The sequence below is a fragment of the Lithobates pipiens genome, unplaced genomic scaffold, assembly GCF_037356315.1.
Source record: "Lithobates pipiens isolate NorthernLeopardFrog02 unplaced genomic scaffold, aLitPip1_a1.2 Scaffold_19, whole genome shotgun sequence".
Classification (NCBI taxonomy): domain Eukaryota; kingdom Metazoa; phylum Chordata; class Amphibia; order Anura; family Ranidae; genus Lithobates; species Lithobates pipiens.
Window position 1 is genome coordinate 490,827,301 of NW_027507764.1, and position 144,179 is coordinate 490,971,479.

The 144,179-nt window shown below is 45.9% G+C and overlaps 1 protein-coding gene across 1 annotated transcript; it reads right to left on the reverse strand.

Annotated features, from left to right (window-relative positions):
* Window positions 1-15,070: 15,070 nt before the first annotated feature.
* LOC143997397 (cytochrome P450 2D20-like) lies at window positions 15,071-60,134 on the reverse strand. The gene is made up of 9 exons (XM_077492993.1): window positions 59,752-60,134; window positions 56,555-56,717; window positions 48,038-48,190; window positions 47,313-47,473; window positions 44,286-44,459; window positions 37,335-37,476; window positions 35,251-35,438; window positions 31,764-31,905; window positions 15,071-16,865 (listed from the first exon to the last, which is right to left on the reverse strand). The coding sequence occupies exons 1-9, from the start codon at window positions 59,941-59,943 to the stop codon at window positions 16,687-16,689; spliced, it is 1,494 nt and encodes a 497-aa protein (XP_077349119.1). The 5' UTR covers window positions 59,944-60,134; the 3' UTR covers window positions 15,071-16,686.
* Between the last annotated feature and the right edge of the window lie 84,045 nt (window positions 60,135-144,179).

Here is a 144,179-nt window from a genome sequence, read left to right on the forward strand (position 1 = left end):
CGCAGACAGAACGCACAAGCTCCTAACACTGACTGCAAGCTCTATTATAAAAGATAGATATATCGCTAGCTATATAGGTGAATATAGTGGTGTATACTGCGGTCAGGGCATGCAGACAACAACCACTACAGAAGAGCAAGAACGAAAAATCGTCCGATAACGATCGGTGTATACTGTGTTGAAGGTACACAGAACACCCACTAACTGCTTCAGACGCCAACACACTACACAAGGCCGCCGCGCTGGCGGCCTTATATAGTGTGGGGCGTGTACTACACAGCCTGAGCTTTGATTGGCCACAGGCATCCTGCCTGTGGCCAATCATGGCTCTCCTCGCTGCCGGCGCTGTGATTGGCCAAGCATGCGGGGTCACAGTGCATGCTTGGCCAATCATGAGCCAGCAATGCACTGTGCCATCGCAGTGCATTGTGGGCACACGAATTTGGCGCGAACGGCCCATAACGTTCGGAATTCGCCGAACGGGCGAACAGCCGATGTTCGAGTCGAACATATGTTCGACTCGAACACGAAGCTCATCCCTAGTTAACAACACATAGGCAGAGGGCTGTCATGACTTTGTGAACATGACAGTCATTGGCAGATAGGGGTTGTTATTGTAAAGGGAACAAGGATTGGCTAGGGGATGTATGCTAGGAGGGGTTAGCAGAAAGAAGTGTAAACCCCTCCTATCACATGCGCAGAGCACCAAGAAAGTTCCCCTGAGAGGTAGGCTGTCCCTGGGCTCCTGTATTTTACAATGGCGGCGGTGGATGGGATAATCGCTCACCTGCGGAGGAAAGCAGCCACAAGGGGGGAGGCATGGCTGGAGCAGTCTATACAGGCTTTGCTGGTACAGCCTGAGAGTGCACCCGTGGACGGCGGGAGGGGGGCGCATACGGCGGTCGCGGCCGCCATCGTGGTTTTCACCGGAGCCCACAGGCAGGGGGAGGAAATTTACAGGCAGTCCAGGGAGGGCTCCGTCGGGCCCCCCGGCAAAGAGGAGTGCCAGGGCCAGCGGGGGGAGGATGAGGAGTCCATCACCAGCGCGGCAGAGACAGAGATGCGGCCCGGAGGGGGGCTCCAGCAGGGATCAGAGAAGCAAGGGGACAGCAGGATCACATGCGGACCCCTCCCTTGGTGGTCTGCCCACTGGGAAGGGGCCTCAGCGGGGGAGAGTGCGGGCAGCGGTGGCAGGCCCGTCCACGCCAGTGGCCTGGGCATCCATGTCGGTAGTGGAGGATCAAGACGGAAGGTCATCAGGTGCAACGGTTGTAGGCAGGGCTGGGGGGGACCACACCAGCCCTGCAAAAGTGGCTTCCAAGTCGGCGTGCTGCACGGACGGTTGTTTTACCCTCGGCAGCCAGGGCCGTGTCCCCTGGTGGGCTGTCGGGAGCGGAGGATCCGAGGGACGGTCGGAGATCGGAAGGGGAGCTGTCGGGCTCTGACGAGGAAGTTCCCGTGAGGCGCGTTCCCGTGCGGGAACCAGCAAGGTCGGCTGGTGGGATCGATCCCGTGCAGCCCGGTGAGTACATTTTATTTACTAAAGATGTGGGGGTACGTCCGCAGGGGCAGGCGCAGGCCCGGCAGTGGGCCGGTTGGGACTACTGGGAGTGATTGTGTACAGAGTGGGATTGCGGGGGGGCCCGCTGAGTCGAACCCGGGCACGAGGGGGACAGCCTGGGGGGAGAGTGGGTTTTTGGGGTTTCTGGCGGGCATCAAGGAGCTGGTGGGTAGGTTTGAGAAGCAAGAGAGGCTCGCAGCTGGTCCGGCAGCAGCTTGGGTCCCTGCGGCGGAAGGGTCAGGCACAGCACTGGGCTCCGCGGGTGATAAAAGCAGTTCGACCGGGTCAGCCGGGATGGCGGCGCCTACAGTGGTGGGGCAGGAAGTGCAGTCCGCTCCCCAAGCCGGCAGGTGCTGCGGAGACGGTGGCCCAGCAAGACGTGGTTCGCTTAGCGGATGCGTCAAAATGTGAGGTGTACGTGTGTTTTGAAGGGCCACTGGGGGCGCACCTGAAGCCGGAGGTCCAGGAGAAGATCTGGAAGGGTGAGTATGTGGAGATATTCTCGCTGCTGCTCCTGGAGAAGTTTAATCTTGATAGGGTCAAGCCAGATGATACAAAAAAATAGGATGAGGAGAAAAAGAGGTACCGGTTGATTCCCAGGATGTTTGCAAATTAGTTGCAAGCGTTCGCCATCATGGCGAGTGTGATAGGGGAGAAGAATGCGGAACATTGTTTGGCCCTCTTTTGCTACATGGACGCTATTGGGGAAGCGTATCGAGTCTACGGGGGCACCGCTTGGCTGAGGTACGACGAACAGTTTCGCCAGCGAAGAGCTGTTCGTCCGTCATTGAGGTGGGACCATAAGGATATCAGCCTGTGGATGCGGCTCATGACGATGGGCGAGGGCACCGGGCCAGTTTTTTCGAGAAGGGGCCGGTGGATCTTCTGCCCCCGGACAATCGGCCACTGTCAGAAGGGCCGATGTCAGACTGAAAGGGCGTCAGTTGGGTTTCAGAAGACGGGAGGCTTTTGTCCGGTGGTTGGGGTTCCCTGGTATGTTGTGGAGAAGAGTGGTGTCAGAGGTATATCGTTTTGCCGGGAGGGACAGGCCACCTGATGTGCTGATTTTACATGCAGGTGACAATGATTTGGGGGCTAGGTCCATGTTAGACATCACATGGGACATTAAGGCTGACTTGCTGAGGTTGCGATTGGCTTTTCCGGAAATGATCGTAGTGTGGTCGGACATGGTGGCTTGCACATTGTGGAGGATGGCCAGGTCAGTGGAAGGGATGAACAGGGCCAGAAGAAAGATTAACAGGGTCATTAGTAAATTTGTGGTGACTAATGGGGGAATTGGAGTGCGGCACATGGAATTAGAAGTGGATACATGGCGATACTTGAAAGGTGACGGAGTCCACCTTAATGATGTAGGAACTGACCTGTGGACCTTGGGGATACAGGACGGTGCACAGAGAGCAGTTAAGGTGTGGAGGGGCACCCAAGGGTAAAGGGTTACTCTGGCTGGTGTTTTGGTCTTTGTAGGTGAAGGAAAAGAGTGTGGAATGCAGAGTCAGGACTTGTCGGTGGTATGGGTCCTGAGGATGGTAATACAGTTGACTAAGGTTAGCTGGAAATGGGATGGGGACACTGTGGTAAGTGGGCGTCTTTGAGTCAGCATGTCAGCTTGAGGCCTAATAACCCACGGCAGAGGAACCGCAGTGTCTATATATATATATATATTTTGTTACAGATGTTTTCTGATTGGTGGACCTGCAAAGACCAACACTAGGTGGAGCTAATAGTAGTCAGAAATGTGGTGTGTTATGTGTTCTTTCTATGTTATCTGTTTACGTTATTTAAAAGAGATATATATATATATATATATATATATATATATATATATATATATATATTATACCGTATTTTTCGGACTATAAGGCGCACTTAAAAGCCCTAAATTTTCTCACAAAATCGACCGTGCGCCTTATAATGCAGTGCGCCTTATATATGACCTGTTGACATCGCTGGAGTTCTTTGGTTAATGCACCCGGAATGATGGCAAGCACCGAATAAGTTTTCTTCACTTGGGCTTTGACAGTATCTGTCAGATGGGCGCGCATGGAGTCACAGATCAATAGGGATGGAGATTTGTGGAAAAAGCCACCCGGTCTCTTACCGTAAACCGACGTACCGTAAACCTCTCTCAGGTTGTTCTACTGCGTGACTGATAGCGATGAGTTTGAAATCCGCTTCGTAAGCATGTCTCTTAACAGGAGCCATTTTTGGGGCAGCGGGTAGACCGTAGAAAATGAACGAATGAATGCGCACACCTCCTGACTAAGATGGCCGTAATGCCCAATCCAAGCAGTGCAGCTTCGTGGGATTACCAAAGTTTTGAGTTCAGAGTTTTGTTTCATTAAATGCGCCTTATAATCCAGTGCGCCTTATAGTCCGGTGCGCCTTATATATGGAAATATCCCATTAGCAGGCAGCCATTTGCTAGTGCGCCTTATAATCCGGTGCGCCTTATAGTCCGGAAAATACGGTATATATATTGAGAGTTTTATATATGGTTATTATTAATAATAAAGTTAAAGGCTGCTACGGCCTATTTTTACTCCAAAAGAAGTGGTATGGTCTTTATTTTAGAGGATAAGAAAGGGGAGTGTTTATAGGTTGTAGCATGACGCATATGTTGTACATGAGTCATGCATTTCCTTACCATCTTGTTTATAGTATTCATTTAAAATGGCTGCATCTTCACTATTATATGTGGTTTGTTCTCTTCCAAAATGATGTGTATATAAATACACTGTCAGGATCAGAGGGGAAGAAAGCATTCGTCAGACAGTTTTATAAACGTACTTTATTTGTCATTGAACACAAACAGGCTTGGTCTTCAAATTCAATTCAAACAAAATAGATAGTGTTTTAACAGCATGAACCACTCCTATAAATGATCTAACGTGTAGCCCCTTATAAGGAGTGGTTTTCAGTAGTAGTTTTCTGCTCTGGCCTCCAGAATTGTTTAATAGTATCTTGTAAAGAGAAGCCCGTAGCAAAAGACGCAGGAATAGGCGCAGGGCTGGCATGACAGGGTAGCAGGGCCAGCTTGCTAATTAAGAGTTAACTGGGTGTTTGAGTTGGTCAGAGTAGAGGGGGTGGCCAGAATAGTATGCAGCATAGTTAGGGAGGGGCCAGTGGTCAGTTGGAGGGCACTGGACAAAGAAACAGCCCCCGCCCTGTTGTCTGTATTATATTTGTAACGTTTGGCATTAATTGTTGTAAGTTATAGCGATTGAGATCTTTGGAGGCCTTCTAAAATTAAGACCAGTATGTCTTATGCCGCATACACACGTAGCCGTCTATCCGACTGACTTAGAGCTGTCTATCCGACGGACTTAGTCTGGCAGACTTCCCGCCAGACTGTCCTTCGGACTTTCCGAACAGGTTACTTGCCCACACACGGCACTTTTCCAGCGGACTAATATGGCGTACTAAGTCCGCCGTACTATCCGCCCTACTGAACGGACTCGCCCACGCACGCGGAGGAAAGTCCGCTCATTTCGATCGCGTCTCCAGGTAGGCAAGGCCCGCGAAGGAGACGTCGCTGGCCCCCGCCAACTGGTATGGACTTAAAGGGGAACCCCAACGCCGAAAAATCGGCGTGGGGGTCCCCCCCAAGTTCACCACAGACCCTTGTCCGAGCACGCTACCCGGCCGGCCAGGAAAGGAGGGGCGAGCAAGCCCCCCCTCCTGAGCCGTACCAGGCCGCATGCCCTCAACATGGGGGGGGCTTGGGGAAGGGGGCCCGCGCGGCCCCCCCACCCCAAAGCACCTTGTCCCCATGTTGATGAGGGCAAGGGCCTCTTCCCGACAACCCTGACCGTTGGTTGTCGGGGTCTGCAGGCGAGGGGCTTATCGGAATCCGGGAGCCCCCTTTAATAAGGGGGCCCCTGGATGCCGGCCCCCCACCCTATGTGAATGAGTATGGGGTACAATGTACCCCTCCCATTCACCTGTAAAATAAAGTACAAAAAAAACATAACACACAAGATAAAATAATTTATTGCACAGCTCCGGGGGTCCCGGTCTTCTGTCGCCGCCGCCGCCTTCCGTTTTTCTTCTTCTCCTTCTTCTCCTGGAGATGTTGACTCGACGTTCTCTCCAGCCGCAATGCCAGGGACGCGCTGCCCAGTTGATGTCACATGGGTTGATGTCACATGGTGACCCCGCCCCCTTACGATGTCACAGTCCCGGAGGATGCTGGGACTGTCGCCATGTGACATCAACCCATGTGACATCAACCGATGACACCGCCCCTTGTCCCTATATAAGTCGCAGTGCAGCGCGTCCCTGGCATTGCGGCCGGAGAGAACGTCGAGTCAACATCTCCAGGAGAAGAAGGAGAAGAAGAAGAAGAACGGAAGGCGGCGGCGACAGAAGACATAAAAGAGCTATAAGAAGGCGCGGTGGCCCGGCAAAAGAACCGAAGAGGGGGACAAGACCCCCGAAGTCGGAAGAAGAGGCCGCGGCGACGAAGAAGAATGCCGGGCTCCTCCGCTAGCAAAAGAGCTACAAGAAGATAGCGGAGGAGTCTGGGGAGAAGACCCCCGAAGACGGAAGACCCCCGGAGCTGTCCAATAAATTATTTTATCTTGTGTGTTGTGTTTTTTTTTGTACTTTATTTTACAGGTGAATAGGTAGGGGTACATTGTACCCCATACTCATTCACATAGGGTGGGGGGCCGGTATCCGGGGGCCCCCTTATTAAAGGGGGCTCCCGGATTGCGATAAGCCCCTCGCCCGCAGACCCCGACAACCAACGGCCAGGGTTGTCGGGAAGAGGCCCTTGTCCTCATCAACATGGGGACAAGGTGCTTTGGGGTGGGGGGGCCGCGCAGCCCCCCTTCCCCAAGGCACCCCCCATGTTGAGGGCACACAGCCTTGTACGGCTCAGGAGGGGGGGGGGGGCGCTCGCTCGCCCCTCCTTTCCTGGCCGGCCAGGTAGCGTGCTCGGACAAGGGTCTGTTGTGGACTTGGGGGGACCCCCACGCCGATTTTTTTCGGCGTTGGGGTTCCCCTTTAAGTCCATACCAGGTGGCGGGGCCAGCGGCGTCTCCTTCGCGGGCCCCGCCTACCTGCAGACCCGCTCAAAATGAGCAGACTTTTCTCCGGGCGGGAAAAGTCCGCTCATTTCAAAAGTACGGCGGACTGGCACACACACTGCCGGATTGTCCGCCGAAATGCGAGTCCGGCGGGAAGATTGGAGTGCAAAACTACTTTCTAAGTCCGCCGTACTTTCGGGTCAAAAAAGTATGCCGGAGGCTACACACGGGGGGATTGTCTGGCAGGCTTCAGTTTGCCGGACTTTTCCACCCGCTTGTTTGATCGTGTGTACGCGGCATTAGTGGGGAACCATCTTGGTATGGGATCCTCGGGAAGATGCCAGTTAACCAAGGTTTAACTGGGCATTTGGATATGGGCATTGGCCCTGGAAGTTGGTATTGTCTCCGATTCGGCATGCTACGACTGGGGACCCGGTTTGTCACGCTGATACGATATAAATTTTGGGGTCTTTTCAGTGTCTTCAAAGATCTACAACATGGTTACGATTGATATGAAAAAGTATTGTTTGTAAATAATATGTTTATGGTTAATAAAATGGCTGTTATGGCCAAGTTTACTACAAAAGGGTGTTGTCTGGTTACTTAAGATAATAAACATATTAGTAGGGCATGTGCAAAGGTATTAGGCCAGCTTGCACCTATCTTACTATAGAAGTGCGGGCTTTGAGCTCTGTTCACAATTTTGGTTTCTTTTTTTTTATCAGCACAGTACACAATCTTAACATGGAAGAACATGACCAGTGTAGCCTAAATGTTCCCTTATACCCCATAACCTAATTACTCCCCCACCTTTTTACCTTCCCCTTACCTTTAACCCCTTAACAGATGAGACCACACCTTTCTTTGGAGTAAAATGGCCACAACAGCCTTTATTAACAACTTAGCAACACTCCAACAAAATAGATTTTATATATATATATATATATAATCAATAAATATATATAATATATATATATATATATATATAATCAATAAATATATATATACAACATTAACACAACAACCATAACCTGCCCATCCTGGTGATCTCTGACGGTGACCCATAACTCCACCAAACACCAAAAGTCACTGCGGTACCCATTTGAACTTTTCCAGGCCTCCACCTGTAGTCGGAGACAACCTCCCGCAGTGACACATACCAGTAATCCATCCACCGTTCTGGAATACAACGGAGGGGCCAATACTATTGATGAGCCCCCCAGCCCATCAGATCACCTCTGATTTACCGTCAACTGTCAAAGACCACCAGGAACACCGCCACAGCCCAAAAGGGAGACCACCTCACCCTTGAGGGCAACCCCACACCTGCAAGGCCCTCCTAATCCCTTCCTGCTAACCGAGGCACCAAAGGTCAATGCCCACATCCGAAAGGTGAACACCGTCTTTCCGTAAATAAAGCCCAACATTAACCTCCAACTCCTGGTGTCGGACCACGATCCCCCCATTTTTTGCCACAAACCTCCCAATCACCTTATTAATCCTAATCCTGGTTTTCTCAATGCTCGCCTCCGACCGGGCCCACCGCCAAACTGTTCTGGCCACAATATCAGACCATACCAGAATGGTACCCGGAAACTTCACCCGCAGATGCATAAAGTCCACCTTTATGTCCGCCATTATGTCCCTTACTTTGCGAATCCCCAAATCATTGCCCCCAGCGTGGATCACCAACACATCGGGGGTCTGTCCCTCCCCGCAAACCCTTCCACTTCCCTCACCACGCGTTCCCACTTCATCCCTGGGAAACCAAGCCATTTCACACATGCCTCCCTCCTGGAAATAACCAATTGCCGTCCATCCGGTCGTGCGTCACCTCTCCTGGCCCCCCAACAAACATAGGAATGCCCCAAAATCCAAACGAGGCGTTCAGGACCTCCATCTGGAATAAAACCATAACAAAACAACGACCATGACACACATAACCAAAACACTACACAGCCATCAACCACTATCCCCCACATCCCAAATTAACCTAGGACGTAAGAAAAGTTCAATCCACTGCCAACTGCAGCTGTACATATGTCCGGAACCTCCGCAACTCCCACCGCCCAATCCTCCGAACAGCAGCTTCGTCCAACCCATACTTGGCAGCCTCAGTGGCCGCCCCGATACGGAAGGAGTGTGACGCATAAGCTTTGCCCTCCAACCCCACTTCCGATAAACACTTCCGGAAGACCGAAACGAATTGGAACTTGGACAGAAAGGAATCGTCCGCATGACGCAAAAAGGGGCCATCCTTACCCATCCTAACTTTGCGAAACTGCCGCAACAGGGCAGACACCAGAACCCGGCAGCGCATACAGCGAAACCACCATCCCCTTCCCCAGCTGGTCGGTCTTTGACCTGCGCAACCGAAGCGCAACCTGATCCTCTTCCGCCCACACATCCTTTTCCAACAAACCCCCCGCAGCCCCCTTGGAAGGGCTGACCAGTTCCCCAATCCTGAACGCCCCGTAAAACGCCAATGAGAACGCTGCTGTAAATAGCAACACCTCATATCATGATCTACAAACAAACCGCAACCGCTCACATATAGCCACCAAATTAGCAAATGTGACCGGCCGCCTTGCGTCCTTCGTCCTATGCTGTTTCCGATAACCCTTCATTGCCTGCCGTACCCAAAAATCTTTTGTGCAATCCACCCCCTCCCCAAGCAATTTGAAGAATAAGGCCAAACCCGCCAGCTTTCGGTCAATAACCGTGACCGACGCCCCCTTCTCCATGTTCCTGACCACCAGGTACAGCACCAACAGTCGCCGATCGGCTCCCCGGTCACTGGCCCCAACCTCCGGCACCAACTCTACCCACTCAGACCAAACCTTCGAGTAAGCCGCCCAAGTAGATACACTCACGGACCGCCGGATCCATCCTGCGGCGGTTCCAAAGGTAGCTCCCAAATCCAAGCCGGGCAAGGAACCCCCGTCTCCTCCGCACCCGGCGCCAAACTCCGGAACTTGTCCCACTGAAAACGAGACAAGGAATCCGCCAATGAGTTCTCCACCCCTGGGATGTGCACAGCATAAACAAAAATGTTCAACTGCAAACACCTCAAAACCAATTGTCTCAACAGTCTAATAACCGGAGGCGAGGAAGCCGACATCCGATTAATGACCTGCACCACCCCCATATTGTCACAGTTTATGCGCAATTTCAAATCTTTAAAGTCCTCCCCCCACAGCTCCAACGCCAGTACCACTGGGAAGAGTTCCAGCAACACCAGGTTTCCAAGAAACCCTGCCTCGCTCCAAGAGCGCGGCCAGGGCTCCGCACTCCACTGTCCCCGAAAGTACACCCCGTAGCTCGATGAGCCGGCCGCATTCGGCACCAGGTCCACATCAAAATTACTCAAGGGGCCGGCCATCCACATGGCCCTGCCATTGTACGCTGCCAAAAAGGCATGCCATACCCGCAAGTCCTCCCTGTGTGCCTGTCGCAAGCCAACAAAATGAGTTGGGACCGTCACCCCCACCGTAGCTGCCGACAGCCGTCGGCAAAAAACCCTCCCCATGGGGATGATCCTGCAAGTGAAGTTCAATTTACCCAACAATGACTGCAACGTCCTCAACTGGACCTTGCGCCATCCTTGAATTTTGCTGATCTCCTTCTGCAAATCCTCCAGCTTAGCCTGCGGCAACCTACACTCCATAGCCACCGAGTCTATCCCTATCCCCAAAAAACTCAATTCCGAGGTCGGGCCTTCCGTTTTGTCCTCCGCCAGGGGCACTCCGAACCTGCCCGCGATGTGCTGCAACGGGGAAAGCAGAATCACACACACAGCGGAGGCAGGCGGCCCAATGCACAAAAAGTCATCCAGATAGTGGATAACCGAATCCAGCCCTGACACATCCCACACCACCCATTCCAAAAAGGTGCTAAACGAATCAAAAAACACACACGAAATGGAGCAACCCATTGGCAAGCACTTATCCACATAGAATTGGTCCCGCCAACGGCACCCCAACAACCGAAAGCTGTCCGGATGCACCGGAAGCAGACGAAAAGCTGACTCAACGTCAGCCTTTGCCATAAGCACTCCCCGCCCATACCGGCGCACCCAGCGGACTGCCGCGTCAAAAGACGTGTAGCAAACCGTGCACGCATCCGGGTCAATAAAGTCATTGACCGAACCCCCTTTTGGAAAGGACAAGTGGTGGATCAACCCGAAACTTAGAAGCTTTCTTCTTGGGAACGACTCCCAATGGGGAAACCACCAAGTCCTCCCAAGGCTTAGACGCAAAGGGGCCCCCCCATACGGCCCAACGTCCCAATTTGTCGTCCACCACCCCCGGGTGTTCCATTGCCGACTTCCAATTCCCTGCCACCGGCGGAACCACCGCCAAAGAAAAAGGAATCCTGAACCCGTCCCGAAAACCCGAAGCCAATAGACTCGCCGCTGCCCTATCCGGATACTTACTTAGAAAATGGAGCATCCTTTCCACCCTCACCGGCGTCATCCCTCTTTTGCGCTGCGTCTCCAGCCCGCTTCCCTCTCTTGAAACACTTGGACAGCATGTGAGCTCCCCCACACCCTGAGCACTCGTGTTTAAACTTGCACCCACCCCCGAACTTGCAGGCACCCTCATTGAACTGCCAGCAGACCCTCCATTTCTTTCCAGCCGGCAGCCCTGAGGACGATGCACTCCCGCCCCCCCCCCCCCCCCCCCCCCGAAGAAACTGAGGCGGGGCCCATGCAGAAGACATAAGCATCATCCAGAGGCTGATGTCCTTATGGTCCTAACGCAATTCCGCCTGGACCGCCTTCCGCTGACGGAATTGCTCGTCATACCGCAGCCATGCGACTCCCCCACAAACCCTATGCGCTTCCCCAATGGCATCCATATAGCAGAAGAGGGCCGAGCACTGCTCGGGGTGAGTCTCGCCAATAACGCTAGCCAAGATGGTGAATGCCTGGAGCCAGTTCGGAAAAGTCAGCGGAATCAACAGATACCACCGCTTCTCCTCATCCTCCTTCTTAGAACGGCTTAACCCTGTCCAGGTTAAACTTCTCCAAGGGGAGCAGCGAGTAGATTTCTACATACTCACCCTTCGCTATCATTGTGTGAACCTCAGGTTTCAAGTGCGCTCCCAGCGGCCCCTCAAAGCACACATAAACCTCGCACCGGGCAGCAGCCGCGATCCTGACCACGTCGTTACGCACTGTCGCCTCCTTGGCGCCTGTCTCCCCCACCTGCTGCACGGTCGGGTCCACCCCCACCTGTGCCACGACAGGGGCCAGCGAGGGCGCCCCCCCAGCCTGCTGAGTATCCTGCACGGCGGTCCCCACCCCCGGCGCCGACCATGGCGCAGCTGGCCCCGCAGGACCCCGGCCCCTATCAAATTTAGCCACTAACACCCGTAGACCCTCCAAGAGATCGTTAACCTGTGCCGCGGCCCCGTCCCCGGCAGGGGCATTCCCCGCCGTCGACCCGACCGCAGCCACAGTCCCCTCCCCCGCGGCAGGAACCACCGACACCCCTGTGCCTACCCGTACCACCCCCAGCAAATCCTGCAAAGCACTAGAAAAAGTCAAAGGGTTAATGGACTCACCAGGCTGACCAGGGCCTCGCCCCACTGCCGGTCTGCTGCTCTCCCGCGCTGGTGCTGGCTGCTCATCCTCCTCTGAAGGTTCTCCCTCAGACCGATCGGAACGATCCTCAGCCAATGGTGCAGGAAGCCCCCCGAGCGACGGGACTCCCGAGGCCGTCCCCTCTGCCCCCGATGGGGCCTGTCCCCGCGAGACCGAACTCCGTGACTCAGACCGGCGTGACATACCAGACCTGAGGGCCTCCCTCGAGCAGTCCCGTGACCTTCCAGCCCCCGATGCTGTAGCTGGCCTTCCGTCTGGTAAGCTCTGCGGAACTCGCGGCCTTGCTGCTGGACCCCCGGGATCCATTGCTCTTCCCTGCCAGTCTGCCAGACGACCCCCTTGCGTTGCTGGGGCCCGCCATGTCCTCCCTCCTGCCCCCAGTGTTGGATCCCCCCCTGCGGAGAAGCGGCGCCATGTTGGCCCATGGCCCGCCCCCCCGCGATAGGCGTCCTGACCGCCCGGGGCCTACCACATCGCACAGCACCCGTTTAGCAGGGGGAATTGCGCCATCCTCCCCAGGGCTCCACCGCCATCAAGGCCACTTGATCCCGCAGCCAGTCTGGACCCATCACCGCCGCTGCCCGCCTCAGTCCTGCCAGGATTTCCGCAACATCCGCTATTGTGAGAGGAGCAGTGGTAAAAACTGCCTCCTCTACCAGATTCTCTCCACAGACTGATTCCCCACTCCGCCCACTCCCTTTTATAAGGCTCCTCCCCTTCCTCCACAAACTTAACCTGAGAGCCAGCCCCCTGACTTCCTCTCTTCCTTTCATGAATTATTAACCCTTGGTGTCCCTTAGTCACCACTGTCATGCCCGGCCCTCCATTAACACTTGCAGTGTCATTCCGTGCCTTTCTAGTCTGCTTTAGCACATATTTAAAGCCCAGAAGAAAGGCAGGCTCACCAACCAGGTAAGTTTCATCCAAGCAAGATTTCCAGTGAAATTTAGGCTGATTACAGGTCTCCTCTCTGTAAACACTAACAACCCATATGCTGTCTGTTCAGCTGATTAATAAGCAGGGCTGTAGGGGAAGTACCCATCCTCTACAATTAACCCCATCTTGAGCCTTCCTCAGGCTGACTTTCCACAATATATAGAGTGCCTTGGAAAAAAGTCACCTACTGTAATTATTAAATAGAGTCCATCTGTGTGAAATCTGATCTCAGTAGAAATACAGCTGTTCTGTGAAGCCCTCAGAGGTTTGTTAGAGAACCTCTGTGAACAAACAGCATCATGAAGGCCAAAGAACATGCCAGACAGGTCAGGGATAAAGTTGTGGAGAAGTTTAAAGCAGGATTAGCCCAAGCTTTGAGCATCTCATGGAACACTGTTCAATCCATCATCCAAAAATGGAAAGAGTATGGCACAACTGTAGACCTACCAAGACATGGCAGTACCCCTAAACTGACAGGCCAAGCAAAGGAGAGCATTATTCGGAGAAGCAACCAGAAAGAGGCCCATGGTAACTCTGGAGGAGCTGCAGAGATCCACAGCTCAGGTGGGAGAATCTGTCCACAGGACAACTATTAGCCGTGCACTCCACGAATCTGGCCTTTATGGAAGAGTGGCAAGAAGAAAGCCATTGTTGAAAGAAAGCCATAAGAAGTCCTGTTCGCAGTTTGTGGGAAGCCATGTGGGGTACACAGCAAACATGTGGAAGAAGGTGCTCTGGTCAGATGAGACCAAAATGTAACTTTTTTGTCTATAAGCAAAACGCTATGTGGGGCAGAAAACGAACACTGCACATCACCCTGAACACACCATCCCCACTGTGAAACATGATAGTGGCAGCGTCATGTTTTAGGGATGCTTTTATTCAGCAGGAACAGTTAAGCTGGTCAGAGTTGATGGGAAGATGGTTGGGGCAAATATAAGGCAATCTTAGAAGAAAACCTGTTATACCGCATACACACGACCGGACTTTCCAGCAAACTAGGTCTGATGGAATCATTCAGTCGGATAGTCCAATCGTGTGTGGGATAGTCCGATCGTTTTTCTTTAAAAAAAATCTGAATGACCTAAAAATAGAACATGTTTCAAAAGTGTCCGACGGACTCAATTCTTATCAGGAAAACCATTCGTCTGTATGCTGGTCCGATGGACCAAATACGACGCAAAGGCAGCTATTGGCTACTGGCTATTGAACTTCCTTTTCTAGTCCCGTCATACGTCATCACGTTCAAAATGAACTGACTTTCAAATGGACTTCAGTTCGTTTGTGTGTGGGCAAGTCCGTTCGTCCGAAGTCCATCGTAACCCCATCGAAAGTCTGTCAGGAAGACCGTCTGACCTTTTCTGTCGGAAAGTCCGGTCGTGTGTACGCGGCATTAGAGTCTGCAAAAGAGTTGAGACTGGGGCAGAGGTCCACCTTCCAGCAGTACAACAACCCTAAACATACAGCCAGAGCTACAATAGAATGGTTTAGATCAAAGCATATTCATGTGTTAGAATGGCCAAGTCCAGACCTAAAACCAATTGAGAATTTGTGGAAAGAATTGAAAATTGCTGTTCACAGACGCTCTCCATCCATCTGACAGCGCTTGATCTATTTTGCAAAGAATGGGCAAAAATGTCACTCTCTAGATGCGCAAAGTTGGTAGAGAAATATTCAAAAAGACTTGCAGCTGTAATTGCAGCGAAAGGGGGTTCTACAAACTATTGACTCAGGAGGGCTGAATACAAACGCACGCCACACTTTTTAGATATTTGTAAAAAAATGTAAAAACCATTTATAATTTTCTTTCAACTTCACAATTATGTGCCACTTTGTGTTGGTCTATCACATAAGATCCCAATAAAATACATTTACGTTTTTGGTTGTAACATGACAAAATGTGGGAAATTAAGGGGTATGCATACTTTTTCAAGGCACTGTAATTATAAACTGTACACAGAAACAAGATTTTTTGTTAAACATTAACCATAAACATTTAAGCTTATTTACATCATAGAAAATCTTTTCTGAGAGAAAGGTTGAGACCACCGCCACTGATCTACAAAACTAGGCTTTCCTTCAAAACCCAGCTCTGGGCCAAATAAAAAAACCCTAGTAGCGGGGCTCTGCGTGATCTTTAAATCCTGATGCACACTATACGTTTTTTCAGCAGGCTGAATGAAAAAAACAAAAACAAAGATCTAGTAGGAAATCTAGGATCTAAGAGGAAATCATGTACTAACAATCCGATGTTAGTACAGCAAAATCCCCAATGAGCTATTGTGTCCTGACAGGGGAGCGACCCCAGCCAGAGCAAACCAGTTCAGACGTAATTAAAAATTACCCTCCACATAGGCATTCATAACATGTAAAGATTCCGATTACAATTCACATGTGGACTCAACAAAGTTTCAGGCTGGATTAGTGTGAACTGAGTTTGTTTCTAAGATACTTTTTTTTCAAAAGATTTTTATTGAGTTTTAACAGGAAGTTTTGTAACAAACAAGTCAATATAAAAATGAAAGAAATAAAGAAGCAGGTGCATAGCATTGTCATAGGTATACATATCTTTAAGAGAAATACATGTGTCAATGACAAAAGTGAAGAGAAGGATAAAATGAGGTGGTAAAGACACTAATGAAGGTAAGTGTTGAGAAGCACCGTGGGGTTTCAAGTCTAAAGAGGTCATAGTACAATGTATTCGGAGATCTTAGTAATCTAGAAGGCTAGTGCTGCTCGGCGCAAGGATGTGCAATAATTGTGAAGATCGGGGGAATATATGGAGGTTATATATACCGTCTGTGGCCTTCCCAAGAACTATTCACCCCTATAGGGACCTTGCTGTGAATGGGAGGGGGTCTAAGAAGAATAGACCAGTATATCAAACTTAGACGGTATAGCATGGCCCATTAACGAGTCCCGTTAAGAAGTTTCATTATCTGGGGGAGGTTTCCAGTGACCGTTTAGTAGTGTATCTGTACCTGGATATAAGTATACGGATGAGTATGTGGCGGGTAAGGCCCACAGGGAGCCTCTTAAAGCAATGGCAGTGATAGGTGGGCATGTTTAAGGCGAAGGGGAGATGCAGGAAAGGCGAGAGAGGTAGAGGGGGATGGTGGAGGGTGTATGGAGTGTGAAGTCTAGGAACAAAGAACTGTTCAATGAGTTCATGGTGGAGGAGGGTGTAGAACAGTTGAAGTAGTCAGTGACATTAAATTTGGTTGGGTTGCCGTTTGCTTGGCAGATGAGTTTTTCCATGTCTGACGTTTTGTCCACCCGACGGATTCAGTCGTCCACCGTGGGAGGAGCAGTATTTCTCCATAGAACTGGGATGCAACATTGGCTGCATTGATGAGGTGTAACGATAGAGACTTTTTGTACGAACCAAGGGGTTCAGGGGTATGATGCAGTAGGTAGCATGCAGGTAAAAAAGCAGAGCAGAAGAGGTTGAATTGGACATTTGACCATAGGGTACAGCAACCTGTCTGAGACCATTCTTCTCCCCAGCACTAGAAATCATCCTTCCTGTATTAGCGTACTTGGAGGCAGATTTGGAAAGGGTGCGGGCTAAAGTTGAACATAAATAAGGGATCGTGCCGAGGAAGTGGCTGTTTATCCGGGACGTAAAATTCAAAACGCTGCAGTAGAGCTGTAAAGAAGATAAAAAGGTCCATTCTTGCCAGTTGCTCTCCCACACATATGCGACGCCCTAAAAAATAACAAGAGGAAAAGTTCAGAGCTGAAACGGGAATTCTGAAAACATGAAGAATAAAATACATACGTCAGAGTAGAACATTTTGTATTTAAAATGACTCAGGACAACACAGCATCATGTGATGAGATGGGAGAGCCTACAAAATATAGTTGCACTCAATTTTTTTTAAACTCAGAATAAAGTATATACAGTATATAGCCAAAATGCTTTTTTGGTTAAAGTTTGGTATAAAGTTGGAAAGTTATAAGACACCTGTTTTTTTTTTTTTTTTTCAATTTATCTCCTAAAGAAACAATAGGAAGTGAGAGGAAATCTCCATGCAATGAGGGTAATTGTTACCAGAAGAAATGTCTTGTAAGATATACCTCCACTTCTTGTTCTGGTGACAACTGTACAATTTTGAAATTCCCCTCACTTTCAGTCCCAGTAATGGTCACCAGGAGAAATAGAGAAGGGGAACCTACTCAGCAAGGACCCCGACAGAAAGTAAAAGATGACAGAAGTTTTACTTTACTGCCTTTCTAAAATTAAAAAATATTCGGGGGCGTGGCCTAACCGGGGACAGAGATGGACGCCTGAGCCCTTTCCTCCGGCGTACAGGGAGCTCCTAAACTTCATGCAGGGCCAATCCGCCGCCATCCGACCATGGGAAAGGGGGATCGGAGCGCTCCGGGATCCAGGGATACCTTTGAAGCAGGTCAGTCCCCTATTACCAGCATTCCGGCGATGTTTCGCCCGGCGCATGGGGAAGGCCTCAAAGCCGCGGCCTCGCCTAAGTCATCCCCCCCGCTCAGCACCTCCGGAGGTGCGGCGGGCGGAGCGAACGGTCCGCTAGGCCTAAACAAGGACAGTTTCCCCCCACTAATCCAGGCTGGGTCCCCCCAAGCTTCCCCAGCCACACAGGCCCTAAGCCTTGCTGATCTCCAGGCTGTAGCACTTGACATTAAGGCTACACTGTCAGCAGCCATTACAGATCTGAAATCTGACATTCAGCACATGGCAGCAAGAATTGGAGCAACTGAACAAACTGCATCACGTCACTCTGATGCCCTGAAGCAAATACAAAGATCATCTGATAACCACCTTTGTCACCTCATAGAGATGCAACGCCACATTGAGGACCTCGACAATAGAGGAAGGCGCCACAACATCAGAATCCGCGGGGTCCCTGAGACAGCAGACCAAACCCCTGTAATGCAAACGGCAACGTCCATTTTTAATGACCTGCTGGAGAGACCCCCTGACTCCCCAATTGACTTTGAAAGAATTCACCGTGCTCTCAGACCGAGAGGAAGAGACACCGACCCACCAAGAGACATTGTCTGTTGCTTGGTAAATTTCCCACTAAAGGAAGCCATCCTTAAAAAAGCCAGAGAAAAAAACAGGGTGCTTTTCAACGGTCACGAAATCAAATTGTACCAAGACCTCTCCAACATTACCCTACAGCAACGCAGGGCCCTTCGCCCACTACTGGACCAACTCTGGACCAGAGGCATTCCCTATAGATGGAAGTTTCCATTCTGCTTGTCCGCAACATGGAGAGGTCACACAGCGCTTCTACGCACTCCTGACGACTTGCATTCATTCTGTGAATCGCTCAACCTCCCTGTAACGGAGGTACCGGACTGGTACAACTCCTTCCAGATTCATGACACATGGATCGAAGTAACAAACAACTCAACTCCCAGAGCGCAGAGAAACAGAGACCGCAGACGAAGGTCCCCATCAGCGCCGCACCATGGAAGGGGAGCAGATCACGGAAGCCCAGGCATCTCCCCACCTAGAAGACGAGACCAAATCGACAGACCAGATCTCATGGACACCTAAACCGCAGTCCATCGTCTCCTGCACGCTGAAACTACCTGAAACATTTATCTTGTAGAAGCCCCAAGACCCTTTTTGATCCTCCTTCTCTCCGACTCGCCGTTGTTCCAACTGTCACACCATCATCTCTTCCAATGATCTCACTCCGCCAGATTACACCTTGTTGGCAGCTTGAAACTATACCCAGAAAACGCTCGCTACCCTCATCCAAGTTTGGGTAAAACAAGTTTGCCCCAAAAGGTATGCCCCTCCAGGGGGTTCTTTTAGGCCCTTATTCAGGGTTTTTCCAGCTTCTGAGCAGAATGTATACTATATCGCTTTGCTGGAACCTGGTTAGCGTTTGGGCCTGCACTCACATCGACCTACAGTTGCCCACTCACAACATGCTTTTTTCTCCTGCTTTTTTCTTTGTTCTTCTTTTCTTGTTTTCTGGAGAAAAGACTGAACTGAGAATGTTATAATAAATTCTTTTTTTACAGATGGACTCACAATCAGAGGGCGAACACTATTCCCATACCCACCTTGAAATGGGCCATTATATGAATACACTAGGGGGTCAGTCTAATTTTGAGTTTGTTTCTTTTAATCAGTTTGCTCACTGTCTACTATGTGGAAGTTAGCTAGTTTTCTCGTCTCTTTTTTTACAAGAGCCCCAAGGCTCTAATTATTTTAGGTTTGTCTCTCTCATGGTCTATAGGGACTGTGTTATCACATTACCAGCCATATTTAAAGGTTTCTTCTAGTCTGGCTCGACTCCCATTCCACTAAGGTTATTGAGGTAAATTGTGTATTTTTTGTTCTTCCTTCCTCTTTACCATTATATACATAAAGCTTAAGTCTGTGCTTGAATACTACTTTTGTTTGTTACCAGTCAGAGGCTCCTGTAAGGCGTTTAACCCCTTCTCTCTTTTACTACAGCTTATGTTAAATGGGCGAGTGGAGAACCCCGCTAGTGCACATCCCCCTTGGATCTGAGTAGGATTTATCCTAACTATCCTACTCGATGTATAGACACAACCCTTCTGCTAACAGGGACCAGCACTAGTCTCCAAAATCACTGACACAACTATTTGTTGTTAATTCTGGGCTCCGAGCTCGGTGATGCCTGGCGGGATTCTCGGTTCGCCCTAGTTCTTCTTTGTATAAGGTTAAAGGCATTGTTATTAAGATTGTTGTTTAGAAGATTCCTTTATTGCACACTACTACCAAGCAACATATTTAGTCAATCCCTCCAGAGGGTGAAAGAGTCTCATCCCCCTGACGTATTGATACATAACACATACAAAATGTTCTCACTTAATTTGTTTCGATGGTCATTACAAAGAGATATGCATACACACGGTCCAAGGATGATCACTTATTCACACTTCATCTTACTGCAACATAGGCTTGGCTGGCTCTGATCACATTACGCGATACTGCCACGCTATCCCCCTTCCACCTCCTTGCATCACAACCCTGTCTAGTTTTAAATTACCATGCGCACTCGAGCTCCCTGGGCGCCGATCCCCTCTTGCCTTATCTCAAACACCTTATTTTGTGATACAACATCTGACACTTGTTTGTCCCTCTTTTTGGTCATTGAACCCACACAAGGAGTGATCTCCCATATCGCTCCTTGACCATACTGGCATATACATATAGGTTGGCTTAGCTGGTCTAATCCTTCCTCTGGTGTTTGTTCTACCTACCTGTTTTAGGTAATCCCTTTATCCCCCCCTTCTTCCCCTCCCCCCCTCATTTTATTTATTTTTTCTTCTATTACTGTACTTCTCCTTTTTTCTCTCCCAACATCGTTGGCAGATATTTTCAGTGATGCCGTCTCAGGGACCGCATACTTCAACCCTTTCCCTCAAATTACTATCTATTAACGCCAAAGGGCTCAATATCCCAACTAAAAGAACTAAGTTTCTTTCTGAGTTTCACAAATACAGAGCCAACATAGTATGTATCCAAGAGACTCATTTCAAATCTAACAATGTTCCAAAATTCTCGGATGGACGATTCCCCACTGTTTTCCACTCCACTAACCCCGAGGGGAAGACGAAAGGAGTCTCCATCCTCATCTCGAAACACACTCCACTGCAGATACATGATACAATGGTTGACCCGGGGGGAAGATACATCTTCCTTAAGGGAGAGGTGTCATCACGCCCGGTCACGATTGCCAACATTTACGCCCCCAACACGAAACAGGTAGCCTTTTTTCGTAAGATCAAGGACCTTCTAACAAATTTTGCTTCCGGTATTCTAATACTGGGAGGGGACTTCAACGTTCCCCTCAACCCTATTGCTGACACCTCGAATGGCTCTTCGAGCATTCCTTACAGGGCTCTTAAACAAATTAAATTACAGCTGCAGCTGCTAACGCTACACGATACGTGGAGAACTCTCAACCCTCATTCCAGAGATTATACTTACTTTTCAACAATCCATCAAAAATATTCCAGAATCGACTACTTCTACATCACACAATCGGACCTACCACTCCTGACGAACACAACTATAGAGCCAATGACTTTATCTGACCACCACCCAATTACACTAACTTTGACTTTCCCGGAAAAAATCACTAAAACTAAAACTTGGAGAATGAACACCACTGTACTTAAAGACCCTATAGATATTCTCCGCTTCAGAGACATACTCACCGATTATTTTACTCATAATGACACTGATGATACTTCCAACATCATTCAATGGGAAGCCCACAAAAGTGTCATCAGAGGCGAATTTATTAGGAAACTGACCCAACTCAAAAAGGAAAAACAAGCTAGAATCAAATCCCTAGTAGATCACATACACAAACTAGAACTTCAACATAAAAAAACTATGGCAGTCTCCGCGTTTGAGGAATTGACTAAAGCTAGAGACTTACTTGCCGACGAACTGAATCTAAAGGCCAAAAGGCAATATACCGTATATTACGTCATAAAATATACTACGAACAAGGCAATAAAAGTGCCAAACTTCTTGCAAGAGCAGTTCAGAGCAAGAAGGCCGCTTCCACCATACACCAAATAAAAGACAACAAAGGAAAGTCGTGTTCTTCGAACGAGGAGATAGCCAACCAATTTGAGCAGTACTATCAATCACTCTATAATATCCCTCCCAATCCCAAGTTTCCCCCAAACTCAGAGGCTAGAACTAAACTCATTCAAGAGTATTTGGACAAACACAGTCCCCCGAAAATAGCACACAATATCGCTCTGGAACTCGAATCTCCCATTAATGGTGAAGAATTTGATAGAGCTTTAAAGGACATGAAAATTGGCAAAGCCCCGGGTCCAGATGGTCTCCCACTTCAATATTACAAAACTTTTCTCGACATTCTTAAACCCAGGTTCTTGAAAACTTTGCAATCACTCCATTCCGAACGAAACCCCACCAAACAGGTCCTGGAAGCGCACATAGCAGTCATTCCCAAAGAAGGAAAAGACCCATCCCTCGTCACAAACTACCGCCCAATTTCTTTAATAAACGTAGACATTAAAATTTATGCCAAAATCCTCGCCAATAGAATGTTACCCCTACTCCCATCACTAATCTCCCTTGACCAAGTGGGATTCATCTCGGGTAGGGAGGGGCGGGACAATACCATTAAGGCCCTGAACATAAACAATTGGCTGACTTCCAAAAAGAAACAGGGATTCTTCCTCTCTCTCGACGCTGAGAAGGCATTCGACAGAGTGGCCTGGGACTTTATTGATGCAGTCCTTAAAAACATCGGCTTACTGCCTCGGATGAGAGCATACATCGCTGCACTATATTCAAATCCAACTGCTCGCGTTCGCACCAACGGCCACCTGTCGAATGCCTTCACCCTTAAAAATGGGACGCGTCAAGGTTGTCCCTTGTCCCCACTACTATTCGTTCTCACCCTAGAACCGCTTCTTAATAAAATCAGATCCAACCCGGACATAAAAGGCATTGAAATAAAAGACCATTCCTATAAAATCGCTGCTTTCGCAGATGACATGCTACTCTTTCTATCGCAACCCCTTATCTCACTGCCTAATATAATTCAAGAACTTGAAACGTTCCAATCAATTTCCAATTTAAAAATTAACCACTCCAAATCGGTAGCACTAAACATATCCTTACCCTCCAATGAAGTTGAACTATGTAAGCAAAATTTCCCATTCACGTGGTCTCCTAAACAAATTACCTATCTTGGGATAGAAATACCCTCAAATTTAACTGACCTTTTCAAACTCAATTTTCTACCCTTACTAAAAGACTCACAAGAAGACCTTAAAAGATGGAACTCCCTCAATATTTCGTGGTTTGGTAGGGCCTCATTGATAAAAATGACAATTCTGCCCAGATTCCTTTATGCTATGCAAACGATCCCTATCAGATTACCATCTTCCTTCTTTGCCGCCTTTCGCAAAGCGTGTACCACCTTTATATGGAGGAGTAAACCTCCTAGAATTAAATACACAAGATTAATTCTCCCGAAAAATAAAGGTGGAATAGCCCTCCCGGACCTGAAAAAGTACCACCAAGCATCTATGCTCACACGTATAGTTGACTGGAATTTACACCAGCCTATCAAGGATTGGGTATCACTAGAACAAGCCCAATTCCCCTTCCCAATCAGTCATCTTCCATGGATAAACCCCAAATACCACTCAAAAGAGATTAAATCTCATCCTCTTATCGGTCCCACGTTAGCAATATTTCACGACACATATAAAAAAAGTGACCCCACCCCTTGGATCAGTTCCCTAACGCCTCTCAGAGACAACCCAGACTTCCCCCCAGGAAACAAACAAAAATCTTTCTTAGCAAACTGGCCCCACAAAAATGTACTGATCAAACATTTCTTACGCAATGGGAAACCTCTTCCCCTCGAGGAAATCAATAAAGACAACGACCCGAGACTAATCTCCCACTGGACGTTCCTCCAAATAAGACATTTTCTCTCCACGGTAGTATTGACAAATCTGAGTTCCAAATCCCCCAAGACCATTGAAACTCTATGCTCTGGTATGCATCCTCAAAGACACAATATTTCAATTATCTATAACTCATTATTCGACGAAGGTCTAGAGTTCTCTTTCCCATCCTGTCTAGCCTGGGAAAACGACCTTAATCTTTCACTCACTAATAAAAACTGGGAAACTATTTTCATGTACGCTCACAAAGGCTCACTCAATGTCGCTACTCAGGAGTGTGGGTTTAAGATTCTAACCAGATGGTATAGAACACCCAGCACCATACAGAAATTCAACCCCCAGATCTCCAACAAGTGCTGGAGGTGCAGTAGGGAAGTGGGATCACTATTCCACCTATGGTGGTCTTGCACTCATATCCAACCATTTTGGAAAATGGTTCATGAAACCATTACATCCATAACCTCAGAACCGTTAGATTTCGACCCAGCCCACTTTCTACTGCACCACAACACAATCCCCTCAAAAAAATATTTGAAATCCCTAATTATGATAATGACAAACGCTGCTAGACACTGCATCCCCTCCCATTGGAGGTCAACTTCAATCCCAACAAAAAAAGAATGGTTCAGAAGGATCACTTCTATTGAAACTATTGAAGAGCTTATCAGTATCTCGCAAGAAAGAATGTTACAATTCACCTCAACCTGGTCAAAATGGCTAGCTTTTAAAGATACTCAGCAATACAAATCGTCTATTTAAGTATTATTTGTTGCCGATTCTCTGTCAGTGATCTATGTTTTTGTACTTAAGATGTTCATACAGCGCAGGCCGCTGTCCACCCAACCTCACTGCCTAATCTTCCCTCCTGCCACTACGCCTAAATATAAACTCCCCCCCCCTTTTTTTTTTTTTTTTCTCTCCTTTCCCCTCCCTTCCCCTTCCTCCTCAAGAATATTGTTATTTTATCTTCATATACGCTTTGATTCTCTTGCCGCCTTATCTGACGAATACAATTTTTCATTTTTGACTAAAATATCTCATGTTGTAACTGTTCAATCCCTGCGAATTCAGCAATCTCTTATGTATCTTTGCTTACATTTAAGATAACGTGTTGAAATGTAAACGTCATTGTGAGACTCAATCTTGATTGTAATGCTCTGTTACTTTTCAATAAAATTTGTGTAAAAAAAAAAAAAAAAAATATTCTAGGCTGTACTTTATATCATTCCTTTCTCCTCAACAATAAAATGCATACAGTGGTGTGAAAAAGTGTTTGCCCCCTTCCTCATTTCCTGTTCCTTTGCATGTTTGTCACACTTAAGTGTTTCGGAAAATCAAACCAATTTAAACAATAGTCAAGGACAACACAAGTAAACACAAAATGCAATTTGTAAATGAAGGTGTTTATTATTAAAGGTGAAAAAAAATCCAAACCATCATGGCCCTGTGTGAAAAAGTGATTGCCCCCTAAACCTAATAACTGGTTGGGCCACCCTTAGCAGCAACAACTGCAACCAAGCGTTTGCGATAACGTGCAATGAGGCTTTTACAGCGTCCTGGAGGAATTTTGGCCCACTCATCTTTGCAGAATTGTCCTAATTCAGTTACATTAGAGGGTTTTCGAGCATGAACGGCCTTTTTAAGGTCATACCACAACATCTCAATAGGATTCAGGTCAGGACTTTGGCTAGGCCACTCCAAAGTCTTCATTTTGTTTTTCTTCAGCCATTCGGTGGTGGACTTGCTGGTGTGTTTAGGATCATTGTCCTGCTGCAGAACCCAAGTTCGTTTCAGCTTGAGTACACGAACAGATGGTCGGACATTCTCCTTCAGGATCTCTTGGTAGACAGCAGAATTCATAGTTCCTTTTATCACGGCAAGTCTTCCAGGTCCTGAAGCAGCAAAACAGCCCCAGACCATCACACTACCACCACCATATTTTACTGTTGGTATAATGTTCTTTTTATGAAATGCAGTGTTCCTTCTATGCCAGATATACTTGGACACACACCTTCCAAAGAGTTCCACTTTTGTCTCATCGGTCCACAGAATGTTGTCCCAAAAGTCTTGGGGATCATCAAGATGTGTTGTGGAGAAATTGAGACGAGCTTTGATGTTCTTTTTGCTCAGCAGTGGTTTTCTCCTTGGAACTCTGCCATGCAGGCCATTTTTGCCCAGTCTTTTCCTGATGGTGGAGGCATGAACGCTGACCTTAACTGAGGCAAGTGAGGCCTGCAGTTCCTTGGACGTTGTTGTGGGGTCTTTTGTGACCTCTTGGATGAGTCGTCGCTGCGCTCTTGGGGTAATTTTGGGCGGCCGGCCACTCCTGGGAAGGTTCACCACTGTTCCATGTCTTCGCCATTTGTGGATAATGGCTCTCACTGTGGTTCGCTGGATTCCCAAAGCTTTGGAAAAAGCTTTATAACCCTTTCCAGACTGATAGATCTCAATTACTTTCTTTCTCAATTGTTCCTGAATTTCTTTGGGTCTCGGCATGATGTGTAGCTTTTAAGGATCTTCTGGTGGACCTTACTGTGTCAAGCAGCTCCTATTTAAGTGATGCCTTGATTGTGAACAGGTGTGGCAATAATCAGGCCTGGGTGTGGCTAGAGAAATTGAACTCCGGTGGGGACAACCACAGTTATAGTATGTTTTAACAAGGGGGGCAATCACTTTTTCACACAGGGCCATGATGGTTTGGATTTTTTTTCACCTTTAATAATAAACACCTTCATTTACAAATTGCATTTTGTGTTTACTTGTGTTGTCCTTGACTATTGTTTAAATTGGTTTGATGTTCCGAAACACTTAAGTGTGACAAACATGCAAAGGAACAGGAAATGAGGAAGGGGGCAAACACTTTTTCACACCACTGTAGGTCACACTTCTGTATTGGCATATAGGAATTCTGTCTCCAGTACAAGTCTAAACAATTCCTCTTCTTTCTCCCTGTCCGAGTTCCAGCTTCTCTCATACCCCCAATTACTTCAACTCCAACACCTAGACTCAGCGCCAGGACAAGGTCATATAGAGCCCAGGGAAATTAATGCCAAATCCCCCCCCCCTCCCCCCAAGATGTATGAGCATTATGTGTCAGCAAAATTCCCCTCCTCACCCCAAGAACAAATAAATATTGAGCACTGATCTATATGCTTACCCCCTAAGCATAAGTTGCTCCTCCTCCCAATAAAAATCCTCCTGCTGAAATACCCTTCCCAGCATGAATCCTGGGCTCTGCCGTTCTGCCAATGGGGGGACCCCTCTCCAAGACCCGGCATCTCCCCCTGTACACCTGACTGTCCATTTAACATGCGGGGGGGGGGGGGGGGGGCGGTGATCGGAAGTTCTATGGTGCCCTTGAGCCACGGGATCTTCCTGGGGCTTGTAGTTCTCTCTCCAAATGTATTCAGTGAGTTGCTCTGCTTCTACACACTTGATGATACATGCCCGGGTCAGAGGCCCCTAACCTCTCCACTGTATACATTCAGAGAGAAAATTACATGCCCCAGGGAGATCCCGCCGCCCATGCACACCATAGAGCTGCCGAACACTGCCTCCCACTTCCCCCCAGGTGGGGGAGTACAGAGATTTGCTGGGGGTCCAAGGTGTACAACGGAGACCAGCCAGGTACATAGGAATCTCTGGAAGGGGGGAGTGACTGTCTGGGGACCCTGATGTAAGGAGGGGCTCTCTGGGGACCCTGATGTAAGGGGGGTTCTCTGGGGACCCTGATGTAAAGAAGGCTCTCTGGGGACCATAATGTAAGGAGGGGCCCTCTGAGGACGTGATGTAAGGGAAGGCTCTCTGGGGACCCTGACGTAAGGAAGAGGCTCTCTGGGGGACCCTGATGTAAGGAAGGGGCTCTCTGGTGGACCCTGATGTAAGGAAGGGGCTCTCTGGGGGACCCTGATGTGAGGAGGGGCTCTCTGAGGGACCCTGATGTAAGAGGGGGGGCTCTCTGAGGGACCCTGATGTAAGAAGGGGGGCTCACTGGGGATCATAATGTAAGTAGGGAGGCTCTCTGAGGATCCCGATATTAGGGGGGGCTCCCTGGGGAACCTGATTATATATATATATATATATATATATATATATATATATATATATATTGTTACATCCCCCTTACATCCGCACCTTACATCAGGTTCCCCAGGGAGCCTTCTCTAATATCAGGATCCTCAGAGAGCCCCGCCCCCCCCCCATACATCACAGTTCTCAGAGAGTTCTAGACTTACATCAAGGTCCCCAGAGAGCTGCCCCTTACATCAGGGTCCCCAGAGAGCTCCCCCTTATATCAGGGCCCCCAGAGAGCCTGCCTTTGCATCAGGGTCCCCAGAGAGCCCCTTCCTTACATCAGGGTCCCCCAGAGAGCCCCTTACTTACATCAAGGTCCCCAGAGGGCCCCTTCCTTGCATCAGTGTCCCCAGAGGGCCTTCCCTTGCAGCAGGGTCCCCAGAGGGCCTTCCCTTGCACCAGGGTCCCCAGAGTGCCTTCCCTTACATCAGGGTCCCCAGAGGGCCCCCTTGCATCAGGGTCCCCAGAGGGCCTTCCTTTGCATCAGGGTCCCAGAGGGCCTTCCCTTACATCAGGGTCCCCAGAGGGCCCCCTTTGCATCAGGGTCCCCAGAGGACCTTCCCTTACATCTATCTATCTATCTATCTATATATATTATATATATATTATATATATCTATATATATCTATATATCTATCTATCTCTATATCTCTCTATATATATATCTATCTCTATCTCTATATCTATATATATATATATATATCTCTCTATATATATATATATATCTCTATATATATATATATATATATATCTCTATATATATATATATATATATATATATATATATATATATATATATAGATGTAAGGGAAGGCCCTCTGGGGACCCTGATGTAAGGGAAGGCCATCAGGGTCCCCAGAGGGCCTTCCCTTACATCTATCTATCTATATATATTATATATATCTATATCTATATCTATCTATATGTTTAGCACTAACCCCCAAAAGGAGCTGCTGGTTTTTGTTGGGCTTACCGGTACCTCACCTGTTCACTGTGTCCGTCCTAGGTGTCCCGATTGGATTAAAGAATGTTAGCTCCGACACTTAGGCCGCGTACACACGGGCGGATTGTCTGCCCAACTAAGTTCGGCAGACAATCCGACAGACAGTCCGTTCAAAATTTGCATGAACGGACTTGACCACACACGATGAGCAGACAGTCCGGTGAAAGCGTGCGTGATGACGTGTACAGCACGTACGACGGGACTAGAAAAACGACGTCCTATACACTGCAATGCAACCTTCGGCCGTGTAAACCCTTTCTGAGCATGCGCCATACTTAGTCCGTCCAACTTGCCTACACACGAGCGGACTGTCCGCTGAAACCAAGTTTGGACGGACAAAACCAAGTTTGAACGGACTGTCTTACGGAAATTCCGTAAGACTTTGTTCGTCAGACTGTCCGCTGAAAAAGTCCGCTGAAGCCCACACACGAGCGGATTGTCCGCTGAAACACTGTTCAGCGGACTAAGTTGGACAGACAATCCGCCCGTGTGTACGCGGCCTTAGTCCCTTTTCCAAAGATTTATTTGAAAGAACATGAATTTTGCAATAGAGAGATAGAGGGTTAAGGGGGATTCAGGTATCTTGTAATTGTGGGTTAGAGGTATTTCCTTGATCCAAAGGGCTAACAGCTTCCACAGGCTGGATCTGGCAACCACCGGATAGGCCTCTCTCACTGACCTAGAGATTCTCGGACAAATTCTCTGCCACAGATTTGTCAATTCAACTGAATCATTGTGCAATCCTCTGCCACAGGAAAGCACAACCAGCAACTTGGTGTAAAATTAAAGAGCTGTCACAAAGTACCAGTTTCTTTCAGCCAATCCGGCGGTACTGTGTGGTAAGTGACCCGGGATGCATCCTCCAACTGAGTCTCCAGGCTCTTCTAGAGGCACCGGCCTTGTTGCTCGGTCCTATCCTAAAAAGTCCTCCCCTGGATCCTCCAGTCGCTTGGCTTCTCCCCGCAGACAAGACAGCACAGGACCACCCCTGGATCGTAGGCCCCAATATTTCTGGGCCTACCCTTCAGTTGTGAAGCCTCGGGCCAGCCGGCCCTGAGATGTAAAGTAAGCAGCACACACCCCAGGCCAGGAGGGCCACGAGGTCGGGATAACAAACCCCAAAAATATGGCGCCTGTACCTTAAGTACCATTACCCAGAATGCACAGCGGGCAGACCACTCCCACCGGGCTGTTTCTGAGTAAAAGGGGTACCCAATGCATTTAGCCTGTTGCATTTCCAACACCTAACGGTGGTGACAGCGACACACCCACTGTCAAGTGGAAACTAACACAACCCAGCTAAACTGGTACAGAAACCATAACTTTAGTATAATTAGGCTGAGCCAAACTGCAGCTTCAAACAAACTTAAATTTACAAAAATAATAGTGTCTGTATTGAAAATACCAGCACTACATTATTATATATACGCACACATATATGTCTATTATATACATGTGTATGCCCACCCAAGCATATGACTTTGCTGCTATGGGCTCTAGCCTGAGATCTTTTGTAGACCTAGCCATGCCCCTGGTGGGGGTCCTTCATAGTTTTTTGCACCGGGGCCCTGAGGATTCTAGTTACGCCTCTCTCTGATCTCCCTGATCATATATGGCCCTTTCCCCTCGAGCACTGTCCTGCAAATGCCCCCCGATACAGTACCTCCACATTCTAGCTCTCCAGCCACATACCGTATATCCCCTTCATCATTGTTCTGCAAATCTCTGCTTGACGAATACACACACTTCTCAATCTATGAATCCTGCTCCTTTCCTTTGTAATTATAAAGATCTGAGCAGGAGGATCTGCTGGCTGAGTCCATCAGTGTGAAAGGGGCCTTAACATTTTAGGAGATTCTGGACAGTTAATGCACCAGACATTTTCACACATCTCTTCCTGAGAATACAGTTGAGTTCCCAGGTCTGTAGACCTGCTGTGGTCATTAAATGGGATCCCATTCTACTTATTGGATTTTTTTCTTTTATATTATGGATAATGCAGCACCTTAGCTGGAACACACAAAAGGTAGAAAGGAGCATCAAAAACTCTCAGGGAGATAGGGACCTGGGAATTTTAGAGTATATATCATAACATTCAAATGTCACAGGCTAATGCAGCCTAACATGTTCCACCTAAATCTAAAAAAATTGCTTTCAGTTGGACTTACACTTTAAAGTGGTTGTAAACCCTTACAAACCACTTTGACCTACAGGTAAGCCTAGATTAAGGCTTACCTGTAGGTCCAAGAACTACCTCCTAAACCTACATGGTTTAGGAGATATTTACAAAAAGACAGCCACCACTGTCTACGGTGCATGCGCTGTAGACAGCGGCGTGCAGGCGCACTGGGCAGATCATGGCGATATGCCGCGAGTGTCAGCTCCCGTGCGCATGCGCGGGAGTGACGTCATAGCTGCTCTGGCGAATCACAGGGCCGGAGTAGGGAGACCCGGAAGTCACTCCGGGATACATGGCAGCGGCAGACATGAAGATGGAGGACCGCTTCGGGGGCTTCGTTCTCAGGTAAGTTATTCATAATGAGCTAGTATGCTATGCATACTAGCTCATTATGCCTTTGCCTTGCAGGTTGCTTTTTTCTTTTTTCCAGATGGGTTTACAACCACTTTAAAGCTGACCTCCAGGCAGATAAATGAATGCAATTCTGTAACCAATATATTGTTAAATATATGCATTGTGCGAGTGCCTGGCTATGACTTGGCATTACCTTCTTGCAGTTAACTGTGTAGAAAATCTCAAAAATTAAGCGAGAAACAGCACAAAGAGCCAATCAGTTTTTGCTGATAAGAGGAGAGAAGAGAGTGACAGAATTATGCTGCTTCTTTCACTGTCCAGTCACTGGGTGGGATTGTAGAGAGGACCCAAATCTGAAAGTGAAATTGCAGCAGAGAAAGATCAGGTTCCTATGTGCTGTGTGGCATAGCTGTGTAAACCTCAGGACTGGATGACCAGAAATAAAAATCTTTTCATAGGTAAAACAATGCAATAATATTTATTTTATATCTGAATTGAACTGTTTGTCTGGAGTTCAGCTTTACAACTACAATTAACAATGACTGAGCTTACTTTACCTGCAGAAAATGGAATAAAGGCCTCTTGTTTTACAAACTTTCCGTCTGAATCCAGGAAGTGTTCTGGGTAGAACTGATGCGGCTTCTTCCAAATGGTCCCATCTTTTAAAACAGACGTTAGGTTGGGTATGATAGTGGCGCCCTAAAATACAGAGCAAAGCAACCCATAATTATAAATATATTTTATGTGCATTGTTTTTTTTTGAGTATACACTACATAGTACATACCCATACCTGGGCCTGTGATCTCATGTTTTCCAGCTGGTATCTTTAGCTCCATAAAGATTGTTTTATTAGAGTGGCATAACTAGGCAAAATGTCAGCTAGACAGGATTTTAATTTGTATAGCAGGACAGGAAAGAAAATGCTTTCTTCTCCTGACTGTGGTGGATAATTGCTGTGGAGCTTCTTTCCTTGTTACTGCTGTGTAGGGATGAGCCGAATACCCCCTGGTTCGGTTCGTACAAGAACCTTCGAACGGACCTAAAATTCGTACGAACTTTAGAACCCTATTAAAGTCTATGGGACTCGAACGTTCGAAATCAAAAGTGCTAATTTTAAAGGCTAATATGCAAGCTATGCAACAGACAACACCAGCAATAAGGGGTATCTTCAGGTGTATACTGTGCTGGAGGCACACAACACCCACTTTAACTCCTGCGGATGCCTGTATTAGAGAACACCAGCAATAAAGGGTAGATACAGGTGTATACTGCGCTGTGCTGGAGGCACACAACACCCACTAACCCCTGCAGATGTATAAATCAGAAGGTGAATACAGAAATAAAATAAATTATCAAAAAAAATCACCTTGTAGCGCTTAACTACTACTAGAATAGATAAAGTTATACACATTAATTGTAAAACTATGTTAGCCCCAAAATTGTATAAATTTACATGTGCATAATCAATAGTGACTCAATAGTGATGGACTCTACTGCAATACAATGCAAATGTGAAAAAATAGTAAAATCAATAAAAACAAGTGTATAAAGAACAAAGAATATATATAGTCCATAAAAAGAAATCCAGAATACAGGAAACTTTCTTTTATGTGAAAATTCAGTGTCCGTATAACAAAAAGCCTTCACCACACCCTTGGTGTTCGTGACCCCCTTCGTTTGGAGCACTCACCAGCTGTACTGCTCAGCACTCTCGTGTTGAGCCAGAAAAGCGTTTAAAGATCTTATGAATGATGTTGATCAATATCCAGCAATCGCTTGCAGTATAGTTCCCTTCAGATATCAATAGAATTTCATCTCAAAGTACCTCGAGGAGACAGAAAGACTTTCCACAGTGTAACACTGTAAAAATCTTTTAATCTCAATAAAAACCACTCATTATTACACTCACATGAACCAAACTTGAATGAAAGCACTTCAAAACACTCCACTTCTCAACAACAGCTTCCTTTCCTCAGAGGCATCGGTGAGCACACTATATACTGGCAGGGTTAACAGCATGAACACTGTCTCTATTAATGATTGCTGTATGGTACCTGACAGCAGAACATCAAGTTGAAATCAGCGCCAAACAATCCCGTCCAGTCCTCTCTCCTGTGTCTCCTCCTCTCTCCGCCTCAGCTGTGCTCCTTAGTGTGTCAAAGAATAGTTGCCAGATAGCCACGCCCCCGACATGTTTCGTCACAAGACTTCCTCATGGGATTTTTACCGTCATTTTTAAGATGCTTTACCGTCGCTTTAGTGGCGGTATGCGGCCGCTAGAGGGGCGGTTTTAACCCCCGCTAGCGGCCAAAAAAGGGTTAAAAGCGCAGCTGCAGCCACGCTTTGCTGGCAGTATAGCTGCGCTGCCTCATTGATTTCAATGGGTAGGAGCGGTTTAGGAGCAGTAAATACACCGCTCCTTCACCGCTCCAAATATGCGGCTAGCAGGACTTTTTTCACCGTCCTGCTAGCGCACCGCTCCAGTGTGAAAGCCCTCTGTGCAACCAGGTATGTAGGTGTTTTCTCTTTGCTTTTGATTTTCAGCCTAATCTTTATTCTTGACTTGATTGTTTACTTAACAACATACTGCAACAAATTTTTGGCTATTATTTGCTGGTTTGTTTTCTTTTTATGCACACCAGACTCGTTAAGCCCTATGGGAATATAAAGTCCATTTTACCCTGTATGAGAGTGGCTAGGAGGATACCTTCTCTGCCCATCCTGGATATTGTGATTTACTTATGGCAGTTCCTGACCCCTAAATATGGGTTCAGGTTTTCTAACGTGGATCTTATCAGGTAATTGATTTTAGCCTATTAATCCATGCAGCTTCTCTCAGAAGTCGCAAAATCAGAGCGATTCCTGGGAGTTAATATGTATGATTCTCCTTTTCTTTAATAGCATACATTTAAACTGATATTTTGAAGCACCTCCCTGCAAGCATCTACAGTCCGGGTATCTCCCTTCCTATTCACCACAGAGGCTCTTCATTCATTTTTCTTGCAATATGGGATTATTTTGATCTTTAGTTGTGTGAATACACAGTAGGTGAGTGTTTGATCTTTCAGCCTCCTAGATTGTTATAGGACCCCAATGTTTTGTTCCCCCATACACATAACTATGTATATATCAATGCTGTTTGTAGCAATCAGATTCAATTATGTGCTTTTCTCTTTAAAGCTTATTGTAAATATGGGCACTTGTATTATTTAATCACTTTCTTGTATGTGTTTATCCATGCAGTATTATACTTGTCAATGATATTCAAAGCTCCCGAAGAAACTCGTCTATGAGTGAAACATGTCGAGCATCCTACTACATTGACTGAGTTCACAAACGATTCTTCTTGATCTCAATGTATTGTATGGATATATATATGTATTTATAGTGCTGTTTTAGTAGCAAAAAATTTTGTTAGTTTTTATATTTTTTTTGTATAATACATTTTTTGAAAAAAATTTTTTTTCTTAAAAAACTCTCTCTGAGTGATTGCTATTTGATCCTTTGTTATTATATGCTATGCCCGATACTGTTAAAAGTCCAGTCGAGGTTAGTCACCTCCCCCTTTGTTTTCTTTTCTAAAATACAATAAATGTTGTTTTAAAGCCTGTGTTCCATCAGATTAGGCGACCCATCAAATCTTGTAATGGAAGTGTTGTTTTGTCACGGTCATCTTTGTACTCTCCGCCCTCTGCCACAGTAAAGTTACAGTCTATAGTTGTGAAGCGGACATATTTTGAGCAGCACCTGGCTGAGCTTCTCAGCGAGCCTGACAGTTACCAGCTCTCTGTTCAGGGAGCCCTGAGAACCGAGCGATCAGCAGTATTTGGATGCTCGGTTCTCAGTGTTAGAGCGCGTGGGGGACAGATGATGCATCGGACCGATGCTGCATCCACCTAAGTAAGTATGAGTCTTAAAAAACAAAAACAAAACAAAACTTCTCAACAGTTCAACTGAAAAAATATCCAGCTTTTTTCTAGTCTCTAACGCACGTTGTTCAATTGCAAGTTTCCCCTTCTCCTTCACCCGTCCTCAATCTTTACCTTGGGGATTTCAAAACCCTGGATGTTGGTGTCTCTGTATGTCATATGGAGCAGAGCCATAGGCAGGATATTTCCATAGCGCTGGACCTCATGAATGACGGCATTGGTATATGGCATATTGGACCGATCTTCTATTGTAGGCAACCTATCTCTTCCAATCACACGGTCTATTTCTTTATGAACTTTTTCTGTTTAAAAAGAAAATTGCGCATTATTATTCAGCATTTAGTTGGGAGTACATGTAATACCTTATCTTCCTTAACTGAGAAATGCTCTGTAAATTCTGTATTTGAACAGCTGTAGAGAAGAGTGCTGCAGATTAGCAGGCACAATGTATGTAGGAGGTTTTGTTTCATCTCTGTATATCACCTCAGGCGAGCCACTTCAGTGGATATATGTAAAGGTTTACAACCATTTTAAAAGGCGTACAACCAAAACTCGTTTGGCTGTACATCTCCTGTGGATCACTGGAGTGCAGTTTGTTCTGCACTCCTGTGACCGGTTTTCAGCAGACAGCATGCTGAAGTCTGCTCTCTGCTGACGTCAAAGAGCCAGTCCAGGCTCGGGCAAGATCGTGACAATGGAGTCGGAATCTGTCCGTATGCCTGGAACAGCACCCAGCTCAGGCTCTCAGTGAGCCGCTGAGAGTCTGAGCTGGCTGCTACTGCCCCCTCTACAGCTCAGTGCTCCAATGAGCGAGGGGGGGGGGGGGGGGGGCTGAGCAGAGAGCCATGACTGACAGTCACCAGCTCTCTACTCGTGGAGCTGGGAGAACCTTGTGATCGGCGAGATTCGATCGCTCAGTTCTCAGTCTTAAAAGGCACAAGGGAAAGGATGCAGCATCAGATCGATGCTGCATCCACTTAGGCAAGCATAAATCTGCAAAAACCCCAAATCCTATACTTCGCTTTTAAACGAAAACTCCTAGGAATCATTGCACATGTTTTTCTACTGGGCACACATCCTGACATCCAGCCTGACATCTTAGTGCTGATTCCTCCTATTGGTTTATCAATGGACGGGCCAGAGCCAGTATGTAAAAGCACAATAAACCACCCTCCGATAAACCTGTGGGAAAAAAACAGCACAATTACTTCAGGGACGCATGAGCAGTTGGATCACATTCATGGAGTCCATCTTGGGAACACGCCGAGGAGTGTGGCTACTTTCCCACATACAGAATCAAGATAGCCACCTTCTAGCAGGAAGTTTCAACAGAGCAATTAGAATAAAGGATTTTGCAAATCTGGAGAAGGTGACAACAAAAGGAAGTACATTCTGAAATTAAGTATACATAATGGCAAACATATTTTAAATAACAAAATTAAAGTTTAGTTTCACTTTAAAACATGTGCAAACCCAAACAATAAAAACTTGTATAATCTTTAAAATGTTAATGTATTTAGTATTTTTGTATTTTGTATAAATTGTAATGTTATTTTAATAGTGTTGTGAAGTGTTGTTTTAGAACCCCTGTCATGTTTTTACTATTAGAAGAAAACTTGTGAGACAAAGATATCCTTGTCACCTATAATAGGAAGTACCTGAACAAGTATTGCCACCAGGTATTATTTTAAAGTGTATATCAAGCCCAAACTTTTTTTTCTAGTTTTGGATTGCAAGGGGCAGGAGTAGAAAACCTATCTGTGTTTTTACTGATACAAGCCTCCGTTAGAGAGATTTACCCTCACTTGCTTCCTTGACTTATTGACGCATTTTTACCAGACAAGAATGTGTTTCTTTAGTAGAATGACTAGTACCCTTGTCAGACTTCTAATTTTGTATGTCTTCCTTATTTCCTATATTACTCCTTATATGTCATTTATTTAAAGCTGAAGTTTAGCATATATTTATTTTCTGAGATTCAACACCAAAAAAATTAGATGTACTCATGGGTATCCCAATACCTGCAGGTGGCAGCATCTGGAGTGCACCACCCCACTTTCTACTATGGATCATGGGACTGGCTGCACACATACAAATTCTTTGCCAGGTAAAACAGTTCGCCAGTGTGTATTTCAACTTGTATATTTAGGTGTTTGGATGCAGTAAGCTTTAACTAAGTATAGACAGTAATTACTTACCCTGGATGTGAGGGTTGTGAAGCATCATTAAAAGTGACCAGCGTAACGTGTTTGAGGTTGTATCTGTGCCAGCTACAAAGAGATCCGCCGTGATATACAGAAGGGTCTTCTCACTGAACGTGCTGTTGGGATTGTCCTTATTCTAGTAATAAATAGTAGAAAATACAAAAATAAAGCATGTATATTGATATCAATTATGCTTTTCAAAGAAGAATTGCATTTACATATACCATATCTGTTAATCTCTTTTGTTTTATTCAGATACATTTTAAGTAGAATACTACATGAAATGATGGTAACCCTTACTGTGTGACTTTATCCAATTCAGAAGACCATCTCAGTGAGAACCATGTTAGACAACCCTGGGTCTTCCTTGAGACATCCCAGCCCCGATGGGCTAGCATTTCAAACCTCAGAAAGGAGTCCTTGAAATTGGGCAACAGTCACTTTAGTACATGTCAGAGAATGTATTAAGAAACAATAAACTTAGGAGAAATGCTCCAGACTTCTCATCGCGTTCAATACAGGGACAAAGCCTTTTAAGCCCAAAAGTGGCAATCTTTACTCTTCAGACAGAAAAATATCACCAGGCAGCACAAGTACTTTAAGGAGGAGCTCTGACTTCCTGTAATGTCCACCGGCAGCAGCCTTTACTCAGCTCTTCGGGAACACTCTCCAGCAGTGACATTCTATCTCGAAATGCCACATACAGGCAGCAATCATCCTTCTCTGCTATTCCTGGATGGAGCCTTTTAGCAAGTCGGTGTATAACCTTTCTGGCTTAAAAAACACAGCCCCATTCTTAGTCCCACTCTCCCTGGGCAGCAGGCCTGGGAGGCAATAGATCTCCAACATCAACAACCAACAACAGCCCCCTATTCTGGTTATAGCCCAGGACTAGGGATGAGCCGAACACTCCTGCTTTGGTTCGCACCAGAACTTTTGAACGGACCAAAAATTAGTGCGAACTTTAGAACCCCATTGAAGTCTATGGGACTCGAACATTAGAAATAAAAAGTGCTAATTTTAATGGCTAATATGCAAGATATTGTCCTAAAAAGGGTTTGGGGGTCAATGCCAAAAATGTTTTTAAAAACTGCAGTTTTTTCGGGTCCACTGATTTTGATGATGATTAAAGTGAAAAAAAAAGTGAAATATTCCTTTAAATATCGTGCCTGGGGGTGTCTATAGTATGCCTGTGAAGTGCTATGTGTTTCCCCTGTTTAGAACAGTCCCTGCACAAAATGACATTTAACGGAAAAAAAGTCATTTAAAACTGCTTGCGGTTTTAATGAAATATCTGGTTCCGGCAATATGGATGAAAATCATTGAGAAAAATGGCATAGGTAGCCCCCCCCCCTGCCCATTACCAGCCCCTTTGGGTCTTGTACAGATATTAAGGGGAACCCCGTACCCACATTAAAAAAAGGAAAGGCGTGGGGCCCTCAGGCCCTATATACTCAGAACAGGAGTATACAGGCGGTGCAAACAAGACAGGGACTGTGTAGGTTTGTTGTGTTAAGTAGAATCTGTTTGTAATTGTGACATGGTACATTTTTAAAGTGTAGCTTCAGTCAAAAAATCTATTTTTAAGCTTTTTGGAAAACATAGGGAAGGGTTATCACCCCTGTATAATTTGTTTTGCCGTCCGTCTTTTTTCATCTCACTTCCTGTTGTCTCCTTCCTTTTGCAAATAGGAGACGTTTGTAAGTTGGATGTTTGAAAGTAGGGCCTGCCCTATATGCTCTGCAGAAATGGCGGAACAAGGTGTTGGTGTTGCCACAACACTGTAAGCCCTCAAAGTGACTCTTGGTTGGCCCTGGAGCACCCTGCTGTGAACGATTATATCAAGAATTGTAATTACATGCCATTATTGAACAGTGGTAGAAAAATTGGGCCTTTGGTGGTTGTGGTGGTGGTGCTGGTGCCACAACACTATAAGTCCTCACAGTTACTCTCGGTGGGCACAGGAACGGGCCCTGCTGTGAAATATTATATAAAGAATTGTAATTACATGCCCCTGTTAAACAGGGGCTGAAAAATTGGGCCTTAGGCACTGCTTGCTGGTGCTACAACACTGCAACCTCTCCCAGATACTCTAGTTAGAGTGCAGGAATGAGCCCTGCTGCAAAGCATTGCATCAAAAATTGTATTATATGCCCCTGTTAAACAGGGGCTGAAAAATTGGGCCTATACACTGAAACTTCTCCCATATACTTTATTTGTAGTGCAGGAATGAGCCCTGCTGCAAAGCATTGCATTAAAAATTGTAATTACATGCTCCTGTTAAACAGGGGCTGAAAAATTGGGCCTTAGGCACTGGTGCCACGACACTGCAACCTCTCCCATATACTCTATTTGTAGTGCAGGAATGAGCCCTGCTGCAAAGCATTGCATCAAAAAATTTTAATTGTTAAACAGGGGCTGAAAAATTGGTCTGGTGGCATCACCCAGAACCAAAAATGTTCTTCCAAGATATCAGCGGAGGAGGAAGAGGATAGACAGTCAACATAACTGGACAGTCACTCAGCATCAGCATAGGCAGTCTTGAAGGGATGTGTTATTTAAAAAAAAAAAATATTTGGTTATATAAGCTTCAGGTCCTTGGTAGCTGGTGGTGATCCAAGACTGATTCATCTTTATGAAGGTCAGTTGATCAACCGAGTCAGTCGATCAACCGAGTCGGTGGACAGGCGCACCCTGTGATCGGTTACAAAGCCACCAGCAGCACTGAAGGTGCGTTCCGAAAGAACGCTGGATGCAGGACAGGCCAGTAGCTCAATTGCATACTGTGCAAGCTCTGGCCACTGATCCATCCTCAAGACCCAGTAAGCCAGAGGATTTTCGGTGCGAAAGGTGTCCAAGTCTGACCTTGCCCCTAGGTATTCCTGCACCATGTAAATCAGACGCTGGCGATGGTTGCTGGAACCGATCATACCTTGGGGCTGCAGACTAAAAAATTGTCTGAACGCATCGGTCAGACGGCCACCTTCTCCACCGCTGCTTCTGACTGAAGCCTCAGCAACACGTTGTCCAGGATTAGGAGTTTGTAACCTCCCAGTCTCTGGGAACGAGTTGCACAGACCTTTCTGCAAGGCCTCCCGGAGAGGTCTCATCCTCTGCTCCCTCTGCAATGGCAAGAGAAGGTCGGCAACCTTACCCTTGTACCATGGATCAAGGAGAGTGGCCATCCAGTAATGGTCCCTCTCCTTGATCCGAAGAATACGAGGATCCTTCAGCAGGCTTTGCAGGATCAGGGAGGCCATGCAGCGTAGGTTAGCTGAGGCATTCGGTCCAGAGTCCTCTGGGTCACTAAGGACAACATGATCCGCAGCCACCTCCTCCCAGCCACGTACAATTCCATGGGTTTCTTGGGACTGTAAATCATCCCTACAAGACTGCTGCTGCTGATGCTGAGTGCCAGGCTCCACCTCCATGCTGACACAATCATCCTCCTCCTCCTCCTCTTCCTGTGTGATGGGTGGGACAGCAGAAACACTGTATGGATAAAAGGGGGCCTTGAGAGGCAAGGAAGTCCTCCTCTTCCTGCCTCTGTTCTGCCTCAAGTGCCCTGTCCATTATTCCACGCAGTGTATGCTCCAACAGGTGGACAAGCGGTACAGTGTCACTGATGCATGCACTGCTCACCATCCTTGTGGCCTCCTCAAACGGTGACAGCACAGTGCATGCATCCCTGATCATGCCCCACTGGCGGGGTGAGAAAAAAACCGAGCTCCTCTGACCCTGTCCTGGTACCGTAGTCGCACAGGTACTCGTTGATGGCCCTCTGCTGCGTGTGCAGCCGCTGCAGCATGGCCAACGTTGAGTTCCACCTGGTGGGCATGTCACATGCAGAGCACTGGCATTAAATGATTGGTGGAAATGCACACAGACTTTCCTGGCCTGCTTCATGACATCCTGTAAGCCCGGATACCTGCCCAAGAACCGCTGCAGCACCAGGTTAAGGATGTGAGCCACACAGGGCACATGGGTTAGTTGTCCCTGTCAGGGGGCAGAGAGGAGGTTGGTGCCATTGTCACAAACCACCATTCCTGGCTTAAGCTGGCATGGCGTCAACCACCTCTCGGCCTGCCCCTGCAGAGCTGACAAAATATCTGCCCCCCAAACAAACCAGCGCAAGCACAGCATGGCATAGTTTTGCCTGCGTACTTGCATAGCCCCTTGAACGCCTACGAAGCACTGCTGGTTCTGAGGACAGAGCACTGGAAGAGGCCATGGAGGAAGAAGAAGAGGAGGGGGTGGAGGAGAGAGGTGTGTCACAACCAGTAGTAGCATTTTGGAGGCCTGGTGGCGGAACAACCTCCAACACTTCTGCACTTTGTCCTGCATCCTTCCCAGCTGCCAGAAAAGTGACCCAATGGGCTAAAAAAAACAGGTAACATCCCTGTCCATGCCTGCTGGACCATGAGTCAGCGGTAATATGCACCTTACCGCTGACCGCCCTGTCCAGCAAGGCAAGGACATTGCCTTCCACATGCGGGTAGAGAGCCGGAATCGCCTTCCGTGAGAAAAAGTGGCGTTTGGGGACCTGCCACTGAGGAACCGCACATTGCACAAAGTCACGGAAGGGGGCCGAGTCTACCAACTGAAAAGGCAGCAGTTGAAGTGCTAGCAATTTAGCCAAGCTAGCATTCAACCATTGGGCATGTGGATGGCTGGGAGTGAACTTCTTTCTACGGTCCAGCAGCTGGGGCAGGGAAATTTGCCTGCTACAATCAGACGTGGGTGTACAGCTAGCAGAGTGCCCGCAAGCACTTGGCTGTGACACACCTAATTGTACACCTTCATTCCTCTCAGTGCAGGTTTCAGAGAGGACTGAAGGTCTATTGGGGTTGGAGATCCCAGCTGATGAGGAGCAAGGAGAGGTCCGCTTTGTACTTTGGTGTGGGTCTTTGAGGTAAGCTTGCCAATGAGCTGCATGGCAGGTCAACATATGTCTGGTCAAGCATATGGTGCCCAAGCGGCTGATGTTTTGGCCACGTGAGATACGCTTGAGAGATATGTTGCAAATAGCAGCGGTGTGATCTGATGCACTCATCTCAAAAAAGGCCCACACCAAAGAACTTTTAGAATAACGCGCAGAGGCAGAGCCCTGCACAGGCGGAGCTCTGCGGTGTGAGTCAGTCAGTGTGCTGCCCCTAAGCTGGCCCCCGGAGGGCATCCTGCCTCGTTGGAGATGTGCCTCCTCCTCCTCCTCTCTCCTACCAGGCACCCACGTGGAGTTAGTGACCTCATCATCCCCTCCCTCTTCATCACTGGAGCAAACCTGGCAGTATGCTGCAGCTTGTGGAACATGACTGCCAGATTGCTGTCCTTCTTGAGCATCCCCTCTCTCTGCGCTCACACTACTGCCTTCCTCTAGCTGAGTATCATCATCATCAAAGCCTACAAAACACTGGGCATTCTCCTGGAGCATGTACCCAACACTGTGCTCAAACAGTTCGGGGGACTTCTCAGGAGGACATGGTGGGTCTAGGAAGGAGTGACTGATGATGACATTGGGACGAGGGAAGAGGATGCATTGGCAGCTGCTTTGCTAGTACCCTTAGCCTGGGTGATAGAGGATGAGGAGGATGAAGAGGGCTTGGTCATCCACTCTACCAAGTCTTCGGCATGATGCGGCTCAACACGTCCAGCTGCCGAAAATAAGGACAAGCGTGTCCCCTGGCCATGTGCTGATGATGATGCACCGCACCCATGGCCAGCACTGTTGTCTCTAGACACAGAGCCTGCTTGCCCTCTTTTATTGGCTCATGCCTGTCTGCCTCTCCTTGTTGGCCTTCCAGACATGGTAATGGCCTGCAGGGAGATGGGAAAACCAGCAATTGGGTAGTGTATATTGTGCTGGAAGCACACAACACCCACTAACTCCTGCAGATGCCGGTATGATAGAACACCAGCAATAAAGGGTAGATACAGGTGTATACTGGACTGGAGGCACACAACCCCCAGTAACTACTGCAGATGCCTGTATGAGAGAACACCAGCAATAAAGGGTAGATACAGGTGTATACTGTACTGTGCTGGAGGCACACAACACCCACTAACTCCTGAAGATGGCTCTATTAGAGAACAGCAATAAAGGTAAATACAGGTGTATACTGCGCTGTATACACACACACACACACACACACACACACACAATTTGCACAGCACTTTACTTTCATACTTTACACTCACATCTGTCCCTACCCTCAAAGAGCTTACAATCTATGGTCTCTAACTCACGTTTATACGTACACATATTAGGGCCAGGTAACCTACCTTTATGTATTTGGAGTGTGGGAGGGAACCCATGCAGGCACAGAGAGAGCATGAAAACTCCAGGCAGGTAGTGCCAGCATTGGGATTTGAACCAACGACCCTAGTGCTGCTAGGAAAAAGTGCCCCACTTAGCTACCCATAATACTTGCATACATTCATTCTAAACAATGCAGTTGGACAAATTTCCCGCTACAGGCTATTGTATTCTGACAGCCGGTGGTGCCAGCCATCAGAATAGCAGAACGGTGCCTGCATCTGATTGGATGTAAGCACTGTTTGGCCAACAAGTAATAAGTAATTAACAAGTCTAACAATTTTTTCTACCTGGCTTCTTTGACAAAAGGGCTATCCACAGAGTAAGTTCTTCAGATTCTGCAAGAATTGTCAGAAATTCGATAAATGTATATGAAAATACTGTATAAAGAATATCTTCCCGTAACTCTTCAAATGTAGCACTGGGCAGGATTTGGTGTGCTATACCATACGCCAGGTTGTCAGAGGGTAGCTAGCCAGCAGGGCCAATAGCATATCCTTATGTGTATATTTACTGTAATAGAAAATTTGATGCAACATAATGGATTTCCCCTTTATCCTATCAGGGGACAAAGAAGTATGAGAAAAGACAAAATATGATAAAGAAAAATATTTCAGAAGAATCCTCCTTACCTTTTCCATCTCTTCAAAAAAGGCATCAATAAAATCTCTCCTGATGCTGGGATCCCAGGTGTCTTTGTGTTTTTGGATGATGCCTTCCAAGAAGCCTAGATAAGTGCGTATAACTTGGAAATGCTTCTGATGGGGTCCAGGGACATTCATCAGCCAAGGGAAGAGTTTGTAGAACTACAGAAGAAACAAACAAACAATAAACAGGCTTATGTTTCATTGTTCTTTTTTTTTAAACATCTTTTTATTGATTTGAACAAAACATAACATACACAACCAAACATACATACATTGGTCTTACACGGCAAGTTGGAGTCCTCGCAGGGATTCCATAGGGTAGTTTCTTACAAGAATAACAGGCATATAACCAGTATTGCCATTGTCGGCTGCAGTGATATTGAGGTAACCTGCGTGATGAAGGCCAGAATCTCATGCCAGTAGCAAACAAACAATTAATGGGCAGGTCCAGATGACCTGGGTGAAATCCCCAGGAATTCCACCATATCTCCAACACCCTGGAGGGGAATCATGGTGCATTTTATGCAACCTGTGGGAAGTAAAGTATGCCCGGTGGACGATCTTAAATTTGATCAGGCGGTCTCTCAGAAAGACCAAGGATTTAAAGGGGAAATCCCAAATGTCATCCCAATCAACATTGTCCAGATCGGGGATGTCGCCAGACCATTTAGCTTTTAGCTTATCTAATGGCGAGAAAGAAATGATAAGCAGGTGGGAATATAATTGGGAAGTGGGTTTTCGTGCACAGTCAGCCCTAAGGAGATCCTCCAGGGAAGACTGAACTAGCTGAGGAGGGGAGCCGGAGAATTGGCTACTGAAGGCGTGGGAGAGTTGGAGGTATCTAAAAAAATAGGACCGCGGCACATTAAAGTCCGAGTGTAATTTGTAAAGCTGGATCAGGGAGTGGTCCGAAACAATCTGCGATATCATTTTAATGTTGAATTTGGTCCAGGCCTGAGGCTCAGGTAATTTATAAATGTGTTCTAGGGTAGGGTTTCGCCAGAGGGGGGCACTAGGCGAAATTGCCTGTTTAGGGTATTTTATGGCTTTTCAGACCTGCCCCCTATGTACGCACCGTGGTGCGTATTGAAGGCGTCAGTGGATAGGGGGCATGAGAGCCTCGAAAAAGCAAAAATTTTAGTGCCTCAAGAGATCCCAGCACTGCCGTCTCAATTTGAATGGCCGGATTGGAAGTGTCTAGATTAAACCACCAGGCGGCCGTGACTAGCTGGGCGGCTAAGAAATATTTATATAAATCCGGGCACGCCAAGCCGCCTCGAGAGATCGGGCGAGTCAGTGTGGTCCAGCTATAGCGTGGAGACTGGGAACCCCACAAAAAGGAGGCGAGGAGGCGATGTAGACGTGTGAAAAAAAAAATTGGTTTCATTTTAAACAAGGGTGTCTCCAGGGACTTAATGGTGTAATAATTCGAAGTGTTACTTTAACCTAATTTGTAAGTGACAATGTGCAATGTGCTGTTCTAGTATGAAATATATATAAATAAAAAATGGAAATTGTTTAAATAAGAATATTTGCCACAATAGATATTTGCCAGGGAAAAACCCCATTAATTGCACTGCACCAAAGACTTCTTGCTCTTTTTTATATTTTTATCTCTTTTTACTTTTTTATATATTTTTGGATAAATATTGAATTTTTATTCCTACCCTTTTTTCACCCCCAATTTTTGGCACGTTCCACTAGATGTACTGACATCTATCACATATCTACTGTGTATTTCATTACTGCATGCTTATATTTTACCGTCACATTTGTGCACTTGAAACTTTAAAGTTTGGTTAATTTTGTGTTTACATTTCATATTTGTCACTAAAATACTTAGTAGAACTAGCACTAGCACCGTACATGTTTTGGGTACTTATATGTTTTTAGACATTAAGAAGTGATCACTAATTTATGTCTTACATTGCACATATTTCTATTTTTAGCCAGCACGCTGGCAAATATCTATTGTGGCAAATATTCTTATTTAAACAATTTCCATTTTTTATTTATATATATTTCATACTAGAACAGCACATTGCACATTGTCACTTACAAATTAGGTTAAAGTAACACTTCGAATTATTACACCATTAAGTCCCTGGAGACACACTTCCATATATAGGTATAGCGCCAGATCTATTCATAGCAAACCCCAATTTAACATTCCCCACCCTACCAGGTGGATATTAATAGAGGCAGCTCCTACCTATTTTACCTCATTTTATTTTATTTTATATTTACATATAAGCTCCATAGCGCAACCTACCACCCTTATTCCCTTCATTTTAAACAAATTTATACGTCCCATCAAGGAGAGTGGTAGTGACTCCCACGCCTTCAGTCTTAGTTGAGCTTCCTGAACTACCAAGGAAAGGTTAAGGGGTAGGTAGTCCGAGGCCTGTCTGGAGACCACCACTCCCAAATACTTGAAGGACTCAACCCATTGAAGGGGAGTGTCAGGAGGAGCCGTGGTTCAGGCCGCTGGGTCTATGGGGAATAAAAGGGATTTTGTCCAGTTAACTTTGAGACCCGCGACAGAGGAAAAGGAGTCAAGGACCTCTAGTGCTCCCTCAAGTGATGGACCTGCATCATTGAGAAAAAGTAGTAGGTCGTCTGTGTAAAGGGCAACCCTCTCCTCCAACCAACCGATCCGCAGGCCCCTAACACACGGGGAGGTGTGGAGGGCCTCCGCAAGCGGCTCCATCTCAATGGCAAATGTTTCATTGTTCTTAATAGCAATAAAAATATGGGGGTTGACTCTACCCCTTCTATAATCAGTGGTAATGGATCTTCATATATGAATTGCCCTTGTTACTTGTTGATACGGTTATGAATGCAAGATCACATTATTGCCTAAGAATCATTTAAATACTATGATTGGCTGTCTGCTGTTAACAAGTTACACATGTTAGAGATGCAAAATAGTTGGTGAACGGTTGGTTCATTAGGTCTGTATATTCACAAATATGACAGCAATGTTGACACAAACTATACACGAATGGCTACCTGAGTAATAGGTTTTGATGCCAGTTCAAATGACTCTCTTAGCAGGTGGATCATCCTCTGGAATGATGCGTCGGTATAATCAAATCGGTCTCCAAATATTATGGAGCAGATAACATTGCTGACCGCATTATTAAGCAATATATATGGATCAAAAGGTTGTCCTGAAGAGATATAATAGCCAAGATTATAGTAGTATTATTCAAAAAAAAATTAACCTACCGTAATTACCAATAAAAATGAAAGCAAAGCTAGTATAAAGATTTGTTCACAGAAATCAAATTCTAGATATCATTTTGCTAATGCAAGCTTGTTCTGTATTTATTAGAGCACTGAAAGAAATGTCTTCAGGCTTGCTCACACCCAAGTGTTTTCTCAGGTGCTTAGAATGTGCATCTAAACTGCAACCCAATTCACTATACTATACAAATGTGTTTTATTTCCTTGAATAGTCATTATTTTCAGCCATGGGACTGTTACATCTTTTCAATAGGAGTAGTGAGGACATCCTATACATCAAATACTCACAGTAAGCCTGCACATAAAAAAATGATGGTAATTTATAAAAGTATTTAACATTCAATAGTGTGAATATGCTTCACAGAATTCCACTGTAATCATTACTACATACTCCCTGTGCATTGTAACCTGTTATTCGGATATTACATTGTTACCCCAGAAGAAAATATTGGATGCTGTACAAAACCTCTAACCACACGTTTTCTTACCTTCTTCATCCTGAAAAGCTGAGCAGAGGTAGCTGGCTTCCTCCCGTACACGATCTTCAATAGATTTTTTTCCCATCCCAAAGTTTCTCAAAGTATAAAGAGCAAATCGTCTTTGTTCTTTCCATTGATGACCATATCTGTTGAATGCGATGCCTACACCATAAAAAAAAAAACAGGATTACCAAGAATGCTAACATATAAAAAGTGAATTTAATTTATGTAACTTGGACTGTAACTGATAACTGCTGCTGAACCTCTTCTTTTGTTGCTGCGTTTTTATCTTTCTGCAGTGTGGACAGGGTTAAACTGAATATTCAATAATGCAGAAGCCATCTTCAAGGAGACTACTTGCTCATCTATGGCGTGTCTCCAGTGCAGGGGGCAGTAATTTTGGCTGGGTCATTCCTGGAAGGAAGGTGATTGGCTGCTGAAATAAAGCAAGGAGAGGAAGGTCTCCAGGCTGCTGAGAGGAAGAGAGAGGACAATCTTAAAAGAGGTGGAATGGGAAAAAGACAGGACTGCTAGCTGAATGGGCCCCTGCCAAAGCTGACCACAATCAGATGAGACCTCAGAGAGACTGCTCATCACACTTGCTCCTGAGATGGGAACTTTCTGCCTGGGAAGGCATGAAGTGTGATTTGGAAGCCTGGTGAGATTGCACTGTAGTACAGAACACTCCCACCACTTGTAACAGAGGAACCAAGGGACCGTATCAGCAGGATTGAAAGAGGGAAATTGCAACAACGCCTATTTCTGTTTGAGGCCTTGAACTAAATCAGAGCACATGTCCAGTGACCCAGAAAAGAAAGTCCTGGGTCTGGTAAGAGAACAACATTGCACAAGTTAATCTGTTGTCTGATGGGAACTGTAGTCTATTGTTCCCTAACTTTGCTGGCCAATGTTTTTTTTTCCCCCTTTTTTCATCATTCACTGGCCAGTAGGATAAAATAAGGATTGTTATAGCAAGTTGTGACTGCCTTTATATACTGTTGTTGAGCAATTTTTCTGTTGCATGCTCCCAAGGGACAAAACAGTTTTCAGATCTGCTTAAAACCACACTACCACAGATTTGAAGCTCTATTACTTTAATAATGTGAAATCTAGATTTTAATCGCTCTTTAGGTGCAGGATCGAGCTTTCCAGGCCTCAGTGCTTCCTACTTTCCTCAAATCAAGAGGGCACTTATTGACGCCCTCTGGTGCTACTACTGGGTTCTCAAATTGAAGGTTGGGTGGACCAGCAGCATTTTAAGTCCCTGTTTTTTAATGAAACATGGAATGTTCATCTATAGCACCATTTGATTGATTACGAATGAAACCTCTCATACCCCTGATGAAGGAGATGTCTAGTCTCTGAAACGCATCGGGTGGAGGAAGCTATACTGCATCATTATCATTCTAACAGTTGGTGTATCCAACCGCTGTTCATACCATGTATCTATGTTTCTTTTATTCAGTGATGTATCAAAAAAAAAACAAATATTGTTTTTATAAAATGTATTTTTTCACTTGGTATATAATTTAGTGCTTAGAAAGTCCCACCAGTAGGGGAACCCGCACTTTCTTTGTCTTCAGTTTTCAGGGATGTGGCACCTAACGGAGTTCAGTCACCTTTATCTTTATTGTTGAGTAAAAGAAATTCAGTTCTGTTAATTACATATGGTCAGAATGCTGCAGGTGGTTAACCACATCTCTCAGAGTAAGCCCTTGTACACACGGTCGGAGAATCCGTCGGAATGTGTCCTATCGGACCGTGTTGTCGGATAATCCGACTGTGTATGGTATGCATCGGACTGATTCCGTCGGAATATCAGTTCCTTTGGGTTTAGGGAGGATGCTGGGTCCTGGGCCCTGGATGCATACAGGTCCTTGACTTGCAGATAAAATGTCACTTTTGGCGATGTCTATAAAAATGTGATTTTGCTTATTGGAGGAGAAGTCACAGAGGTAACATCATCAGTGATCTGAGGTTCCTCCATTATTTAATCCCTGTCTTAGAGAACTATGGCCTCTCATTATATATAAAAAACATGTGCCGTGGCTCTTAATTATAAGCACATCTGCATTTACAGTTGTCTTATGGTCCCGCAAATACTACCTGTTGATCTTGCCATCAAAGTCATCCTAAAGTAGTTTCCTGTATTGGTACGACACTGATACTGCACTGCTCCTGATCTCAGGGCAGAGTTTCACACTGAACACCTAGCACATTGCATTCTGGCAGCAAAGGTGTCAGTACATTGCCTGACCAATATATCAACAATACAAAAAATGGTCACTGCCCCTACCTATAACTGGTCTTTACAGCAGGAAGCTCTGGAAGGGCAAACGCATATCAAATAAAACCAAAGAATTTCTTTGTTTTTTTGTATTGTTTATATATTGGTCACGCAATACACTGACATCTTTGCTGCCATAATGCAATGTGTGTTCAGTGTGCTCCTGTACCTTTAAGGAGGGGTGGTCTCCTTCCAGTCACCTGCCCTCCATCTATACATCAGAGTGCATGTGCTCCCACTGTGGATACTCTTAAAAGTTAGAGGTAGGGACTGCAGGTAACAGGGTGCCTTGCTGGGGTCTGCAGCTTACGCATGTATTTGCAAATGTGTGCAACTAAACCCCGTTTTAAGGCATGCTGTTAGACAGGTCAATTTGGTTGGTTGTAGGCTGGTCGGTAAATTGAGCTTGGAAATTATTTTGTTTTATTTGATATGCGTTTGCCATTCCAGTGCTCCTTACTGTAAAGGGCAGTTATAAGTGGGGGCAGTGATAATTTGTTGTTCTGTATGGTAGACTGGCCAATGCTCTGGTCTGATGAAAACAATTGGCAAGCATCATGTCTGGAGGAAACCAGGCACCGCACTTGACAGGAACTGGGAGACTAGTCAGGATCAAGGGAAAGATGAATGCATCAATGTACAGAGACATCCTTGATAAAAACCTGCTCCAGAGTGGTCTGGACCTGAGAGCGAAGGTTCATCTTCCAACAAAACAATGGCCCTAAGCAAACAGTCAAGATAACAAGGGAGTGGCTATGGGACAACTCTGTGAATGTCAATGAGTGGCCCAGCCAGAACCGAGATTTGAACCCGATTGAATATCTCTGGAGAGATCTGAAATGGCTGTGCAACGACACACCCCATCTAACCTGATAAAGCTTGAGAGGTCCTGCAAAGAAGAATGGGAGAAACTGCTCAAAAATAGGTGAGCCAAGTTTGAAGCATAATATTCAAAAACAGGAATGGGCTTGCGCATGTTTCGATTGAACCCACTAGGAAGCAGGCACTGCACACCGCCAATCATAGGCAGTGTATGTGCAGCTGCCGGTCGAAAATGCCTCACTGCCTGTGATTGGCGGTGTGCAGTGGAGGCTTCCTGGGGGGTTTGATCCGAACATGCCCGAGCTCATCACTACTCAAAATACACTATTGTGATGAGTGAATGCAAACTAAACTATGAAAAGATACATATTATATAAAAGCGGTTTACAGCAAATAAAAAGTGCAATAAAAAAAATGGCTCAGCTGGGTTGCTCCACCATGGGGAGGATTTCAAATGATGATCTGAGTTTGAAACCATGCTGGCCGTTTAAATGAACAGGAAATCTATTCATGTCTAATACACTCCGGTGGTGAATAAGAATCTGGGCTGTATTACCTGACCATCCTTGGATAAGTCCTCTCATCACAGTCTCCATAGTCCAGTTATACCGGCACAAGCTCATTTGACTCACCGCCAACGGCCTGCGAGTCCACCCATTTTGGTAAGAGTATAATATCTTCTTCCATTTGTCTTGGATATCGATTGTTTTATTTGAGGCTCCAGTCTGATTGCAATATATATTGACGTATAAGAAAACAACATACAGATTTAATCTGCCTTACCTGCATGAACATTTACCATACTAGCATGGACTTGGTACTGCCTTAGATGTGGGACTTTTTTCTCATATTTTATATTTATTTTATCTTTCCATGCATTGGGGATTTTATATACCGTATTTATCGGCGCATAACATGCGCCGGCGTATAACACTCACCCCAAGTTTAGGAGGGAATTTTAAGGAAAAAAACTTTTAGTAGGGAAATTTAAGGAAAAAAAAAACTTACATTTAAATGCCCATCAGTGCAGCCTTGTCAGTGTAATTTGCAGCCTTGTCATTGGAGCCTGTCCATCATTGCAGCCTTGTCATGCAGCCTGTCCGTCATTGCAGCCTTGTCATGCAGCCTGTCCGTCATTGCAGCCTTGTCATGCAGCCTGTCCGTCATTGCAGCCTTGTGCATCGTTGTCCCCTCAGTGATGTCAACTTTTATTTTTAAAAATGGTGCCGCCGAGATGTCCTGTGTATCTCGGCGGCGCCCGGTAGTTCTCGGCAGCTTTCGGCCACCTTTGGCTGTACTCGGCGGCTCTTGGCCGCCTTCAGCCGCACTCTGCGGCTTTCGGCCGCTCTCGGCCCTTCTCGGTGGTTTTCAGCTGCCGAGAAGGGCGGAAGGCGACCAAAGCCACCAAGAAGGGCCGAAAGCCGTGAGAAGGGCCGAAGTCGGCTGAAAGCCACCCAGTGCCCAAAAATCGGTCACAAATCGCAGAGGATCAGCGTATAAGACGCACCCGCGATTTTCCCCTGATTTTAAGGGAAAAAAAGTGCGAATTATACGTCGATAAATACGGTATTAGTATATGTTATAATATCATCTGATCACCCAGTCCAAGGACTTTACAGTTCAGCAGACCTATTTATCAATGTACAACTTGATGTAGGGCCATAAGATACTTTAACATTATCTCTGTATATTCTGTTAATATTTATGTGATACCTCACCTTGTAGGAAACCTTTTTAGCCCAGGCGATTGTATGTGATATTTAGGCTATCCATACTTCCACGCTTTGTCCAGATTCATCACTTTTGGTTATATTATATATAATATGTATCTTTTCATAGTTTAGTTTGCATTCACTCATCACAATAGTGTATTGGTCACTCTATACACATAATTTCATTTTCGTATCTTTTTACAGTAAGCTATTGAGTTCACTTTTTTAGGAAAACATTTTTTCACTAATGGTCACTGGGATCGGATGATCATTTAACAATCAGTTCACTCTCTCATTTGAGTGATAGAGTGTCATATTATATCTGCAACACGTGTTTCTCCCAGACTCATATTCTGGGTTAGCGTATGTGTAGCATTTACAACCATTAGCGCTATATGATTATTTTTATATTATGGGGTATTGTTTGTAGAATTTTGAGAAATATAATGAATTGAATCCATTTTGGAATAAGACTATAACATAACAAAATGGGGAACAAGTGAGGCGCTTTGAATACTTTTCAAATGTACAGTATATTGTTTGGTAGACATGACAGGTTAGCTTTAAAGAGTCACCTTGCCCAAATCTGATTTTTCATTTTGACTTTGGTTGGCTAGGATACCAACTGACTTTGTATATCTCTCAGGGAATGCAGAGGAAGCATCTTTATGCCTATTTAGTTTGATTGGCCTTGGATGCCCACTACTTTTCCTCCACTATGCCTAAAGTTAACGGGGAAATCCATCACTGACTGGGGGATTTCCTTATAATGAATAATCATCAGCTATGAGTAAGCGCTAGGCTTAGCGTGAAACGCGTCCGAAATTTTTGTTTTTTTTCTCCCTTTGTTGTTGTTATTTGTGTGATGTGAGGTTATTTTAGTTTGAAGAAATAAAAGGCACTTTTTACTTTTCATCTGATCCGGAGTGCGGCTGTCCAGAGTTTTGTTCATTCTTCATTTATCTGGTCTGTGCAATCAGCCTGCACCTGGGACCCTTACCTGCTTGGAGAGTGAGCAGTCTTTTGGTGAACTGACCTGGAGCGGTGGTCTCCTATTTCCTTTAATGAATAACCATGTTAACTCATGTGAACAAATTGTCACTAGATTTCCTTTGGCATACTGTATGAGAAGCCAGAAACTGACTAAGCTCACCAACACCTCCCTAAAACCTACACATGACTTTTAAGTGCACCTATATCACAAGGTGCAAAATCTGATGCCTTAATAACTGGCTATGCAAAAACTATTTCTGCTACCTGTCCACCATCTTGGTGTTCTGATACAAACTCCAAGGATACAAAAAAAATGTATTAGCTACTATTCTAGTGGTAGTAAAGCCACATGATTTTTTTAGTTTTGGATATAATAGGTAAGGCTTTAGATCCCCATCATTCTTTTTAGCTTTCTTTATCTCATTGAGGCGATTTCCCTTCACTTCCTATCCAAGAGGCACAGCAGAAAGTAATGGGAAATGTCTCCAAAACTGTTCTGTCACCTCTGTACCTGTGACAATTCTCATATTTTGGCTTTCCGATCACTTTAAATACCAATAGGAATGGTTACCAGGACAGGTAAAGCTGGCGAATCTACTCAGCAGGGACGCAGACAGCAATAAAAACCTTACAGGAGTTTTAACACTTCCTTTCACTATCTAAAACAAACAAAAAAATACAGTTCAATGCTGTTTGCCTAAAATAGTGACGTGACAAGGAAGTTTTTGTGCAGTGATGTAGTACTCTGGCACTATAAATACTGATGTCATCTCATCGTGTGACTCAGGTAGATGATTTCTGTGTTTGGGGCATCATGTTGGTTTCCATCAGCGTAAAGCGCACATTTTCTGGCTGGGGAGGATATACGCTATCAGAATTATGAAGAACATTTACGGCTTGTTTACACTTGTAGTTGGGGGGGGGGGGGGTAGAGAGTCTAATAGATCCCTGATGTCTCCATAAAGAGAACCTGTCACCTGCCCATGCTATCACATAGTAGGCAATTTAAAAAAGAATGGACAAAGCTTCCCTTTTGGGTCATAGGGGTGCACTTACTTTTGCTCTCCTGTGACCCAGTCAGGTAATAGTAGGCGATTTCCCTCTATCATCTGATGTGGCAGAACCACTCCAGGCTCTGGAAGGATATGATAATATTGTTGGGATTCACCCAGCTGCCTAATCAGCAACTGACTCTGCCTCTCAGTGCCCTGCTAAAAAAAAAACAAAGCCAACAGCTTCTACCCCCTGCCTGGCACTACAGTGGTACTCCAGTGAGTGCTGGAGGGCAGAGTGGAGAGAGTTGACTGACAGTCTCTGCTCTCCACTCCAAGCAGACCAATAACTGAGCGATCAGCGGTCATGTGATCAATCAGTTCTCAGTCTTAGAGATGTGAGACAGCTGCAACATCATACCAATGCTGCAGCATGGAGGTAAGTATGTATGAGAAGTCCATACTTAAAAAAAAAAAAAAAAAACATTGAAAAACAATTAAATTGTATAAAGATTTTAATAAAGAATTTAAAAAACATCCCCGCTCCCCCTAGGCATACATGCAAATTTAAAGCCATAGACCCCACATGTTTATGTAAATAGCAACCGAACCAAACATGCAATTTATTATTGTAAACGTCATTCAGGGTTAAAGTGTTTGTTACCCCAACACTTCATATTCCTGATATGTACCATGTACTTGTATGAGAAATTTCCTGTTCTCTTTGTATTTCTTCCTTTGTGTGAAATCCATGATATCCCCAACAGTCCCTCTGATTTCCTATAAAAAAAAAATGACCACACTAAGCAGGAGAGAGAGCACATTGTGGTCAGTTCTCTAGCTGCGCAGGGAAATCGAATCCAATGATTAGATTTGTCCTGACATGCCCCACAGCCATTCACTGGGAAGCTCAGTGTGATGCTGCTTCTCCTCCCCCCTTTTATGCAGCTGACAACAGGTGGAATGTGATCACTTATAAAAAAGGTATTTATAATGTTTTTTTTTATATCTATGCAAACATGTTTGACCTTTCATTTCAATTTTAAACTGAATGGATTGTTTTACAAGGTGATCATTTACAATCGCTTTAACTCTAAAACGATTGATTGATTACCTGTAAAGGTTTTTAAAGCATCATCTAGGAAAAAAAAAGTTTAGGTACTGTGGTTTTTCACCATTTCGCAGACACTCTCCAAATTATCTACAACTTCAGAGATGGACAGGGGCTTGTGTTTAAGTGCTTTTATTGATTGTTCAGAATATGAAAACGTTTGTGTGCTTAATCTGGGAACAGGTTCACGTTAATCATGAGGTGGGGTAATGTCAAGGTCCAGTATACAGCCTAGTCCCATCATCCAGTGTCCTCACCAGGCTCATAGGACTGAGCAGTAGAAAAACATAGGCAATTGGTTCCTGCATGGTTGACAGAAAAGCATGGCTACCATCGCTAACTGCCTGGCTACCATGCCGATCCAGTTGTTTTAATCATTTTGATTCAATGCCCCAGAGTATGTGACATAAGCTCAGCCACTGGACCAGACAACTTCCATTTCTAGAATGAGGCCAGCAATGGCGACCTGTATATTACTGTAAGTTAGGGGTCTTCTGGAAATTATAAAAAAACAAACAAACATCAATGGGTACACTAGATCATTGTGTGCCCCACCCAAAAGTAGCTGTCCTACCTCGCTGCCTCTGACATCATTTTTCACTTAATTACCATTGTGAAATCCGACATGTTCAAACATGGGAATAGAGGGTCTGTCTGACGTGTCTTCCGATTTTGTGACCAAAGCCTCCTTAATGGCATCATATCCATTTAACACAATGGTCTTTTCAAAGAATATGTCAATGCTGAATATGTCTCCATACTTCGTCCTCAACTGAAATCAGAAAAAAATATTACACATGGAAAGTGTGACACTGAACAGTATAGGTCATTATATAGCAACATAATAAAGGTTTTGGCTCTGTTTACTTTTCCTTAAAAATTAAGGATTTCAGTTAAAATCTACCATTATCCATACCAAGCACAGCAATATAAAGATACACTATATTAACAAAAGTATTGAGACGCCTGCCTTTACACGCACATGAACTTTAATGGCATCCCAGTCTTAGTCCGTAGGGTTCAATATTGAGTTGGCCCATCCTTTGCAGCTATAACAGCTTCAACTCATCTGGGAAGGCTGTCCAAGGTTTAGGAGTGTGCCTATGAGAATGTTAAAACCACCCCGCTAGCGGCCGCATACTGCCGCTAAAACGACGGTAAAGCGGCACTAAAAATAGCGCCGTTTTACCGCAAACGCCACTCCCGCCCCAGTGTGAAAGGGGCCTTACTGAACAAGCTGAAGTTAGAAGCTGATTGGCTACCATGCACAGCTGCATCAGACTTTGCGCGCTTCAGTTTTATTAAATCTCCCCCTTAGTGCTCCTAATTGAGACAAGTACACACTATAGAGGGATACACTTAGTTTAGATTTCATGTCTGGGGTTTAAAATCACTTTAACATGCTGTGGCTGCATTAGTTTTCTTTTTTTGAGATGTTTTTCCTGTTATTTTCACCTGGTGATCCGGCCACTAACATATGACACATATGGGCAGCAGTGTAACAGTCTGGGGAGAGGACAGTGTTAGATATACTAGAACATTTAGATTAAAGTTGAACTCCAGCTAACACTCTTTAAGCAGTTACAGTAAGGGCCCTTTCTCGTGGACTTGCCAATCAGGTCCACCTGTCTGTTTTTCGGAAGCTCTGTCTGAGTCTGTGAGCAGGTTGATGTAAATGGACTTGTGTCCGTTTACACCAGTCTACCTCCAAGTCCGTCCAAGTCTAGTAGAAAAAAAAAAAATGAAAAGGACTGCGTCTGTTCTGTTTTTCCAGACCTAAACATGATGGAGTGGAGGTAGCCTGATGTACAATGGACACGTCAATTTACATCTGACTGCCAATAGAGCCATCACTGGTCTGTCTGTGTCCAATGTGTAAATGTACCTGCAATGCAATACTCTCAACGCACACATTCCTGCAGAAACGGCTGTATTTTAAATTGGGTGCTGAAATGACCATTGGCGGGAATGGAATGCAATCATGAAAAGGAAATGTAAAGTTTTGGACCCAATTTTGGAGATCCTGGTGTGCTGGTGACATTTCCTTTTCACTGTGTAAATGCAGGCACAAACTGAACGGGCACAGATTTGAAAAAACTGACATTCAAGTGTTTGTAAAGGTTCAGATTTTTTTTTTAAATAACAAACATGTCATACCTACCTGCTCTGTGCATTGGTTTTGCACAGAGCAGCCCCAATCCTCCTCTTCCCCGCCAACGCTCCTTCCCCACTGAGTCCCCCCAGAACAAGTGGCTTGCTCTAGGGGGCACTCATGCGTGCTCGCTCCCCAGCTGCCTCTGTGTGTCTGAGACACACAGAGCATGGTCAGGTCCCGCCTCCCAATCCTGCCATACTGGCTGTGATTGACAGAAACGGGAGCCAATGACCAATACGGTAGAGAGACCCAGAACAGTTAACTGGATCGGGATTGGTTTCAGGTAAAATATAGGGGGGGCTGAGGGGGGCACTGCAGCCTTTAGAACTACTCTTAGCTCTGATTCAGCAGGGAATCGGGTCATTGTTTGCGTGTTGAACAGAGCAGTTGGCACCACTGGCATTGGGAGGAGGGATGACAGGAGCTGGAGCCCCAAGTGTGCCCCCAAAAAGCCCCGGGTCTCAAAATCCCTAAATGCATTATTAGACCCGAGCCACAACAACAGGGAATGATCTCCAGCCAGTGCAGCTGAGCGACTTACAAAAAGTCCCACCTCCCGGAACCGGCTCCTATGGCGAAAGTCACACTCGTCCAATACTGAGACCGCGGGAAATGTGATGTCCATCATAGGTGCTGTCAGGTCCAGGAGGAGGCGGGAATGACACTGGGAGATCCCTGCTGAGCCACTCACTGGGCGGGCGGATCTATCCTGGCTCTGGCTGGCTGGTGCCTGCAGGGCTGTCTGTGTGGTGGTGAATGCCAGGGCCCGGGATGAGTGTACTCGCACACTACCGGTAAGGCTGAGCACTGAGCAGCAACAATCTGTGTATGTCAGATAGGTCAGTCATGTATGTCAGGTAGGTAGGTCAGTGTTAAGCAAGTTAGCCTATCCCCTCCAAGCCTGCCCGACCACCCCACCTCACTACCACCCCCCCCCCCCCCCCCCCGTTTTACCTCCGGCCTGAAGCCCCTGGTCTTTTTCCCACCTAGAGCAACACCCCTGGTGGGCGCGATGTCTGCAGTGCCTAAAATTTTTTTTTTGAAGGAGGAGGAGGAAGATGATAGTTTTTACATAACTAAATAAAACCTGGACATTGTCAGTAGTAAATGGTTTATCTCAACCTTAACTTCCACTTTTGCAAGACAGCTTGTTCTATTCAAAAAAATTACAGACTTAGGCTAAGCTTGCATTGGTAGAGGACAAGGGTGTTTACATGCCACAGTCACAATGCTTCACTTTGCATCAAAAATGATCTGATGTCGCAATCGCCACCGCCTGTCAATTACCTCTGAAAAGCGTTCTGAATGTGGATCATTCTTTAGAGGAGGAGTGCGTTTAGATGCACATCTAAATATAGCCTTACTGGTAGGATCATTGGGTGAAAATAAAGAACAGAAAGCCTAAAAAAAAGGATGTATGTAGGCACCACATCTTAGAATTGGTAAGCTGCAAATATTAGTTAACAATAAATGTTTGTTTTGGGGTTTTAGTACCGCTCTAACCCTTCCCACTCCCAGCTAGTTTCAGTTTGGTAGCAAGCAATAGGAAGATCATAAAGTCTGCAACATAAACCCAACAGAGGTTCTCCCCTTTTCTCGAATGTTTAGTGTGTTAATAATATTATAGCTTTTTTTTTTTTTTTTTTTTTACCTTTGATAAACTATCTGGAAAGTTGTTGAAATCCAAATGCAAAATATTTCCAATCAGAGGCAGTGGAAAGGGTCCTGGAGGGTAGTTGGCTCCTCTTCTGTTCTTTACCCAAACAGCCACCAGAGCAAGGACAGTGATTGCAAGTCCTAGAAGTGTTGTGGCCCACACAGACGGCGCACCCAGAAGCTGCATACTTAAATGTGATCTCTCTCCAGCTCGACTTTACCTTCTAAATACAAAGACGACAATTCTTTAAAATATAAGGCAGGCAGTGACTGCATCTGACCTAACCTGTGCTTCTAAAATCCTAGTGATGAATGCCAATTCATGTTGAAATTCTCCAACTTATACAAACATTTTATCAGCAAGCCAGGGAAAAAAAAGTTTCCTCCTTTGTTGGCTATATTTCAGGCCCTTCCCTGTTAACCCGCAGTTGTATTGCTACAATACACACTCTGAAAACAATACAGACTATCTAGCTACTTTGTGAGTGACTTGATTTAAAAAAAAGAAAAACTTGATGAGTGAATTATCATCTTTTTATTCTACAGGTCCTCTGTTTTCAGAAAATATATAATTTTCTGGGGGTTTAACTACTTAAAAAAAACAGGCCGTTTTTTGACATGTGTTGTTTACAAGTAAAAATGTGTATTTCTTTGATAGAAAATGACTTAGAACCCCCAAGCATTATATATTTTTTTTTAGCAGATACCCTAGAGAATAAAATGGTGACCGTTGCAATATTTTATTTCACGCTGTATTTGTGCAGCGGTCTTTCAAGAGCAATTTTTTTGGGGGAAAAAAATGAAAATTGTATACTCACCTTTCCATAATTTTCCTTTCCTGACGCATCTTCATGGCAGCAGACACTGGGTTGTGACTCCTCCCCCACAACCTGACAGGATTGGTTTAACTATAAATTTGAAGGGGAGACATCCCGCTGCATTCTCTGTAAATATCATCATAAAAACAGGGTGGGCAACTGTGTGCTGCCATGAAGATGCCAAATTACGGAAAGGTGATGTCAGAAACCATGAATCAGACCAAGACAGAAGTACAATTAAATCACACTTGTTTATTAATAAAAAGGTAAATAGAAAAAGCGAGTCAAAGCATTGCCAGAGTCCAGTAACCAAATCGAGTAGTCAGCCAGGCCAGAGTTCAATAACCAGATCGGGTAATCAGCCAGGCCAGAAGTCAGAGATCCAAGTAGAGCAACAGCAGGCAGGATAAGGAGCCAGAAGGGATGTCAGCAAGCCAGTCTTTAAACAGAACCGCAGGAGATGGTTTCTTGTGATGTGACCAAGGCGAAGGCAGAGGTGAAGTGAGCTGGGCAGCTTTAAGTAGGCAGGTCAGACGAGCATGATCAGGAACAGCTGGTAACTGTGGAGAGAGATGAGAGCTGGCAATTAGCTGACAGCTGAGCAGCCAGCCCAGAGAAGGAATGGCAAAGCCAGCCCTGACAGGTGAGTATACACTTTTCAGTTTTCCTGATGCCTTCATGGCAGCACACACTGGGAAGTAACTCGCCAGTCAGGTGGGTGCAAGAAAAATAATACTTATTCCTTATAATGCAGAAGAATTGGCTCTAGCAACGGATCTACCGAAATCTGCCATGAACAAGTAAGCAGAATCCACTCTGTAGTGGGAAATTAAAGTGTGCCTGGAAGACCATGTTGCTGCCCTGCATATTGTCTCTGGTTAGACCCTGCAATACGCTGCCCAGGAGCTAGCCACTGCCCTAGTTGAATGAGCCCTGATGTCTTCAGAAACCGTCAGATGCTGGGTGTAATACGCCTTCTTAATGGCTCTCACTAACCAGGATGCAATGGTGTGTGAGGAGGCTGCTTGCCCATGTCTGGTCCCATGGGGAATGACCATGAGAGAATCAGTCCTTCTAAAGGAGGTGGTAGCTGCTAAGTAGTTAATGATGGTAGTCTTGACGTCCAGCAGATGAGGTTCACCCTAATCATCGGTGAAGGATGGAAGGATGATGTCTTGGTTGTAATGAAAAGAAGTTGTTACTTTTGGTACAAAGTGATCTGAAGGTCTTAGAACCACTCTATCAGGGAAAGAAACTAAGTAGGGTTCTGAAATAATAAGTGCCTGAATCTCAGATACTCTCTTTGCTGATGTTTTTGCAATGAGGAAGGAAAGCTACAAAGTCAAGTCCCATAGTGAAATCGATTCATATGGAATAAACGGAGGATTAGAGAAAGCATGGAGGACTAATGACAGATCCCATGATGGGAAAATTGGTTTCCTGGGAGGTTTACTCTTTAGACAGGCTCTTAGGAATTGTATTATCAGAGGGTGAAGCGCCCACCTAGTACCTGTCTTAGCAGACAGTGCAGATATTTGTACCTTAAGGGTACTTGAGCTCAGACCCTTGTTAACCCCTGATTGAAGGAACTCTAGAATTTGAGAAGGTTCTGGAGAAAAAGGGTTCCATTCTTTCTGTTGGGCCATAGAGCGGAATTTTTCCCAAATCCTTGTATAGATGGTGTTAGTAGTGTTTTTCCTGGCTTGCATCAGGGTTGGTATAACTTCCTGAGAACAGACTTGTGCCCTTAGCCTAGCCCTCTCAACCTCCAGGCCATCAGATGTAACTTCTCTGGTGCTGGGTGTAAGAACTGTCCTTGGTATAGGAGATCTGGGGTTATTGAAAGAGGAATTGGAGGTTGAAGGCTGAGCTGTAAAAGGGTCGTAAACCATGGTCTTCTCAGCCAAAGTGGAATTACCGTGATTACTGTTACTGAGGACCTCCGGAGCCTGGACAGGAATCTCGCGATTAACGGGGAATATGTACCCCAGCCTGAAATTCCACGGGTGGATTAGACAGTCCACCCCCTCGGCTGATGGAAACAAACCTCTCAACAGAAACCTGCGACACTTGGTATTCCTTGGTGTGGCTGCTAAGTCTATTTCCGGCATTCCCCAGGCTTCTGTAAGGAGAGAGAAAGCCCGAGGGCTCAGGGACCACTCGTTGTTTGATAGTGTCTCTCGACTCAGGTAGTTGGCTAACATGTTCTGTGCCTCTGGGACATACACTGCCCTCAAGTCTGCTAGGTGTATCTGAGCCCATTCCAAGATGGGGTGGAATTCCTCCATCAGCGTGACACTCCCGGTGACTCCTTGTTTCTGAATATAGGACACTGCCACTCTGTTGTCCATCCGGATAAGCGCATTGTTTCCCCTTAGGAGCAGTGTGAATGCCCTTAAAGCGTGGAAGGTCGCCCTGAGTTCCAGTATGTTCGAGACCACACCTTGTGCCTGGAAATGTCATCGGCCCTGGGCTGCCTGATCTTGAAAGTGGGCTCCCCAGCCCCTCTGGCAGGCATCCGAGGTGACTACATCGGGATCCGCAGGGACTATCGGTCTGCATTTCCTGAGATTGCTTGGGTGCGTCCACCACCATATTGATCGCTTCACTGATCTGGAGATTAAAATGGTCTGATGCATAGATACTCCATCCCACTGCCTGAGAAATGAGTTCTGCAGGACTCTCATGTGCCATTGCACCATGGATATGGTTGCGGACATAGACCCCAGAATACTCAGGCAGGCTCTGGCTGGTAGATGATTTGTTGATAACAGCTTCCGCATTTTCTGTATTAAAGGCTGAACCTTCTCTTGCGGGAGCGGTATCCTGTTTGATTTGGTGTTTAAATCTGCTCCCAGAAATACCATATTTTGAGTGGGTTGTAGACTGCTTTTCTTCCAATTGATTATCCAACCAAAATTCTGGAGAGTTGTAAGCAGAATTTCCCGGTGTTAGATCAGCTTCTCCCGACTTTCTGCTAAAAGTAGGATATCATCCAGGTAAAAGTGGATTCGCAATCCCTTTTTCTTGAGGAATGCCACTAATGGTAACAAAACCTTGGTGAATGTCCTGGGTGCCGAGGAGATGCCGAATGGGAGATATCTAAATTGGAAATTACATTGATTGATGGCGAACCACAGAAACTTTTGAAAAGCTAGGTGAATTGGGATATGAAGTTAGGCGTCCGATAAATCTATTGATAGCATCCAGTCGCCCAGATTTATTGCCAGGAGTATGGACTGGAGACTTTCCATTTTGAAAGCTTCCACTTTGATGCCCTTGTTGAGTTTCTTGAGCTCTAACACAGGTCTTAAGTCTCCTGTCTTTTTCTTTACCAGAAACAAAGGGGAGTAGAATCCTCTCCTTCTCTGACATGATGGGAACTCCAGAATAGCCCATTTCTATTTAAATTCTGCTATGTATTTTATTAGCAGACTTCTCTTGGATAGTGAGGATCGCAATCTGGTTGGCTGGAAGTGATTTCCTGGGAGTCTGTTTGTGAATTTCCATTTGTGTCCAAGTTTGATTGTGGACAGTGTCCATAGATCTTCTATATGATTTGTCCAGATTCTAGTGAAGTTCTTTAGCCTGGCGCCCACCTGAGCCAGGTGTGCGGGCGAATTTTTCGAAATGATTTCTGCTGCTCCCCGGCCGGGGTAGCCTTGGATTTTTGCATCCTCAGAAAAGAAGGTTTTGTGTTCTTCCAGTCTCTTCTAAATTCCCTACCAGGACAGTAGGATCTAGATTCTCTGTACTTATCCAGAAGATTACATCTGTAAGGCGGCCCTTTCTGGGCCTTAGGTCTTCTATAGGAGGGAATCAGACCTGACTTCCCTCCTGTTACCTTGGAGATGGCGGAGTCTAATTTGGCACCGAATAGATTTGCGCCATCGTACGGAATTCTGCACCAGTTTGTTTTGGATGCCGTATCGGCCATCCATGGTTTAAGCCACAAGGCTCTTCTCGCTGTTACTGAGGCTAGCATTGCCCTGGCTGAGGATCTTATGATATCCACTGAAGCCTCTGCTACAAAGTCACCTGCCAGTCTGATTTCTTAAAGAGGGGAAATAATTTTTCCCATTTCGATGCCATCTTGTAGATCTTTTTCTATCTTGGTTGCCCATCCTGAGATGGCCCTAGCCACCGCAGCTGTGGTAATTGCTGGCCTACAAGCACCCCCAGCCGTGAAATATGCCTTTTTCATCTCCAGGTCCATTTTCCGATCGAGCACGTCCCGAAAAGAGACAGCGTCCTCGATTGGTAGTGTGAGGTGGCGGGCGAGACGCATCAAGGAGGAATCGATGACGGGAGCGTTAATCAAAGACTGTACTTTTGATTCGTTCAAAGGGTACATCTTCGCAAGTCTGTTAGTAAGACTAGATCGCTTATCCGATCTTTCCCACTCGTCTTTAATGAGATCCTCAAGTTCTTCTGTATACGGAAAAGATTCCGGATCTCTTTGTAAATTTGGGAAATATTTACAAATTTTTTGTGGTTCTGCCTTAGGCTCGGTTCACACAGGGGCGACTTGTCCAGGCGACTTTGCTGCCTGACAAGTCGCGCCCCGTTCTGTACTACGGAACCATTCTAATAGGAGCGACTCAAGTCGCTCCGACTTAGAAAAAAGGTTCCTGTACTACTTTTGCGGCGACTTCAGGCGACTTGCATTGACTTCTATACAGAAGTCGTTTTGCAAGTCGCCGCTGAGGTCGCGGCAGGTCGCGGCGCTGCAAGTCGTGCCGCCTACTGTGTGAACCGAGCCTTATCGTCTTCCCAGCCGATCGCTTCCTTGACTGACTTGGCAAAAGGCTCCACTAGAGAAAAATCGAACCCTACTGACATTTCCTGACCTTCACTTTCAGAGGAAGATTCTGATGCCTGGGTGTGATGGGGTTCTGCTGAAGATGTACTAGGAGCTGTCCTATCCATTGTCGGTGCTGTTGTTTCCAAAATGAACTCCCGTACTGATTCTCTTATGAGCTCTGTAGCCATCCTTGCGTCTGCTTCCTTCTCTTTGGTAGCTTCATTGAAACAAGAGCGGCAGGCAAGTTTATCTGGCAGTGCCGGAGCGCCGCATACCCAGCAAGTGTTGGCAGGAGGTCGGGTGTGGCAGCTCTGACGGTGCGAGGAAGGAGACCGCCTGCGATTTGATCGACTATGACGGGAGCAACTGTGGCGTGAATAGCTGTGCCGTGAGTGGCTATGTCTTCGATGATGAGATGGAGATCTTGAGCGGCTCCTGCGGGACCTTCTGCTTGAAGTATGGCTTGATCTTCTCCCATGCCTGGAACTTATGGCTCTTGATCTGGTAGGGCTGCCAAGAAAATGCAGCATTTAATGGTCTGGCACTCTTTTTTCCTCCCCTTCTTCAATACTTACCTATACCTGGTACAGCCTCTTACCTAGTCTGTTCATGGTGGTCTGCGTGGGTAGTGGACTCCATAGGGGAAAAAGGGACAGTGCAGTCTGAAGAAATATAAGAGAAATGATGCAGTATTTCTATATTATATATATATATATATATATATATATATATATATATATATATATATATAGATTTTTTTTTTGCATTCATAAATATTTATTTATATGTTTTCCCTTATTTTTTTTATTTTTTCATAAGCCATAATATATTTTCAATAAAAACAGGGAAAAGACTTAACAAACTCTGTATTTAAAAATGGCGCCATTGCGGCGACCAAATGACGCAGACGCGCCCCGAGCGATTGCGGTAAGAGGCTAATTCATCTGTCAAAATAGGAGAAACCTGTTCGTCCAACCTGTCAGGTGAGGATAAAAAAAGAGAATGCAGCGGGGTGTCTCCCCTTCAAATTTATAGTTAAACCAATCCTGTCAGGTTGTGGGGGCAGAGTCACAACCCAGTGTGTGCTGCCATGAAGGCGTCAGAAAATACACTTTACTGTTTTGTTTTTTTTCTTTAAATTCATTAAAGTTAGCCCATTTTTTTGGATACTGTGAAAGATCATGTTGCGCCAAGTAAATAGATACCCAACATGTTATGTTTTAAAATTGCGCCCGCTCGTGGAATGGCGACGAACTACAGTACTTAAAAATGTACTTAAAAATCTCCATAGGTGACACTTGTTACATGTTACCTGTATAGAGTTACAGAGAAGGTCCTGCACTAAAATTATTGCCCTCGCTCTAACAATCACGGCGATACCTCACATGTGTGGTTTGAACACCGGTTACATATGCAGGCGTGACTTATGTATGTGTTCACATCTGCGCGTGAGCTTGGAGGGATGGGGCGCTTTAACTAGCACTAGGACAATGGAAATGCCAGAAAAATGACCCAATTTTGTAAAGTAATTATGTAATTTTTTTCCACAAGTTTTTGGAAAATGTGGAAAGAAAATTATTATTTTTTTTTTTTACACAGTTGTCCATGTATAAGATATTTCTAACCAGTGGCGGCCGGTGCTCAAAACTTTTTTTTTTGGGGGGGGGGGGGGGGGGCGCAAGCCAACTAAAGAATTCTAGGAAAAAAAACATCAATTGCAGCCTCATTGTGCCCATCATATACAGCCTGTGCCCATCATTTGCAACCTCTCTGCCCATCTTATGAAGCTTTTGTGCCCATCATATGCCAACAAGCCAACTAAAAAATTCTGGGAAAAAAACATCAATTGCAGCCTCATTGTGCCCATCATATACAGCATTTGCCCATCATACAGCCTGTGCCCATCATTTGAAACCTCTGTGCCCATCTTATGCAGCTTCTGTGCCCATCATATGCAGCCTCTATGCCCAACATATGCAGCTTCTGTGCCCATCTTATGCAGCATGTGCCCAAGATATGCAGCCTGTGGCCAACATATACAGCCTCTGTGCTCATCACATGCAGACTGTGCCATCATATGCATCTTCTGTGCCCATCATATGCAGCCTCTATGCCCAACATATGCAGCTTCTGTGCCCATCTTATGCAGCATGTGCCCAAGATATGCAGCCTGTGGCCAACATATACAGCCTCTGTGCTCATTACATGCAGACTGTGCCATCATATGCATCTTCTGTGCCCATCATATGCGCCTTCTGTGGCCATCATATGCAGCCTGTGCCCATCATATGCAGCCTGTGCCATTCATACAGCCACTGTGCCTATAATATGCAGCCTGTGCCCATTATATACAGCCTGTGCCCATCATATGCAGCCTCTGTGCCCAGCTTATGCAGCTTCTATGCCCGTCATATGCAGCAAGTTCCATTACATGCAGCCTTTGCCCATCATATGCAGCTTCTGCCCATCATATGGAGCCTGTGCCCATCATACAGCCTCTGTGCCCATAATATGCAGCCTGTGCCCATAATTTGCAACTTCTGTGCCCATCATATGCAGCCTGTACCCATAATTTGCAGTTTCTGTGCCCATCATATGCAGCATGTGCCTGTCATATGCAGCCTGTGCTCATCATATGCAGCCTCTGTGCCCATCATATGCAGCTTCTGTGCCCATCTTATGCAGCTTCTGCCCATCATATGCAGCCTGCGCCCATCATACAGCCTCTGTGTCCATAATATGCAGCCTGTGCCCATAATTTGCAGCTTCTGTGTCCATCATATGCAGCATGTGCCTGTCATATGCAGCCTCTGTGCCCATCATATGCAGCTTTTGTGCCCATCGTATGCATCTTCTGCCCATCATATGCAGCCTGTGCCCATCATACAGCCTCTGTGCCTATAATATGCAGCCTGTGCCCATAATTTGCAGCTTCTGTGCCCATCATATGCAGCATGTGCCTGTCATATGCAGCCTATGCCCATTATATGCAGCCTCTGTTCCCATCATATGCAGCTTCTGTGCCATTCATATGCAGCTTCTGTGCCCATCATATGCAGCTTCTGCGCCCATGTTATGCAGCTTCTATGGCTGTCATATGCAGCCTTTTCTCGTCATATGCAGCCTGTGTCCATCATATGCATTATGTGCCCATCATAGGCAGCATCTGCCCATCATATGCAGCCTGTGCCCAACATATGCAGCCACTGTGAACCCCCCTGCGCGCGCGCCATCAGACCGGCACTTACCCCATTCGGGGTGATGGCAGTGAGCTGGGGGATGGTCAGGTGACGGCTCCTGCATCCTGTGTGTCTCCTCCTCCATTCCAGGCTGTTGGGTCCTTGTCTTCTCCTCCTGTGTCAGTGCTGGCAGCAGAGGAATCCAATCCTCCAGCTTCCTCCCCTGTGAGTGTTTCTCTTCCGCCAAAGCGCAGGGCATCTAACTGGATGCCCGGCGCTTTGCCCAGTCGGGAAACAGGTCTCACTGATCTGCCTCCTGATTGGTGGGGAGGCACTGTGGTGTAAAAATAGCAAAAATTAATTTGCTATTGTCACACAACAGGGTGGGATCAGGACGCACTCTTTGCGCTCCAATCCCACCCTTTTTTGAAGCCTATTAAAGCCTAAGGCTCTAAGCAGGTGCTTAAAAAAACACCCCTTCCCAAGCTGCCATAGGAGTCCATGTGTCCAGCGTCCTGAAAGGGGCTGGGCACATGGATCGGGAGGTGGAGAGAATGGATGGACCAGGGATGGAGCATGAATAAGGATGGCTGAACCAGGGATGGAGCATAAATGAGGATGGATGAGCCAGGGATGGAGCATGGATGAGCATGAATGTGGATGAATGAGTCAGGGATGGAGCATGGATGAGGATGGATGAGCCAGGGGTGGAGCACGGATGAGGATAGATGAGCATGGACAAACATGAATGAGGATGGATGAGCCAGGTATGGAGCATAAATGAGGATGGGTGAGCCACAGATGGAGCATGGATAAATATGAATGAGGATGGATGAGCCAGGATAGGAGAATGGATGAGCATGAGTTTGGATGGATGAGCCAGGGATGGAACATGGATGAGCATGAATGAGGATGGATGAGCCAGGGATGGAGTATGGATGAGGATGAATGAGCCAGGGATGGAGCATGGATAAACATGGATGAACCAGGTATGCGGGATGGATAAACATCAATGAGGATGGATAAGCCAGGGATGGAACATGAATGAGGATGGATGAGCCAGGGATGGAGCATGGATGAGGATGGATGAGCCAGGGGTGGAGCATGGATGAGCATGAATGAGGATGGATGAGCCGGGGTGGAGCATGGGTGAGCATGAATGAGGATGGATGAGCCAAGGATGGAGCATGGATGAGGATGAATGAAGATGGATGAGCCAGGGATGGAGCATGTATGAGGATGAATGAGGGTGGATGAACCAGGGATGGAGCATAGATGAGCATGAATGTGGATGAATGAGCCAGGGATGCTGCATCAGTTCCCTCCTCTCCTCACAAGCTGCACCAATTGGTATGAGGAGAGGGGAGGAGCCAAACCGGACATGCTCTGATTTGTTTACAAGTTATGACTTCATCATTGGACAGAGTGATGGTAAAGGGTCGCTGTCATTGGCCCTTTACCCTGATCCATGATGCTCCGGGTCTGGGAGATCTGACGGTCACGAACATTCCTGGGGGCGTGCCCCAGGGGGCTCGCAGGAGGGTGATTCTGGGAGGATGTTATAGTATGCCCTCCCAGAATTATCCGACTGTGCTGTTGCCATCGCTCGGCTATGGCCTTGTCGGCAACTGGTTAAGGGTGTAAATCCTTCTGTAGTTAATTTAGGCCAATATGTATTCTGCTACATATTTTTGGTTAAAAAACTCAATAAGTTATATTGATTGGTTTGCGCAAAAGTTAAAGCATCTAAAAACGATGGGATATTATTTTTTATATATTTTTTACTAGTAATGGCGGCAATCAGCAACTTGTAGCGGGACTGCGATATTGCGGCAGACAAGTCGGACCTAACTTACAACACTTTTTTGGGACCAATGACACTAAAATAGTGATCAGTTTTTTTTTAAACCCACTTCTATCCATACACTGACTGCAATCCCCACAGCTCACAGATAAAATCCCACCAAAGGGCACTGAGCAAAATAAGTAGCTTGTATCTTTAGCCATAATGTTAACCATTAGCAAACTTTTTAGAGCTTCATAATTCACAACATTTTTTCTAATGCAATCACTTTTTTTGCAGCAGCAATGCCGCAGACACACAGCAAGGTTCTCACTCCAGAGGAAAGAACCACAAATGACAAGTAACACACAGTACAGTAGGTATATCCATGGTGTAATGGTAAGTATTCTGGATTCCGAGTGGGATCTTTTTTTTAAGGTATTATAATGCCATCTTCAGGCAAACACTTGGTACTGCAAGAACACATGCATAGACTGTATACAGTATACATAATATTGACTAAATTTGAGTTTAATGAAACTCTCAAGCTTATCTGTTAATTATGCCAAGAAATATTGGGGGAAATATAAATCGTGTGAAATCCAGCACTATGTAATTGTATATAAAAAGCAATGTCAAATTTGTACTGTAACCAAGTGGATATTGTTTTTTACAAATTACTGGGAGAACCACACATCTTTGTATTAGGTTGGCATATACAAGCTCCTAAGATCTACCAATAACCATGTATTTCAAGGGCTTACCTAATTGGATACAAATTGAATTCCCTTGAGCCAGCTAGGTTTGTCAAATGTAAAGGAGATTGTTCAGCGATTGTACATATCCACTTACCGACCGCCGCACGCCGATATATGTCGGCACAATGGCAGCAGTGGGCAAATGGACGTACTTGTATGTCCCCTTTAATTGGCGGGTCTAGCGGGCGCATACGTGCCGGCCGTGTACAGTATGACCGTGCCCGTGGGACCGCCGGACTGGAACGTGTCAAGGAGCCGCAGAATGGGGAAGTGGCTATGTAAAAAAAGCATTTCCCCGTTCTGCCTTGTGACATGACAGAGATCACTGCTCCCTGTCATCAGAAGCAGTGATTGCGGTCATGTGAGTTGAAGCCCACCACCCCCCCCCCCCCCCTCTGTTAGAATCACTCCCTAGGACACACTTAACTCCTTGATCGCCCCCTAGTGGTTAACCCCTTCCCCGCCAGAGTCATTTACACAGTAATCAGTGAATTTTTTTTAGCACTGATCGCTGTATAAATGACAATGGTCCCAAATAGTGTCAAAAGTGTCCAATGTGTCCTGCATAATGTTGCAGTCACAATAAAAATTGCAGATCACCACCATTACTAGTAGAAAAAAAATAATAATAATAAAAATGCCATAAAACGATCCCCTATTTTGTAGACGCTATAACTCTTGCACAAACCAATCAATATACGCTTATTGCAATTTTTTTTTTTTTTTCCAAAAATATGTTGAAGAATACATATTGGCCTAAATTGAGGAACAAATTTTTTTATATATATATTTTTGGGGGATATTTATTATAGCAAAAAGTAAAAAAAATTGCTTTTTTTTTTTCAAAAATTGTCCCTGTTTTTTTGTTTATAGCGCAAATAATAAAAACTGCAGAGGTGATCAAATACCACCAAAATTTTGGTTGGGTGCAACGTCGCATGACCTCGCAAATGTCAGTTAAATCGGCGCGGTGCCGAATCTCAAAAAGTGCTCTTGTCAGGAAGGTGGTAAAATCTTCTGGGGCTGAAGTGGAAAATCTAACATAAATGGCCAAAAACATAGTTTTTTCAGAACATTATAGCAACCATTTAGAAACATTATTATTATTATTATTATTATACAGGATTTATATAGCGCAGCTATATAACAGCTTGCGCAGTGCTATACATGGCAAAGAGTACACTTACAATACAATTCAATACAGGAGGGGTCAGAGGGCCCTGCTCATTAGAGCTTACAATCTAGAAGGGAGGGTCAAGTGGAACAAAAGGTAATTAACTGTGGGGGATGATCAGATGGAGAAAATTAAAACACCGTTGTTAGGTGTGGGTAGGATAGGCTTCTCTGAAGAGGAGGGTTTTCAGGGATCATCTAAAAGCTAATAATGTAGGAGATAATCAGACAGGTTGGGGTAAGGAGTTCCATAGGATTGGAGAGGCTCTGGAAAAGTCCTGGAGGCGATGACGAGGGAGCTGGAAAGCAGGAGGTCTTGAGAGGAATGAATAGAATGATTAGGTTGGTATTTTGAGACTAGGCTACTGATGTAGCTGGGGGCCGAGTTGTGGATGGCTTTGTAAGTAGTTGTTATTATTTTGAATTTAATTTGTTGGTTGAGCGTAAGCCAGTGGAGAGATTGACAGAGAGGAGTTGCAGACACAGAGTGGTTGGTAAGGTGGGTGAGTCTAGCAGCAGCATTCATGATGTATTGATATTGAAGGGGGGACAGACTATGTAGAGGTAAGTCAATGACAAGGGAGTTGCAGTAGTCGAGGCGAGAGATGACCAGGGAGTGAATTAAGAGCTTTGTTGTGTCATTAGTTAGAAAGGGGCATATTTTGGAGATGTTGCGGAGGTTGAGGCAGCAAGATTTGGGCAGTGATTGGATGGGGGGCTCAAAGGAGAGTTCAGAGTGATACCAATCAGCAAATAATTAAACTTGTCTTTACAGATGATAGAGGACGGTATGGAGCAGTGAAGCAGGAAGATGGAACATATATATGCAAAAAAAGCAAAGCACTTCGGATGGTGCGGGTAAAAAACGATGGGTTTTTTATTTCCATAAAAACTGGTTAACAAATAAAAACTATGATCACAATTAAATAAGAAGAAAGGCAATATGAGGAGCGGATAAAACCAAGCCCTACGTGTTTCATCCTAGAAGGAATTCAACTGGGGCATCTAACAGCTCCCCCATATTGCACATATATTTATACATTTCTAAAAAATATTGTACCCTATCAAGGCACAATCAAGACAAGGTAATAATAATCTCGTGGATAGGAGGAACACAGGTCACATGTTAGTCCCTGTGCAATCCCCCTAAATAAGAACCAATCACTGCTCATGTGTAACTGGCCCCAAACCACTTACAGAGTCACCTGGAAATAGCTATAAAACAAATGGCTCAAGCCGCATGTGCAAAAAGCCTGCAAAAGCGGACAAAAAGGCCACGTGGTGAATGTCAGCCAATCGTGGTTGGATTTTCTCCAGCAATGGAGCGCAAAATGCACCAACACCAATCGCGATGTATGTCAGTCAGTAATCCTGTACTATTCACCTCATATCGAGGCTTGGACGAACATACTTCCACGCAATGAAACACATCAGCGTCATAACGATTACCGTGGGGGCACGCCACAATTAACAAGGAAATACAACACCTCTATAGGTCAGTCAGGTGTCACCTGATCTGGACATGCCCAAACACCTAACAACATTAGGGGTATAACATGGAGAGTCCCAATCACATGACTGATGTACCAGGAAATGCGGCAAAATACTGTGCCGTGTAATCGGCACCATGATTGTCACTGGCATAAAAGAAACTCATGAAAAGATAACCAAAATATACTAAAAAAATGTTATCTGATAACATTGTGTAATACAGTGGATATACAAAGTCTACACACCCCTGTTAAAATGTCAGGTGTCTGTGATGTAAAAAAATAAGACAAAGATAAATCATTTCAGATCTTTTTCCACCTTTAATGTGACCTATAAACAAACTGAAATATTTTAGGTGGAAGAAAGTAAAAATAAAAAAATATTATATTATGGTCACATAAGTGTGCACACCCTTAACCACTTGCCAACTCGGTCCATAGCCAAATGACGGCTACAGCACGCCCAGATAATTCTAGGTGGGCGTACAATGACATCCTCCCAGACTCGCGCTTCCTGCATGCCCCATTACCGCATCTCGAATCAAGGACAGCAGTCCTTTACCACGTGATTCTGCCGTCCAATGAGTGCGTGATCACTTGTGAACAAACCGACGCATGTCTGGTTCAGCTCTCCCCTCTTCTCGCACGCTGTACATAGAAATCGGTACAGCATGCAAGGAGAGGAGGGGTGATGCAGCAGCACTCACCCCTGCCTCACCCATGCCTCATTCTAGCCCATCTGTGACTAATTCATGCCCATATGTGCCTTATCCATGATGCATCAATGCCTCATCGGTGCTCATCCATGCCACATTCGTGCTTCATCCGTGCCACATCTATGCCTTATCTATGGCACATCTGGCCACATCAGTGCTCATCCATGCCACATCAATGCTCAGTTATGCCACATCAGTGCCACTACAGTGCTTTTCAGTGCCCTACAGTGCCTCACAAAAGCAGGGGTGGCCCGTCCATAGGGGGTGCCTGGGCGCCGCCCCCCCCCCCCCCCCCCTCCAGGCAGTCAAAAAAAATTGTCAAAAAAATATATATATTTTTTTTTTTTTTTAAAGCTGGCCCTGTAAAAAATAAAATCCTTAAGTGCACTGTGTTGGGACGCTGGACACAGTCTGACGCCGGATACATTGCACCTATGGGAAGCGCCACGTCTATGCAATCACGAGATTGCAGACGTGGCGCTTCATTTGCGCATGTTTAGCCCGCCTTGTAGCGCTTTGTGAAGCGCCCAGTAGCTTCCACCTTTGACATCTGAGATAATGTCACTTCCTATTTTCTCTCTCCAATTGCGCCCAGGAGAGAGGAAACAGGAAGTATGAGGAGACATCGCTGGAGAGGACAACACACTGCAAGGTAAGTAAGGGGGGTTTGATGTGAGGCTGCTGCAACTTGGTGACACATGCTGCTCTAACTTGGTGACACATGCTGCTCTAACTTGGTGACACATGCTGCTGCAACTTGGTGATACATGCTGCTGCAACTTGGTGACACATGCTGCTGTAACTTGGTGACACATTCTGCTGCAACTTGGTGACACATGCTGCTCTAACTTGGTGACACATTCTGCTGCAACTTGGTGACACATGCTGCTCTAACTTGGTGACACATTCTGCTGCAACTTGGTGAAACATGCTGCTCTAACTTTGTGACACATGCTGCTGCAACTTGGTGACACATGCTGCTCTAACTTGGTGACACATGCTGCTGCAACTTGGTGACACATGCTGCTGCAACTTGGTGACACATGCTGCTGCAACTTGGTGACACATGCTGCTCTAACCTGGTGACACATGCTGCTCTAACCTGGTGACACATGCTGCTCTAACTTGGTGACACATTCTGCTGCAACTTGGTGATACATGCTGCTCTAACTTGGTGACACATTCTGCTGCAACTTGGTGACACATTCTGCTGCAACTTGGTGACACATGCTGCTCTAACTTGGTGACACATTCTGCTGCAACTTGGTGACACATTCTGTTGCAACTTGGTGGCACATGCTGCTCTAACTTGGTGACACATGCTGCTCTAAATTGGTGACACATTCTGATGCAACTTGGTGACGCATGCTGCTGCAACTTGTGACACATTCTGCTGCAACTTGGTGACACATTCTGCTGCAACTTGGTGACACATGCTGCTGCAACTTGGTGGGACACATGCTGCTGCAACTTGGTGGGACACATACTTCTGAGACTTGGTGGGGCACATGTTGCTGCAACTTGGTGACACATTCTGCTGCAGCTTGGTGAGACACATGCTGCTGGAACTTGGTGACACATTCTGCTGCAACTTGGTGGGACACATGCTGCTGCAACTTGGCGACACATTATGCTGCAACTTGGTGAAACATTCTGCTGCAACTTGGTGAGACACATGCTGCTGCAATTTGGTGGGACGCATTATGCTGCAATTTGGTGGGACTCATGCTGTTGCAATTTGGTGGAACACATGCTGCTGCAATTGATGGTGACACATGTTGCTGCAATTTGATGGTGACACATGCTGCTGCAATTTGGTGGTGACACATGCTGCTGCAATTTGAAGGTGACACATGCTGCTGCTGCTGCAATTTGGTGGTGACACATGCAGCTGCAATTTGGTGGTGACACATGCTGCTGCAATTTGGTGGGGCACACGCTGCTGCAATTTGATGGTGACACATGCTGCGGCAATTGATGGTGACACATGCTGCTGCAATTTGGGGGTGACACATGCAGCTGCTGCAATTTGGTGGTGACACATGCAGCTGCTGCAATTTGGTGGTGACACATGCTGCTGCAATTTGGTGGTGACACATGGTGCTGCAATTTGGTGGTGACACATGGTGCTGCAATTTGGTGGGACACATGCTACTTCAATTTGGTGGTGACACATGCTGCTGCTGCAATTTGGTGGTGACACATGCTGCTGCTGCAATTTGGTGGTGACACATGCTGCTGCAATTGATGGTGACACAAGCTGCTGCAATTTGATGGTGACACATGCTGCTGCAATTTGGTGGTGACACATGCTGCTGCAATTTGAAGGTGACACATGCTGCTGCTGCAATTTGATGGTGACACATGCTGCTGCTGCAATTTGGTGGTGACACATGCTGCTGCAATTTGGTGACACACATGCTGCTGCAATTTGGTGGTGACACATGCTGCTGCAATTCGGTGGGGCACAGGCTGCTGCAATTTGATGGTGACACATGCTGCTGCTGCAATTTGGTGGTGACACATGCTGCTGCAATTGATGGTGACACATGCTGCTGCAATTTGATGGGGACACAGGCTGCTGCAATTTGATGGGGACACATGCTGTTGCAATTTGATGAGGACACATGCTGCAGCAATTTGGTGATGACACATGCTGTTGCAATTGATGGTGAGACGTGCTGCTGCAATTTGGTGATGACACATACTGCTGCAATTGATGGTGACACAGGCTGCAATTGGTGGGACACAGGCTGCATGTAAGGAGGGTCTCCGCTGGGGACACCTGATGGCATCTGGTGGCAGGTGACGTGGCTAGTGACACGCTCAGGGCTCCCACTGATTTTGCATTATGGTGAGTTGAATGATTTCATTTTATATTACAATGTTTTAACAGAAATAATGCGCTTCAATCATTCTGACACCATAACAACCATGGTGCCAGGATGATTGAAGTGCTAACACCAGGTGTTTGAAATATCTTTATCTGCTGATTGTTAAACTTTCTAGAATACACATATTTCTATTGTGTAGGATCTGTCCCTGCTGTCCCTCCATCCCTCTCTCCCTCTCCCTCCATCCCTCGTTCATCTCAGACACTAACCACGCCACCTTAGAGCCATGCCCACTATTTCGCTAAAACCATGCCCATTTTCACCAAGTGGGAGGGGTCAAAAAGGAAGGGGCGGGTCTGGCACCCCCTATCCTAAAACTTAACCAGCTGCCACTGCAAAAGTGTAATAGGTAGTCAGGAAATTCAATTTGTATTTGTATGTCCATAGAGCACCTGACGAGATCCCTGAATTTTGGGCCGCTGTGTAAAAGTCTCACACATGTGGTATCACCATACTCGGGAGGAGTAGCAGAATGCATTTTGGGGTGTAGTTGCAAAGCTCTGCCTATACAGTGTGTGAGAAATAACTTGGGAATATGACAATTTTGTGAAAAAAATCAGAATTTTGCAAAGAACTGTGGAAAACAAATTACTACTTCAAAAAACTCACCATGGTTCTTACTAAATACCTTGGAATGTCTACTTTCCAAAAAGGGGTCATTTGGGGGGTATTTATACTTTCTTGGCTTGTAAGGGTCCTTTCACACGGGGAGGATCAGAGCTAATTCGCCCCGTGGATATCCGCTTGCTCAGCGGAGATCGCTGGAGCGATCTCCACTGAGCAGGAAGATGACAGGTCCGTCTCTGCACTCTGTCCGCAGTGTCCGTCGTCACCTGATCCGATTCGATGACATATGGAAAAATAGCTTTTTCCTCTGTCACACTTTTTCGGATCGGATCGGCTCGGATGTCAGCGGACAAGCAGACACACGCTCAGACTGTCCAGTGGACTTAGTCCGCCGGACAAACCGCCGGAAAGTCCGCCAGACAAACCGCCGGAAAGTCCGCCAGACAAACCGCTGGAAAGTCCGCCGGACAAACCGCTGGAAAGTCCGCCGGACAAACCGCTGGAAAGTCCGCCGGACAAACCGCCGGAAAGTCCACCGGACTTTCCGAACGAGCGGACCTGCCCACACACAACCCAACTTAACCAGAGGATGCTGGGACTGTGACATCATAATGGGTGGGGACATCAGCCGGCGATCTCCCTATATAAGTCGACGCACACCACGTCCCTGTCATTGCGGCCAGAGAGAGCGTCGAGTCAACATCGCAAAGAAGAAGAACAGTAAGAAGAGAAGATGGCGGCGATAGAAGACAGGGCCACCGCTAGTAAAAGAGCTGTAAGAAGGCGCGGAGGCCCGGCAAGAAGAACCGAAGAGGGGAACAAGACCCCCGAAATCGGAAGAAGACCCCCGGGTGGCGACAAAGAAGCTAGCCACCAGGTGAATGGGTAGGGGTACATTGCATTCACATGGGGTGGGGGCCGGTATCTGGGGCCCCCTTATTAAAGGGGGCTCCTGGATTCCGATAAGGCCCCCGCCCGCAGACCCCGACAACCAACGGCCAGGGTTGTCGGGAAGAGGCCCTTGTCCTCATCAACATGGGGACAAGCTGCTTTCGGGTGGGGGGGCCGCACGGGGGGCTTTCACACTGGAGCGGTGCGCTGGCAGGACAGTAAAAAAAGTCCTGCTAGCCGCATCTCTGGAGTGGTGTATTCACCGCTCCTACCCATTGAAATCAATGGGGCAGCGCGGCTATCCCGCCGACAAAGTTTGAAAGTAGCCTTATTGTATACGCCATTTTCAATAGTCATATTTTACACAAATAACTGGTTCAAGATAACGTTTATACATGTACATTTTTATTTTGTGTAACTAATATTAAGACTTCTTTCTCTTATTCATCCTTCTCCTTCCTCCTTCTATTCTTCCTATTCCTCCCCCTCCAACTATTTATCCTTCTCCTATTCATCCTCCTTTACCTATTCCTTCTCCTCATCCTCCTTCAACTTCTCCTTTTCCTATTCATTCTGCTTCTCCTATTTATCCTCTCCATATTCTTTACCCTCCTCCTCTTCCTATTTATCCTCCTCCTCTTATTTATCCTCCTCCTTTTCCTATTTATCCGCCTCCTCCTAGTTTTGCTTCTCCTCTTATTTATCCTCCTCCTCAGCTGTGACCTGGATGGAGGGGGGATGTCGCAGCCACGGCCTGGATGAAGGAGATGGAGGGAGGAAGCCGCAGCGGTGACCTCCTCTTCTCTACCCTACTGCACTCCTCCTCCTCCTATTTATCCTCCTCCTCCTCCTTATCATCCTCCTCTTCCTCCTATTTATCCTCCTCCTTCTCCTATTTATCACCCTCTCCTCCTCAGCTGTGACCTGGATGGAGGGGGGAAGCCACAGCCACAATTGACAGCAGTGGGAGCCAGTGGCTGCTGCTGTTTTTGAACCGATAAGGAAGGAGAGAGCCTTTGTTCCCATTCACCAATATTTGGGTTCTGTTCCCTTGAACCAGTTGATCTCCAGAAGATTTACCCCTTTTTCATGACCAGGCCTTTTTTTGCGATATAGATTTTTAAATCTAACTTTGACAACTTTTAAAATTTGACAATTGAGCGTTCATGCAACGCTGTACCCAATAGAGCTTTCTTTTGGTGGTATTTGATCACCAATGTGGTTTTTATTTCTCTATCGTTCATTGACGGACACACCAGCTCTTCTTGACCTTAGGGTTATATTGCCCCTTTAGGAGAAGACTAGGCAGAAAGTGTTAAAAACAGCAACACTAGCACAGTATCGCCCAGGGGGTGGTCCTACTGGCTATAACCCCTCCCACTGCATCCAGCAGCTCAGTTTCTTCTGCCTAGTGTAGGAGATGGTCCTGGCTCCCGATGGGTCCTGGTAATTTTTTTTTCTGCATTTTTGGTTCCTGTGGTCTTCAATCAACAGCCGGGCTGGGTGACAGGCTGGATAATATAGATCCTTGTAGTCTCAACAGCCTGGCCATCAAGCGTGAGCAGGCCCTAGCTACGCGTTGGGTCGCCCACGTCTATGCTCTGGGACACACATATGACTGGGCTACTGCTGTCTGTGTCACAGTGTGTCGTGACCGGCAGCCACCTCGTACTGCTCGGGTGATGGGTCTGTCTGTGGAATGCGTCCATCAGTCCCTGCAGGAGGGGTAAGTATGGTTCTATCTGTCTCGGCAGGAAGGAGCAGCTGGGCATTTCCTGGGAGGTCGACTAAGGGGTCTCTCACTCTCCCTTTCTTCTCTCCCTGTCCTTTCCCTCCTCCCCATGCTATGGGCAGCTGTCTGACTGGGTACATGGGGGTGCGGTGCATGTACCTGGCCGAGGGTCCTCCAAGGGGGCTCTGGGTCCTGGCAGGGGGCTGCGCTGGGTGTTGGGGGCCCGCTCATCCTCTTCCCTTTTTTCTGGGCCACGGTGGGTGTCTGTGCTGTGTGAGCCATGCGGGGAGGCCACCGTACGCTCCGTGGCCATTTTCCTGGGGCCGCGCCCATTTTTTGGTAGCCACAGGTAGTTTTTTGCCTTTCAGCCATTTTCTAATAGTTCAGCGGCCATTTTCTTGCTACTCTTAGACGTTTTTTGCTGAGGTGGTTGCCAGCTATTTTCTAGTAGCCTCAGGTGGTTTTGCCTCTAGCACTGGGCACTTGTTTCTTTCTAGAACAGCTCGTTTCCGCTCAGACACCTCGTGGATGGCACAGGAGAGAGCAGACAGCAGCAGCAGCACAGCGCAGTACCTGGGTCAGGGTGTTGAGTCCTGCGGGGGCCCCTCAGTCTGTGCAGCTAGGAGGGTGGACTTTTGTGTGACTTGCCTTAGGTCCCTAAGTGGTGACAGAAGAGTGTGGGCCAGCATGGCGTCAGAAGCTGGCACTTCTTTCCCAGACATCCCTTTAATTGCAACTGGTTCCCCTGCACCTGCGGTGCCTATGGATGCTCTGTTGGCGTTCCTGGGGGCCTTTATGGTGGAAGTGGTGTGCGGGCGCAAAGGGGGTAAAAAACGCTGCCTCCCCCCCCCACACTGTCTTCTGGGGAAAGCTCTGATTCAGACTCGGGCCCCGCTGTGACTGGCAGCCCCTGTTCTGATGTATCAGAGGGTGCGGACCAGGACCGTTCGGACAGTGAGGATGACTCCCTGTCGGGTCAGCGCAGGAAAAGGTGCTTGTAGGAGCACTTATTACAGCAGTGTGGGATACCCTAAAGATGGAGGATACGGTGGGGGGCATCTACAGAGGTGTTGGTACCTTTCGGGTCCCACAAGCCAGCCCACACGCCTTAGGTGTTTCCTTACCTAACTTATTTTAATAAGGTTATTTACAAGGAATGGGGAAAACCGCAGTGGGCCTTTTCAGTCCAGAAATGCATGGCGGTGCATTACCCCTTTGAGGAGAGTTTCCTGAAGAAATGGACATCTCCTCCGATTGTTGACCCCCTGGTATCCAGGTTAAATAAGGTAACCACGATTCCCTATTCTTTCAAGGACCCTGCCGACCGAAGGGCAGAGGCGGTTGCACGCTCCATGTTTACAGTTGCAGGGTCAGCACTGTGGCCAGTGTTAGCTAGTGTTAACCACAGCCCTGGTATCGCAGACGCAGACTGAATAGGCTAAATTGTTGCACCGGAAATTGGAGAGGCAACAGGCTTCCCTGGTCTGCGTGGAGCTGGCAGACCAGTTGGTGCAGGGCCTTAAGTATGTCTCTGATGCGACCTTAGATACGGTCCCCTTGCTCTTGCTAGAGCCTCAGTATCAGCAGTAGTACTATGTTGCCTGATTTGGCTGAAATGCTGATCTGCGGACCAGGCATCTATTGCCGCATACATGTGACTGGACTTTCCGGCAGACTAGGTCTGACGGTCTTCCCGACTGACTTTCAGCGGAGTTCCAATGGACCTTCCGAACGAACGGACTTGCCCACACACGAACTCGAAAGCCCGTTCGTTTTGAACGTGATTACGTAAGACGGAACTAAAAAAAAGAAGTTCAATAGCCAGTAGCCAATAGCTTCCCTTGCGTCGTATTTGGTCCGTCGGGCCAGCATACAGACGAACGATTTTCCCGATAGGAAAGTTGTACACGGCATTAGTGATGGCCGAACGGTTCGCCCGGCGGTCGTTTCGCGGCGAATTTCCGACTTTCGCCGTCCGCGGGTTCGAACGCCTTTTTCCGTCGTTCGCCCCGGCGGACTTACGTGTTTAATGTATACAAGAACTTTAACCTTTCGTGACACGTTTATCATGTGTTACAGGACAACCAATTGAGACATGACAGCTCATGGACACTTGGACATTCCCCCTAACCTATAAATACACCCGATCCGGTGGCCATTTTACATTCTTTCTTCTGTCACTGTAGGGAAAGGATCCTGTGTGGAGTAGGGACAGAGAAAACGCTAGCTATTTGGTACACAAAAGTTCTTTTCAGGACTGGTATAGGTGTTAGGTCAGCAGCCTGAGTTTCTTTTGTCAGTTTAGATAAAGGGACAGAGCGCTGTATGCTGCTATTTTAGGGACAGCTCAGCCAGATTAGTCTTTCTTCATCATCATCATCATCATCATCATTAGCTGTTACTATCAGGTCCACAAAAGAGCTGTTCCAGCTAATCGTTCCAGCCTACTCTTTTTTGCCAATTTGTATAGGGACAGGCAGGAAGCAGTGTGTCAGGCAGTGAGGATAATTTTAAAGACTTGCTGTTACTATTAGTTCCACAAAGGTTCTTTTCAGGACTGGTATCAGTGGTACGGTAATAGGCTTGTACACGTATAATATTCTTTCTTCCAAATATAGAAAGAATATTATACTTGACTGCTGCCCTTCTGCTGCAGTCTGCTAATCATTCACAACTCACTTGTTCCACAAAGCTCTTTATCAGGACTGGTAACTTGGTCTGTCTAGGGTGCTACGGTACATAGGCTTGGGTGCGGTACAGTCTGCTGTTCTGTAAGGACCGCTATCGGTCCACAATACATAGGGTTGCCGTGCACTACTGCTGACCGCTGCCCTATACTGCAGCAGTCCTTCATTGGTATAGGGACTGACGTACAGTCTGCTAATCACTAACACACAACCTGCTTGGTCCACAAAAGTTCTTATAAGGACTGGTAACTTGGTATAGGGTGCTACGGTACATAGGCCTGAGTGCGTTACAGTCTGCTGTTCTGTAAGGACCGCTATCGGTCCACAATACATAGGGTTGCCGTGCACTACTGCTGACCGCTGCCCTATACTGCAGCAGTCCTTCAGCGGTATAGGGACTGACGCACAGTCTGCTAAACACTAACACACAACCTGCTTGGTCCACAAAAGTTTTTATAAGGACTGGTAACTTGGTATAGGGTGCTACGGTACATAGGCCTGAGTGCAGTACAGTCTGCTGTTCTGTAAGGACCGCTATCGGTCCACAATACATAGGGTTGCCGTGCACTACTGCTGACCGCTGCCCTATACTGCAGCAGTCCTTCATTGGTATAGGGACTGACGTACAGTCTGCTAATCACTAACACACAACCTGCTTGTTCCACAAAAGTTCTTATAAGGACTGGTAACTTGGTATAGGGTGCTACGGTACATAGGCTTGAGTGCGGTACAGTCTGCTGTTCTGTAAGGACCGCTATCGGTCCACAATAGATAGGGTTGACGTGCACCACTGCTGACCGCTGCCCTATACTGCAGCAGTCCTTCATTGGTATAGGGACTGACGTACAGTCTGCTAATCACTAACACACAACCTGCTTGGTCCACAAAAGTTCTTATAAGGACTGGTAACTTGGTATAGGGTGCTACGGTACATAGGCCTGAGTGCGTTACAGTCTGCTGTTCTGTAAGGACCGCTATCGGTCCACAATACATAGGGTTGCCGTGCACTACTGCTGACCGCTGCCCTATACTGCAGCAGTCCTTCAGCGGTATAGGGACTGACGCACAGTCTGCTAAACACTAACACACAACCTGCTTGGTCCACAAAAGTTTTTATAAGGACTGGTAACTTGGTATAGGGTGCTACGGTACATAGGCCTGAGTGCGTTACAGTCTGCTGTTCTGTAAGGACCGCTATCGGTCCACAATACATAGGGTTGCCGTGCACTACTGCTGACCGCTGCCCTATACTGCAGCAGTCCTTCATTGGTATAGGGACTGACGTACAGTCTGCTAATCACTAACACACAACCTGCTTGGTCCACAAAAGTTCTTATAAGGACTGGTAACTTGGTATAGGGTGCTACGGTACATAGGCCTGAGTGCGTTACAGTCTGCTGTTCTGTAAGGACCGCTATCGGTCCACAATACATAGGGTTGCCGTGCACTACTGCTGACCGCTGCCCTATACTGCAGCAGTCCTTCAGCGGTATAGGGACTGACGCACAGTCTGCTAAACACTAACACACAACCTGCTTGGTCCACAAAAGTTCTTATAAGGACTGGTAACTTGGTATAGGGTGCTACGGTACATAGGCCTGAGTGCAGTACAGTCTGCTGTTCTGTAAGGACCGCTATCGGTCCACAATACATAGGGTTGCCGTGCACTACTGCTGACCGCTGCCCTATACTGCAGCAGTCCTTCATTGGTATAGGGACTGACGTACAGTCTGCTAATCACTAACACACAACCTGCTTGGTCCACAAAAGTTCTTATAAGGACTGGTAACTTGGTATAGGGTGCTACGGTACATAGGCCTGAGTGCGTTACAGTCTGCTGTTCTGTAAGGACCGCTATCGGTCCACAATACATAGGGTTGCCGTGCACTACTGCTGACCGCTGCCCTATACTGCAGCAGTCCTTCATTGGTATAGGGACTGACGTACAGTCTGCTAATCACTAACACACAACCTGCTTGTTCCACAAAAGTTCTTATAAGGACTGGTAACTTGGTATAGGGTGCTACGGTACATAGGCCTGAGTGCGTTACAGTCTGCTGTTCTGTAAGGACCGCTATCGGTCCACAATACATAGGGTTGCCGTGCACTACTGCTGACCGCTGCCCTATACTGCAGCAGTCCTTCATTGGTATAGGGACTGACGTACAGTCTGCTAATCACTAACACACAACCTGCTTGTTCCACAAAAGTTCTTATAAGGACTGGTAACTTGGTATAGGGTGCTACGGTACATAGGCTTGAGTGCGGTACAGTCTGCTGTTCTGTAAGGACCGCTATCGGTCCACAATAGATAGGGTTGACGTGCACCACTGCTGACCGCTGCCCTATACTGCAGCAGTCCTTCAGCGGTATAGGGACTGACGTACAGTCTGCTAAACACTAATACACAACCTGCTTGGTCCACAAAAGTTCTTATAAGGACTGGTAACTTGGTATAGGGTGCTACGGTACATAGGCTTGAGTGCGGTACAGTCTGCTGTTCTGTAAGGACCGCTATCGGTCCACAATAGATAGGGTTGACGTGCACCACTGCTGACCGCTGCCCTATACTGCAGCAGTCCTTCAGCGGTATAGGGACTGACGCACAGTCTGCTAAACACTAACACACAACCTGCTTGGTCCACAAAAGTTTTTATAAGGACTGGTAACTTGGTATAGGGTGCTACGGTACATAGGCCTGAGTGCGTTACAGTCTGCTGTTCTGTAAGGACCGCTATCGGTCCACAATACATAGGGTTGCCGTGCACTACTGCTGACCGCTGCCCTATACTGCAGCAGTCCTTCATTGGTATAGGGACTGACGTACAGTCTGCTAATCACTAACACACAACCTGCTTGGTCCACAAAAGTTCTTATAAGGACTGGTAACTTGGTATAGGGTGCTACGGTACATAGGCCTGAGTGCGTTACAGTCTGCTGTTCTGTAAGGACCGCTATCGGTCCACAATACATAGGGTTGCCGTGCACTACTGCTGACCGCTGCCCTATACTGCAGCAGTCCTTCAGCGGTATAGGGACTGACGCACAGTCTGCTAAACACTAACACACAACCTGCTTGGTCCACAAAAGTTTTTATAAGGACTGGTAACTTGGTATAGGGTGCTACGGTACATAGGCCTGAGTGCAGTACAGTCTGCTGTTCTGTAAGGACCGCTATCGGTCCACAATACATAGGGTTGCCGTGCACTACTGCTGACCGCTGCCCTATACTGCAGCAGTCCTTCATTGGTATAGGGACTGACGTACAGTCTGCTAATCACTAACACACAACCTGCTTGTTCCACAAAAGTTCTTATAAGGACTGGTAACTTGGTATAGGGTGCTACGGTACATAGGCTTGAGTGCGGTACAGTCTGCTGTTCTGTAAGGACCGCTATCGGTCCACAATAGATAGGGTTGACGTGCACCACTGCTGACCGCTGCCCTATACTGCAGCAGTCCTTCAGCGGTATAGGGACTGACGTACAGTCTGCTAAACACTAATACACAACCTGCTTGGTCCACAAAAGTTCTTATAAGGACTGGTAACTTGGTATAGGGTGCTACGGTACATAGGCTTGAGTGCGGTACAGTCTGCTGTTCTGTAAGGACCGCTATCGGTCCACAATAGATAGGGTTGACGTGCACCACTGCTGACCGCTGCCCTATACTGCAGCAGTCCTTCAGCGGTATAGGGACTGACGCACAGTCTGCTAAACACTAACACACAACCTGCTTGGTCCACAAAAGTTTTTATAAGGACTGGTAACTTGGTATAGGGTGCTACGGTACATAGGCCTGAGTGCGTTACAGTCTGCTGTTCTGTAAGGACCGCTATCGGTCCACAATACATAGGGTTGCCGTGCACTACTGCTGACCGCTGCCCTATACTGCAGCAGTCCTTCATTGGTATAGGGACTGACGTACAGTCTGCTAATCACTAACACACAACCTGCTTGGTCCACAAAAGTTCTTATAAGGACTGGTAACTTGGTATAGGGTGCTACGGTACATAGGCCTGAGTGCGTTACAGTCTGCTGTTCTGTAAGGACCGCTATCGGTCCACAATACATAGGGTTGCCGTGCACTACTGCTGACCGCTGCCCTATACTGCAGCAGTCCTTCAGCGGTATAGGGACTGACGCACAGTCTGCTAAACACTAACACACAACCTGCTTGGTCCACAAAAGTTCTTATAAGGACTGGTAACTTGGTATAGGGTGCTACGGTACATAGGCTTGAGTGCGGTACAGTCTGCTGTTCTGTAAGGACCGCTATCGGTCCACAATAGATAGGGTTGACGTGCACCACTGCTGACCGCTGCCCTATACTGCAGCAGTCCTTCAGCGGTATAGGGACTGACGTACAGTCTGCTAAACACTAATACACAACCTGCTTGGTCCACAAAAGTTCTTATAAGGACTGGTAACTTGGTATAGGGTGCTACGGTACATAGGCTTGAGTGCGGTACAGTCTGCTGTTCTGTAAGGACCGCTATAGGTCCACAATAGATAGGGTTGACGTGCACCACTGCTGACCGCTCACCTATACTGCAGCAGTCCTTCAGCGGTATAGGGACTAAGAGTTTTGTCACAGGGTCATTTAAAAAATGACATGCAGAGGAAGAGGCAGGCCCTTCCGCAGGGGTGGTAGGGGTAGGGCAGGAGCAACAGGCTTGAGCCAAAGTGGGAAGTTGCAGAAGGTGCGTTCAATTACTTTAAAGGATGCACCAGACTTGGTTGAGTGGCTCGCTCAGCCTTACTCTTCTGCACCCTCCTCATCCTCTCGATCTGCACCCTCTTCTTCACTCTCTGCTATGTGCACCCCCAAAGACACTACCACCAACAACACGACCACCACCACCACCACCACATACCTTCCGCTTGAGTCACTGGAATTATTTTCCGATCCATATCAAGAGGACATTTCTGATGCGCAGCCACTCTTGGTATTGGATCAGGAAGAGGAGGTAGCAACAAGCGCTACTCAGCAGTCTGACGCCAGTACCCAGATCAGCCCAAGGAGGAGGTTGGTCCCCGGTGTTGCTGCCTACTCTACTTATAGCGGTGGGGAAGGTGACGTTGATGATGACGTGTCTAGTGATGTCACGTGGGTGCCCACAAGAGAGGAAGAGGAGGGGAGTTCAGAGGGAGATATGGACCAGCAGATAGGGAGGAGAAGCAGCAATGACTTACATTGCACAGCAGGGACAAAGCAGACTGCAAATGTATCAGGAGCGAGTCATCGACCATGTACGGTCACATCTGGCGCTCCCAGGACACCGGCACATGGCTCCGCAGTGTGGGCTTTTTTTAACGTGTCCGCTGCTGACAATAGCGTTGCCATCTGCAATCTTTGCAGTCAACGCGTTAGTCGCGGTAAGCCCAATACTCACCTAGGGACGACCGCCTTAAGAAGGCACATGAGCAGCCATCACCGAGCCCAGTGGGAGCAACGGAACACACAAAGCCACACTGCAGGCTCTCACCGTCCAGCCTCGTCTTCTACTTCTCCTTCTCCTCTCTCCTCACAATTGTCCTCCACTCCACCTTCCATCACGCCAAGCTCACATTTTTCTGCAAAAAGGCAGGCTTCCGTGGGCCTAATGTTTGAGCGTAAAAAAATGATGACGCCGGATAACCCTCTTGCCCAACGGTTGGCGGCTGGCTTGTCAGAACTCATAGCCCGCCAACTACTGCCATATAAACTGGTGGACTCGGAGGCCTTTCGCAAATTTGTGGCCATTGGAACACCACAATGGAAGGTCCCAGGAAGGAAGTATTTCTCAGAGAAGGGCATCCCAGAGCTATATGGCCATGTTCAGCGGCAAGTGAATGTATCTCTGGCACACAGTGTCGGTGCCAAGATACATCTGACCACAGACACGTGGTCTAGCAAACACGGGCAGGGAAGGTATATCAGTTTTACTGCCCACTGGGTGAACCTTCTGACGGCCGTCAAGCATGTAACCCGTGGCACCCGTGTAGATTTGGTTTTACCGCCACGGATTGCATGCAGGCCTGACTCTTCTTCTCCTCCTCCTACTCCATCCTCCTCCCTCTCCTCCTCAGCTGCCTCCTCCTTTTCCGCTGCTAGCGTCTCTTCCACTGCACCGCCCAAGCTCCCCAGAACCTATTCCACATGCCAGGTGAGACGTTGCCATGCCGTGCTGCGTCTGTTGTGCCTGGAAGCAAAGAGCCACACTGGCCCGGCACTCCTTTCAGCTTTGCGTTCACAGGCAGATGAGTGGCTAACACCGCTCAATTTGACAGTTGGTAAAGTGGTGTGTGACAACGGTGCCAATCTGCTTAGCGCATTGAAACAGGGCAAAATCACGCACGTGCCGTGCATGGCACACGTCTTAAACTTGGTCGTGCAGCGATTCCTTGTCAAATACCCTGGGGTCCAGGACATCTTGCGGCAGGCAAGGAAAATCTCGGCCCATTTCAGAAGATCTTACACGGCCATGGCTCGCCTTGCTGACATTCAGCGGCGACACCATCTGCCGGTCAGACGTCTTATTTGCGATTGCCCGACGCGATGGAACTCAACCTTCTATATGCTTGATAGGCTGCTCCAGCAGAAACGTGCAGTTAACGTCTACCTGTATGAACTCTGCGAAAGAAACGGTTCTGGGGAGCTGGGTTTTTTTTCACCGCGCCAGTGGCTGCTCATGCGCGACACATGCAGACTTCTGCGGCCATTTGAGGAGATCACCAAACTGGTCAGTCGCAGCCATGGCGCCATCAGTGACATGGTACCTTATGCCTTCTTTCTGGAGCGTGCATTGCGTCGTGTCATTGATCAGGCTGTGGAGGAGCAGGAGCGGGAAGATGAGGAAGTCGCAATGCTGGATGAATTCCCAGGGGGGGCTACTCTATCTGAGACAAGTCAACAACAGGAGTCTGATGAGGAGTCAGAGGAGGATGGTGCCGGGGCGGATGAGCAGGAGCAAGAAGAGCATGCTTTAAACCTTTCTGGGATCCCTGTTGTGCGAGGATGGGGAGAGGAGAATGAAGAGGACGACATTATCCTGGATGATGAGCAGGAGCCAGGCCACCACACCGCTTCCACTTTAGTGCAAATGGGGGCCTTCATGCTCCAGTGTTTTAATAGGGACCCCCGTATAAAAAGCATGAGGGTCAAGGACCAGTACTGGGTGGCAACGTACTTAGACCCCCGGTACAAACACAAAATGGCGGAAATGTTACCGCCGTCGCAGAGGGCTGTCAGAATGCAGCACTTCCAGGCCTTGCTTCGAGAAATGCTGCATTCTGCTTTTGCGTGCGCTGGCAGAGGAGCAATTCCCACTCCCAGAGAAGGATTTGCGGGTACCAATCCAACAGCGCCTGCAAGAAGAGGCCGGTTTGAAGATGTGTTGGTGACTTCGGATATGAGGTCATTCTTTCAGCCGACCCATCGACAGGTGTCATCCGGATCCAGCATCAGGGAACGCCTAGACCGTCAGGTGTCCGACTACATTGGGTTAACGGCCGATGTGGACGCTCTGAGGAGTGATGAACCCCTAGACTACTGGGTGGGCAGGCTTGACCTCTGGCCAGAGCTTGCCCAATTTGCAATCGAACTGTTGGCTTGCCCCTCATCCAGTGTCCTGTCCGAAAGGACGTTCAGCGCAGCAGGGGGGATTGTGACCGATAAGCGTACTCGCCTAGCTCACCACAGTGTTAACTACCTCACATTTCTAAAAATGAATGAGGCATGGATCTCGGAGGAATTCAACACATGTGATCAGTAGACCATGTATATGTCTATAAACAATTTTTGGAATCAAGCACACAGACCTTCTTAATTCATTTGGCTCACTTCCCTGACCCAAAAAAGCACACCGTACTATATGCCCCTACCCTCCTCTTTGAAGAGGTTGAGCGGTGTCATATTTCTACTGGGGCTGCTTATTATGAGGGGTTCCCACCATCCCTGTGCTGTGCTGACTTCCTCCTGGGTGTTCTTATTATGAGGGGCTCCCACCATCCCTGTGCTGTGCTGACTTCCTCCTGGGGGTTCTTATTATGAGGGGATCACACCATCCCTGTGCTGTGCTGACTTCCTCCTGGGGCTGCTTACGGTGCTGCTGTCAGCGCTGTATGTCACGGAGCTGCTGTCAGCGCTGTATGTCACGGAGCTGCTGTCAGCGCTGTATGTCACGGAGCTGCTGTCAGCGCTGTATGTCACGGAGCTGCTGTCAGCGCTGTATGTCACGGAGCTGCTGTCAGCGCTGTATGTCACGGAGCTGCTGTCAGCGCTGTATGTCACGGAGCTGCTGTCAGCGCTGTATGTCACGGAGCTGCTGTCAGCGCTGTATGTCACGGAGCTGCTGTCAGCGCTGTATGTCACGGAGCTGCTGTCAGCGCTGTATGTCACGGTGCTGCTGTCAGCGCTGTATGTCACGGAGCTGCTGTCAGCGCTGTATGTCACGGAGCTGCTGTCAGTGCTGTATGTCACGGAGCTGCTGTCAGCGCTGTATGTCACGGAGCTGCTGTCAGCGCTGTATGTCACGGAGCTGCTGTCAGCGCTGTATGTCACGGTGCTGCTGTCAGCGCTGTATGTCACGGAGCTGCTGTCAGCGCTGTATGTCACGGAGCTGCTGTCAGCGCTGTATGTCACGGAGCTGCTGTCAGCGCTGTATGTCACGGAGCTGCTGTCAGCGCTGTATGTCACGGAGCTGCTGTCAGCGCTGTATGTCACGGTGCTGATGTCAGTGCTCTGTATTACGGTGCTGCTGTCAGTGCTCTGTATCTCCTGCACCCTCTTGTTTGCCTACCCTGGTCCCTGACCTTCCCTCTCCTCCATTGCCTTCATTAGCTCCATAGTCCTGAATTGTCAGAACAATTTCCCAAATAAAAAAAAAATGCTTGTAGTTATCGATCCCAAATTCACCTCATACATGTATTATGCTATTGTCCAGGTGGTGGGACTACGTGCTACCCCCTAATAATTACCCCGTGGCCGCAAATTCGACCTAAAGGTTTGCGAAATTCGCCTCCCATTGAAGTCAATGGAGCCCGCGGCGAACGGTCGTTTTCGCGAACGTTTGTGTCCGTTCGCGTTTCGCGTTCGCGAAACGTCCCGTCGGAAGTTCGTCCATCACTACACGGCATAAGAAGTCTGTACGCGGCATAAGAAAGCACTGGCATACTTGCCCTTCCAGGGAGAGAGGCTATTTGAATGTTACCGGTAAGAGTACGTTGCTCCCACAGTCCAGGAAAGGTAAGGAGCCACACCATAGGCAAAAGCCCTCTTTTTCTGCTCGGATTTCTCATACGCCCGGGTCAGCAGGTAAGCATTCCCAGTCCAACAAAGTGCCTGCTGAGGGACAAAAGCGTCCCTGGTTCCGCATGAAGGTTTGCCCCCCGGTTGGGTAACCTACAGAAGTCCATGTTGGTGCCAAATCAACGCTTAGAGTACCTGGGCTTGCATCTGGACTCCTCAGAGGCGAGAGTCTTTCTCCCTTCGGACAAGTTGCAGACTCTTCAAGCTGCAGTAAAGTTGTTGGTGTGCCGCAGGTGGTCGTCGCTGTGTTTTTGCATGCGAGTCCTGGGTCTCATGGTAGCCACTTTCGAGGCGGTACCGTATGCTCAATTCTAAACTCGAGTCTTGCAAAAGGAGATCCTGTCCAAATGGGACAAATCTCCGTTGTCCCTGAATTATCAAATTCGGGTGAGCCAGCTAGTGGGATTCCCTGCTCTGGTGGTCTTCAGTCCAGGAAGTCGTTCCTTCCTCTTCACTGGAGGGTGATCACAACGGACACCAGCCTGGCTGTTTGGGGGGGAGTTTGGAGCGTACAGTCAGTGGACCCAGAAAGAAACCCACCTGCTGATCATTGTACTGGAGCTTCGGGCAATCAGGAGGTGCCTCTCCACATGGACACAGAGGCTGCAGGGGCGTCCGGTCAGGATCCAGTTGCTGCGTCCGCAGCCTTCATTTCTTCCATAGGTTGTTTCGGCCTTTCATCTAAATGAGGACATTGTGCTTCCATCTTTATGTCCTCAGCCGTCACACCCCAAAGAGGTGGCTTTGCATTCCCTGGATGTGGTCCGGGCTCTGCGGGTGTATCTGTCTGCTACGGCTCCTTTTCGGAGGTCAGACTTGCTGTTTACATCGGTGGCTGGTCCAAAGAAGGGACTGGCGATCTCATCGGCCACCATCTCTCGTGGATCAGACCGACTGTAGTTCAGGTTTATGCCATAAGGGGACGGGCGCCTCCCTTTCCTGTCACGGCGCATTCTACCAGGGCAATTGGCACCCCCTGCGCTTTCTGATATCAAGCGTCTGTTTCTCAGGTGTGTAAGGTGGAGACCTGGTCATCCGTTCACACTTTTACTAAATTTTACAAGGTTGATGTGAGTGCATCTTCGGATGCTTGCTTCGACTGCAAGGTTTTGCAGGAGGCTGTTTAAAGGTTGCAACTCCTCCGTTGAGGTGCTCTGGCTGTTTTGGGTGGAGTTATTGTTGTTTGTTGTTCCCTCCCCTCGTTTCTTTGACACTGCTTGGGGACGTCCCTAAGGTCAAGAAGAGCTGCTCTGTCTGTAAATGAACGATAGAGCAAATAGGATTTTTGTACTCGTCGTAGAATCCTTTTTTTATAAGTTCATTGACAGACACAGCACTCACCCCTCCTATTTCTGTTTGTACTGCTTTTCACGAACTGAGCTTCTGGATGCAGTGTGAGGGGTTATAGCCAGTAGGACTGCCCCCTGGGCGGTACTGTGCAAGTGTTGCTGTTTTTAACACTTTCTGCCTAGTCCTCCGCCATATAACCCTAAGGTCAAGAAGAGCTGCTGTGTCCATCAATGAACTTCATCTTATTTTTTTTGCGTTATAACCTAAAAAAGGCTTACAATTTAAAAAAAAACAAAAATATTTTTTACTTTTCTGCTATAAAACATATCCAATAAAAAATAGTGAAACTATCAAATGTATTTATCAATTTAGGCCAATATTTATTCTACATATTTTTGGCAAAAAAAATCCCAGTAAGCGTATATTGATTGGTTTGCGCAAAAGTTATAGCATCTACAAACTATGGGATATTCTTATTTTTACTAGTAATGATTAGTGACTTATAGTGGGACTGCGATATATGGAAGGGCAGTCCAGACACTGAAACTTTTTGGGGACCGGTGACACTAATACAGTTATCACTGCTAAAAATATGCGCCGTCACTGTATTGATGAAACTTGCTGGGAAAGGGGTTAAACATCAGGGGCGATTAAAGGGTTAACTGTATGCCTATCAAGTGTTTTTTCACTGTGTGGGAGGTGCTTTTACTAGGGAAAGGCATTGATCCATGTTCCTGCTTAGCAGGAACACAGGATCATTGCCTTCCCTACAGACAGAACGGCGATCTGTTTTGTTTACATTGGCAGACCAACGCTCTGGCTTTGGCCTAATGATCGGTGGGTGTCGGTGGACATCAATTCCATGGTACCTGCAGATTAGCTCCTGCTGTGTCTAATAATAGTGGGAGTGGTCGCAGGTAGCACGCATGCATGACCCGGACATGTATGTGCACAGAACAGCCTCCCTGCCGTAGTATATCGTGAGGAATTCTATATAATCTAGGGTGAGGAATTTTGGGACAATCGGGCATAAGAAGAGGACTGACTCGCAGTCCTCTCTGCATTGGTAATGGCTTATTTGGGACGGCTCGCCGTCGTTATAGGTTGGTACTTTGAAGAGGGATATCGTTGTTATGGCAGCAGCTAGCTACCATAACCCTGGTATCCTCTTCTTCAGAGGGTGGTCCGCTTTCAGATAAAAGTGTCCTCTGCAGTAGTGATGGCCGAACGGTTCGCCCGGCGGTCGTTTCGCGGCGAATTTCCGACATTCGCGGTCCGCACGTTCGAACGCCTTTTTCCGTCGTTCGCCGCGGCGGACTTACGTGTTTAATGTATACAAGAACTTTAACCTTTGGTGACACGTTTATCATGTGATACAGGACAGCCAATTGAGACATGACAGCACATGGACACTTGTACATTCCCCCTAACCTATAAATACACCCGATCCGGTGGCCATTTTACATTCTTTCTTCTGTTAAGATAGGGACAGGTTCCTGTGTGGAGTAGGGAGAGATAAACCACTAGCTATTTGGTACACAAAAGTTCTTTTCAGGACTGGTATAGGTGTTAGGTGTTGATAGGTTTGCTGTGCTGCTGATTCTTGCAGCAGCCTGAGTGTCTTTTGTTAGTTTAGAGAAAGGGAAAGGACGGTGTATGCTACAGGGACAGCCAGATTAGTCTTTCATCATCATCATCATCATCATCATCATTAGCTGTTACTATCAAGGTCCACAAAAGAGCTGTTCCAGTAACCACTAATCGTTCTCTTTTTTTGCCAATTTGTATAGGGACAGGAAGGAAGCAGTGTTGTCAGGCAGTGAGGGTAATTTTAAAGACTTGCTGTTATTATTAGTTCCACAAAGGTTCTTTTCAGGACTGGTATCAGTGGTACAGTAATAGGCTTGTACATGTATAATATTCTTTCTTCCAAATATAGAAAGGATATTATACTTGACTGCTGCCCTTCTGCTGCAGTCTGCTAAACATTCACAACTCACTTGTTCCACAAAAGTTCTTATAAGGACTGGTAACTTGGTATAGGGTGCTACGGTACATAGGCTTGAGTGCGGTACAGTCTGCTGTTCTGTAAGGACCGCTATCGGTCCACAATAGATAGGGTTGACGTGCACCACTGCTGACCGCTGCCCTATACTGCAGCAGTCCTTCAGCGGTATAGGGACTGACGTACAGTCTGCTAATCACTAACACACAACCTGCTTGTTCCACAAAAGTTCTTATAAGGACTGGTAACTTGGTATAGGGTGCTACGGTACATAGGCTTGAGTGCGGTACAGTCTGCTGTTCTGTAAGGACCGCTATCGGTCCACAATAGATAGGGTTGACGTGCACCACTGCTGACCGCTGCCCTATACTGCAGCAGTCCTTCAGCGGTATAGGGACTGACGTACAGTCTGCTAAAAACTAATACACAACCTGCTTGGTCCACAAAAGTTCTTATAAGGACTGGTAACTTGGTATAGGGTGCTACGGTACATAGGCTTGAGTGCGGTACAGTCTGCTGTTCTGTAAGGACCGCTATCGGTCCACAATAGATAGGGTTGACGTGCACCACTGCTGACCGCTCACCTATACTGCAGCAGTCCTTCAGCGGTATAGGGACTGACGTACAGTCTGCTAAACACTAATACACAACCTGCTTGTTCCACAAAAGTTCTTATAAGGACTGGTAACTTGGTATAGGGTGCTACGGTACATAGGCTTGAGTGCGGTACAGTCTGCTGTTCTGTAAGGACCGCTATCGGTCCACAATAGATAGGGTTGACGTGCACCACTGCTGACCGCTCACCTATACTGCAGCAGTCCTTCAGCGGTATAGGGACTGACGTACAGTCTGCTAATCACTAACACACAACCTGCTTGTTCCACAAAAGTTCTTATAAGGACTGGTAACTTGGTATAGGGTGCTACGGTACATAGGCTTGAGTGCGGTACAGTCTGCTGTTCTGTAAGGACCGCTATCGGTCCACAATAGATAGGGTTGACGTGCACCACTGCTGACCGCTCACCTATACTGCAGCAGTCCTTCAGCGGTATAGGGACTGACGTACAGTCTGCTAAACACTAATACACAACCTGCTTGTTCCACAAAAGTTCTTATAAGGACTGGTAACTTGGTATAGGGTGCTACGGTACATAGGCTTGAGTGCGGTACAGTCTGCTGTTCTGTAAGGACCGCTATCGGTCCACAATAGATAGGGTTGACGTGCACCACTGCTGACCGCTGCCCTATACTGCAGCAGTCCTTCAGCGGTATAGGGACTGACGTACAGTCTGCTAAAAACTAATACACAACCTGCTTGGTCCACAAAAGTTCTTATAAGGACTGGTAACTTGGTATAGGGTGCTACGGTACATAGGCTTGAGTGCGGTACAGTCTGCTGTTCTGTAAGGACCGCTATCGGTCCACAATAGATAGGGTTGACGTGCACCACTGCTGACCGCTCACCTATACTGCAGCAGTCCTTCAGCGGTATAGGGACTGACGTACAGTCTGCTAAACACTAATACACAACCTGCTTGTTCCACAAAAGTTCTTATAAGGACTGGTAACTTGGTATAGGGTGCTACGGTACATAGGCTTGAGTGCGGTACAGTCTGCTGTTCTGTAAGGACCGCTATCGGTCCACAATAGATAGGGTTGACGTGCACCACTGCTGACCGCTCACCTATACTGCAGCAGTCCTTCAGCGGTATAGGGACTGACGTACAGTCTGCTAATCACTAACACACAACCTGCTTGTTCCACAAAAGTTCTTATAAGGACTGGTAACTTGGTATAGGGTGCTACGGTACATAGGCTTGAGTGCGGTACAGTCTGCTGTTCTGTAAGGACCGCTATCGGTCCACAATAGATAGGGTTGACGTGCACCACTGCTGACCGCTCACCTATACTGCAGCAGTCCTTCAGCGGTATAGGGACTGACGTACAGTCTGCTAAACACTAATACACAACCTGCTTGTTCCACAAAAGTTCTTATAAGGACTGGTAACTTGGTATAGGGTGCTACGGTACATAGGCTTGAGTGCGGTACAGTCTGCTGTTCTGTAAGGACCGCTATCGGTCCACAATAGATAGGGTTGACGTGCACCACTGCTGACCGCTGCCCTATACTGCAGCAGTCCTTCAGCGGTATAGGGACTGACGTACAGTCTGCTAAACACTAATACACAACCTGCTTGGTCCACAAAAGTTCTTATAAGGACTGGTAACTTGGTATAGGGTGCTACGGTACATAGGCTTGAGTGCGGTACAGTCTGCTGTTCTGTAAGGACCGCTATCGGTCCACAATAGATAGGGTTGACGTGCACCACTGCTGACCGCTCACCTATACTGCAGCAGTCCTTCAGCGGTATAGGGACTGACGTACAGTCTGCTAATCACTAACACACAACCTGCTTGTTCCACAAAAGTTCTTATAAGGACTGGTAACTTGGTATAGGGTGCTACGGTACATAGGCTTGAGTGCGGTACAGTCTGCTGTTCTGTAAGGACCGCTATCGGTCCACAATAGATAGGGTTGACGTGCACCACTGCTGACCGCTGCCCTATACTGCAGCAGTCCTTCAGCGGTATAGGGACTGACGTACAGTCTGCTAAACACTAATACACAACCTGCTTGGTCCACAAAAGTTCTTATAAGGACTGGTAACTTGGTATAGGGTGCTACGGTACATAGGCTTGAGTGCGGTACAGTCTGCTGTTCTGTAAGGACCGCTATCGGTCCACAATAGATAGGGTTGACGTGCACCACTGCTGACCGCTGCCCTATACTGCAGCAGTCCTTCAGCGGTATAGGGACTGACGTACAGTCTGCTAAACACTAATACACAACCTGCTTGGTCCACAAAAGTTCTTATAAGGACTGGTAACTTGGTATAGGGTGCTACGGTACATAGGCTTGAGTGCGGTACAGTCTGCTGTTCTGTAAGGACCGCTATCGGTCCACAATAGATAGGGTTGACGTGCACCACTGCTGACCGCTGCCCTATACTGCAGCAGTCCTTCAGCGGTATAGGGACTGACGTACAGTCTGCTAAACACTAATACACAACCTGCTTGGTCCACAAAAGTTCTTATAAGGACTGGTAACTTGGTATAGGGTGCTACGGTACATAGGCTTGAGTGCGGTACAGTCTGCTGTTCTGTAAGGACCGCTATAGGTCCACAATAGATAGGGTTGACGTGCACCACTGCTGACCGCTCACCTATACTGCAGCAGTCCTTCAGCGGTATAGGGACTAAGAGTTTTGTCACAGGGTCATTTAAAAAATGACATGCAGAGGAAGAGGCAGGCCCTTCCGCAGGGGTGGTAGGGGTAGGGCAGGAGCAACAGGCTTGAGCCAAAGTGGGAAGTTGCAGAAGGTGCGTTCAATTACTTTAAAGGATGCACCAGACTTGGTTGAGTGGCTCGCTCAGCCTTACTCTTCTGCACCCTCCTCATCCTCTCGATCTGCACCCTCTTCTTCACTCTCTGCTATGTGCACCCCCAAAGACACTACCACCAACAACACGACCACCACCACCACCACCACATACCTTCCGCTTGAGTCACTGGAATTATTTTCCGATCCATATCAAGAGGACATTTCTGATGCGCAGCCACTCTTGGTATTGGATCAGGAAGAGGAGGTAGCAACAAGCGCTACTCAGCAGTCTGACGCCAGTACCCAGATCAGCCCAAGGAGGAGGTTGGTCCCCGGTGTTGCTGCCTACTCCGAGATCTCTACTTATAGCGGTGGGGAAGGTGACGTTGATGATGACGTGTCTAGTGATGTCACGTGGGTGCCCACAAGAGAGGAAGAGGAGGGGAGTTCAGAGGGAGATATGGACCAGCAGATAGGGAGGAGAAGCAGCAATGACTTACATTGCACAGCAGGGACAAAGCAGACTGCAAATGTATCAGGAGCGAGTCATCGACCATGTACGGTCACATCTGGCGCTCCCAGGACACCGGCACATGGCTCCGCAGTGTGGGCTTTTTTTAACGTGTCCGCTGCTGACAATAGCGTTGCCATCTGCAATCTTTGCAGTCAACGCGTTAGTCGCGGTAAGCCCAATACTCACCTAGGGACGACCGCCTTAAGAAGGCACATGAGCAGCCATCACCGAGCCCAGTGGGAGCAACGGAACACACAAAGCCACACTGCAGGCTCTCACCGTCCAGCCTCGTCTTCTACTTCTCCTTCTCCTCTCTCCTCACAATTGTCCTCCACTCCACCTTCCATCACGCCAAGCTCACATTTTTCTGCAAAAAGGCAGGCTTCCGTGGGCCTAATGTTTGAGCGTAAAAAAATGATGATGCCGGATAACCCTCTTGCCCAACGGTTGGCGGCTGGCTTGTCAGAACTCATAGCCCGCCAACTACTGCCATATAAACTGGTGGACTCGGAGGCCTTTCGCAAATTTGTGGCCATTGGAACACCACAATGGAAGGTCCCAGGAAGGAAGTATTTCTCAGAGAAGGGCATCCCAGAGCTATATGGCCATGTTCAGCGGCAAGTGAATGTATCTCTGGCACACAGTGTCGGTGCCAAGATACATCTGACCACAGACACGTGGTCTAGCAAACACGGGCAGGGAAGGTATATCAGTTTTACTGCCCACTGGGTGAACCTTCTGACGGCCGTCAAGCATGTAACCCGTGGCACCCGTGTAGATTTGGTTTTACCGCCACGGATTGCATGCAGGCCTGACTCTTCTTCTCCTCCTCCTACTCCATCCTCCTCCCTCTCCTCCTCAGCTGCCTCCTCCTTTTCCGCTGCTAGCGTCTCTTCCACTGCACCGCCCAAGCTCCCCAGAACCTATTCCACATGCCAGGTGAGACGTTGCCATGCCGTGCTGCGTCTGTTGTGCCTGGAAGCAAAGAGCCACACTGGCCCGGCACTCCTTTCAGCTTTGCGTTCACAGGCAGATGAGTGGCTAACACCGCTCAATTTGACAGTTGGTAAAGTGGTGTGTGACAACGGTGCCAATCTGCTTAGCGCATTGAAACAGGGCAAAATCACGCACGTGCCGTGCATGGCACACGTCTTAAACTTGGTCGTGCAGCGATTCCTTGTCAAATACCCTGGGGTCCAGGACATCTTGCGGCAGGCAAGGAAAATCTCGGCCCATTTCAGAAGATCTTACACGGCCATGGCTCGCCTTGCTGACATTCAGCGGCGACACCATCTGCCGGTCAGACGTCTTATTTGCGATTGCCCGACGCGATGGAACTCAACCTTCTATATGCTTGATAGGCTGCTCCAGCAGAAACGTGCAGTTAACGTCTACCTGTATGAACTCTGCGAAAGAAACGGTTCTGGGGAGCTGGGTTTTTTTTCACCGCGCCAGTGGCTGCTCATGCGCGACACATGCAGACTTCTGCGGCCATTTGAGGAGATCACCAAACTGGTCAGTCGCAGCCATGGCGCCATCAGTGACATGGTACCTTATGCCTTCTTTCTGGAGCGTGCATTGCGTCGTGTCATTGATCAGGCTGTGGAGGAGCAGGAGCGGGAAGATGAGGAAGTCGCAATGCTGGATGAATTCCCAGGGGGGGCTACTCTATCTGAGACAAGTCAACAACAGGAGTCTGATGAGGAGTCAGAGGAGGATGGTGCCGGGGCGGATGAGCAGGAGCAAGAAGAGCATGCTTTAAACCTTTCTGGGATCCCTGTTGTGCGAGGATGGGGAGAGGAGAATGAAGAGGACGACATTATCCTGGATGATGAGCAGGAGCCAGGCCACCACACCGCTTCCACTTTAGTGCAAATGGGGGCCTTCATGCTCCAGTGTTTTAATAGGGACCCCCGTATAAAAAGCATGAGGGTCAAGGACCAGTACTGGGTGGCAACGTACTTAGACCCCCGGTACAAACACAAAATGGCGGAAATGTTACCGCCGTCGCAGAGGGCTGTCAGAATGCAGCACTTCCAGGCCTTGCTTCGAGAAATGCTGCATTCTGCTTTTGCGTGCGCTGGCAGAGGAGCAATTCCCACTCCCAGAGAAGGATTTGCGGGTACCAATCCAACAGCGCCTGCAAGAAGAGGCCGGTTTGAAGATGTGTTGGTGACTTCGGATATGAGGTCATTCTTTCAGCCGACCCATCGACAGGTGTCATCCGGATCCAGCATCAGGGAACGCCTAGACCGTCAGGTGTCCGACTACATTGGGTTAACGGCCGATGTGGACGCTCTGAGGAGTGATGAACCCCTAGACTACTGGGTGGGCAGGCTTGACCTCTGGCCAGAGCTTGCCCAATTTGCAATCGAACTGTTGGCTTGCCCCTCATCCAGTGTCCTGTCCGAAAGGACGTTCAGCGCAGCAGGGGGGATTGTGACCGATAAGCGTACTCGCCTAGCTCACCACAGTGTTAACTACCTCACATTTCTAAAAATGAATGAGGCATGGATCTCGGAGGAATTCAACACATGTGACCAGTAGACCATGTATATGTCTATAAACTATTTTTTTAATCAAGCACACAGACCTTCTTAATTCATTTGGCTCACTTCCTTGACCCAAAAAAGCACACCGTACTATATGCCCCTACCCTCCTCTTTGAAGAGGTTGAGCGGTGTCATATTTCTACTGGGGCTGCTTATGATATCCCTGTGCTGTGCTGACTTCCTCCTGGGGGTTCTTATTATGAAGGGATCACACTATCCCTGTGCTGTGCTGACTTCCTCCTGGGGGTTCTTATTATGAGGGGATCACACCATCCCTGTGCTGTGCTGACTTCCTCCTGGGGCTGCTTACGGTGCTGCTGTCAGTGCTGTATGTCACGGTGCTGCTGTCAGCGCTGTATGTCACGGTGCTGCTGTCAGCGCTGTATGTCACGGTGCTGCTGTCAGCGCTGTATGTCACGGTGCTGCTGTCAGCGCTGTATGTCACGGTGCTGCTGTCAGCGCTGTATGTCACGGTGCTGCTGTCAGCGCTGTATGTCACGGTGCTGCTGTCAGCGCTGTATGTCACGGTGCTGCTGTCAGCGCTGTATGTCACGGTGCTGCTGTCAGCGCTGTATGTCACGGTGCTGCTGTCAGCGCTGTATGTCACGGTGCTGCTGTCAGTGCTCTGTATTACGGTGCTGCTGTCAGATGCCTCTATCACGGTGCATGTGTCATTCCGGTATGTCACGCTGCTGGTGATCATCTCCTGCACCCTCTTCTTTGCCTACCCTGGTCCCTGACCTTCCCTCTCCTCCATTGCCTTCATTAGCTCCATAGTCCTGAATTGTTAGAACAATTTCCCAAATAAAATAAAAATGCTTGTAGTTATCGATCCCAAATTCACCTCATACATGTATTATGTCATTGTCCAGATGGTGGGACTACGTTTTACCCCCTAATAATTACCACGTGGCCGCAAATTCGACATGAAGGTTTGCAAAGTTCGCCTCCCATTGAAGTCAATGGGGCCCGCGGCGAACGGTCGGTTTCGCGAACGTTTGGGTCCGTTCGCATTTCGCGTTCGCGAAACGTCCCGTCGGAAGTTCGTCCATCACTACTCTGCAGCAGATTCACCACAAGATCAGTTTTATCGGCGATGGGAGAGAAGCCCCCCTCCTGTCACGCTCCAGTGCTCTCCGCCGCTTACTGGAGCCGACAGCAGTGGTGCAAGCGATCGCGCCCTTCTCACTTTTCGGTATAGAGGTGAGTGAGGGGAAGATTTCCCCCACCCGTCTCCATACCATTGTAGGGCAGGAACAACGTGAAAACGTCACTTCCGCCTATAGCTCTTAAAAAGACATTTTTACAGGGGATGTTTACATTCCTTGCAACCACCATCATTTTATTCTCTAGGGCAGTGATGGCAAACCTTTGCACTCTGCAGTGTAGTTGAGCATCATGGGAAATGTAGTTCCAAAACGTCTGGGGTGCCAAGGTTTTCAATCACTGCTCTAGGGTGTTAGAACCCCCAAACAGTATATATTTTTTTCTAAGTAATTTTCTAGCAAAAAAAACAGTTTTCATCTTGTAAACAACAAATCTCAAATGAGGCTCGGGGCTGAAGTGATTAAGATAAATGGCTTTGCATGTGGTCCTGGGGAGCTATACCCCTGAACTTTACATTATACAATCACTTAAAATATACCCTGTAAAAGGAGATGGCAATTAAGAACAATTAAAATCAAACTATTGATAAGACAAAACTGAGCCCTATCCTGGGAAAGTTTTTGCTTAATGTGTGGCAACGTAATTGTGTGACATCACTCCTGACTCATGGGTATATGAAGACTATTGTCAGATTTATCATGGGTTTCAGTAGTAACTATTGCTTTTGAGAGATATCTTGTTAACCATACAGATATGCATTCAAAATACACTATATTACCAAAAATATTGGGACGCCTGCCTTTACACGCTCATGAATTTAATGGCATGGCAGTCTTAGTCCGTAGGGTTCAATATTGAGTTGGGCCACCCTTTGCAGCTATAACAGCTTTAACTCTTCTGGGAAGGCTGTCCACAAGGTTTAGGAGTGTGTCCATAGGAATGTTTAACCATTCTTCCAGGTCTAGCTCACAGTCATCCCAAAGGTGTTCTATTGGGTTGAGGTCAGGACTATGTGCAGGTCAGTCAAGTTCTTCTATCCCAAACTCACTCTATATTGCCAAAAGTATTGGGCCACCCCTCCAAATCATTTGGTGGAAGGGGGAATATGGTGTGGGGTTGTTTTTCAGGGGTTAGGCTTGGCCCCTTAGTTCCAGTGAAGGGAAATCTTAAAGCATCAGAATACCAAGATATGCTTACACATGGTCTGGGCAGCATTAGTACCAGCACTTCACACTGAGATATTGTGACACAGCACAGGACCAAAACTTCAAAGGACAAGGGAATTTAAACTGGGATAGTTGGCAAGTATGAGACAGCTGTTTTGGGCCCCACAACAATGACAGGGCCCAGGGCAGCTGCCCCTTTTGCCCTGCCTTAAAGACAGCCCTGAAAACACCATATGAATTATGCGCTTACCAGAAGGCAAGCAACAAGAGCTTGTGGCTATACACCCAGCCAGGGCCTCTGTCCAAGGAAGTCCGGGGCAAACAGCTCAAAAGGCGTCAGACACAGGAGCAAAATGCAGCCACTAAACTAGTGATGAGGTTCAAAGGGTGCTCGGGTCCTGTGTGTTCAGAGTCCAGCTGCCTGTACAATGTGGGAAATACTTCATTACAGGTAATACCTGATGTCCCTTCGTGAGCCCCCTTTGAACCTCATCACTGGTTTAGTGGCTGCATTTTGCTCCTGTGTCTGATGCCCTTTGAGCTGTTTGCCCCAGACTTCCTTGGACAGAGGCCCTGGCTGGGTGTATAGCCACAAGCTCTTGTTGCTTGCCTTCTGGTAAGCGTGTAATTCATATGGTGTTTGGCACTTATTGGTGGTGGAAGATTGCACTTATCTATCAACCCATTTAAGTTGTCTGTTTGATTATCAAGTATATTATGGACATTATCTGACACATATTTTTATTGTTGGAACTTTATTATTTATGTTTTGGGACTCTTACTAGTTCCTTTGCTATTTAGTATATAATTTCTGTTACATGTGTGTTCACAGATGTAGAAAGAGAAAAACCGCGCTTGCCTAGGTCATAAAAAGAAAACAAGCTGCAAAACCCAAATGTTATACTACATTAACAAAAAGGAAAAAAGAGAGTGGTTGCGCTAAAAAAAAAAAAATATATTAAATAAAGTTTTAGCAAATTTTATGACCTCTCTATGTATTCATCCCCGGTGTTAAAAGGAGTTATTTTATCTTTAATAAGTTTAATCTCATCATCCAATCTAATTAGCTTACAATTTTTTTCTATCAATCAAAAACCTAAGTAAATTAATCCCGGCTTCATTGAAATACTTATACCAACCTTCAAGGTCAACCTCCCCTTTTTGGGGGCTCACTTCCCACCTCAACCCTCGTCCTTTTTTCATTATACAGGAGAAATAATTTTTTTGTGTTCACAGATGTATTTATCATTAATTGTAATTTAACACTGGCTCATCAGTGGTTTTCTCATTGTCAGCGCAGCTATTTTTTCTTTCATTAAATTCATGAGCCTGTAAAGGCAAGCGTTCCAATATTTTTGGTAATATAGTGTATCTGGTACAAGTGTGTTTAGCATTTCTGGTACATTATAGACAAGTTATTGACCACTGCCTCCCAAAGGACTTATGTGCTTGGTTTAGCTTTTGGATTCCTAAAATCAAACTATCTGTACCCAGTGTTATTAATCCATAAAGAGATATCTAAGAGAATTGGTCAGTTTAATGCTGTCTAGTGGCGCTGTAATATAGAGCCATCACCACCAAACTGAATATACAGTCTAATGCCATCTAGTGGCAATTTAAGATATCTATTCTCAACCTATTCGTACAATGCAAATTTTTTGCCTGTTCGCAAGTTCTGGTACGAACCGAACTGGGGGGGGGGGGGGGGGGGGGGGGGTGTTCGGCTCATCCTCAATCATATATGATACAATGAAATTGTAACTATACAGTATATACAAGTACAAATAAAAATTTATATAAAAAGGGGGGGAGGTAAAATGGTGCTGCCAAACATTGGTAAGTGATCGTGTTAACAAAAATGTGTGTTGTGTCTTTAAGTAGCTTTACATAAATGCTATATGTGCTCAATATAAATGATTCTCCATATATGCTCATGAAGTAAAATATACTAATAACACGTAACCCATTTTTAGAAAAGTGCAATGTGCTTATTGTGCAAAAAGTGTCCATAAAGGTATTTTCAGTCCGTGCAAACTGGAGTAGGCTCCGTAGAAAATATATATATATATATATATATATATATACAAAAATTCTCTGGTGCAAACAAAAATCACAGTTCAAAAACAGTTTCTTTATATAGTAGCTTCCAAGTGACTTGTGCCCAGATCAACAAAAACTTATAGTGCAAGTTGAGTGAGTTCCACATGTGCTCCCTTCTTGGTTCCACACTCCCCGGAAAGATGTACTAGAGCTGCACAATTAATCATTAAAAAATTGTGATCTCGATTCAACCCCTCTGACAATCTCTATTGCAGAGTTTGCTGATTCTTTCATATAAGTGGAGAGACTTATCTGCTTACTCAGCTGTCAAAAGAAAACATTCAGGCAGTCTGCTAAGTTTTTAAATGGCATGGACAGGTACATCCACGTACCTGTACGTGCCTGCCTTCCAGCGGGTGGGGGGTGGTGGCGGCGGTCCGTTTCGTTTCAGGATCGATCTGTGATAAGGGGAAAGCCATTGATTTCTGGCCACCCCCTTGCGATCGCTCCTGGCAAATGAGAAGCTTCCCCTGCTTGTGAACTGTAAACACAGGCAGGAGGAAGTGATGTCACTCTCCTCGTGGCGGTCTTTTTTGACCGGAATGGCAAGGAGAGAAGACACAAGTAAGAGCACCAACCGTACACTGACACATAGGTACACATAGGCACACAAATCACCCCCCAATCACCCTCCAGATTCCCCCCCATCACTGCCCCCCCCCCCAGTCACAGTGTCACTGATTGCAGTGGTCATTTATTTACTGATCACTGCATTTAGTGCCATTTGTGACTGTAAAAAGTGTCGGGGCAGTTAGCTTTAGGCCCCTTTAGGTCCAGGGTAGCATTCTACCCCCTCCCAATAAAGGTTTAACCTCTTGATTGCCCCCCAGGTAACCCTTTCACCCCGTTTTGCCAGTGTCACTAAGCGATCGTTTTTGTGATTGCTGCATTAGTGTCACTGGTGCCGTTAGGTAGCCAGTTATTTTTTTAGGTTCACCGCCAGGTTTCTATAGCGTCAGGTACCCCCATATACAACCTAATAAAGGTTTTAACCCCCTGATTGCCCCTAGAGTTAACCCTTTCACCAGTGATCACTGTATAAGTGTCACTAGTGACGCTGGTTAGCCAGTTAGTTATTTAGGTTCCCCGTCAGGTTTTTATATAGCGTCAGGTACCCCCATATACAACCTAATAAAGGTTTTAACCCCCTGATTGCCCCTAGAGTTAACCCTTTCACCAGTGATCACTGTATAAGTGTCACTAGTGACGCTGGTTAGCCAGTTAGTTATTTAGGTTCCCCGTCAGGTTTTTATATAGCGTCAGGTACCCCCATATATTACCTAATAAAGGTTTTAACCCCCTGATTGCCCCTAGTTAACCCTTTCACCAGTAGTGATGTAAGTAACTCAGTTAAAATAAACTGACTTACTTAACGCAGTTACTTTAGAGGGTAACGAGTAATCTAACTGATTACTCTTCCCCTCATGGTAACTCAGTTCCCATTACTTGGGCGGCGTTACCACAATTACATCTACCGCAGAGGAAGGCCCGCCGTGGCCGCACTGCCTGGCCATTTGTTCCGCCGCGGGGAGGGGGGCTGTCGCCCGCCGAGCTGACAAGAGGCTGAGACTCATGGAGACTGTCTGGACCGCCCCATCCCGCCCCGCCTATCCAGAGAGAGAGAATGTAGGGAGGCGGGACAGACACTGAAAAATGAAGTCAGCTGATCAGCTGACATCAATTGAGTGAAGGGGAGGGTCTCTCTCTCTCCCCATGAGGAACGGCATCCCTGGAGGCATTCAAGTAAGTGACAGTCTGACGATTTGAATTGCAGTACAGTCGATCCATCCCAAGTCCTCCACCACCTCTGCTTCTTACTGATCCCATCCCTACCCACCTGCCATCACTTCTACAACAGAGGTGATGGGGGGATAGGGTAGGGATGAGATCAGTGGTGGTGGGAGGTGGGATCAGTAAGAGGCAGAGGTGGTGGTGGGAGAGGATGGCACCACCACCGCTGCCACCCCCCAAGTACCACCGCTGCCGTACTGTACACCACCACCACTGCCACCCCCCAAGTACACCACCACCGCTGCCACCCCCCCAGTACCACCACTGCCATTCTTCAAGTACCACCGCTGCCACCCCTCAAGTACCACTGCTGCCACCCTGTCACAGTTACTTTGCTGAGTAACTAATTACTTTTCTAATGTAGTAACCGAGTTACTAACGCAATTACTTTTTGGGAGAAGTAATTTGTAACTTAACTAATTACTTTTTTAAAGTAAGATGACCAACACTGTTCACCAGTGATCACCTTATAAGTGTTATGGGTGACGCTGGTTAGTTAGTTTGCTTTTTATAGCATTAGGGCACCCGCCATTTATTACTCAATAAAGGTTTAACCCCCTGATCGGCTGGCGGGTGATATCAATTAGGTTTTAGGGTCAGATAGGGTCTGCTTCGCCCCAGGCAGTGTCAGGTTAGTGCCAGTACCGCTAACCCCCACACGCAAAGCATACACCTCCCTTAGTGGTATAGTATCTGAACAGATCAATATCTGATCTGATCAGATCTATATTAGCGTCCCCAGCCAGTTTAGGGTTCCAAAAAATGCATTGTTAGTGGTATCAGCCCAGATACCTGCTAGCACCTGCATTTTGCCCCTCCGCCCAGCCCAGCCCACCCAAGTGCAGTATCGATCGATCAATGTCACTTACAAAACACAACACACATAACTGCAGCATTCTCAGAATCAGGCCTGATCCCTGCGATCGCTAACAGTTTTTTTTGGTAGCGTTTATACAGTTGCTGACAGTCTAGGTGCTTTTTTACCTGTGAATCTCACTAGTTGTACCACTAAATTTGGAGCCCAAAATTGCAAATCGAAGGTACACTAGTGAAGAGGCCTAAATGTTTCTGAGCATGACAGATAGTGAAGAGGAAGTCACTCATCTGTCATATTCAGGCTCAGAATACGATCCTGTAGACGATAGCGGCTCCATGACAGATAGCTCTGGCGACAAAGGTGAGGTCCCTGCTAAGGTCAGGCGTACCAGACCCCGATCTTCTGATGTTGTTGAGGTGCAAGAACCGCAGGTCCCTCGTATGGAACAAAGAGCCAGTACTAGCGCCGCTATTCCTTCTGGTGAACTGGCAAGCATCAACGGCCTAGTATACCCTGGACGTACGTCCAGCACTGCAGTAACACTTGGTGACATGGTGAGTCCCATAAGTGCAGTTCAAGCTGGCGAGGTGGCAAGCACAAGTAGTGTCCCGCTGCCACCAAGAAGAAGACAAAGGCAGGCCCGTCATTCCCATAGTGTCCTTCCTGCAAAATTTGTCAATCCTGATTGGGTGCCCACCACTTCTGCAGAACCCGTACTTCCCCCATTCACTGGCCAACCCGGTATTCAGGTGGAAAAAGCTGGTTTTACGCCACTTGATTTTTATTCGCTGTTTTTCACGGAAGATCTCTATAGATCTATTGTGGACCAAACTAATTTATATGCTGGTCAACACATCGCCGCTAATCCCCAGTTGCCTTCCCTTGCCAGAGATTGGAAACCAATTATGGTTTCCGAAATTTAAGACCTTTCTGGGCCTTTCCCTCAACATGGGCATAAATAAATTCACGACGTTGCGGACGAATTGGTCCACGCGCCCAATTGACCATATGCCGTGTTCTCTGCCTCCATGTCCAGGAAACGATACGAGCAGATCTTGCGGTTCATGCACTTCAATGACAATGAACTTTATCGTCCCCGTGGAGACCCTGAATACGATCGGCTGTACAAAATTCGGCCCCTGATAAACCACTTCAAGCAATGTTTTGCAGCCTTGTTTACTCCCAATCAAGTTGTCTGCGTTAATGAGTCCCTGATTACATTTTCTGGCTGCTTGTCTTTCAAACAGTACCTTCCCAGCAAGCGTGCCAGATACAGGGTTAAGCTATATAAGTGCTGTGACAGGGCAACAGGCTATACATGGAGCTTTACGGTTTATGAGGGAAAAGATAGTTACGTAGAGCCGAAGAACTGCCCAGAAGCACTGGTAAAATAGTGTGGAACTTAGTGTCACCCTTATTCAGAAAGGAGTACCACTTGTACGTGGACAATTATTACACGAGCGTGCCACTGTTTAGTCATTTGTTTGATCAGCAGATTGGAGCATGTGGCACCATGTGATCTAATCGTCGGGGCTTTCCCCAGCGGCTTGTAGATTCTCGTCTTAGGCTGGAGGAGAGAGCCTGCTTGCAATGTAATAACTTGCTCGCTATGAAGTGGAGGGATAATAAGAATGCTTTCGTTCTTACCTCCCTTCATGCAGACACGACAGTCCAAATTACTACGGCGACTGGTGTTGTGGAGAAACCCCTCTGCGTCCATGAATGTAACCAAAATATGGGAGGAATGGACCTCAACGATCAGTTGTTGGCGCCGTATCTATTTGCCCGTAAGGCCAGATGCTGGTACAAAAAAGTGTCTGTTTACTTATTTCAATTGGCTTTGCTGAACGCTCATGTGCTATACAGAGCTTCAGGCGGGACTTTATCCTTCCTTACATTCCAGGAAGAGATTGTCACAGACCTTCTGTATCCAGACGGTTCTGCACCTCACCATTCCCAACCAAATGCAGTAAGCCGGCTGCATAAGAGATTTTCCGTATGTCCTCCAGAGTACCCATACCTAAGGAGCCCCCCAAAGAAGATGTTGTGTCTCTACCAAGCGCGGATATAGGCGTGACACCCGTTATTATTGTCCACACTGTCCTGACTCCTGACAATCCTGGTCTTTGCATTGGTGAATGTTTTGAACGCTACCACACACCAGTGAAGTTTTAGCGTGGGGTACAGCATTTCACAGACTAGGACACACTTACACAGGGTCTCCCAAGATGCCATTGCATTTTGAGAGACCCGAACCGTCACAGTTGTTACAGTTACAAAAAAAAGTGTAAAAAAAAAAAAAAAAACACAAAAAAAATATAGACAAAAAAAAAAAATAGTTGTCGTTTTATTGTTCTCTCTCTCTCTATTCTCTCTATTGTTGCTCTTTTTTACTGTATTCTATTCTGCAATGTTTTATTATGTTTTATCATACTTACTTTTCAGGTAATTTTTTTTATACTTTACTGTTTACTGTGTTTTATTGTTAACCATTTTTTTGTTTTCAGGTGCGCCATTCAGCTGCAGCGCGGATTTATTTATCTTGACAGCAACAGCGTTTGCTCCCACGATACATAAAGCCATGACTCCAACGCTGTAGGAGGTGATTTCACCACCACAGTTAAAAAAAAAAAAGAGCATATATGCTGAAGCATGGGGGCAGCAGGAGTGGAGGAGCGATTTGCACCTAATGCCGCGTACATACGGTCGAAATTCCGACGGAGGCTTGCCCGTGGAAAAGTAAGACCGTGTGTACGAGGCATAACTTTTGCGGGAGGATGCCCCCATGCTTCGGCATATATAAATGGTACATGTATGCCCATCATTAGAAGTGGGTGGATGAAGGGAGGTATTCTAATGGTGGGCGTACCCACCAATCAATCTCTTTTTTTCGTTCAGCCAATAGGCTGCATGAAAAAAAGATTACAATATATGTCCAACAAGAACCAGCAACGTACTGGTATGTTGCTGAACTTTGAATGGTTATACCGGAAAGATGCCTGCGGGTTTAGGTATCATCTTGGTATCATTCTTTTCAGCCAGTGATTGGCTTTCATGTAAAAGCAATCCTAGTGGCTAATTAGCCTCTAGACTGCTTTTACAAGCAGTGGGAGGGAATGTCCCCCCTCCCGGATATAAACAGCACCATTGGGAAATTGGGAAAGCATTTTATCACACCGAACTTGGTGTGGCCAGATGCTTTGAGGGCAGAGGAAAGATCTGGAAAGAATGGAAGGAACAGTTTAAAAATAAAAAAATAAAGCAAAATAAATAATAATAATAAAAAAAAAAGCACCCCTGTCCCCCGCTGCTCTTGTGCAAAGCCGATTGCAAGCGTCAGTCTGGTGTCATATGTAAACAGCAATTTCACCATGCATGTGAGGTATCACCACGAAGGTAAGATCGAGGGCAGTAATTTTAGCAGTAGATCTCCTCTGTAAATCTAATGTGGTAACCTGTAAAGACTTTTAAAAATGTATGTAGTTTGTCGCCACTGCGTGTTTGTATGCAATTTTAAAGCATGTCGTGTTTGGTATTCATGTACTCGGCCTAAGATCATCTTTTTTATTTCATCAAAAATTTGGGCAACATAGTGTGTTTTAGTGCATTAAAATGAAAAAAATGTATTTTTTCCCAAAAAAATGCATTTGAAAAATCGCTGGGCAAATACTGTGTGGGAAAGAAAATGCAACATCCACCATTTTAATCTGTAGGGCCTTTGCTTTAAAAATATATATAATGTTTGGGGGTTCAATGTAATTTTCTGGCAAAAAAAAAATGTTTTCATGTGTTAAAAAGGTGAGTATAGAGAGTAAAATGTAGTGTAGTGTACAAGAAGCTCTACATACTCACTCACAGGGGCGTTTCTTAATAACTAGCAAAGTCTTTGTGTTATATGTGAATCAGTAACCCTTCTCCAAAGGGTGTGTTTAGCGGAGATATGTAATTTTCATCCAAGGCATTTCAAACGTACTTTCAGGAGTAGAAATGGAAGAATCCTTCGTCCGTTCAATTGTTGGTTTATTTTTCAGAAAGACCAGATTGACATCTGGTAACATATGGCATGGTGATGGCTTCAGAAGGAGGAATAGGTTTTCTGATCTACATTCTCCAAAGTGTAGAATCCTTTCTCATCCCACCATTCCTGCTATTCCCATAATCCTACCCCATTCTTATACTGTTTCAAGATGTTATGTCAGCAAATCCTAATAACTCCCACATTTGCATATATACCCAATATGGTTCAGTCTATAGATAAGTAGCATAACTCCACCCATTGTTCTGACATAGTAACTCAAAAATAGATACCTACTCAGCAAATCCACTCCTCTCTATATGATCTGCTGTAGTGTGACCTTCAGAAACAATCACTCACCACCAAACATATAACTTACATATATTTTCAGAAACCCTTATTACTTAAAATATTAATTACCGCAAAAACTTCTAACATATTCCCCCTCAATGCACGATATTCAACAAATAATAAGTGCATTCATCTTAAATAATAAATGTCTCTGATTTTTTTTTTTTTTTTCCAATACAAACAATACAATAAACATTAATACAATACACATTAATACATTTTAGTGAGTCAGAATTTGTACATAAACATTTTCAAAAATTCTGAGATGTTTCTATGAAAAATATTTAAATATTTCATTCCATTGAGAAAGTATAAACTATTATATTTAATTTTAATTAATTCTCCATCTAAATCATGTAATATTAAATATTTTCTTCTTTCAACTTTATAAATGTATTTAACTTCTTGTGAAACTCTTATAACTTTAACCATATCATATAAATATTTTATGGATAATCTATGATCTTACTTTAAAAATGATCTTCTTTTCAAGTATATTGTTCCATTATATGACACACTCTCTATGTGTTTTCTTATCTCTGACCTACTGACCTTTAGTCATAAACTCTGGTCATAAAGAACAACTGGTTACAAAATGACATTCACACAACTTAGATATTACCTAAATCACTCACACTTCATTTATGGCCTTGTCATACACATTTTGAATCAATTGCTCCAGATGTACCATAGGTAATCACTGGATCAGATAAACCAGAAGTAATTTTCCGACTAAAACTACTTGTCATAATTTTTCACCTATTTTTTCATTTCTTCCTTAATCAATTTATAAAATTGTTTCATTCTAACCTTAATACAGATTTGAAACAAAATACATAAAAACGTTCCCATTATTCGATTGTCATATTTTATATATTCTATCTATCATTCTATTTATTATTTGATTTATTTATCCATCTATCCATGACCAGCAAGCAACTTTTTCTATTTTTTTTTTTTTTTTAAACATTCCAAAATTATTTAAATTCAACAATAACTTTGTTTAGACACACTGAAATCCTTTTCTTCATATACATCTAATTATACATTTTTGTCTTTCCTATTATCTTATTACTATCATCATTATTCAGATAACTCATAAAAAAATTCTTATGAGAAGCACATTCTAACTCCCCCTCACATAATGATCGACCGATCAATATGTCGCTTTTGATGCAAGTCCATATGAATAAATCATTGAAATTCACCAAAAAAATGATAGTCCTTGATAGCATAATCAAAAAATAATAACCTTTGAAAAAACAAGAAATAGTAACAAATAGAAATTTAGTTGTGCTTGTTGCATTGTCATGGAAGAATTTTTAAAAAATGAAATAAAAAATAAAATAAAATCGTTTTCTTTAAATTTAGAAACGAAAGATATATCTATAAAAAGAAATGAAAACAAGTATCAAATTCTTTTAAAAATTATGTTTTCCTAAATAATTTTCATTAATCAATGTAAACCATTTTAGAATGATAATCCTTTCTATGTTTACCCATTTTATTCTTATTTTTACCAATTATTTTTATTTTTACCAATACTTTTGAAACAAAAACTATAATCCCAATGTACCTTAAAAATAACAAAATAATCTTCCCAACTGATATCCCAGTTGACATCCTTGTTGACATCCTTGGTACCTTCAGATCTATAATTCTTAACCATAACTTTTAGCTACTGGAATAAATTACTAAACATACTCATTAGAAGTAGAAATCTCATTCAAGACATCATTTCTATTTAAATTAGCATAGGCCTAGCCATGTTTTGTGAACAAACTTCTGAAATACCTATACCTGTTGTTTGCAAAATTTGCAACCACACTACTTTCTATACAACAGATAATATAAAAAAACTAAGTATGCTATTCTCAAAAGACTGTCATTAACTCAAAAAGTTAACAAACCCTATGTTTAGAAAAAAAATAAAGTTTTTAAACTATAGCAGGTAAATAAATCACCCAATATTTACCTTTTATCATCTTAACCAATACTATTCATACGTCTACAATACCTGAGTACTTAAGATGATAATAAACAAAAACTTTACTAAACCTAAAATAGCATACATGTCCTTCACTACCTGTCCTATAAAATTTTAAATCATTAACTGATTCCATGGTTTGAAAACCAACCCCAATGGAATATGACATAAGTTCACAACTTCGTTTTTATAAAAAATATTATTTTTTCTAGAATTACCTCAATTAATTTATCAAAAAGAAACATTAACTAAAAAAACAATATCCTTGTAATCCTCCTGTAGCAAGTGAAAAAACTAATATAATCAATCTATATAGACTTGCCAAATCCCTCAATACTTTGTAGTATCAGGTTAGGCCTCTTTCACTTTAGATAATTCTATAAACAAATAAAACAATTTTCAGAAGTTTGATGACAAAGTGTTCTAAAATGAGTAGTTCAGAATTTTTTCATAAGCTAAAACAAAAAATCAATCAATCAGGTACCTGGATATGCAAAAAGAAATATTTTTCATTTAAAAATAACTCTATCCATTATTGTTGGAATACAATTATTTTTACAATAAATTTTCTCCTTTATCAGTCTGTACTGATTCTAACTAAGACAATGTCATAGTCCCCCTCTTTATCCTGTGACTAAATTAAATCTTCTAAAAGAATAATCTTGCCAGATTACTGTTTTTTCCTCTACACTGACAATTTATTTTAATTTTGTAAAAAAACATTAATTTAGGTTGGGCTTTCCTAAATATTCTATTTCTGAAAGAAATCTGATCATGTTGAAGTTTCTTTTCAGAACCCAGCATTCCCCTCATACAGTATGATTGAATGAACCACACCTGCTCTGTCACTGACTGCTCACATGACAGTCTTAAATTCAGCTTTCAATGCGTCCACTAAAAGTTGAAAAAGTGACTTCTCATGATTAATTTACACAACTGTGGCTCTGTCCCTCACACTACAACTGATCTTTTTATCATTCAATTGCCATTAGACAAAGTTGTGTGTATTGACACCTCCTGTTTTCCTTGAAATAACACCTTTAGTGTAACATAAGATGTTTTTCAAAACAAATGGTGCTAAACCCACAATGTCTCAGATCTGTAGCATTGGACAATGCACCCCTAACACATTTATTTATAAATACCAATGAAACTGTCTCATAATCCACATATACTTAAATGTAAAATGACAGAGAGATTTCTATATTTACCAAAAATACTAAATTTATAAGGGCTTTCTTCAGATCTTCAAATGTTTGTATATAAGTAATCTTTTGTTATTAAAAATATATTTGCCCTACAGTAAGCCTATATAATTCATTAAAATTTACTCAGACAGATACTTTGTCTGCAAAAATCTCAATGAACTCTCGAAAAAGTTATTAAGGCCTAAAAAATCTTATTTTTCAAAACAATTACTTTTAGTAAGTGATGATACCTTTTAAATATATATTTTCCTCATCAGTGAACCCTCTTCAAAGTATCTGGAAAATTTAACACAAAAATATATTGTGCTTTGATCCATTAAAGTGAAAAATGTCATGGCATGTCTGACCAGTCTGTAACTTGATCTGCATCTCTCTGTTGGTAATACACTCCTCACATGTCACATACTCTTCAGAGAATGATCTGTTACTGACAGTCTTAGCTACCATGCTTTGTACACCCTACACTGTACAATTCGGTAACAATCTTGTTTCTCGTTTTTAAAATGTTTAACTTTTTTAACACTTTTTAAACATATTTTGTTTGTACATCTACGAAAAATCATGTACACTATGTTATATGACTTTCCTGATTATAATAATGACAAAAAATTGTTTAGAAGACAATCTCGTGAAACTCACAGATTGGATCCTTCCCATGACCTGCGATTGACCATTTCCACGAGAAAACTCCTCCCACAACAAAAGTCCTTACTTTTACCAGAAATACTCATTTACAAAAACTTTTAACAATAGTTATTTTTACAATTTTTTTAGATTGAACAAAAACTTTCATATTTTAATATTTTCTCTGGGTAACCTTAAGTAAATTAGAACAATTTACTACTTTTCATTTAATAACTAAATCTAAGTTTGTAAAAATTGCTCAATCCTTAACTTATTATATCCTTCAACCAAATCTTTAGAATTTTTGTAAAACACTAAACATCATGTTTTTTTTCCATTATCTCTATTTCATACAGTTCTTTTCCACATTTTAACCAATATTTTTTCTCTGAAAACTTTGTTCAGGGCTTAATACATAAAGATATACATGCAGCATTAAACTTAATTTTCTTCTTAATGAACTTCTTTACACTCTGGCATAAATTAATTAATTACCTTACTACTGCATGTATTCCTATACTTCATACATATGAAATATATACATTTCCCGATCGTACTGAGACTTACTTCTGAGCCTAGAGATTAACCATTGCCATATTACCCTGTTATATAAACAGACACACTCACCCCTTGTTAGTATGATAGTCCTGTGTGTACTTAAAATAAAACAAGAGATGAATAATGTCCCTTTAACTTTGTTGTTCGTTGCTTTATCTTCATTTTTTCTTCTTTTGTAGCTCTTTGCCTTGTTTCTTGAATTCTTGAATTGTGTGCTGTAATGTGCTGTAGTGTATAGCCTGTTGATCTATTCTTTGCCTTTGTGCTTGGACCTTCCATCTTCAAACATCAAAATCCGACTTCCATATTAGCTCACCCAAAGTGTACATTTGCCTTTGTACCAACAATGGTGACTTTTTCAAATACCGTGAAGTCTTTGTTCTTATTTCAACACTTTTTTCTTCTTGGGTAACAACCCAATATTTTCTTATGTGAGACTCTCTCACCTTCTTAGGAACAAACCTTGGCAGATATCTTCACGTACGTAACTAAATTACGTCTTCACAAAGTCCTGGATTTTCCAAAAATAACTTGAAGTATACCGTCCAACTGGCCTTGTCAATCAACTTCGTAGGCTGTATCTTTTTTTTTTTTTTTTTTCATCTGTGTACAGAGAGGTGAGAAAACAAAGAGAAAAAAACTCACCCTTCACTGTTTTTCTTCTGGACCGTTTGTCCGCATCTGATGCAAACGCCTCCTTCTAGGTTCTTTGATCATTTGTTGCCAAAAACTTGACAAATCTCTCATTTCCCCCCTTTGGCAAGGAATTGATCATTGTGGCTGGCACGACAATGTTAAAAAGGTGAGTATAGAGAGTAAAATGTAGTGTAGTGTACAAGAAGCTCTACATACTCACTCACAGGGGCGTTTCTTAATAACTAGCAAAGTCTTTGTGTTATATGTGAATCAGTAACCCTTCTCCAAAGGGTGTGTTTAGCGGAGATATGTAATTTTCATCCAAGGCATTTCAAACGTACTTTCAGGAGTAGAAATGGAAGAATCCTTCGTCCGTTCAATTGTTGGTTTATTTTTCAGAAAGACCAGATTGACATCTGGTAACATATGGCATGGTGATGGCTTCAGAAGGAGGAATAGGTTTTCTGATCTACATTCTCCAAAGTGTAGAATCCTTTCTCATCCCACCATTCCTGCTATTCCCATAATCCTACCCCATTCTTATACTGTTTCAAGATGTTATTTTAGCAAATCCTAATAACTCCCACATTTGCATATATACCCAATATGGTTCAGTCTATAGATAAGTAGCATAACTCCACCCATTGTTCTGACATAGTAACTCAAAAATAGATACCTACTCAGCAAATCCACTCCTCTCTATATGATCTGCTGTAGTGTGACCTTCAGAAACAATCACTCACCACCAAACATATAACTTACATATATTTTCAGAAACCCTTATTACTTAAAATATTAATTACCGCAAAAACTTCTAACATCATGTAAACAAAAAGTGTCAGAAAGGGCTTTGTCTTCAAGTGGTTAGAAGAGTGGGTGATGTGTTAAATAAGCTTCTAAATGTTGTGCATAAAATTCCAGGACAGTTCAAAACCCCCCCCCCAAATGACCCCATTTTGGAAAGTAGACACCCCAAGCTATTTGCTGAGAGGCATTTCGAGTCTATGGAATATTTTATATTTTGACACAATTTGCGGGAAAAATATTAATATTTTTTTGCACAAAGTTGTCACTAAATGATATATTGCTCAAACATGCCATGGGCATATGTGGAATTGCACCCCAAAATACATTCTGTTGTTTCTCCTGAGTATGGGGATACCACGTGTGTGAGACTTTTTGGGAGCCAACCGTGTACAGGACCCCAAAAACCAAGCACCGCCTTCAGGCTTTCTAAGGGTGTAAATTTTTTATTTCACTCCTCACTGCCAATTACAGTTTCGGAGGCCATGGAATGCCCAGATGGCACAACCCCCCCCCCCCCCCCATGACCCCATTTTGGAAAGTAGACACCCCAAACTATTTGCTGAGAGGTATGGTGAGTATTTTGCAGATCTCGCTTTTTGTCACGTTTTGAAAATTGAAAAAAGAAAAAAAAATGTTCTTTACTTTCTTCAATTAAAAACAAATGAGAGCTGCAAAATATTCACCATGACTCTCATCAAATAGCTTGGGGTGTCTACTTTACAAAATTGGGTCATTTGGGGGAGTTTTGTGCTATCTTATGGCCTTCAAAACTGTGATAGGTAGTGAGGAGTGAAATAAGTTAGTGACAACTTTTTTTTTTGTCATTATTCAATCACTTGGGACAAAAAAAAATATTCAATGGGCTCAACATGCCTCTCAGCAATTTCCTTGGGGCAGTGGCGGCCCATCCATAGGGGGCACCCGGGCGCCGCCCCCCCCCCCCCTGTAGTGTCAGAAAAAAAAAGTTGAAAAAAAAAAACAATAAAAAAAAAAGGGACCTTTAAGACGTTTAAAAAAAATAGTGCACTGTGGCGCCGGTCACAGTGCACTATGAGAAGCACCACGTCGATGCAATCACAAGATTGCATCCATGGCGCTTCATTTGCGGGTTTTTAACCCACCTTGCAGGGCAATGTAGAACGCCGACTAGCTTCCGCCCGTAAATCACTGTGATTCTATGGGCTGGAGCTTTGTCGTTCAAAGACAGGCAGATCACTTCTGGGTTTCGTGAAGCAACCGAAAGCCGGAAGTAACGTCGGCGGCTCCGTTCCTCAGCCCGAGCGGAGCTGCAAGTGAGGTGAGTGGTCCATTGCAGGCAGTTCTCTATGGAAAAAAAACTATTTTTATGCCAAATTGCCAATTAATTTCCAAATCTAAATGCACCCCGGCCTTTACTAGACTAGTCAACTGTGCAGGAATTATTAGAGCAATTTTTAAAAGAATATAAATTGAGCACAGCAGAAAAATAACATAATGCTTGCAGGAGGATCACATGCAATGCGGTATTATTCTTATTCAGCAAAGTGCAAACAAAAGTAAATGGTCTGCTCTGTGCTTGTTACTTACAGTAATTTGCCGGCAAAGACATTTTTACGAACCTTTTTTGCATTTCAGTGTAAATATGAGATCTGAGGACTTTTTTACCCCAGATCTCATATTTAAGACGACCTGTCATGCTTTTTTTCTTTTACAAGGGATGTTTACATTCCTTGTATAAGGAATAAAAGTGACACCATTTTTTTTTTTTAAACTGTGAAAAAAGAAATATAATAAATAAGAATTTTTTTTTTTTAAAGCACCCAGTCCCGACGAGCTCGCTTGCAGAAACGAACGCATACGTGAGTACTGCGCCGTCTCCTGACATTATGGGTGGAAGGAAGTGGAATACAGGGGACGGATTGGGTGGATTATATAAGGGGCATGGTTTGTGAGAAGTGGGGGGGGGGGGCAAAAATGATGGGCGGAGTCTGGTGACCCCCATCCAAAAACTTCACCAGCCGACACTGCCTTGGGGTGTCTACTTTCCAAAACGGGGTCATTTGGGGGGGGTGGGTTGTACTGCCGTGCCATTTTAGCACCTCAAGAAATGAGATAGACAGACAGTCATAAATTAAAAGCTGTGTAAATTCCAGAAAATGTACTGTAGTTTGTAGACGCTATAACTTTTGCGCAAACCAATAAATATATGCTTATTCACATTTTTTTTACTAAAGACATGTGGCTAAATAAATTTTGGCCTAAATGTATGACTAAAATTGAGTTTATTCGATTTTTCTTATAACAAAAAGTAGAAAATATATTTTTTTTCAAAATTTACGGTCTTTTTCCGTTTATATCGCAAAAAATAAAAATCACAGAGGCAATCAAATACCATCAAAAGAAAGCTCTATTTGTGGGAAGAATGGGACACAAATTTCATTTGGGTACAACATTGCATGATCGCACAATTACTAGTTAAAGCAGTGCAGTGCGAAATTGTAAAAAGACCTCTGGTCCTTAGGCTGACAATTGGTCTGGGGCTTAAGTGGTTAAAGGGGTTGCACAGACAATTATTTTTTTTTAAAATAACAAACATGTTATACTTACCTCCACTGTCACTGTGCAGCTCGTTTTGCACAGCGTGGCCCTGAACCTGGTCTTCCGGGGTCCCTCGGCGGTTGTCTCCGCTCCTCCCCACAAGAACTAACCACCTTCATGTGAGCTCTCTTGCATGGTGGTTAGTTCTTGCGGGCGTGCTTCCGTGATACGGCCGGTGGCTATAGCCGCTCACTGTATCACTCAGCCCCGCCCCCGGCGCACTGCGCCATTGGATGTGATTGACAGCAGCGCGAGCCAATGACTGCGCTGCTTTCAATCCATCCACTCTAGCCAATCAACGGCCAGGCTGAGCGGCGAAGAGGACATCGGGGGGCGAGCGCAGCATTTGAACGGGCTCAGGTAAGTAAAACGGGGGGGGGGGGCTGGGGCGGTATTGTCGGATGTTTTTTCACCTTAAAGAGGAGCTGCACCTGAAAAAAGAAATATTAAAAGTCAGCAGCTACTAATATTGCAGCTGCTGACTTTTAATAATATCACACTTACCTGTCCCAGGTTCAAGCGATGTCGGCGGCAGATGACGAGCGATCGCTCGTCTCGCTGCAGCCACCGCCGCCATCCTCTGTCAGGGAATCGGGAAGTGAAGCATGAGGGCTTCACTGCCCGGTTCCCTACTGCGCATGCGCGAGTCGCGCTGCGCTTCTCTTATGGTCCCCCGCTGTGTCTCTGGGAACTGTGTGTTTCCCAGAACACAACGGGGGGCGGAGCGATGCGGGGGTCTGCGGCGGTCTGGCCGGAAGTGGGTGCAGTTACCTGGATTATTCAGGTAACTGCACCCCCCTCCCCCCTGAAAGGTGCCGATTGTGGCACCGGAGGGGGGGAGGGATAATACTAGCGGAACTTCCCCTTTAGGGTGAAGAACCACTTTAATGCATAGGATGCATTAAGGTGAAAAAACGCAAACCTTTACAACCCCTTTAAGGTAAAATCAATATTTTTTGCTAAAAAATTACTTGGAACCCCCAAACATTATATATATTTTAGCAGAGATCCTAGGGAATAAAATGTCAATTGCTGCAATATTTTATTTCACACTGTATTTGCCCAGCGGTCTTTCAAAAGCAATTTTTTGGGAAAAAATACTCTTCAATTAATAAAAAAAAGTAAAGATAGCGCATTTTATTTTTTTTTGGTTTTAATGTGAAAGATAATGTTACGCCGCGAGAATCGTGAGAGAATCGTGATCTATCTTCTAAGCAAAAAAATCGTGATTCTCATTTTAGCCAGAATCGTACAGCTCTAAGATGTACCCCTGCAGGGTTAAAGCACATTCAAACAGAGTTGTCTCTGGTCTTTTGTCGGCAAAGCCTCCTCCTCCCCGGGGGGTTTTGTCATTCACATATGGGGAAAAGATTGATAGTCATAGCCAGGGCCTACTTTAATATTGATAGATATAGATGTAAATGCTATTGAACCCTACGCACAAAGACTGGAATGCCACTAAAGTTCATGTTCGTGTAAAGGCAGGCGTCCCAATTTGTTATATAGGGGGAGATTTACCAAAACTGGTAGACAGAGAATCTGGTGCAGTTGTACATAGTAACCAATCAGCTTCTAACTTCATCTTGTTGAATTAAGCTTAGACAATAAAACCTAGAAGCTGATTGGTTACTATGAACAATTGTATCAGATCCCGTGTGCACCAGTTTTAGTAAATCTGCCCCATAGCGTACTTACCTAAATCACCGATCCTCTGAGCACAAGACTGTTCTCCGCTGCTGCTGCCAAACTCCACACACACAAGTCTTGTGCATGTTCCTAATTTCATCACTGCCATAGACTGGCTCTGGACGTGAGGACAGCAGGAAGAGTCCATCACTGGATGTGGGGGAGCATGGTTTTCCTGGAGGATTGAAGGATCGGGTAAGTCTAGTTTTTCGTTGCTCCTCTAGACAAAACAAGCATTTAACCCATGCAATCCAGAAGAAATGTTGTTTATGGAGTTCTGCTTTAAACAGTTTTCAATTATTCACCACAGTGCACACCCCGAGGGGGATAAGCACTTACCAGATAAATTGGAACACAAATTTACTGATGTCAAAATTTGTGTTTTAGCTGGAACCACTCTCTCTTTCCTCCTATCGCTTCATCCAATGTGCAGGCTTTCCTTGTAGCAGCTCATTGAAAAGGCTAAGGAGTTCAGAGATGGAAATAGTGCCGTTAAAATATGGAAACTATTTCTGGTACAGAAATCCACGTGCTTACACAATTTCTCATTGCCACGTGCTTGCTGTCTGCTGATGGTGATGGGTGTGTATAATGCAAATAAACAGATCATTATGTTCTGCAGTGACTGAAGCCCGGAGACATTATTTTGTGTCCGGAAACAAAGATCTCTATGTGATGTGCACATGCTGTCTGATGTCAGCAGTCAGCGGTATAGTGGAATGTTTTTGGTCAAAGCAGAATCAGATTTTTACACCCCAAAGAGGTTCATGATTGAAAAAAATTCTGTTTAATCATTTTGAAAGCTTTATAAAAGAATTTTAGTTGTTCTCTTATGTTGTATTTTATTCTACGTACTTTGTGTAAAGATGACATCCCATTCAGGACTCTCCAATGTGATGTGTAACAGGAACAGGGGCGTTTCTAGATTGAAAAAAAACAGGGGCTTCAGCCCAAAGTCCGGGGGTGGCAGTACCTACCTGACACACGCTGACCTATACTGACCTACCTGACACACACTGACCTACCTGACATGCACTGACCTACCTGACACACACTGACCTACCTGACACGCACTGACCTACACTGACCTACCTGACCTACACTGACCTACACTGACCTACCTGACACACACTGACCTACCTGACATATATTGACCTACATGACCTACACTGCCCTACCTGACCTACACTGCCCTACCTGACACACACTGATCTACCTGGCACACACTGACATACCTGACATGCATTGACCTACCTGACCTACACTGACTCACCTGACCTATACTGACCTACCTGACACGCACTGACCTACCTGACATGCACTGACCTACCTGACACGCACTGACCTACACTGACCTACCTGACACACGCTTACATACCTGACACACACACACTGACCTACACGACATACACTGACCTACCTGACACACACATGTACTGACCTACATGACACACACTGACCTACACTGACCTACATGACACACACTGACCTACCTGACACACACTGACCTACACTGACCTACATGACACACACTGACCTACACTGACCCACCTGACATATACTGACCTACACTGACCTACCTGACACGCACTGACCTATCTGACCTACACTGACCTACCTGACACACACTGACCTACCTGGAACACACTGACATACCTGACCTACACTGACCTACCTGACACACACTGACCTACCTGACATATATTGACCTACATGACCTACACTGCCCTACCTGACCTACACTGCCCTACCTGACACACACTGATCTACCTGGCACACACTGACATACCTGACATGCATTGACCTACCTGACCTACACTGACTCACCTGACCTATACTGACCTACCTGACACGCACTGACCTACCTGACATGCACTGACCTACCTGACACGCACTGACCTACACTGACCTACCTGACACACGCTTACATACCTGACACACACACACTGACCTACATGACATACACTGACCTACCTGACACACACATGTACTGACCTACATGACACACACTGACCTACACTGACCTACATGACACACACTGACCTACCTGACACACACTGACCTACACTGACCTACATGACACACACTGACCTACACTGACCCACCTGACATATACTGACCTACACTGACCTACCTGACACGCACTGACCTATCTGACCTACACTGACCTACCTGACACACACTGACCTACCTGGAACACACTGACATACCTGACCTACACTGACCTACATGACATACACTGACATACCTGACACACACACACACTGACCTACATGACATACACTGACCTACCTGACACACACTGACCTTCCTGACATACACTGGCTACACTGACCTACCTGACCTACACTCAGGGCCGGACTGGCCTACCAGGATACCGGGAGATTTCCCAGTAGGCCACCTGCCCTGGGGCCGCTTTGCAGCTGCAGTGCTCCCCTCTCCCCTGCTCCTGTGTGTCACAGATCTGGCTTTGCACTGTAACACGGTCCCGCCCCCTAGATCGGCTCGTGTGATAGTAGATAGAATCAGTGTTTCTCCTATCACACGGGTTGGTCTAGGGGGGTGGGACCGTGTTACAGCGCGGCCACTAAACACAGAGCCAGCTCCCTGATCCACAGGAGGAGATGTCCACCCTGTGTGCCTGGATAGGAGAATGAATGCTTGCAGGAGGGAGAGCAGGAGAATCAAGCATTCAGCGGCTGCATGGAGGAATATAGAAAGCTCATTTCCTCTATATGCAGACCCCCTACTTCTCCTCCTATCCAATCCAACTTCCTTTTCTGCTCCCCCCAGTTCTCCTTGTGCTCTCTGACTCCCCCCCCCCCAGTGCTCTCCTCCCCCACCACACTCTCCAGCCCCCCCCCCACAGTTCACTCAACCCCTGTTCTTTATGCCCCCCCTGCTCTCCAGCTCTCCCCATCCTTCTCTAGCCACCATTCCAATGCTCTCCATTCCGCCCAGTGCTCTCCACCCCTGTTCTTTCTCCCCCGGTGCTCTCCAGCCCCCGCCCCAATACTCACCACCCCCAACAGTGCTCTCCAGCCCCCCATTCTCCCCACCCCTGTTCTTTCTTCCCCCCTGTGCTCTCAAGCTCCACCCATCTCTCTCCAGCCCCCCGTGCTCTCTGCCCCCCATGCTCTCCATCCCCGTTCTCTTTGGCTCCCCCTCCAGTGCCCTCTCAAGCTCCCCCCCAGCACTCTCCGCTCCCCACCCCTGTACTCTCCATTCTCCCCTGCATTTCCCCCCCCCCATGTGCTCTCCAGCTCCGCCAGTGCTCTCCCCCCCCCCCCCCATAGTGCTCTCCGGTCCCTTGTGCTTTCCACCCCTGTTCTTTCTGGCCCCCACTGGTGCTCTCAAGCTCCTCCCATTGCTCTCCACTCCCCCCTGCTCTTTGTACCCCCCCCCAGTGCTCCCCAGCCCTGTTTTTCTGCCCCCCCCAGTAATCTCAAGCTCCCCCCAGTGCTCTCAAGTTCCCCCCCCAGTGCTCTTCACCACTCCACACTCTTAGCCCTCCCAGTGCTCTCAGCCTCCCATGCTCTCCACCTCTGTTCTTTTTGGCCCCCACCACTGCTCTCAAGTTCCCCCCAGCACTCTCCACTCCCCACTCCTGTGATCTCCACTCCCCCTGCTCTTTGCCCCCACCCATGTGCTCTCCAACCCCCCAGTACTCTCTGCTCCCCCTTCTCTCCAGCTCCCACCCAGTGCACTCCACTTCCCCAGGACCAGAGCACAGGCTGTCTGGGGCCAGAAAATGAGGACGGCTGAAGGTGCAGGTGGCCAGGGAAGACTTCATCTCAAAGCAAACAGATCCTCTGGAAGGAGCACTATCCCCGTCCAAAACAAGAACAGACCTTGCGTGCTGCTGGCCATCATGGATATCCTGCTGGCATGCAAGGTACCGTACTGAGCATCAACAACACACCTTCCCACAGACAGTGACTGCAGACTGGGACATGGGGCACAGGAGGGGCTGCAATGATGGGCACAGTAAGGCTGCATTCGTGGGCACAGTGAGGCTTCATTCATGGGCACAGTGAGGCTGAATTCACAGGCCCACTGAGACTGCATTCACGGCACAGTAAAGCTGAATTTAATGGGCAGAGTGAGGCTGCAATGATGGGCACAGTGAGGCTGCATTCGTGGGCACAGTGAGGCTTCATTCATGGGCACAGTGAGACGGAATTCACAGGCACAGTGAGACTGCATTCACGGCACAGTAAAGCTGAATTTGATGGGCAGAGTGAGGCTGCAATGATGGGCACAGTGAGGCTGCAATGGTGGGCAGAGTGAGGCCACATTCATGGGCACAGTGAGACTGCATGCACGGCAGAGCTGCATTTGATGGGCACAGTGAGGTAGCATTTGATGGGCACAGTGAGGCTGCATTTGATGGGCACTGGTGAGGCTGCATTGAGCTCTTGTATCATGTCTGCAGTCTCTGACCATCTCCTGTATCATGTCTGCAGGCTCTGATCATCTACTGTATCATGTCTGCAGGCTCTGACCATCTCCTGTATCATATCTGCAGTCTCTGAGGGAATCTGGAGAGGAGTCAAGAGTAGGAGCGCCGCCAGGATGGGGGTCATGGGAGAAGACAGTCGTGTGTGGACTGTGGAGAGGAGACTGTAGGATAAAACAGAGCCACCAAGCTGGAGCCGACTGACTGAGCTCTGCACTGTGCACCTGAGAGGAGGTCAGTGACAGCACCCACCACACTTACCTTAGTGTATTCTTTCTGCGGAAGGTGGTTCCCCCCCCCCCACGTTCTGAGTTCCTGGGGTCCCCCTTGACGATTGACCACTTTTAACTGGAATTTGCATATATGTATATATATATATATATATATATATATATATATATATATATATATATATAAGCCCTATGTGATTTCATATCTGTCTTATCTATATATAATACACTCTTCAAATGTGCTTGAAAATGTATGATTTTCCCTTTTATGAACAAGAAAATAATGACGTTATGCTGTTGTGCTGGTATAATAATGCTGTGGGGCTGGTATGAAATTTTTTCCAGGGCTGGATTTTATTCCCAGTCCGGCCATGCCTACACTGACCTACCTGACACACACACACACACACACACACTGACCTACACGACATACACTGACCTACCTGATCAAACTTCAGGTGTCCTCCTAGCTCAGCGGCATTCCCATCACACAGTAGAATAGACTCAGGCAGCCAGAGCCATGATGAGGAGAGGAGAGCCACCCACCCGTACGCCGAGTGGGGTCGGGATCTTCTGACAGTGGCACAACGGCCGCAGTGTAATTCCTGCCTTCTGCAGCCTGCAGTTTCTATGATGGACGTCACGTCCCGCGGTCCCAGCATTGGACCAGAAGGCAGGACCTGCTAATACACTCGGCCGTGCTTTGGAATCAGATCGGTCCCCCGCTTGGCGGTGGCACTTGGGGCTAATAATAGAACCATGCACCCCCTTTCAGGCCATTTTTTGCAATACGGTACTGTGTTAGTTTAACTGTGCTCTACCCAAATAAAATTGATGTCCTTTTTTCCCACAAATAGAGCCTTCTTTTCGTGGTATTTGGTCACCTCTGCGGCATTTATTTTTTGCGCTATTAAAAAAGACAAGACCGACAGTTTTGAAAAAAATATATATTTTTTTTACACACAAAAAAGGGGAAGTTTGGGACTTTAAATGAAGCACTTGGATAGTAAAAGACAAAAATATATCATTAAGCCAAATTAATTTGTTTAATTGAATGTTCAATAAAAGACTACTCATTATAAATAAATCCAATTCATAATATGTATAAACATTAATACAATAAAAACATAATGTATGACATAATGTATAGTATCCACGTATAGCTACATATGACAGTAATAAATAATTTGATTGAATAATGTGGCAGAATAATGCCCATGATAGCATATCCGACATCGACAAATGTATGCACATGGTAGATATGCATCCCATAGATAAAAACAAAATTAAATTTGTAATAAATGGTCAAGGACTTCAAAGTAAATGGTCAAGGACTTATGAATGTGGTTTCGTATACAGTGTAACTCGAGCATCACAATACAAAGCTCGACGCGTTTCGTGGGTGTCTCCCCACTCATCAGGAGCTGATGCTACCACAAAGTACCTATAAAATAAAATAGAGATTATACGAGTAATGTACTGACCAGTAGATAAAAATAATAAATTCATGAGAATATGTCATGAATAAGTAATTTGACCAAGACGGACTCACCAGTCCAGGCGACAAATGCTGCGCACAGCGATGGGCGCTGGGCGGGCCAGGGACAAACTCCCTCCACGGGAACTGAGGCGGCAAATGAATGGATACGATATCCAGCACAAAAGGAGTGTACCAGCATAAGAAGGTGTGCCAAATAGTGAAGGATTAGGTAGTGGTAGAAACCAAAATATCTGAGAACAGATTAATAATTATAAGAATGGACAAAAATGGTGTTGATACTAAGCAAAGTGAATGTGAAAGTAAATCTACAACAGCAAGCTTAAAAAAAAAAAAAAAAAAAAAAAAAGGATGAACACCCAACAATGTAATGTTGAGTGGTGAATATGCAAAAATAACTGACATCTTAAATAAAAGAATATGGCAGAGTAAAATGGATGTGTGTATGAGAGTGTGAGTGCATAGGATGTATTTAAATGTGGGAATGAAAAGTAAGATAAGTGTTGGTGATAGTAGATAATAAGGGATAACCAATGAACCATGAGCACAGAGTATATAGGTAAAGATTAAGAAGAAAAGAAAAAAAGAAGGAGAGTAAGCAAGTTATGCACCTGGATATCGATCCTGGAACAACCACCAGCTGACCAGACAGCTGGTGTGTTCAGACCCCATGCAGAGACTGGCCTGACAAGCAGCTAGCTCCGAATGGGGTTTAAATATGCCGCCAACGCCATGTGCGTGAGACTGAGGGGGAGGGGCCGCACCCAACCCCGGTCATCAACCAGCGACAGGCGTGCCAACCCCCCTCTTAGAGACACGGAGAATGGAAAAACCAGGAACGCCGGCGTGATGACGTCAAGGCCGACGTCACACGCACGGCGTGGGTGACATGGCGCCGATGCGCAGAGTGGAGTCCGCCCAAAACCTCCCAATCAGAAAAAAAAGGGAGGAGGGGAGGATCCGCTGGCGCATCGCAGTACCCGCGAAAAAGGAAAGGATCAAGTACCACCCAGACGTCCAATCGCCTCACACGGAGCACAATCGGCCGGCCAGTGGGCATACATCAAACCATGATGACTATGTATCTATATGAGGCATATTATATGGTGTCGGTAAATGCTGTCATTATACAATATATGCATAGATGGAAAAATAATAAGTATATGTGGATTCAAGCAGTTCAACACTGAAAATAATACTATATTGACAATTTTGACACTGAAAAGCTAGGGGAACACTACCAAACCCATTTATCCAAGTGCTTCCATCCCGGTATATATATATATATAAGCAACGAAGGGGGAACTTTGGGACTTTAAATGAAGCACAATTAAGTACCTCCATCCCGGTAATTGATACACACAAAAAAGGGGAAGTTTGGGACTTTAAATGAAGCACTTGGATAGTAAAAGACAAAAATATATCATTAAGCCAAATTAATTTGTTTAATTGAATGTTCAATAAAAGACTACTCATTATAAATAAATAGGGGGGTTGGCACGCCTGTCGCTGGTTGATGACCGGGGTTGGGTGCGGCCCCTCCCCCTCAGTCTCACGCACATGGCGTTGGCGGCATATTTAAACCCCATTCGGAGCTAGCTGCTTGTCAGGCCAGTCTCTGCATGGGGTCTGAACACACCAGCTGTCTGGTCAGCTGGTGGTTGTTCCAGGATCGATATCCAGGTGCATAACTTGCTTACTCTCCTTCTTTTTTTCTTTTCTTCTTAATCTTTACCTATATACTCTGTGCTCATGGTTCATTGGTTATCCCTTATTATCTACTATCACCAACACTTATCTTACTTTTCATTCCCACATTTAAATACATCCTATGCACTCACACTCTCATACACACATCCATTTTACTCTGCCATATTCTTTTATTTAAGATGTCAGTTATTTTTGCATATTCACCACTCAACATTACATTGTTGGGTGTTCATCCTTTTTTTTTTTTTTTTTTAAGCTTGCTGTTGTAGATTTACTTTCACATTCACTTTGCTTAGTATCAACACCATTTTTGTCCATTCTTATAATTATTAATCTGTTCTCAGATATTTTGGTTTCTACCACTACCTAATCCTTCACTATTTGGCACACCTTCTTATGCTGGTACACTCCTTTTGTGCTGGATATCGTATCCATTCATTTGCCGCCTCAGTTCCCGTGGAGGGAGTTTGTCCCTGGCCCGCCCAGCGCCCATCGCTGTGCGCAGCATTTGTCGCCTGGACTGGTGAGTCCGTCTTGGTCAAATTACTTATTCATGACATATTCTCATGAATTTATTATTTTTATCTACTGGTCAGTACATTACTCGTATAATCTCTATTTTATTTTATAGGTACTTTGTGGTAGCATCAGCTCCTGATGAGTGGGGAGACACCCACGAAACACGTCGAGCTTTGTATTGTGATGCTCGAGTTACACTGTATACGAGACCACATTCATAAGTCCTTGACCATTTACTTTGAAGTCCTTGACCATTTATTACAAATTTAATTTTGTTTTTATCTATGGGATGCATATCTACCATGTGCATACATTTGTCGATGTCGGATATGCTATCATGGGCATTATTCTGCCACATTATATATTTTTTTTACTTTCTGCTATAAAACATACCCCAAAAAAAACTGCATATTTTTGATAAAGAAAATCCTCATAAGCGTATATTGATTTGTTTGCGCAAAAGTTATAGTGTCTACAAACTATGGGATAGCTTTATGGAATGTTTATTTTTTTAAAATAATTTTTTACTAGTAATGGCGGCAATCAGCAATTTTTAGCAGGACTGTGACATTGCAGCGGACAAATCTGACACAAAGTGACACTTTTTGGGGACCAGTGACACCAATACAGTGATCAGTGCTAAAAAAAAAAAAACACTGTCACTGCACTAATGACAATGGCAGGGAAGGGGTTAACATCAGGGGTGACACCCAGTTCACACCCATGTGATACGATTCCTGTTCAAATTCGCAGTACGCAATGCGATATGCAAACTGGTTTGGGACTGTCATTAACTTTCAATTGACACTCCCAGCAGTTCGCATAGTGCAGTTTGAACTGCCTTCGGGAGACTGCGATGCAGGAACCCACAGTGGATTTGCAGGGTTCCCACATCGCCGCAGTGTGAACCGAGCCTAAAGGATCATTTTTTTTAAATTAAATAATAAATGTGTTATGCTTACCTTCTCTATGTAGTGGTATTGCACAAAGTGGCCCCAAACCTCCTCTTCTGGGGTCCCCTGCCAGTGCTCTTGGCTCCTCCTCTTCTGTGTGTACCCCCATAGCAAGCTTTCTCCCTGAGCATGGCTGTATGCATTCACAGACACACACAGTGTGGCTCGGCCCCATCCCCAGCTCCCGCCTCACAATGGCTCCTGCTGCTGTCTTTTTGACATATGAGGAGAGGAACAGAGACCAGCACCACTGCAGACAGGCACAAAGCTAGGAGCTAGAAAAATAGGACTCAGGTAAGTATATAGGGAGGTGAGAGGGAGATACTACTGGAAGATTTTTTACCTAAAAGTAAAACTATAATCAAAACTTTTTTTTTCATTTTAGATAGTGTCATATCTTTGGTTGGCAGAGTAGATGACTATATTCTTAGTAATGTATATATATATTATTTTTTTTGGCGTGTGCATGCGTAGTACAGTTGGTCAAGCATTTTGGCAGGCAAATTCCTCTGTGCACTGACATCAGCCACTGAAGGCATGGATGAAGCATTGTGCATGTGCAGTGCATGCGGTTTTGAGATACAGCTGATTACACGTCACAGGGGTTAAGGCAGGTTGCACATTCTGCCAGGTTGGTCATTTTGTCACAACACCGGCACAGACAAAATAAAAATAAGCTTTTGCCTTTAGTTATCCTTTAATTGCAGGGAATGCATTGAAGGAGAAGCATAGCAAAGCTTGTTTGGCTGTACTTCTCCTATAGATCACAGGAGTGCAGTCTGTTCTGCACTCCTGTGACCCATTTTCAGTAGGCAGCGGGCTGAAGGCTGTTGTCAGCTGACAACACAGAGCCGGTCCAGGCTGGGGAAAGATCTCAACCATAGGCATGCACAGGGGGTGTGCCAGGTGTGCCTGGGCACTCCCTAATCACCCCATGCACATGAGCTTTATGGCTCTGTGTGCTGGCGGGGGGATAGGAAATATCTTCCTCTGACCAGTTGTGCCAATAATGAAGTGCTACCATACTTCTCTTTCACTGTACCAGCTCTGCCATAAGAGTGTGTGTGTCTATGTGTATGTATGTATATAAATACATATATACACACACGCATGTGTGTTTGAGCTTTGGGTTGCACACCCTAATGCAATAGGCTGTGCACACTTATGATCACAACCATATGTCTCTCAGCGGCTCACTAATAGGCTGATCGGGCACCAGGCTCAGCCTCTTAGCGAGCCGCTGAGGGCCTGAGCCGGCCGCTCAATCCTCCACAGCCCAGCGCTCCAGTGAGCTTGCGGGGGACAAATGCAGTCTGACACTGCCCCTGCCTTGTCACTACAGCAGCACTGTAACCAATAGGGAGCATGAACGTTGCTGATTGCATGGCTGTTCAGACTGCTGCAAAGAGACCGCTGCTTTCTCACAAAGAGCAGAAGTCATTAGCTGCAGCCAGTTGTGGGGTACAAACTTTCCTGCGGGCCAGGGGTTAAGAAAACTTTGAAACACAAAAAGAAAATTTGCAAAAAATTCAACACTGCTTTGATTAAGCCTGACTTTTTTTTTTTCAAAACTACAAATGCATTTTATGTCCCCTCACACAGGCTTTTTGGTCATATCCACCTGATAGTTTTCTTTGGCCTGTTTAGAAACTCATTGTAAGTCTATGGGCAGGTGAATGAAAATGGACATGCATTTGTTTACATCCTCCTACCTCCATCCAGGTCCAAAAAAAAATGGATAAAGACTGGCATCCTTTTACTGTTTTTCTGGCCTAAAGGTCATGGATAGGGAACAGCCTGATGTAAACAGATGCATGTCTGTTTACATCCAGCCAGCCATAGTCATCACGGGTCCGCCAACATCTGCTGTAAAATGTGGACAACAAAAGTGATAAATGGCCTGTTCAGCTCCTATTCAGCAGGGAATATTTTCTTGGATTGCCTGTTGAACAGAGCGGATGAAGCTAAAAAAAAAAACCTGTATCTGAGCACCACAAATGGAAAGCACTATTTAAACAGGGTTGTAAATCTCCCAAAAATACCTAAAAAATAAAAAAAAACCCTGCAAGACAAAGACATAATGAGCTAGTATGCTTAGAACCTTAGTACCTTAGAACAATGCCCTGGATCGGTGCCTGCACACCGCAGACAGGGCTGACATGTTTTCCGGAGTTACTTCCGGGTTCACAGGCTCCGGCACTATGATTGTCCGGAGCTGCGATTAAGTCACTCTCGCGCATGCGCATGGGAGCCGCCAGTCACGGCATATACCCTTTAGAAACGGCACAAGCAGGTTCCTTCAGAGCCATGAGCCAATGTCGTCAGTGGCAGCGTATACAGTAAATATCTCCTAAACGGTGCAAGTTATTTACAGTACCTACAGGTCAGCCTTATTATATATTTACCTGTTTACAATTAAAGAGGAAGACTTTAAAGAGGAATGACATTGTGCCTGGGGATTCGAGTGCAGGACGGATCCCTTCAAGAATGCATGAAGGATCTGAACAGGAGGCATGCCAGAAAGGAATCAGAAGACAGCAGGAGCTAGTACTGCCGTGCAATTCTTCAGGAAGGAACGAACGGTTTGCAGCCAGGAGGGCTGGTGAGTGACATAGACAGTCGGGAGGACTGGAGAGGCATGCCAGAGAGGACTGAAATGAAACAGAGTTGGGTGTAGAGCCAGTGAGGATTGCAATGTCACAGGCAGGGAAGTCGGGCAGCTGCAGCCAGGAGGGCTGGCAGGGCCTGAAGAGGGATTGCTGGGAGCAGTAGTCCACCAAAGGTCACCTAGCACTAAAATACTTCCTATTCTATTTTTGCTACACAAAAAGGGACCCACGGTCCCTGCCTGCAAGTGTCAATTTCTAGGGCCTGGCTGAGTCAGTGTTGGTCCTAACCATGTGCTAGCTGTACCTGGAAGTTAAGTGTTATGCAGGAGAGAGAGAGTGAGAGAAACAGTCTACAAGCAAGTATTGTGCTGGAGGAGACTGGAGCTGTAAAGTGTATATAGTTGTCCCAACTAATTGATATACAGTCAACTAATTGTTTGTTCTACTGGGCATCCCATATATTCCCATCCCTATCCAAGTTCAAATCCCCCAATAAAAATACAAAAGAAAAAGAACATGGACTGTTGATTGTCATCAAGGTGATTGGGAAGTGAATGCTGGGCAGGGTGACAGGTGGACCACAACTTTTAGTAGCCCCTATGTAATATACCTTCCTATCTACTTACTAAGTGCCTGTTCACACTGATCAGTTTTTGATGCGCTTTTGGCGTTTAAAAAGCGGAACAAAAATGCATTGAATGTATCCTATGGAACTTTTCACACTGTAGGTGTGCTCCGTTTTGAAAAGTCCTGCATGCTGCATCTTTAGTGCAGTTTTTAAAAACCACCTTTCATTGTAATTGAAAAGGAATGCATCAAAAGTGCATCAGTGTAAAAGGGCCCTTAAGCTGAACGCATTAAAGCGCATCCCTAAGTAGTGATGGACGAACTTCCGACGGGACGTTTCGCGAACGCGGACCGCGAACGGGGCCGACCGTTCGCGAAACCGAACGTTCGCGGCGGGCCCCATTGACTTCAATGGGAGGCGAACGTTTTAAACCTTTAGGTCGAATTTGCTGCCACAGGATAATTATTAGGTGGGCAAACATAGTCCCACCACATGGCCAATGACATAACACATGTATGGGGTGAATTTGGGGTCGATAACTACAAGCATTCTTTTTTTATATGGAAAATTGTTCTGACAATTCAGGACTGTGGCGCGCATGAAGGCAATGGAGGAGAGGGAAGGTCAGGGACCAGGGTAGGCAGAGAAGAGGGTGCAGGAGATGATCACCAGCAGCGTGACATACAGCAATGACACATGCACCGTGATAGAGGCATCTGACAACAGCACCGTGATAGAGGGCACTGACATCAGCAGCGTGACATAAAGCATTAACACCAGTACCGTGACATACAGCATTGACAGCAACACCGTGATAGAGAGCACTGACATCAGAAGCATGACATACAGCACTGACATCAGCACCGTGATATACAGCACTGACAGCAGCACCGTGACATACAGCACTGACATCAGAAGCGTGACATACAGCACTGACATCAGCACCGTGATGTACAGCACTGACAGCAGCACCGTGACAGAGAGCACTGACATCAGAAGCGTGACATTAAGCACTCACACCAGCACCGTGATATGCAGCACTGACAGCAGCACTGTAAGCAGCCCCAGGAGGAAGTCAGCACAGCACAGGGATGGTGGGAGCCCCTCATAATAAGAACCCCCAGGAGTAAGTCAGCACAGCACAGGGATGGTGTGATCCCCTCATAAGCAGCCCCAGTAGAAATATGACACCGCTCAACCTCTTCAAAGAGGAGGGTAGGGGCATATAGTACGGTGTGCTTTTTTGGGACAAGGAAGTGAGCTAAATGAAGAAAGAAGGTCTGTGTGCTTGATTAAAAAAAATTGTTTATAGACATATACATGGTCTACTGGTCACATGTGTTGAATTCCTCCGAGATCCATGCCTCATTCATTTTTAGAAATGTGAGGTAGTTAACACTGTCGTGAGCTAGGCGAGTACGCTTATCGGTCACGATCCCCCATGCTGCGCTGAACGTCCTTTCGGACAGGACACTGGATGAGGGGCAAGCCAACAGTTCGATTGCAAATTGGGCAAGCTCTGGCCAGAGGTCAAGCCTGCCCACCCAGTAGTCCAGGGGTTCATCACTCCTTAGAGCTTCCACATCGGCCGTTAACCCAATGTAGTCGGACACCTGACGGTCTAGGCGTTCCCTGATGCTGGATCCGGGTGACACCTGTCGATGGGTCGGCTGAAAGAATGACCTCATATCCGAAGTCACCAACACATCTTCAAACCGGCCTCTTCTTGCAGAAGCTGTTGGATTGGTACCCACAACTCCTTCTCTGGGAGTGGGAATTGCTCCTCTGCCAGCGCACGCAAAAGCAGAATGCAGCATTTCTCGAAGCAAGGCCTGGAAGTGCTGCATTCTGACAGCCCTCTGCGACGGCGGTAACATTTCCGCCATTTTGTGTTTGTACCGGGGGTCTAAGTACGTTGCCACCCAGTACTGGTCCTTGACCCTTATGCTTTTTATACGGGGGTCCCTATTAAAACACTGGAGCATGAAGGACCCCATTTGCACTAAAGTGGAAGCGGTGTGGTGGCCTGGCTCCTGCTCATCATCCAGGATAATGTCGTCCTCTACATTCTCCTCTCCCCATCCACGCACAACAGGGATCCCAGAAAGGTTTAAAGCACGCTCTTCTTGCTCCTCCTCATCCGCCCCGGCACCATCCTCCTCTGACTCCTCTTCAGACTCCTGTTGTTGACTTGTCTCAGATAGAGTAGCCCCCCCCTGGGAATTCATCCAGCATTGCGACTTCCTCATCTTCCCGCTCCTGCTCCTCCACAGCTTGATCAATGATACGACGCAATGCACGCGCCATAAAGAAGGCATAAGGTACCATGTCACTGATGGCGCCATGGCTGCGACTGACCAGTTTGGTGATCTCCTCAAATGGCCGCAGAAGTCTGCATGCATCGCGCATGAGCAGCCACTGGCGCAGTGAAAAAAAACCCAGCTCCCCAGAACCGTTTCTTTCGCAGAGTTCATACAGGTAGACGTTAACTGCACGTTTCTGCTGGAGCAGCCTATCAAGCATATAGAAGGTTGAGTTCCATCACGTCGGGCAATCGCAAATAAGACGTCTGACCGGCAGATGGTGTCGCCGCTGAATGTCAGCAAGGCGAGCCATGGCCGTGTAAGATCTTCTGAAATGGGCCGAGATTTTCCTTGCCTGCCGCAAGATGTCCTGGACCCCAGGGTATTTGACAAGGAATCGCTGCACGACCAAGTTTAAGACGTGTGCCATGCATGGCACGTGCGTGATTTTGCCCTGTTTCAATGCGCTAAGCAGATTGGCACCGTAGTCACACACCACTTTACCAACTGTCAAATTGAGCGGTGTTAGCCACTGATCTGCCTGTGAACGCAAAGCTGAAAGGAGTGCCGGGCCAGTGTGGCTCTTGGCTTCCAGGCACAACAGACGCAGCACGGCATGGCAACGTCTCACCTGGCATGTGGAATAGGTTCTGGGGAGCTTGGGCGGTGCAGCGGAAGAGACGCTAGCAGCGGAAAAGGAGGAGCCAGCTGAGGAGGAGAGGGAGGAGGATGGAGTAGGAGGAGGAGGAGAAGAAGAGTCAGGCCTGCATGCAATCCGTGGCGGTAAAACCAAATCTACACGGGTGCCACGGGTTACATGCTTGACGGCCGTCAGAAGGTTCACCCAGTGGGCAGTAAAACTGATATACCTTCCCTGCCCGTGTTTGCTAGACCACGTGTCTGTGGTCAGATGTATCTTGGCACTGACACTGTGTGCCAGAGATACATTCACTTGCCGCTGAACATGGCCATATAGCTCTGGGATGCCCTTCTCCGAGAAATACTTCCTTCCTGGGACCTTCCATTGTGGTGTTCCAATGGCCACAAATTTGCGAAAGGCCTCCGAGTCCACCAGTTTATATGGCAGTAGTTGGCGGGCTATCAGTTCTGACAAGCCAGCCGTCAACCGTTGGGCAAGAGGGTTATCCGGCGTCATCATTTTTTTACGCTCGAACATTAGGCCCACGGAAGCCTGCCTTTTTGCAGAAAAACGTGAGCTTGGCGTGATGGAAGGTGGAGTGGAGGACAATTGTGAGGAGAGAGGAGAAGGAGAAGTAGAAGACGAGGCTGGACGGTGAGAGCCTGCAGTGTGGCTTTGAGTGTTCCGTTGCTCCCACTCGGCTTGGTGATGGCTGCTCATGTGCCTTCTTAAGGCGGTCGTCCCTAGGTGAGTGTTGGGCTTACCGCGACTAATGCGTTGACTGCAAAGATTGCAGATGGCAACGCTATTGTCAGCAGCGGACACGTTAAAAAAAGCCCACACTGCGGAGCCATGTGCCGGTGTCCTGGGAGCGCCAGATATGACCGTACATGGTCGATGACTCGCTCCTGATACATTTGCAGTCTGCTTTGTCCCTCCTGTGCAATGTAAGTTAGTCCTGCTTCTCCTCCCTATCTGCTGGTCCATATCTCCCTCTGAACTCCCCTCCTCTTCCTCTCTTGTGGGCACCCACGTGACATCACTAGACACGTCATCATCAACGTCACCTTCCCCACCGCTATAAGTAGAGATCTCGGAGTAGGCAGCAACACCGGGGACCAACCTCCTCCTTGGGCTGATCTGGGTACTGTCGTCAGACTGCTGAGTAGCGGTTGTTGCTACCTCCTCTTCCTGATCCAATACCAAGAGTGGCTGCGCATCAGAAATGTCCTCTTGATATGGATCGGAAAATAATTCCTGTGACTCAAGCAGAAGGTATGTGGTGGTGGTGGTGTTGTTGGTGGTAGTGTCTTTGGGGGTGCACATAGCAGAGAGTGAAGAAGAGGGTGCAGATCGAGAGGATGATGAGGGGGCAGAAGAGTAAGGCTGAGTGAGCCACTCAACCAAGTCTGGTGCGTCCTTTAAAGTAATTGAACGCACCTTCTGCAACTTCCCACTTTGGCTCAAGGCTGTTGCTCCTGCCCTACCCCTACCACCCCTGCGGAAGGGCCTGCCTCTTCCTCTGCCTGTCATTTTTTAAATGACCCTGTGACAAAACTCTTAGTCCCTATACCGATAGTGTGGATCTATTATTGTGGACCGATAGCGGTCCTTACAGAACAGCAGACTGTACTTCACTCAACCCTATGTACTGTAGCACCCTAGACCAAGTTACCAGTCCTTATAAGAACTTTTGTGGACCAAGCAGGTTGTGTGTTAGTGATTAGCAGACTGTACGTCAGTCCCTATACCAATGAAGGACTGCTGCAGTATAGGGCAGCGGTCAGCAGTGGTGCACCTCAACCCTATCTATTGTGGACCGATAGCGGTCCTTACAGAACAGCAGACTGTACCGCACTCAACCCTATGTACTGTAGCACCCTACACAGACCAAGTTACCAGTCCTGATAAAGAGCTTTGTGGAACAAGTGAGTTGTGAATGTTTAGCAGACTGCAGCAGAAGGGCAGCAGTCAAGTATAATATTCTTTCTATATTTGGAAGAAAGAATATTATACGTGTACAAGCCTATTACCGTACCACTGATACCAGTCCTGAAAAGAACCTTTGTGGAACTAATAGTAACAGCAAGTCTTTAAACTGACCCTCACTGCCTGACAACACTGCTTCCTTCCTGTCCCTATACAAAGTGGCAAAAAAGAGTAGACTGGAACGATTAGTGGTTACTGGAACAGCTCTTTTGTGGACCTGATAGTAACAGCTAATGATGATGATGATGATGATGATGATGATGATGATGATGAAAGACTAATCTGGCTGTCCCTGTAGCACACACCGTCCTTTCCCTTTCTCTAAACTGACAAAAGACACTCAGGCTGCTGCGAGAATCAGTAGCACAGCAAACCTATATACACCTAACACCTATACCAGTCCTGAAAAGAACTTTTGTGTACCAAATAGCTAGTGTTTTATCTGTCCCTACTCCACACAGCAACCTTTCCCTATAGTGACAGAAGAAAGAATGTAAAATGGCCACCGGATCGGGTGTATTTATAGGTTAGGGGGAATGTCCAAGTGTTCTTTTACACATTAAACACGTAAGTCCGCCGGGGCGAAGGACGGGAAAAGGCAAGCGAACGAGCGGACCGCGAACGACCGAAATTCGCCGCGAAACGACCGCCGGGCGAACCTTTCGGCCATCACTATCCCTAAGCACATCAAAAACTGATCAGTGTAAAAGGTTCCTAGCAGCATAGGGATTCAAATAGTTAATGTTGACCGAGAGGGTTTAGTTCCACTTTAAGGAAATAATTCAAATTTAATAATAATACATTGTTACTACAGTGTGTGTTACTATAATCACTCTGAGTCTTTAAAAATAACATTGTATTTTGTGTCTCTCTAAGCGAGCCCAAAATTGCACAGATTCCCTAATCACACCTACCAATGATGTAAGCCTTCCATTGGCATGAAATACCACAATACAGGACATAATTCTGTGTACTTTGTGGCAATCTGTGAGTCAGTTAATGGCTATTCTTTACTGTTATTTTATTGTCTTCACAGTGGCTGCTTGCCAAATAGTTATCCAATCATCTGGACTTAATTCAGCTTCAAGGTCTTTTTCCCACGCTTTCAGGCCCTTTACAATAAAAAATACTTATGCTGACAAAATATTTTGCCAATTAAAAAGAAAAGTTTACAGAGGCTTTCTTCAACCAGTTCTAATTATCAGGAAATATGTGTTCTATAAAGAATCTGAATTTACAGTGTATATGTAGCGGCGGGCTCTTGAAGAGCACGCGCTATGTATTTTTTCAAAGTTAAACTTTACCCAAACTACAGTTTGGTTTGGGTCTATTTGCCTAAATTGGACTTCTACAGTGGTGTGAAAGTGTTTGCCCCCTTCCTCATTTCCTGTTCCTTTGCATGTTTGTCACACTTAAGTGTTTCGGAACATCAAACCAATTTAAACAATAGTCAAGGACAACACAAGTAAACACAAAATGCAATTTGTAAATGAAGGTGTTTATTATTAAAGGTGAAAAAAAATCCAAACCATCATGGCCCTGTGTGAAAAAGTGATTGCCCCCTAAACCTAATAACTGGTTGGGCCACCCTTAGCAGCAACAACTGCAACCAAGCGTTTGCGATAACGTGCAATGGGGCTTTTACAGAGTCCTGGAGGAATTTTGGCCCACTCATCTTTGCAGATATGTCCTAATTCAGTTACATTAGAGGGTTTTCGAGCATGGACGGCCTTTTTAAGGTCATACCACAACATCTCAATAGGATTCAGGTCAGGACTTTGGCTAGGCCACTCCAAAGTCTTCATTTTGTTTTTCTTCAGCCATTTGGTGGTGGACTTGCTGGTGTGTTTAGGATCATTGTCCTGCTGCAGAACCCAAGTTTGTTTCAGCTTGAGTACACGAACAGATGGTCGGACATTCTCCTTCAGGATCTCTTGGTAGACAGCAGAATTCATAGTTCCTTTTATCACGGCAAGTCTTCCAGGTCCTGAAGCAGCAAAACAGCCCCAGACCATCACACTACCACCACCATATTTTACTGTTGGTATAATGTTCTTTTTCTGAAATGCAGTGTTCCTTCTACGCCAGATATACTTGGACACACACCTTCCAAAGAGTTCCACTTTTGTCTCATCGGTCCACAGAATGTTGTCCCAAAAGTCTTGGGGATCATCAAGATGTGTTGTGGAGAAATTGAGACGAGCTTTGATGTTCTTTTTGCTCAGCAGTGGTGTTCTCCTTGGAATTCTGCCATGCAGGCCATTTTTGCCCAGTCTTTTCCTGATGGTGGAGGCATGAATGCTGACCTTAACTGAGGCAAGTGAGGCCTGCAGTTCCTTGGACGTTGTTGTGGGGTCTTTTGTGACCTCTTGGATGAATTGTCGCTGCGCTCTTGGGGTAATTTTGGGCGGCCGGCCACTCCTGGGAAGGTTCACCACTGTTCCATGTCTTCGCCATTTGTGGATAATGGCTCTCACTGTGGTTCGCTGGATTCCCAAAGCTTTGGAAATGGCTTTATAACCCTTTCCAGACTGATAGATCTCAATTACTTTCTTTCTCAATTGTTCCTGAATTTCTTTGGGTCTCGGCATGATGTGTAGCTTTTAAGGATCTTCTGGTGGACCTTACTGTGTCAAGCAGCTCCTATTTAAGTGATGCCTTGATTGTGAACAGGTGTGGCAATAATCAGGCCTGGGTGTGGCTAGAGAAATTGAACTCAGGTGTGGACAACCACAGTTATAGTATGTTTTAACAAGGGGGCAATCACTTTTTCACACAGGGCCATGATGGTTTGGATTTTTTTTCACCTTTAATAATAAACACCTTCATTTACAAATTGCATTTTGTGTTTACTTGTGTTGTCCTTGACTATTGTTTAAATTGGTTTGATGTTCCGAAACACTTAAGTGTGACAAACATGCAAAGGAACAGGAAATGAGGAAGGGGGCAAACACTTTTTCACACCACTGTATGTCAGTCAGTCTGACA

What these genes read in the sequence shown, in the direction of transcription:
- LOC143997397 (XM_077492993.1), bottom strand. Translation starts at nt 59,943, where the DNA reads ATGCAGCTTCTGGGTGCGCCGTCTGTGTGGGCCACAACACTTCTAGGA. An exon ending in AGCTTTTCAGGATGAAGAAG is followed by an intron (nt 47,474 to 48,037) that starts GTAAGAAAACGT and finishes ATATCTCTTCAG; the next exon opens with GACAACCTTTTGATCCATAT. An exon ending in CTTTATTCCATTTTCTGCAG is followed by an intron (nt 16,866 to 31,763) that starts GTAAAGTAAGCT and finishes GTTATTTTTTAG; the next exon opens with GGCGTCGCATATGTGTGGGA.